The 105,700-nt window shown below is 46.7% G+C and overlaps 14 protein-coding genes and 13 non-coding genes across 33 annotated transcripts; 12 read left to right on the top strand and 15 right to left on the bottom strand.

Moving 5' to 3' along the window:
* The first annotated feature begins 4,811 nt into the window (after nt 1–4,811).
* On the top strand, nt 4,812–4,905 carry TRNAI-UAU (transfer RNA isoleucine (anticodon UAU)). Its single transcript has 2 exons — nt 4,812–4,849; nt 4,870–4,905. It is a non-coding gene; the product is annotated as a tRNA-Ile (tRNA).
* A 10,589-nt stretch (nt 4,906–15,494) lies between these two features.
* On the top strand, nt 15,495–15,567 carry TRNAF-GAA (transfer RNA phenylalanine (anticodon GAA)). Its single transcript has one exon. It is a non-coding gene; the product is annotated as a tRNA-Phe (tRNA).
* Nucleotides 15,568–18,282: 2,715 nt separating this feature from the next.
* On the top strand, nt 18,283–18,356 carry TRNAI-AAU (transfer RNA isoleucine (anticodon AAU)). Its single transcript has one exon. It is a non-coding gene; the product is annotated as a tRNA-Ile (tRNA).
* A 2,659-nt stretch (nt 18,357–21,015) lies between these two features.
* Nucleotides 21,016–21,097, bottom strand: TRNAS-CGA (transfer RNA serine (anticodon CGA)). Its single transcript has one exon. It is a non-coding gene; the product is annotated as a tRNA-Ser (tRNA).
* Nucleotides 21,098–22,628: 1,531 nt separating this feature from the next.
* On the bottom strand, nt 22,629–22,701 carry TRNAV-AAC (transfer RNA valine (anticodon AAC)). The gene has a single exon. It is a non-coding gene; the product is annotated as a tRNA-Val (tRNA).
* A 3,100-nt stretch (nt 22,702–25,801) lies between these two features.
* Nucleotides 25,802–25,875, bottom strand: TRNAT-AGU (transfer RNA threonine (anticodon AGU)). Its single transcript has one exon. It is a non-coding gene; the product is annotated as a tRNA-Thr (tRNA).
* Nucleotides 25,876–27,598: 1,723 nt separating this feature from the next.
* On the top strand, nt 27,599–27,672 carry TRNAI-AAU (transfer RNA isoleucine (anticodon AAU)). Its single transcript has one exon. It is a non-coding gene; the product is annotated as a tRNA-Ile (tRNA).
* Nucleotides 27,673–28,548: 876 nt separating this feature from the next.
* LOC125102018 (uncharacterized) lies at nt 28,549–33,491 on the top strand. Of its 7 annotated transcripts, XM_047732704.1 has the most exons (7): nt 28,549–28,998; nt 29,195–29,460; nt 29,594–29,697; nt 31,419–31,612; nt 31,753–31,907; nt 31,986–32,167; nt 32,400–33,491. In XM_047732704.1, the coding sequence occupies exons 3-7, from the start codon at nt 29,597–29,599 to the stop codon at nt 32,440–32,442; spliced, it is 675 nt and encodes a 224-aa protein (XP_047588660.1). In that variant the 5' UTR covers nt 28,549–28,998; nt 29,195–29,460; nt 29,594–29,596; the 3' UTR covers nt 32,443–33,491. The 7 variants fall into 7 exon arrangements, 5 of the variants coding, with proteins under 5 accessions (XP_047588660.1, XP_047588659.1, XP_047588658.1 ...); XM_047732703.1 differs by lacking the exon at nt 29,195–29,460 and having other exon boundaries at nt 28,549–28,768; nt 32,402–33,491; XM_047732702.1 differs by lacking the exon at nt 29,195–29,460 and having other exon boundaries at nt 32,402–33,491.
* A 4,637-nt stretch (nt 33,492–38,128) lies between these two features.
* On the bottom strand, nt 38,129–38,211 carry TRNAL-UAA (transfer RNA leucine (anticodon UAA)). Its single transcript has one exon. It is a non-coding gene; the product is annotated as a tRNA-Leu (tRNA).
* Nucleotides 38,212–42,328: 4,117 nt separating this feature from the next.
* TRNAT-AGU (transfer RNA threonine (anticodon AGU)) lies at nt 42,329–42,402 on the top strand. Its single transcript has one exon. It is a non-coding gene; the product is annotated as a tRNA-Thr (tRNA).
* Nucleotides 42,403–43,748: 1,346 nt separating this feature from the next.
* TRNAV-CAC (transfer RNA valine (anticodon CAC)) lies at nt 43,749–43,821 on the bottom strand. Its single transcript has one exon. It is a non-coding gene; the product is annotated as a tRNA-Val (tRNA).
* Nucleotides 43,822–46,218: 2,397 nt separating this feature from the next.
* LOC125102585 (proline-rich protein HaeIII subfamily 1-like) lies at nt 46,219–56,174 on the bottom strand. Its single transcript, XM_047733915.1, has 4 exons — nt 56,010–56,174; nt 53,816–54,026; nt 49,197–50,131; nt 46,219–48,652 (listed from the first exon to the last, which is right to left on the bottom strand). The coding sequence occupies exons 1-3, from the start codon at nt 56,172–56,174 to the stop codon at nt 49,551–49,553; spliced, it is 957 nt and encodes a 318-aa protein (XP_047589871.1). The 3' UTR covers nt 46,219–48,652; nt 49,197–49,550.
* TRNAM-CAU (transfer RNA methionine (anticodon CAU)) lies at nt 50,223–50,294 on the top strand. Its single transcript has one exon. It is a non-coding gene; the product is annotated as a tRNA-Met (tRNA).
* On the bottom strand, nt 52,847–52,918 carry TRNAQ-CUG (transfer RNA glutamine (anticodon CUG)). The gene has a single exon. It is a non-coding gene; the product is annotated as a tRNA-Gln (tRNA).
* Nucleotides 56,175–56,546: 372 nt separating the features above from the next.
* On the bottom strand, nt 56,547–56,618 carry TRNAQ-UUG (transfer RNA glutamine (anticodon UUG)). Its single transcript has one exon. It is a non-coding gene; the product is annotated as a tRNA-Gln (tRNA).
* Nucleotides 56,619–62,296: 5,678 nt separating this feature from the next.
* On the bottom strand, nt 62,297–62,730 carry LOC125102064 (histone H2B type 1-C/E/F/G/I). The gene has a single exon (XM_047732768.1). The coding sequence runs from the start codon at nt 62,690–62,692 to the stop codon at nt 62,312–62,314; it is 381 nt and encodes a 126-aa protein (XP_047588724.1). The 5' UTR covers nt 62,693–62,730; the 3' UTR covers nt 62,297–62,311.
* Nucleotides 62,731–62,988: 258 nt separating this feature from the next.
* On the top strand, nt 62,989–63,456 carry LOC125102051 (histone H2A type 1-H). Its single transcript, XM_047732742.1, has one exon. The coding sequence runs from the start codon at nt 63,018–63,020 to the stop codon at nt 63,402–63,404; it is 387 nt and encodes a 128-aa protein (XP_047588698.1). The 5' UTR covers nt 62,989–63,017; the 3' UTR covers nt 63,405–63,456.
* Nucleotides 63,457–64,847: 1,391 nt separating this feature from the next.
* On the bottom strand, nt 64,848–66,912 carry LOC125102038 (histone H3.1). The gene has a single exon (XM_047732726.1). It carries the CDS (start codon nt 66,882–66,884, stop codon nt 66,474–66,476), a length of 411 nt encoding a protein of 136 aa, XP_047588682.1. The 5' UTR covers nt 66,885–66,912; the 3' UTR covers nt 64,848–66,473.
* Nucleotides 66,913–68,440: 1,528 nt separating this feature from the next.
* Nucleotides 68,441–68,934, bottom strand: LOC125102046 (histone H2A type 1-B). The gene has a single exon (XM_047732736.1). The coding sequence runs from the start codon at nt 68,898–68,900 to the stop codon at nt 68,508–68,510; it is 393 nt and encodes a 130-aa protein (XP_047588692.1). The 5' UTR covers nt 68,901–68,934; the 3' UTR covers nt 68,441–68,507.
* Nucleotides 68,935–69,187: 253 nt separating this feature from the next.
* On the top strand, nt 69,188–69,621 carry LOC125102060 (histone H2B type 1-C/E/F/G/I). Its single transcript, XM_047732761.1, has one exon. The coding sequence runs from the start codon at nt 69,226–69,228 to the stop codon at nt 69,604–69,606; it is 381 nt and encodes a 126-aa protein (XP_047588717.1). The 5' UTR covers nt 69,188–69,225; the 3' UTR covers nt 69,607–69,621.
* A 4,496-nt stretch (nt 69,622–74,117) lies between these two features.
* Nucleotides 74,118–74,489, top strand: LOC125102072 (histone H4). The gene has a single exon (XM_047732777.1). It carries the CDS (start codon nt 74,123–74,125, stop codon nt 74,432–74,434), a length of 312 nt encoding a protein of 103 aa, XP_047588733.1. The 5' UTR covers nt 74,118–74,122; the 3' UTR covers nt 74,435–74,489.
* A 2,993-nt stretch (nt 74,490–77,482) lies between these two features.
* On the bottom strand, nt 77,483–77,865 carry LOC125102071 (histone H4). Its single transcript, XM_047732776.1, has one exon. The coding sequence runs from the start codon at nt 77,845–77,847 to the stop codon at nt 77,536–77,538; it is 312 nt and encodes a 103-aa protein (XP_047588732.1). The 5' UTR covers nt 77,848–77,865; the 3' UTR covers nt 77,483–77,535.
* A 9,788-nt stretch (nt 77,866–87,653) lies between these two features.
* Nucleotides 87,654–88,804, bottom strand: LOC125102045 (histone H2A type 1-B). The gene has a single exon (XM_047732735.1). The coding sequence runs from the start codon at nt 88,757–88,759 to the stop codon at nt 88,367–88,369; it is 393 nt and encodes a 130-aa protein (XP_047588691.1). The 5' UTR covers nt 88,760–88,804; the 3' UTR covers nt 87,654–88,366.
* A 206-nt stretch (nt 88,805–89,010) lies between these two features.
* LOC125102056 (histone H2B type 1-K) lies at nt 89,011–99,131 on the top strand. Its single transcript, XM_047732752.1, has 2 exons — nt 89,011–89,489; nt 98,783–99,131. The coding sequence occupies exon 1, from the start codon at nt 89,085–89,087 to the stop codon at nt 89,463–89,465; it is 381 nt and encodes a 126-aa protein (XP_047588708.1). The 5' UTR covers nt 89,011–89,084; the 3' UTR covers nt 89,466–89,489; nt 98,783–99,131.
* A 1,648-nt stretch (nt 99,132–100,779) lies between these two features.
* Nucleotides 100,780–101,224, bottom strand: LOC125102584 (histone H2B type 1-M-like; the record flags this gene model as incomplete). The annotated part of the gene is made up of 1 exon (XM_047733914.1): nt 100,780–101,224. A coding segment is annotated over one exon (432 nt), but the record flags the coding sequence as incomplete, so codon positions are not given.
* A 347-nt stretch (nt 101,225–101,571) lies between these two features.
* LOC125102076 (histone H2A type 1-B) lies at nt 101,572–102,047 on the top strand. The gene has a single exon (XM_047732793.1). It carries the CDS (start codon nt 101,596–101,598, stop codon nt 101,986–101,988), a length of 393 nt encoding a protein of 130 aa, XP_047588749.1. The 5' UTR covers nt 101,572–101,595; the 3' UTR covers nt 101,989–102,047.
* Nucleotides 102,048–102,203: 156 nt separating this feature from the next.
* Nucleotides 102,204–103,461, bottom strand: H1-5 (H1.5 linker histone, cluster member). Its single transcript, XM_047732707.1, has one exon. The coding sequence runs from the start codon at nt 103,060–103,062 to the stop codon at nt 102,382–102,384; it is 681 nt and encodes a 226-aa protein (XP_047588663.1). The 5' UTR covers nt 103,063–103,461; the 3' UTR covers nt 102,204–102,381.
* Between the last annotated feature and the right edge of the window lie 2,239 nt (nt 103,462–105,700).

The following is a 105,700-nucleotide window of genomic DNA, read 5'->3' as shown; positions in this document are numbered from 1 at the left end:
TTTGAGGACAGACACAGCACAATGCACAGGGATGCAAGCGGGGACTTTATTAAAGCGAAAGCACATTCTCAGATGTGAGCACCGGTGAGAGAGTTAACAAGAGGGTGGAATATTCGTTACTTGGGATCAGCATTTCTTGCAAGCAGGATTTGGGGGTGTTTCCTCCTCACCCGCTCAGGGGTTTCCGGTCGTGGCGCCGCCATCTTGGGCCTGTCTGGTGGGATCCGGCTTCTCGCGGGACTTCTGACCTTCCCCACAGCCGGCTGTGGCCTCCTCCTTGCTGGCCTCCGGGCATCCCCTGAGAGCCTAAACTAACTGCCTACCCAGACAGTACAGAGATAAAGCCTGCATAGAGGAGGGGGCGGTGGAGGGGGAGGGGAGGGGGCAGAGGGAGTGGGATAGCAGGCTCCCCGCTGAGCAAGAAGCCTGACCTTGGACTTGATCCCAGGACCTCAGCATCAAGACCTGAGCCAAAGGCAGGCACTTAACCGACTGAGCCACCCAGGTATCCCTTTACAAATATTTTTATTGAGGTTTTATTTCTTAGTTCACTTATTATTATTATTTTTTTTCTACCGCAGACAGGTTGACTTTAGATCTCCGTTTTCTTTTAGGTATTCGTCTTTTTCCAGTGAATTCTATGAAACTTTCACTAAGCTTGTTTTGTCGCACATTCGGTGTTTGGAAGGGCGGGAGAGACTTTGCTTGCTGCTTCTCATCTGTCAATTCTGTAATGACCTCTTTACTCACTTTCTTGTCTTTGCTCTACCATCGTCATTGTCATTCATTTCTGTCCTCTTTAAGTTAATTTTGTTTCCTCAGCCAGAGCATAAGCCTATGACCAAGCTACCACCCAAGGATTCACCTGTGTCAGGTTTGGATCCAGGAGCTGTGGACACGGAAAACAGAATGCAAGACATCCATTCTGCTGAGAGTGGCAGAAAATGGAGAGAGAGATAGAGAGAAATGATCTTAGGGTTCTTTTGGTCTTGTACATGATGCTGCTCTCTCCGCAGTGCTGGAGAGGGCCATGGACTTTCTGGGCATCTTTTTGGTCACTGGTCCATATTTCCACATTATTTTCCATTGTTCTTTGTGACCTCCCAAGGTTTGGTTTACTCTCAGAGGTTATTCATTCTGGATAATTCTTCCTCTAAGACTCTCTTAACTTAATCCTAAAGAGAGGATGGCAGAAGAGTGAGGTTTGGCAGTTCTTCCATCTTGTGGGAAGTACCCCTTATTGGTGTTGGGGGGGGATGGGCTTCCAGGCCAGAAGGTATTACGCACCCCACCCCCAGGCTGCAGCTCCCACCTCCCACTGCCAACCTACAAGTTTCCAAGTTGGAGAATACTAATGACTGTTTTCAGTTTCTGCCTAATTAACACATTCTGTGAAGTATCCGGGGGTGTGTACAGAGAAAACCTGGCCATCTGCTTCAATTCCTCAACTTTCCTTTTAGACTGGTGCTCTTAAATTATTCATTCTTTGGGTGACTTTTTTCAAATGCATGTATAACTTCAGCCTTTTCTCCACTTTGAGTACTTGAGAGGGACCCAAACAATTTTCCTTATTTTTCTTTGTTTCCTTAGATTCAAAGACAGGGAGGGCCTATGATTATTAGAATCAACTAGGAGCTTTTTAAAAATGTTGGTTTCCGGGATCCATCCCAAACCAATGAACTCGATCTCTGGGGGTCAAACTATTCATGGGTATGGTTTTAGGCAATTTTCCAGTTCCTCTGGGAAACCACTGTTCTAAAAATATGGAATAAATGGGGTTGGAGAGTTTTGTGCCCCAGAAGCACATGGCAGCCAAGCCCTGGGATGTTTAAAATGCTATTTCAGGAGCACCTACGTGGCTCAGTCATTTGACTGACTCTTGATTTTGGCTCTGGTCATGATCTCAGGGTCCTGAGATGGAGCCCGGGATCCACACTGGGATTCATGCTCAGCAGGGAGTCTCTCCCTCTTCTTCTGTCCCTCCCCCCTGCTTATGCACTCTCTCTAAAATGAATAAATAAATATGTAAATGCTATTTTAGCATGTTCATGTTATTAATATGGTCTAAAGATTTGTGGAGAGAAGATACACCCACAGGTAAATGGCATTATTCTCAGGTTATAAAAATACATCATTTTTCTCAAATCGCAAATGGAGCCCAGCCATATCAGATTCTTTCCAGAGCAGAATCATGAGAACCTTGAATCATGGAGTTTTCAGAATCATCTTTTTGAGAGAGAATTTGAGCATTCCCTGTAGTCAGTGTCTGAGATGACTTTAATAGGGCATTTCAATTGTTAGCAAATCTCCATCATCTTCCTGAAAAGTAGGTCAAAGGTCCAATGGTTTCCCTGTATTTGCAGTACTATTATGTAGGGAAGGGAAAAAAGTTTTCCTGGACCCTCTTAGGGTCCCTGGCTGAGTCTGAAAATTAAACTGACACAGTTTAACAGGAAGGAAGCATACATGTTTACTTGATAAGAGGTTTATGGGATGTGGGAGCCTTCATAAGGAAATGAAAACACAAGGAAGTGGTTAAAGCTGAGTATTTTTATGCCCAGTTGGACCAAGAGAGGACCGTTGTGGAAAACTATGATAGGCCAAAGGGTACAAGGTAAGTCTAGTAAGCTGAAAGGAATTTCTTGGAGTCCCTTTGTCTTTGGACAGAAGGGTGCCCCTTTCCTCAGGGTACCTCTCACATGACAGTTTTATGATCTGCTTCGGGGAGAGAGCCAGGAGCGGGTCAGAGTGACCTTCCTGCTTCTCACATTTTCTCAGACTCCTTCAGCTTAAAATATTTAATTTGCTAAGTTGCCATATTTTGGGGTAGTGTGTTCTGAGCCCCATCAATTATAAAAATATGTTTATTCCCAAGTTATTGCTCCCCCATTCAAAATATAATATTATAAACTATCTCACAAACTATGGTCAGTCATTCATAATTATGAATTCCATCATGGTTTCTGTCAATCAGGCAATCAAGAGGAAACAGAGAACTTTGCAATGGGGTATTTTTAGAAGGATTTCAGAAAGGGGCTATTTTAAAAAGGTGTGGGCAGGTTGGGGGGAAAGGGGGAGTAGAGGGCTATTGATATCAATTGGTTAGTATCCCAAGGGCCTGAAGGAAAGAGGAAGGAAGCCTTATTGGAACTAGAAGGAAAGATCCACTTGGATGAACTAGGCCGTGTTGACCCCCAGAAAAGAATGCAGAAAAATGAACACTCCAACTTCTGTGTCCTCTCTCATTCTGATCTCCTTCTAGTGCTCCCACCATGAAAATCCAGCTGAAGGCAGAGGGCAGGGGGCCTGTGATGTGGTCCATACAGGCCAGGCTTCCCTAGAAGAGTAGATGGAGGTCAGAGATGTTTATTCTTTTTTTAACATTATTCCAAGCATTTAGCTCTCTGCTTTTTCCTCCGTGAACACGATTTCATGCCCTAATGCCTATGTTGTGTGACAGACTTGTCTTCTCTGATGAAAGTCAGTTTAATCCCCAGTGATACTTCGAGTCATGGTAAGTTTCATCCCTTAAGAACAATAATTCCATAGATACTGGCTCCTATCCAGATCCGGACTTGGAGCACAGGCCCTGAGTGCTGTTAGAGATTTACACAACTCACTTCGAACGGTACCTGGCCTCCTTAAGCTCTGTCCAGGGGGTTAACTGCCAGGGTTCTTATTTAGACGGAATGATCTCTAGAGGTCCAGGCGCCCTGGGTCTCTCTCCAGGACTGTGTGGTGGGGATGTTGGAGGAAACACTCTGGTGCGGCGGCCATCCACCCAGGAGCTTATGGAGCTTCTCCCTGTTCGTCATGTTAGGGCGTTAATACTCGGAAAGATGCCGGTACAGCGGCGAAAGGGGCGGAAACGTCTTCCCTCCCCTGCCCCACTCTCCGTGTGTGTGGAAGGAGAGAGCTTCTCCTTCCAGGTAGGGCTGGTCTATCACTCCCAGTCCTGTTTGGTAGGCACTATGTGGTCAAAAATAGGCAGGCTATCTCTTTCCAGTTCACGGGAATTAGTCCATAAAAGCCAAAAGGCTTCGGATCTTAAGTGTGTGCGCTTTGACAGCTGCCGTGTCCCCAGGTCCGAATCAGACAACTAAGCAAGCAAACGGAGAAATGCCCAAAACTGGCCTTTCTCCCGAGAGGCCCCGGGGAGGGGGCGAGGATCAGGGGCGGGCGCGACGGCGAGACCGAGACAGGTGCAGGGGCGCGGGGGAGGGGATGTGGACACCGCCTTGGCCGAGGTGACCAGCGGCACGAACGAGGACAGGTCACGATCCGGCAGGTTGCCTGATCTGCCGGCTGCCTAATCCGGCTCTGCCTCGGATCGCGGCTTTTAGGCAGGCCCGGGAGGACATGGGCGACGGGAGGCGCAGCTGCCGGGTGCCGCCCGGGGCCGCGCGGAGCCGGGGCTGGCGGACTCGGCTCCCGGGGTCCCGGGGCCGCTGGGAGCATCCCCGAACCGACGCGCCTTGGCCACACGGCTGGCGCCTTCCACGGACGCGTTTCCCTTCTTGCGGCGAAGGCGGGGGGAGCCGGAGTCCGCGCGCGCTCTCTCCTCCGCTGTTGCTCGGGGCGCCTGAAGGACGCGTCCCGGGTCGCCCGTGGCCCAGGGGGAAGAAGCACTGCGCTCTCCCCGGACGGAGGGAGGGAGGCGTGCAGACCGCCCCGGCTCTGCTCCGCAGCCCGGCGGGCGGCAGGTGCGGGGGGCGATCCCGGGGCTCGGCGCGCTTCCGCTGCGGCGCGGGGACGGGCGCGCCCTGGCCCGAGGCTCCGTAGAGCGCGCGCCGGCGCCGCGGGGAAAGCATGCTCCAGTGGCGCAATCGGTTAGCGCGCGGTACTTATACAGCAGTATATGTGCGGGTGATGCCGAGGTTGTGAGTTCGAGCCTCACCTGGAGCATGTTTTCTTCCCTTTGCGATTTCAGATTCTTATTCTAATGCATTTTCCCCCCTCCTCTTCGAAGAAAAAGCTGAAATCTTCGAAGGAAAATTTTATTTTCCATGCTGAGACCGCGGATATTCCCACGATGAAGGAGGGCATTGGGTAGTTTTCGAACCGGAAGAAACCACAGACCAGAGGAGGCAAATGGAATTTACCCAAGGAAGTTCTCCTCCACCTGAGACGGTACAGACATTGCACACCTTCGGAGGAACCCCCTTAGCCGTTACCTGCTGCTTTCTTTAAAGGAGTCCTCAGATCTTAGGGAACTGCGCAGGGGAGCGGAAAACCCGGGTCCTGCGCTCTGCGGTGGTTTGGTCAGCTCCGGGGTCATCTCCTGGGTCAGCTCTCCGGGCCACCTCCCGGGGTCAGCTCTGGGGTCAGCGACCGGAGCTCGGGGAGGTGCGGAAGCCGCCCCCGAACCGGGAAAGAGCAACTTTGCTCGGATGCCACAGGGTGCGGTGAGGTTGCTGAATTCCACCTGTGAAATCTTACTGTGATTTGAGTCTCACCAGCCAGCCTCCAGCAGTCAAACATCGGGTAGGGTGGCTGGGTATGTATTTTCATCAGAAAATAAAACAAGTCCTGTTTGGACAACTACATTCATTCTGACGCTGGATCTGCCGTGGATGATTCAAGGTTACTCTGCTTCGATCCAGTCTCTCCTGGATTTATTCTGTCTCTGGGGGCTCTCCTATTCTGTTCCTTCAGTATGATATTCCTGACAGTTCTGTCCTCCTGATCATATACACATTCTCTGTATTACATTCATGCCCTTGATCATGACCTCTCTGTAGATACTGATGACCGGGTACCATTTCTCCCCCACCTGTCCTCCCCTTTGAACCCAGAGCCAGGCGTCCTGCAGACCAACCTGCTCTTCTGACCGAAATCCCGTAGGTCTGTCACAGCAACACGTGAGAAAACCATCAAACTTCAAGCCACTCCCTCTCCTGTGCTCTTTTTCTCCAATGTGGTCATGTAACAAACATGTAACGCCAGGTGCGTTTCAAGGCAAGGTCACTGCAGCGACTGAGAAAGAGGAAGTCTCTGGGCTTGGAAGGTAAATTCTAGTTGGGAGGAATCCACAGTGACAGCTAAAAGTAAATACACAAGTAGATGCAGTTTTATAGAGCAAACTAAAAACAGGATGGGGAAGAGGAGATCCCAAGGTATGTCTGGGTGCCGTATTAGGTGGGGCTGTTAGGAAGGCCCCCTCTCTGGCAGGTGGCATTTCAGCAGTGGCCTGGAGGGCAGGAAGAAGGTCGTGGATACACACAGTCCAAGACCTGTGGGGACAGAGGGAAGAACCATGGCAAAGGCCTCTCTGTGCGTGTGTCCCCAGAAGCACCCTCAGAGAGCAAGGAGAAAAAGACCTCATATCAGCACGTGTTTCAACAGAAGACACGATCCCATCATTTTCATAAAGCTAACACCTGATGTGACGTTATTTATGATCCCAGTTAAGGCCTGACCAAGCGGCATGTGAGGAAACAGTGTGACAGTAAACTTGTCAGAGGCACAAAGAAGTGTCCCCAGGGGTAAATGCTGCTTGCTCTGGGAGTCTCTGACCTGCAGGGACCAGGCTGTCCCTAGCTTCCATGGCTTGATGTGACAACCCTGCAGTGACTCTGATCACACCAGCTTCTGTGGAGTTGTTCAAAACAGAAAACAGCACTGCAGTTTTCTCATGTCTCCTTTTTAGTAAGTTTCACCGACTTAGTGGCTTAAAACAGCACAAAATTGTTGTCTTGGGGTTTTATAGGCCGGGGCCTAAAGTGACTTTCCCGCACTGAAATCAGGCTGCTGGCTGGGCCGTGGTCTTCTGGATGCTCTGGGTGAGAGTCCTTTCTCTCACCTGTTCCGCCTTCTAGAGCCTGCCCACATTCCCTGGCTCTTAGTCACCTTCTGCCTCCCAAGTCGGCTAGTGAAGGACTCTGGTCTTTGCTTCTGTTGTCACATTTTCTTTTCTGACTCTAACGCCTCTCTTCCATCTTTCAAAGGACCCTGTCATTATATCGGACCCCCTGCATAATGACCTCCCTATTTCCAGATCCTTACTTTTAGCTGGTCTGCAAAGTCCCTTTCGCCCTGCGAGCAGCACATTCCCGGCTTCTGGGGCTTATGCTGGGCCCATCTGTGAGGAGGCCCTACTTGGCTGGGGTCATCACAAACCCTGTATGAGATGAAGAACAGCACCCTCCCTGAGTCTCCTCCTTCACTTGTGGGATCCGTCCTTCTTGGCGCACCTGCCCTGGCCACCACTGATGTGCTTTCCATTGCTATCCTGTTGCCTTTTCTAGAATTTTGAGTAAATGGGGCCATACAGTCTGTGGCCTTCTGCGTTAGACTTTTACTTAGTATAATGCTGTGCTCATCTCTGCAAGGGATTCATTTTTGATTCCTTCTTCTCTGTGTCCCCGTGTTCACCTGTTACCGAGTTGTCCTCATTCTCTCTTACCTCCTAATGTCTATCAGCATTTCCCTGCTCATAGTCCATGTTCCCAAAGGCCTCTGTTCTTGATAAATACCCTCATTTTGCCCTGGCTCTTTTCTCTTTCTCTTTCTCTTCACTTCTCCCCCGGAGACCACGTGCCTGTATTACCCACCCCCGCCCCCATGCTCCCCTGTGAGCTTTGCCTGCTGGGCCAGGCCCCTGATGCATTAGCTCAGGCTTCTCTTTGCTTTCCTCCCTCACTTACTGGATCAGAAGCTCCTGCAGCTTGGGGGGAGGGGGGATGGGGGAGGGGGGACAAGGACTATATTTTAACTGCTTTTGTTTCTTTAGTATCCCCACTCAATTCCTGACTCTCCCTCTCAGTAAACTTTCTCTACCTGTGGTCTCAGGGAGGCCTCTGTTCCTCTGCTCCCTCTATGCCCCCCCCAAACCCCTTGAGGTGAGAGTTTCTTTTGTTTTACTGACTTAATTCATTTCTTTTAGGAAAATGAAGGTTAAACGTAGATACTGAGAAATGAATACTACTAACAAGAGAGTTGTGTTTTGTCTAGCAGTTTCTTTCACTAAAGAATGTAAAGTCAAAGGTCAAAGAAGGGATTTGCTAGTGCAGATAAAAAAAAACAGGAGGCTTGTTTGACTCCTTTCTCTACCTAGAATGCTATTCTTCAATGTACAGGACGGGATTGCTGTGCATTCCAGGAAAAAAATCTGATGGTTTCTTCCTTCTTACTTATAGATGATTTGTAGTATCAAATCTGCATTTACTTCATTGTAAAAAAGATGTATTTATATACACAATTGTCTTTTCTGCTAGTTTGCTTACTGAGGACAATTACCATGACTTTTTTAAAAAAACTTTTAATTACATAGTCCATTATGTGACATGTAGAAAATATTTAAAAATATCCATAGAGTCTCAAAATGGTGCAGTGGCATAAACTCAGAACTTTGGTGGGAGAAGAGGAAGACAGCAAAGAAAGGAGGAAAAAGTGAGGTGGTTTGGATGGGAATGAGGAGGAGGAAAAAAAAATGTGTTTCTTTTGATTGTTCCAGGTGAAAATACTGGGTATTTCAAACACTACAACTCAAGGCTTTTCTAGAGTTGACTTTTGCTTCTGCTAAATGAGGATTAATATATATGCTTGGCTGACAAGGAGAATTGGTAATGAGCTTGTTTTAGGTCCCTTGTAAAGTAACAACCCCCCACCCCTAGACCTCACTCTGCCATCAGAAAGGGCCAGATGGCCTACTTTTAAAAATTTCCTGACCCCAGGCCCCAAGATCATGACCTGAGGGAAACCAGGAGTCCAACGCTTAACCAGCTGCACCACTCAGGTGCCCTCTGTCCAGTCATTTTTTAAAAAAACTATTTATGGAGTGATACAATTTTAAATTGTTCCACAAGAAGCATTTCTTCTAATTTTGACCCTTTGGGTCTCTTTACTATTTGTTTATTTCCCCTGGCTTCCATTTCTATTTCTGGTGCAGACTGAAAAGACCTAGATCCTTAAAAACCTTTGCAAGCGGATTTACCCATTACAAATATGGCCTACTTTTGTGTCTTTGGTCACCTCCAAATTCTGTTTCATATAACAATTCTGTTAATTTTTATTTTTTGCCTAGGTAATACATTCCTGTGGTTCCAGATATCTGTAGGTATAAAGGTCCTCCCTACTCCGATTTTTAAAGAGCAAAGAAGAGACTTTTATCTGAGTCCAAGTTAGGTCAGCTGCCCCGGATTCACAATCTTCACAAAGAAGAGTTCTCTAGGGAGGGAACATCTCGTACAGGGTTATATATGTTTTTTACATTTTTAAAAAGTTACAAATCATCATGATGAACATTCCAGAAAGTTACAGACTTCATGTTGTGTTTTCAGCATGTGCAAGGCAGTATGATTTTAACAGGAACCAGGAAGGTTTAAAAATTTTTCTTATCTTTATGCTTGGAAAGCTCCTTTTTGGTTATTTTCTGTAAGGAAACAGTTGTACTAAGTGCTGGGGCAGAAATAGAGCCCATGCTCTGCAGTTTTGCTGAGTCATTCTGACCTGGGTAAATGTTAGAGGAGAGCTTCCCTGGGAGCTCAGGGGCAGGCCCCTGCCCGCCACCCCCCCTCCCCCAAAGTTGAACATTTCCTTTATTTTACCAATGTTATTAGTTTCTCAAAAAAAAAAAAATAGCATGACTTCCATTCTCTTCTTTGCCGGATACCGTTCTAGCTGAGTGTGTGGAAAGCAGCCTATCCCTTCCCACGTGGCAAAAAAGAGAAGCCTGGCCTTTGCTTCAGCTCTTGGGAGATAATCCATGTCATACCTAACAATTAGACATCTTTTTAGGGTGCATATGGCTACATGTGGTAGTCATGTCAGAAAGACCAACCCTGTGATTTAGGGTGAGGGCTCTGTTACCCTATCAGTCAGCCCGGAGAGTGAGTTCAAGCACACGGGTCATCAAGGGCTTAGGCCAATTTAATGAAGCCCCAATAAAAACTCTGGACATGGAAGTTTAGGTGAGCTTCTCAAACTGACAATACTCTGTGCCTTGTCACACATCGATGCCAGGAGGGTAACTGACCCCGAGGACAACAGGAGTGTCATTTTGGAACTCTGCCAGGGTCTGCTTTATGTGTATTTTCTTTTGGCAGATTTTAATCTGTGTCTTTTCCTTATAATAAGCTGTAACCAGTAAGTATAACAGCTTTGAGGAGTTCTGTGACACCTTCTAGCAAATTATCCAAACCAAAGGTGTTTTTGGGAAACCTCAAAACTTGCAAATAATCTCAGAAGTGAGGGAAGTCTAGGGGACTCTGCCCTCACACTTTGCTGTTTGACGGACTCAGGTGGAAGGCTAAACTCTCTTCTGATTTAACAACGCTTCTCAGGAAACTGATCGATAGTAACTCAGCAAATAAATTTAATTATTTCTAACACCTCTCTTTTTACAATATTAAAGAACAAGTCTTTGCTCATTTTCTAGGAGCCCACTGGGAAATCTCAGCTGGTTTTAGGTGCAAATGTCATAAGGATTTGATTTGAGGAGGAAAAATATCAAACTAGTAAATAGTAAATAGTAATAGCAAACTAGTAAATAGTAAAGAGCTAACTAAGTAGGATCACAAGTTACTGAGAAACAATATATAGCTGCCTATGTATCCAAGTGACAGACGACTTTCCGTTCGTGCTCCCACATGTGAAAAGTTTGGGACTCACCACTCTCATCCTCGGAACAAGAGAAAAGCTGAACACTCTGAAAATCAGTAACTCTCCTTAGCTATATCCGAATATTGAGGTCACAGGGCAGCCTGCTGACCCAGAACCTGGAGAGAGGGGCAGAGTGAATGACTCACAGAAGCAGAGACTCACAGCTGGTGAGAATCATGGACAATGTTAAGGACAGAGAAGGCAGAAACCGGCTGGAAGACAAAATATAAAACAACGATCAAGGGAAATGAATAGAAAATATTTACAAATACAGATCTCTCCTGACTTACAACGGGGTATGTCCCCATAAACCCATCATAAATTGAAAATACTACAAGTCAAAAATGCATTTAATACACTTAACCTACAGAACACAGTAGCTTGGTTTCACCCACCTTAAATGTGTTCAGGATGCTTACATGAGCCTCGAGCTGGGCAGTAATCTAACACAAAGCTTATTTTGTAATAATGTGTTAAGCATCTCACACAGTTCACTGAACACTGTACTGAAAGTGGAAACAGGATGGCTGTCTGGGGACAGAATGGTTTTTAGTGAGTGAGTAGGTGGTTGGCCCGAGTGGTCCTGTGGCTGACCGGGAGCTGCGGCTCGCTGCCCGGCGTCACCAGAGAGGACCCCACCCACATCACAGCCTGGGAGAAGATCAAAAGTCAAAGCACGATTTCTACTGAATGTGTATTGCTTTTCACCACTGTCAGTTGAACCATCGTAAGACAGGGACCGTCTGCACAGAAATCCCCCCTTACACACGGCTTCACTTTTGACAGTTTCAGTTGCTGGTGGTCCACGGAGACCTGATAATCCTCCTTCTGACACGTCATCAGAAGGTCAATAGTAGCCTCATGCTACATCTCAGTGCCTACTAGTCATTCAACTAATGCATTATGCAAATCCATCGAACTGTGCAATGCAAAGAGTAGATCCTAAGGTAAACTGGGGCTTTAGCTAGTAACAATGCATCAATCTTGGTTCATCCATCATAACGAACATATCACAAGACATTAATAATAGGGAAATCTCTGAAGTTGGGAGAAGAGGGGATATGGGAACCTAGTGCTTTCCATACAATTTTTATGTAAATTTAAAATGCTCTAAAGGATAAAGTCATTTTAAAAGGTCAACATAAGAGGTAATATGCATAGAGGAGAATGCTGCAGTGTGAGCCATGTGTAGATGTGTGCCCTGCCGGCAGCATGGAAGGCTCCTAACATACTGAGAAGACAAGGCTGTGATTTTTTAATTTTTTATTTTTCCTCCTTCTATACCTCACTGCTTAGTAGCATCTTTCTTGAGAGGCTAGAGCATGACCTTTCAAGAAAAGTGACCATGAATCAGGTCAGAGTGTTAAGTGTCAACATGAAATATTTATACTTTGCAGCATCAACCATTTTTCAAGTATTACCTAAAACTCAGCTTATGTACTTGTATGGAGCTAAATTTTATGAGTAGACTACATAGCAAAGTTTTTTTTGGAGATTTCCAGAGCTACAACACTTTTTTGAGGAATCCTGAAGGCTCCTGAAAGTCATAAAAAATGAGAAAGCAAAACATGTCTGTCCTCCCTATATGAAGAACTTTAGGAAATAGCTTGTTAACATGTAGGTAAATGTCAGGAAACATTTCTAACAAAATTGAACAAAGTAGGAGTAGAACCATGTTGAGTATTTACATACTCCTACCTTGATTTTGAAGGACCTGTACTCGCTAAATTTTATTAATAGTACTTACTAATAAAATTTTACACTTATTTCTTAGAGTTTCTTATTTTGGGGGGCCAGAAGTGAGACGATCTTGTTATAGTTATGACAGAGTGAAAATTAAAAAAAAAAAAAACACCTCATAGTCTCATAGATAATATTTTACCCAAATTTTTATCCCCTCTCCAAAACATTTTGTGAGCCCTACTGTGGGCCAAATGCTGTTTGTTAAACTAAACTGAACACAGTATATTAACCCTCAAAAGCTCCATCCCTCTTTCTTCATGACCTACTAGGTGTAAACCATCCCTGGAAACAAAGATGTGGCGTTGCTTGGCCTTTGGAATAATTTTTGAATCTGTAAATGTCAATTTGAGCAGAAAACAAACATTGACACGTAAGCATTATTGTAAGTCCTGTGTGAACAGTTTGTGTGTCTGTTGCTCTGGTTTTGAAACACGTTTGTATATAGATATAGAAGTTGGCGTAAATTTTGTTAAATAAAGCAACCGTATAATGTTAAAAAAAAAAAGAGGTAATATGATTATAAATAACCTTAGCTGTTTCAGAAGAGGAAAGACTTTGTTATCTTAGGTAAGGACATAACGAAGAGATGGTTCTAGGAGTTGAATTCTGCCATTTTTGGGGGGAAATGAACTGAATTGTCACCGTAGTGCCAAAGCACGTCATGGTGGGGGCTTTTGAAGGGGTTTAGGGGTAGACTTGGAGAGACCCATGATACCAAGTTTAAACAAAAGCCAGCAACAAAACCAAACCAAAAGAATTCTCAAACCAAGAAGTGCGATGAAATCCTTACTAAGCTACCACAGATGCCTGTCAGGAGTACCTGGATGAGGGGCTGGGCTTCCTGTAGGGTCCCACGAGGAAAGGAGCACAGCAGGCTTGGGAGGACTCTGTCTGGGCGGATGAGCTGGGTGTCCCAGGTGGTCTTTTACTTCTGCGTGACTCAGGACACCAACCTGTCAAAGACAAAAACCAGGTAAACGAGGACACTGACTTTAGTTAGGCTCTTGCGATCAGGAGAACACCCCGGATTAAGGATCAGAGTGCTCTCTGCAGGGTAGCCTGCCGTAGACTTTCACAGGGATCACGACTTCCAGATGAGATTGTTTGGAATTGTTTTGCATTGGAGAAGCTTCAGTCATATGAATTTGAAGTGTTCATTTGGGTGTCTAGCTACTCTCAAGGGGATTGTGCAGAAAAAGTTGGCACAGCAGGTCTGAGACTATTCTCCTTGGAAAGGCCTGCTGGCAAGATGGGCCCTTGACTGGCATCTGGGAGCTTACATTTTAAGAGAGTTCCCACCATTTCCCAGATGACAGGAGTGGCTCACTGCCTACACTGTTCATGCAAACCATATGGTTTGTGCTGAACACCTGCTTGCTTTCTTGGTCTGGATTTTTGATATATGCTAGGAAGCCTCCCCCAAGTATCTTGGATACCAAATCTTTAGTGAACTTCCCTGGTGGACGTTTTTCATGTGTTGTCACGATTTTGCATGGAAGGAATTAAGCCCATCCCGTGTGACTTGCACCTGGTTTCCTCCAGACTTTATTCCATGTGTCTTTTCCTTTTGCTGACTCTGCTTTGTATCCTTTGGCTATAATAAATAGTAGCTGTGAGGACAACTATATGCTGAGTCCTGTGAGTCTTTCTCGAATCATTGAACTAGGGGAAACACAGGGACAAAGAGCTCTCATCTTGGCTAATCACTCATGAGACAAAGAATAAGAACTTGGCTAGGAGTGAACGGGGAAGGATCTGTGTTTGGCCTTATCAGCAAGTTTGAGCAAATGAGGAAAGATTTGTGTTTGGCCTTGTCCATACCTAAATACTATAACGTTTTGCATTATATAGGAGGTAGGGTTTGTTGACTGCAAATATTTCATGTAATTTTTTTGATATAAGATATGCTAAATTATTATTTTTTTCAATTACCCAAATAATAGATACTCCTATGATGTAAATGTTTGAAAAAATATAAAGAAACACCAAAAATACCTTACTCTCTTCCCTGTTAATAATTAGTGTCCTTAGTCATCAAAATATACAAGTTAAATTCACAAAGAAACCCCACTACATCCTGGCCTGAAGAGCCACAATTAAAATGGTTGACAATATCAGTATTGGCTGGTCTGTGGAGTGACCAGAAGCCTCGCACATCATTGTTAAGAATGTACACTAATACATGCATTTTGGAAAACTATTTAGCAACACCTAATAAAGTTAAACATACATATATCCAGCATATGTGACCCAGCAATTTCATACACATATCTGCATATCCAGGTACCCATGTATGTATATATGTATGTATCTATTTATCTGATAGATTAGTGTTTATGTTCACCTAAAATTTGCACGAAAATGTTCCATGATTTTTGTAACCTAGAACTGGAAACCAAGCACCCGTCAGCATTAAAATGGACAAGTACATTGTGGTGTGACCAAATGGGAGTTGATGAAAAGGAAGAAACTGTTTTCACAGATAAAAACACCAATGAATCTCAAAGGCAATATTGAGTGAAAGAAGCCAGACAGAAGAATGCAGATGCAATTTGATGTAATGTATACGAAATTACAAAATAAATGACAGCACATAAAGTGAGAATTCAGACCAGTGGTTAACTCTGGGAGGACGGCAAAGAAGAGGGGTCCTGAGGGAGCCAAGGCAGTTACACAGGAATGTAAATTTGTAAAAATCATTACCTGTGTGCTTAAGATATGCGTACTTTACTGTATTAATTTATACCTTAATAGGATGAAAGGGGAAAGGAATAAAAACAACTGAAATCATAAAAAATATTTGTGGTTTGAACTAGAATTTATTCCAAATGGTGTTGTCTTGAATTCCTCCAGCAGGAAGATTTGAATCACTACATTGCAACTAATTCATATCCTTAGAAACTATATATAAAATGTTCATCATCACTGTTTTTTTGTTCTTCCTATAATACTTAGGAAACTTCCAGTATGTTTCCCCATTGCCTAATTTTTATGTTGGTACATTTATTCTTGAAATGGGCAAAATGTTACATTTGCAGAAAACAAGACAAAGACTTTGCTTTTCCTGAAGTGTTGAATCCAAAAAAGGAAATAGGCTTTTCAGAAGAGGTTATTTCAAAAGTAATTGATGAGAAACACCCTATGGGCTGGCCGAGATAGCTCAGTTGGGAGAGCGTTAGACTGAAGATCTAAAGGTCCCTGGTTCAATCCCGGGTCTCGGCAGAGGATGCTAGTCTTTTGGCAAAAGTCGTTGACTTTTTCCTTGCTGATTGGAAATGAGTAAACCGTTGACTACCCACCTATACTGTATGTCAATCACCTTCAAATAAGTTGAGTCCACAGTGCCGGTTATGTGGAAAGGAGCTACAGACATATTTACCCTCATCATAGAAAGGGCTTGTGTAAATTCTTTGGCAAAATACAATTCTCTGTCCATACACCTAATTGCTTCCAGCAATCCCTTGAGGTAAAGAAAACCTCCCCAATGCCTTTTTCAGAGCACTTGGGTGTTCTTAAATGGATCTATAAGAATCAGGGCATGGGCACTTTCAATTCTTCACTTAATTACCTCTCTTCCTGCCTTCACTTAGTGCTGGGCCTTCCAGAACCTTACATTATTGTCAGCACTTTGCATCCTGTAAAAAGTTTTGCCTATCTTACGCAGCATTTGGTTTTCAGCTGCGGGGACAGGCCTAGTGGCAGGAATGGTAGTGTAAGCATAAACTGAATTTTAAGAGTATTTACTAAGATTCCGTGTGGTGGTATTTATGCATATGCACATACTGTAAAATGTAATAGAGATTCTTAATACTATTATTTTTCCTGAGACAGTGTTGGATAAATCATAGACTCTAATCTGGAATATAACACACAGAATTTGAAATCTTCTTGCATTTATGGTCGATGTTCCTTTGTGTATTGCCAGCAATGTAGGTGGAGGTATTTAAAGGTATGCGAGAAGACGCGTGGAATATTTTGGGGAGGATATACAAGAAACCCAGCGCTCTGGTGGCCTCCGAGGAGGATTTGGGGGAAGTTGGAATCTAAGATCGGTGGAGATTCGTTCTGTACCATGGTGTAATGTTAAGGACGGATCTTTTTTTTTTTTTTTTTTTTTTTTTTTTTAATTTTTTTTTATTTTTTCAGCATAACAGTATTCATTATTTTTGCACCACACCCAGTGCTCCATGCAATCTGTGCCCTCCACAATACCCACCACCTGGTGCCCCAACCTCCCACCCCCCACCCCTTCAAAATTCCCAGATCGTTTTTCAGAGTCCATAGTCTCTCATGGTTCACCTCCCCTTCCAATTTCCCTCAACTCCCCTCTCCATCTCCCCTTGTCCTCCATGCTATTTGTTATGCTCCACAAATAAGTGAAACCATATGATAATTGACTCTCTCTGCTTGACTTATTTCACTCAGCATAATCTCTTCCAGTCCCGAAGGACGGATCTTTTAATGAGCCCTTCTATTGATCTGGAATCACTACTAATAACGGTCAAAAGCAGGCTCCGGAAAAATACAGTTCCGGGGATCTGGAGCCCTCTCAGTCTACACCGGAGGTAGCTGCAGGTGGGGGTGAGGACAACAGACCCACATCTTGGATTTTGCCAACTGGTGAGGTGCTGGTTTTTCTAGGAGAGCGAGTGCTTGGCGTGCGTAATCCTCCCGGACACCCTAGGGCGGAGTCGGAAAAGTCGGGGAGGTCTGCCACCCAGGAAACTCCGTTTGTCCAGGGGAGGAAGGAGCCAAGAGTAATCGTTTTGGGGTTGCAAGCCCCGGACCCAAGCGAGGTGCTTCACGGTGGCTTTGCCTGCGGACCCCGGGGTCCGGGACACGGTTGGGGAGGCAGTTCACCGCGGCGACAAGGAGGACGCAGCCTGCAGAGGCCACGTCGGAGAGTGTCCCTTCGTGTGGGGTCGAGGCTCGGAAGCCCTGGGCGGCGGACGAGAGCCCCGCAGACTGGAAGAATGCCAGGTGGAAGATCCGCGGGGACTCCGCGCTCGACCTTGAACTGTGGACGCTGGAGGCTCAAGCTTCTCTCCTGTGCCCGCGTCCGCTTTCAAATCAACAACGTCATTACCTGCTGATTCAGTTAGCTCCGAAAACAAGTATTCGCTGACAATTGTCTAGGGGTAGGTCAGCAAGAAAGTTGGAAAGTTACAAGTGAACTAACACTAGGGACGCCTCCCACCTGTCTCCTGGTGAGGAAGCCAGTAGGCTCGCTGGGCACTGCGGAGGCACCTCTCCAACTCCGGCCTCCGCTGCCCGGAGCGGGGGTCCCTCGGCTCGCACCCCGCAACCTCTGGGCCCTTGGGTGAGAACTTGAAAGCTCAGCGGGGCGCCGGTACCACCTCGCCCTCTGCAAACCTCCGCGGCCCCTTTCTCCCACGGCCTAACAGGACAATAAGTCACCCCGACTTAGCGTGTGACAAGCCGTCCAGCCGCGGACCGCATGGCTGATGACGTCAGTGCAGGTGTCTGCGGGTCTTCCGCTACCCTGGGGGCTCGGGATCCTTTCCTCCTCCGCTCCTTTTCGTTTCCTCGCCTTGAAACAACCTGAACTTAACGGGTCATTAAGTTACAAGTCATGAAAGACAAGCGTGCAATTTGTCATCCAATGCTACAGACGTGCTTCTCTAAAAAGGGGGGACTCCCTTCACCAACGACTGAAAATCCGGCTACAGTGCACCCTCCACAAATATAGACTCAGCCTCTGCACACAAGTTTCTCCGTGGATTTTCTTCTCCAAATCCGAAGAGCTGGAAGAATGTAGACTCCTCGGTACAGTCTGTGAATATGGTTTAATGCAGTCTGTGAATATGGTTCCCTTAGAAGGAGGGGGAACAGGAAGAGAAGAAATTCCTTTTAGTTTCAAACAAAAATGTAGAGGAACTTAACTTTTTTTTTTTAAACGAAACTTCAGCTGAGAGTGGCCGGTTAGCTCAGTTGGTTAGAGCATGGTGCTAATAACGCCAAGGTCGCGGGTTCGATCCCCGTACGGGCCAGGTTGGTTATTTTGGTCTTCTGCCTGCCTGACTCTACCCATAACCCCGAATTGCCAGGGGCCAGAGTGGAGACTTCAGACATTGTCACTCTCAACAAGACGGCTGTGTGTTTTCGTCTGGCTTTGCTTTTAATAAAAAGTAACGTACAGCTGCTAGGAAGAATTTACTGAGGAAACTCCAGGGAGCAGCGTGGGAGCCAGGCAGGTGTGTTTGGGAAAGGGGAAGCTGAGGAGTTTTCGAACTATGTGTGCTCAGTTTTTAGTGACACTCGGGAGACAGTATTAACTGGGCACGTTAAAGAAGCTTCTGGGGAGAAATGGAGTCATGCGCAGCATGGCCAGAGGCTGGGTGGGCTGGAGCAGCGAGACGCGGCCGGTGCTCCCGTCGGGTCTGTGCTTTTTCCCTCCCTTTCATCGAAACCCTCCCTCCCGGCGGCGGCGAGGACCGGGCTCCCGGTGCGACTCTGCGCGGTCGTCGGCCTTCGTGCACCTGCCGGCGAGGCTGTGCACCGGCTTTCTCAGGTTTGGCCTCCGCCCCCGACGGCTCACGCGATGACTGCAAGTCACCTGCCATGTACACGGAGGAGACAAGCTACACGTTCGGAAACGGGTCCACATATGAAGATGATCTTCTGGGTTGGTTTGAGGACTTTTCCCCCACTTGGCAGTGATTTCTCTCCAGCCTCCACGCGCAGCCACGACGCATAGGGAGGAGGCTTGTCTGTCCAGAGGCAGCCCGACAGCTGCCACCTCCCAGGTCTTCCTTACACTCTCATCTTTTACCTGCTGTTTACCTTTGCAAAATAAGGAATTCCTGTTGATTCTCTGCCCCCCCCCCCCCCCCCGCGGCCTCTGTCCCCATGAACTTGGCCGCACACGTGGGGCCTCGCAGGGAGGAGCCTCGACAGCAGCCTTCAGGTCTAAAGGGGCCAACTGAGGCAGAGTCACTCCCGCTGAACCTTCCTTGCCTCCACCTATCCCCAGGAGATGTCTGTCCCCCTTCTCTTTGCTGGTGTCACACCAGGAAGGAACTGTGCGAGAGAACTCTCGGTGAGGACTCTTTCCAATGGGGAAAAATATCAATGGAGAAGATACTGGAAGAAAAGTTATTTTTCTTTAGAGTTTCTTTGATTTTAAAACCTTCCCTCTAATGGTCTTTTCCGGCCAATCTCCTGTCTCAAGTTCAAGAAGGGATGAAAGAAGAAAATCTTAGAGGATCACTCCTTTGATGCTTGTGACTTCTCCTTCAGACTCAGCTGACAGCGGGTGTGGGAGAGCATCCCTGAAAGTGAAGGATCAGTTCCTAGAAAGCGTATTCGAAAAACTTTAAGGATCACTTCAATGTTTTTTTGTTTTGTTTTAAAGTACCTAGGAAGTGTGAAGAAAATATAAGCTCAGCCAGCCAGCCAGAAGTCGAACCTGGAACCTTCCAATCCGTAGTCAGACACATTACCCATCATGCCACTGGCCCTCACCTGTCACAGCACTTTCCATACTTGTATTTTCCGTTCCTATACACAATTCCTATCAGATGAAGAAGTGGTTGATTTTTTAATTGAGACAGCAATTAGGTACAAAATCTGTACCAATTCTGGGAAAGTGTAATTTATTTTGTGACTTGTTTGCATAATCCACGTTTACATAAAATGTTTTCATTGAAAACAGGTCAATCTTCACTCATTTTCTGCCTGTGTTCATTGGAAGCTTGTTCGGTGCTTCGTAGCTGTTTGTTTTGCTTTTGTTTTGTTGTTTTACTTGAACATATCTCCACCGACTCAGTTTCCACGTTCTTTCTTCACGCCTTGCCCAGTTTATATTCTTGCCTAGTTCTGAGCTCTCTGTTACGGCCCTCCCCCAGCCATAATATTCCCCTGCCCACAAATTGCAAAAAACACAAAATGCAATAAGGAGGCAAGAATTCGATAGAAGTATACATTTTAAGAATTGCATTTCACAAGAAACTTGGAAACCAGGAACCCACTTACTAACAAATACAAAATTGGCTTAAATTTTTCTTAGCTCTTCAAAGTTGATGAAATAGCTGAAAATGTGAAAGTGCTTATAAAAGAGAGGTTTAGTCCACTGAGGAGACGAGGTTGCATATGGGCTTGAAAAGGCAAAGTCAGAAGTCAAAATTTATCTTCTCTGTGCCTCAGTTTCCTCATTTGTAAAAAGTGCTGCAAAGAGTGGCAAATATAATGCAGTATTATCCTAAATTTTTTGTGGCTCTCACCAGCCTTTGGTATCAGTACAAACACTAAAGATTGCTGCCTGAAAATGCCTTTAAGGAAGTTGCTGGCTCTCTATAATCAGAAAGGGCACCTAATCCCCCAAATTTCAAGTCTCCTGTGTTCTCTTTGCTGCTGTGATCAGACATTTGCCACATTTAACAACTTCACCTCCACGCACTCCGTGTTTTTGAGTGCTCCAGTCTGAAGTTCGGTGTGGACAGTGGGGAGGGAGCCCGAGCTCTGTGGGTTCCCATGCGCCCAGATGCCGAAGAAGATGGTGGAACTCATAACCAGCTGGCGCCGCCCTCCTAAAGGATTTGAGTTATAAATTGGAACATCCGCTGTAGGGATTTCTCTGCAGTGCTGGGCAAGGAGCCATTTAGTTTTGAAGAAGTTTCAAGCTGTGGGCCCCACACCAAAAAGGTATACCGCTGTGAGCAGGATTTGAACCTGCGCGGGGAGACCCCATTGGATTTCGAGTCCAACGCCTTAACCACTCGGCCATCACAGCCCCTCTTCTTGGCATTTCACTCATTAGACTGAAGACAGGTATATGTCATTTACCGTGTAGTATGTTAGAAGACAGAGGATGACTGGTTCCTGAGTGTCCCCTCAAAACCTTCTCCAAGCCCAAGCTTCCGTATTTCACTTAAAGGCAATTTCAACTTTTCCAATAGTTAGGCAAAAATCTTGGTACACTGTTGACTTCAATTATTCTTTCATTCCACATAGGTGAGGGGCTTCTCTTTTCCTTTCCCTCTAAATGCATCCAGATCCGAAAAACTTCTCACCACCCAACTGCTATCACCTTGGGCCCACGACACCTGCATTTCTGACATGGAATATTGCAAAAACCCCTTAATAGGTTTCCTTTCTTCCACCCTTTCCAGCTTTACAAAAACCTCAACCAGAGAGATCTTTTTGAACACAAAACACTCTGAGCACAGCTTTGCTCAAAACGCAAAAACATCTGCTTTCATCAGAGTGAATGCCAAAGTCCCCACTTGGGCTTCGGAGTTGCCCGAGATCTCATTTCTCCCACTGCACCCCTGCTGGGCTGTTCTTGCTTTGCTATATATAGGTATGACCCAGCCTCTTACCTACTTCAGGTGCTTTCTCAAGTATCAACTTATCAGGAAACACAGCCTGAACATTATATCTAAGCTCTACACTTCCCTCGTTCCAGTGCTCCTCTCCGTTCTTTATTTTTCTGCATATCACTCATGGTCCTTTAACACACTAGGTACCTTATTTATTTTGTATGGAACCATGTGAATTATGGTTCAAGCTCAAGTATCCCTGGCTTCAGATTGCATGCTTCTTCCTTAACATCTTTTTGGGTACGTGTGTATTTTCTTCAAATTCCCAAAGCCCTGACTGTCACAATTTCCATATGTAAGGAAGAAGAATTTTTCCTCTATTTTGTCAGGTTTGTGGCAGGGGCCTATGAGTCCAACTGATAAACGACAGATTGATAGGAGAAAAAGTACAAATTTTGTTGATGTGGATATTTTTTATTTTAATTTTACATGCATGAAGTCTTCCCAGGAAAGAAGTGAGAACCCAAAGAAGCAATTAAACTTGAAAGCTTTTATACCATTTAACAATATTGTAGGGAAGTGGGTAGACAACGAAAAGGGGAGTTTGGGCTTTTAGGGGAAACATTTGTGGGACGGTAACTATAAGCAGAAACTAGCGGAAGCGGGGGTAATTTTAGTGGGATTTGTTTCTGCAGACTCATATTGGTGCTGACTTTCCATCTTTAGTGATCAGAGTAGTTCTCCTCCTCTGGTATGGGAGATGAGAGGGGAACATCTTCACAAAGGGACTTTTATGCCCTGCTTTGAGGCAGACAGGAGGAAGACAGAGAGCCCTTCCTGTTTGTTTTTTCTTAATTGCTCTCAGCTCAAAATCATCCTTATGCTAAAGTGGCATATTTTGGGGTCGCAAATATTCGCATTTGTTTTTAAGTTTGAGACTCTCAAAAGAAAATACAAGTTCATTACCTAAAAGGGAATAGGTTCAGAAGCAAAGAAATCATGTGTTTCCGCCCGGTTTCGAACCGGGGACCTTTCGCGTGTTAGGCGAATGTGATAACCACTACACTACGGAAACCCCACAGACCAGTGCTTTGGTAAAAGTAAATTTTTCTGGATGCCCCAGGTCTTTTTCCTGGAGGGATTTCCCTTTACCAAGTTAACATTATCATATACCAGTAGCAAAGTGTTTGCCAAATACATCTACTATAATGTTCAGAGAAGCCTGTTTAGAACAGCCAAAAAACTGGAAAGTACCCAGTGCCCCAGATGGTTTTCTAGAGAAAATGACACCAGATCTGAGATGTCATAGATGAAGAGTATGCTCTTCATAAGAGCATATGAAGAGTATGCTCTTCATAACCTGATGCAGAGAGGTTAGAAAGGGGATTTTGTCATTGGGAGCTGAATGGGGTTGGCATGATGTTGGTGGCAGGAGGATATCCAAGAATTTGAAGCAGAGGATGGAAATAAATGAGATTAAATGGGAATATGTGGGCCAAATCAGAGAAAATACAGGATGTGCCTTCCAAAGAGGGGAAGGTACACTTTAATCTGAATATGAGGAGAGAATTTGGAGCCTAACCATTAATTCTTGGAGTACAGATGTCATCAGTGAAGACTTCTTGAAAAAAAAAAAAATCAAAGTGTAATTTGATTTTGTAGTTTTGTAATTTTGTAACTATTGTAATTTACATAATTAAAATGCACTAATCTTAAGGACACATCTCAATGGGGAAAGAAGTCACATCAACTTATTGTTTCAATAAACTCAGCAAATGACACCCAGGATAACCATAAAGAAAATTGTAGCTACCCAAATTATACCGAAATGCTTGAAAATAAAAATCTAAAAAATCTTAAAAGCAGCTGGAGGGGAATGACCTACATTTTAGGTCAAACAAAGGTTAAATGGAATAACAAATAAATAAATCAAAGAAAGACAGAGAAAAAACCCCCCAAAAAACAAAAAACAAGTGGGACAAATGGAAAACAATTAACTTGATGATGGGCTTAAATCCAAATATAAATAATTGCATTTAATGTAATGAGATAAACACATAATTAAAAGGCAGAGAATGGCATGTTAAATAGTAAAATAAAAGAAAGAAAAACAGGAGCCAACTGTACTCTGGTTACAAGAGACACATAAGATGAATAAAGATGACAGGTTGAAAGTAGAGTGGTGAGGGAAGATATACCTTGAAAACACAAACCATTATATCAATATCGGATATATATCAATATCAGACAGAGTAGACTCCAAGGTAAAAAGTAAGATCAAAGATAAAGAGATACATCCAATAACAATAAAATGATCAATTCACCAAGAAGATTTATTCTTAAACAAAGCAAAACTGAGAAAATGAGAATAAGAAATAGAACAACCAAAACTATGATTGGTGATTTTAAGGACTCCTTTGAATAGCTGATGAGAAGCTGAAAGAAAAGGGGAAATAACTAGGATATAGAGGATTTGAACCATAGCTAGTAACTGATCAACTTGATCTAGTCAGCACTTATAAGATACTACTCCTAACTATTGTAGAATACACGTGTCAAGAATGGGTTTGAGGATCAATCTTGAAGACAGGGGGAACAAGAGGAGGCTATTATAGCTTATGGTCCCTTATGGTCCCCCAAATAGGGACCAACAGAAGGAAAAGAAGGGAAAGACATCTTACACATGTTGAAGGCAAAGTCAGCAGGACTTTGTGATGATTTGATGGTGGGAGGAATCAAGGTTAACCACAGGTTTCCAATGGGTTTAATGTCAGTTGAGTTTACGGTGCCCTGTGCCAGCAGTACCTATATGAAATCCAAATGGAGATGGAAATATGAATTTGAAGCTACGGAGAGATCTGTCTTAGATGTGGATATTTGGGGAGATCCCCTCCAGGCAGGCAGCTAAGAGGTTTAGAGTTGATAAAGAAATTCTGAGGGAGAAAAGATCAACTCCAGAAATTCTGCAATGAGTCAAGATGTGGACATCAGCACTGGAAAGCACCAAATGCTTGAGATTCTTCCAGCTGCAATCATGGTGTGGGTATAAGACTCAAGAACTTAAAACTTAACAATCTAAGAGTGCTTGACATTCCCAAGTTTGATGTGCTGTGTATGTGGAATTGTAGACATAGACTCAGCATTAAACAATCCCAACACAGAGAAGAAAGTGTGACAACAGGTGACAGGGACAGATGAATTTAGAAGATCTCAGCTGAGTCTGAAGAGTAATGATTTCTGAAAGTAGGTATCCCCAGTATGGTCATCACCACATTTGTTTCACACCTAAAATTTCCTGGTTAGGCACCGAGTGGACATACTTCCCAACCATTTCTCCTTCTCTGCCATTTCTCTTCATGGCCATGCTTTATCTTTCTTCTTTTAATGGATATTTCATTCAAGTGAATTTACCAAACTATCCAGTGTCCAACATTACCAATGAATAGCTAGACAAGAAAAAGAAAGAACCACATAGCTGACCTAAAACAGTAGCATGTCTACTTTAATAGCACAAAAGAAGAGAGCTGTCTGCCTGAGGATCCCAAGCCAGGGAACATTTAATAGGGGAGGTGGTTTGAATAAAGAATAACTTGTGTAGGAAAGAAATAGTATTTCCATGAGAGAGAACTCCCTTCAGCAAAGACACAATTGTGAATGTCCAGGATATGGTTAAAATTGTCTTCCAGAGTACCTACCTTTTATTATTTAGTACTCTTAGCCACTCAGTCTTTCCCGAGTTACATGATGTCATCCATTAGATTCAAATCCATTAGATTCAAATTTAAGGAACTTTACAAATAGGCTTCTAACATCTTTGCATTTCCAGATGCTCAGCAATCCACAAGAAAGTAATCCTTTCTTAGTAGTCAGTAATTTCTCAGTAATACAAAAAATGTCTGAAAGGGCATGTTTTTAAAGTGGTTGAGTCTCTGTCACTTGATCTCAAATGGTAGGACAAAAGAGGGAAACCTCAGCTAGGCTACTCACCTCCTGCAAATATCATGACTAGCACAAATATTCTGAGTCCTTTAATAACTCTTGGTGTATGTATTGGGAATTCTTCTCAAACCCTGAGTATTACAAGAGTCATCCTGTGTAAATTCAAGTTGGTTCCTACTCACCTACGGAAAACATAGGAGGATAAATCATAAAAACCAGGAATAAAGCAAGGAAACAGGCCCTGCTGGGATTTGAACCCAGGATCTCCTGTTTACTAGACAGGCGCTTTAACCAACTAAGCCACAGAGCCAGGTATAGTAGCCCCTTCACTTAAATCTTATTTAATATGATTTCACACACCTTAACTATAACAAAGACCAGCATGTGTCTGACCCATGGTTGTCAAAAGAATTGTGAGGATACTTTTGCACCGGTGAGGTTGTGCTCAAGGATGGTGGTACTCTTTTCTCAACTTCAGAAATGTTGACAGCCGGTGGCTCACCACTGAGTTGGTCTCTGAGAACTGTCCTCAACAGAATAGGCACCTTGCTCAAATTTACACCCACCATTGGGGATGCTTAAATCCAAGAATGGTTGATGGAAGAGTATAAAGTCCTCCCCTCCTCCTATGGACATTTCTGAAGGGCCGTTCCAGGATCAAATATCCCTGAGAGATCTGCTGGTGGCCTCTGTTAAACTACACCACGCTCATCTTCTGCCTGTTTCCAATCCCACTTCCCTTACCCTCTCCTATTTGCTGATTCTAAGAGCATTCTCAATAAAACTGCACACAACCTCCATCTCCCTGTCTGTTTCCCAGGGAACCGACCACGACCAAAGGCAAGTGACTGATGCCTACTTCGATCTCTAGAGGTCAAAGTAAGTCTGAACGTGGCCTGGACTCAGAAATCATTTACCACAGCAAGTACCCTGGTAAAATAAAAGTGATCGTAATATTAATATTCTACCCTACACACTTACAGACTTGTCGCCACAGAACAACAACAACGACAACAATATGAAGATACCTACCAGTTGGTTCAACGATGTATATAGTTAAAACATGCTCAAGGACCAGAGGAATAATTTACGGCAGTAAAAGCAAGTACCTGAAACGGGAGGTTAGAAACTAAACGAGACATGTAGCTAGTCAAAGAACACGATTCTCATTTCTAGGGAAATTTCTAGGAAATCCAGAAGACCACACAGACGTGCGCATACGTACTTACAAATGGAGCGTGAGGGCCTTTAGACTGCACGCAGACCGATGGGCTTCTGAAAATGCCAGTACCCCAGCTCAGAAGGAGTCGTGGTGGGCAGAGGAGAGGCAGACGTCGCAAGAGAGCAGGGACCAGAGGACTTGGCGGCTCCCGCGGCCCGGGTGGACGCGCACCTGGCGGCAGGTGGGTAAGGCGCGGGCGGGAGAGGGCGCCCCTCCTCGGAGCTTTCCCGCGGTGCTCCTCAGCCTCGCGACCCGGTCAGTGCCGGCGATTCTCCCCGGCCAGGTAACGGCCCTGACGCTAGACACGCCCTGCCTCCCACAGACCCCGCCCGGGTTTGCGGGGTCCTGGCTCTCTGCTCCGGGTCCCGGCGGGGTCAGAAGCTCCCGGAGACCACCGCTGCTCTGGTGCCCGCGCCGACGCCAGCCCCGCACTCGGGCGCCACCGCGCGTCCGGTGCGCCGCACTGCAGCTCCACGTCGGCGACGTTCCTGGGCGGACTCGGGGTGGGCGGCTGGTCTTGCAGGGTCCGGGGTCCCCAGGGTCCGGGCGGAGCTGACCTGCCGAGATCAGGCCCCAGGAGCGGGGAGGCACCCGGGGCCCGCTGCCGGGGGTTGGCCTGAATCTTCTCAGGTTTTCCTGGAAGAAGCATGATCCGTTGAGCCCGAATATGGGACTTTTGCCTTCCTTTCTCCCCCATCTGCCCATCCAGAGAGGAAGAACGCAGGGAATCAGAACGATTCTCTTTTCCCAAGAGGAACCTCAGGATAGGAATGTTGTTCCTGTGTCTTTTCGGAAAAGCCCCACACGTCCCGGCCGGTTAGCTCAGTTGGTTAGAGCGTGGTGCTAATAACGCCAAGGTCGCGGGTTCGATCCCCGTACGGGCCAAGTTGTAGCAGTTTTTTTGCACTATGCCGGGAGGAACGGAACGGCAGGCCTCGGGCTTTGTGGAGGAAACAATCTCTGAGCCCGTTTGCTGCGAGTCCTGGTCCCCAGACGGACAGAGTCAAGGACCAGCCTGGGTTCCTAGCAGGGCCCGCTCGGCCCCAGAGACGAGGGACAACATACAGCGCTTATCTTGCTTGCTTTTCCCGTGAAGAAATTGTTTTTGGGAGGGGGAAATTGTATTACTTGACAGTTACCTCTGAAAACCAGTTGTGGAATCACCCTTTATATCACTTCTTCTGGGGGATTCCGCATTTCCCAGTTCAGTCTAAAAGAAAAAAAAAAAGACTAAAAAACGAGAAAAAAAATCTTGCTTTAATAGTAAGAACGGCCAAGATCTTTGTTTTATACGCTCTCACACTTTATCTGAAATAAAAGGGTTAAGTAACTCGAAACACAATTTTTTTTATTTTTTGCATAAGTAATGCCTACATTGATGTGTTTCAAAAAGAAACTTTAAAAAGATAAATGGAGATGTTTCCCTTTCACCCTTATTCTTCATCAGCCCTCTTCTCACCATCCCGTCCCAGGTAAGCTCTGTCCATAATTTCCCATTTAGCCTTACTGGTTTTCCTTAGGCATGGATACATAAATATTTATATTATTTTTTCTTCCTTTTCACACAAAAGATTTACTCATTGTTTTGCACTTGCACTTTTTTCTTAGTATATCTTGAGTATTTGTGATTGCACTTTGTACCTGGTACACTGTGAAAGTTAAAGCTTATTTTCCAAAGACTTGGTCCTGCCCCTGGTGGAGCACGGATGTCGCGAACCACAGAGGCGCAGAAACCTCCATGTTCCTAGAGCGGACCGGAAATGACGCCCGCGGTGGGAAGCCGAGCGTCGGGTTGGGGACCCAAGCGGTCCCTGTGCTCGCCGGCTCTCTGCGGCTATGGGCTCCCTCGGAGTGCGAAACCGGCTCCCCGAAGCCGGAGGCGCCGCAGGACCGCCATGGGCTTTGAGGCGGCCCGAGAAGGGCCAGGCTTCGGAGCCTGCCACCTGACGAAGGCGGGACGTGGGGGGACGCGTCCAGAAACGTAGGTCTGCGACGAGAGCTGCCCCCGCGGCACTAAGGCTGGCTCAGGAGGCGCCCGGCTGCGGAGGAAGCAGTAGTCCCTTCTCCTCGGCCTTCAGGAGGGAACGGAGGGGATGACTGTGCGGAGACAGCCGTCGGCCCGGCTGCAGATGGAGCTGGCCTGGGCGCTCCCCACCAGGTGAGGTCCACCCGGAGCAGACTGGCCTTGCGGATGGCAGGACGTCCCTCTTGGTGCGTGTGGTTGGGGGGGCGGGGGGAGCACCGAGGGGCTCAGGTGCTGGCGCGGCGGGTGCTGGAGGATAACAGCAACTGCTCAGGATAGCAGCGTCTTCTGCAGAACCACCCTCTGGAAGGCAGAAGCGATGTGACTGTGTTGAGTGCACTGATGATTCTGCGCATCGTAAGTGTGAGATGTATATTGTCACAGGGCGAGCCTGTGGTCAGATGATAGCAGTCCATCGACCTCAACAGCCTGCCTCTACCCTGAAGTCATTAGAGATGAAAGTTCTTGAGCAGTGTTGATGTGCAGACAGTGCTCCTGCCAGATCCCAGAGTCCTTCTGGCCCTTCCTTCTGGGCAGGCGCTGTTCTGGGACACTGCCTTGTTCCTGATCTTAAAGGGAAAGCTCTCCTTTCTTCACCTTTGAGAATGATGTTAGCTCTGGGCTCATATTCGATCTTAAATTATGTTTAGGTACATCCTTGTGAACCTAGTTTGTCGAGAGTTTGTTTGTTTGTTTGCTTTTAACATAAAAGGTGGTTGAAACTTGTCAGATGGTTTTTCTGCATCTATTAAGATGATCATGTGATTTTTACCCTTCGTTCAGTTCATGTGGTGTATCCTACTAATCCAGTCATCTCTGAGGTGTGTTGATGATGATGAATATCCCGGCAAACCTGGCAAGACTGTGTCCCAGATCTATCAGTTACGGTGAGTCAAATTTTGTGTTCACTTAGGCTGCAGAAGCCTTTCAGTTTTTGATTTCTCAAAAAGGGAGTCTGTCCACGAATTGATACTAAATTGGTGTGTTTGTGGGAATAAGAAGGTCCTCGGCTTCCTACACCATGTCTTGCTCTAGAAATAGCACTAGTCCGTTGTTCTCAGCACCTCTTGACTGATCCACCCACTCTTGGAGTACAGCCCGAGCGCTCGTGGTGGCTGTCACACCCACTAGCACCATAGTTCCAGTGACTGCTCCCTGAGAGTGCAGAGACCATCCTGGAAGTTTAAGTAGTTCTGTGGCAAAGGAGCTCGAGCTCTTGACCATTCCAGTGTTGGAATGATTTATCGTTTTCTGAGCACTGGGGCCATCATTCTGTGATGCGTTCGTCGTTCAACAAATAGCGTGGTGATGACATGCCAGGCTGTCCTAGGCAGTGGGGAAACAGACCAAGTCCTCAGTCCATTCCTGACTCCTGTTTCTCTCCTACCACATGTCTCATCTCATCACTAAGTCCAGTGGCTCTACCTGCAAAGTAAGCCCAGTTTGAGACTTCCAATGCCCTCCTCAACCACAAACTGCTCCAAACCACCATCATCTCATATGGCCTCACTATTTCAGTAACTCCTGAGTTTCTTGCTTTACCTCAGGCCCCATAGTCTAATCATAACACAGCAACTGAGCAAATGCATAGAACTGTGAGTCCCGTCTCCTGTTCCTTTGCTCCAGTGGTTTCTCAGAATAAACACCAGATTCTTTAATGTTACCTGATGATCTTACACAATCTGGCCTCCATCTCCTTTCTGACATCTAGTGCTCTCCTCTCTCACTCCACCATGCTGGCCTTCTTGCTTAAAGTGATACATGATTGACTATGAAGTAGGGAAGTCAGTCATTGTCATACGTATCCACACAAGGTGAATAAGGTTTGGACAGTGCACTTGGGTAAGCTTCCAACCCAAGCTTGGGCCTTGAAAGAGAGATTTATACTGGCAGATGAGAAGAGGGAAGCAAGAGGACCTAGTAGATGGGATCGAGCAAAGGTAGAGGGTTGTAGCACTCTAGGGATAGCTCCATATGTTAGCCATGTTTGTTTGCAAACCAGTATTAGGCACCTGGAACAGTACAGGCACCACAGTAGGGGGTTGAGACTTACTTACTGAATGAACGAGAGATATTTGGATGGTACTTAGTGGGCAATGGGACAGAAGGTTTAGATGGTGCCCATTCAAGGAACACTTGCCTGTATAGGATTTGAGAAACAACATGGTGCATGTTTTTGGTAGAGAGGTTGAATTTTTGGAGGGAGTAGACAGAAATAAAGCTGGAAAGATAGGTCGAAGCGAGATTAAGGAAGGGCTTGGATGTCACTCAGAGGTTTACATTAGGTGTGCTCAGGGCGATGTTGGGGAGCTTCCAAGCAGGGGAAACCAGATGAAGTGACTGTCAGTCTGGAGTCTGGAATGATGGCCATAATGGCTGGAGCCCGGGAGAGACACTTTCCAGAACCTCAGGCTTAACACACCGTGGGCCTATAGTACTTGTTAAATAAGGAATTGAATTGCAGAAGGGATATTGGGGCTAGAATGGGAGATTTAAGAAAGTTTCAGGAATGAGGGATCATTAAGAATTGTCTTTGAAGGATGAGGAGGAAATTTGGAGGGTCTGGGGACACACCTCCCCACGTCTTCCCTTTCCATCAGTGCTTTAAGAGGAAGAACCTGAACAGAGGCATGATCCTCACCTGTCATGTCCTGGCCACCATGCTGGTGTGCTCTTCCCTCGTCTCCTTCCGGGTGGAAAGAGAACTGCCTGGAGAGGCCTGCATCTTCGTCAGTGTGCCCTTCAAAGACCACAGCAGTCAGATGTGCTGGGAGCCCAAATACAAGCCCAGTGAGTCCCGGGGTAAGCTGCAGCCTCGGGTACCTGCCGCCCCGGCCACTCCTTCCTGCTCCCTGGACACCTCGGCACCGGGAAAACTGGGGAGTGGACCCTTAAAAAGGACGAACTTCTCAGACTCTTTTGTCCTTCTTCCCTGATTCTAGCCTACTTCCTCCTGGGTAGAGTTTTCATGGTCAGCGCCCTTCTCCTCTCACTCTGCTTCAACTTTGTGTTGCTGACCTTCCCGCAGTTACTCCCTGAGACCCAGAAACAGTATGTTTCTTGTGCTGGTGTCTTCAATCATCACAGGCAAGGAGAGGCGGGAATGAACTCAGAAGGTCTTGGCTTTGGGTTAGGGTGGGATTTTCGCTTGATCCGCTTTTTAATCACTGTTTAGGAAAGTACAGAGGAAGAGGAAAGTCTAGGAGAAGCACATCGTCTCAAAGGAGGCAGAAGGAAAGTGAGGGGCAGTAACAAGGGCACGATTCTGGTTCATCGATCACGACCCTGCCCTGAAACTTTGGAGGACTGGCAGAGGCTAATCAGGAGACCTGCATCTCCCCTTTCTTGGGTCCACAGGTAATTTTGTGTTCCTCTCATTATTAATGCATACATGCAAATTTTGGAAGTGTCTCAGGGACCCAGTCCACCAAAAGTCACCTGTAAGTTTCCTTACTTCATGAACGTGTCCAGCTCTGTCCTGTTTCTAGTGTCTGGTCAGTGATCATTGGATTCTGATGAGGAAGGTGAGTTAACCTCCCAGGCAGTGGGTAAAGCTCATTTCTTTGATCTCCCTTTTTTTTTGTCTTAGAGTCTCAGACATGTGGAAGTTATATCCGCAGCCAATTATCTAACTTTCTCCAGTTCCTCTGTGGTTTCTGGGCATTGGTGGCCCTTACGATATTTGCCCGCAACTTCTTCCTATTGTCCAGTGACCTGTATTAGAAACTTTGTTCCTTCATGATTTCTTCCTGCAGTTCAGTTTTGCAATATAAATCCTCAAATTGGGATTGAGAAGCAATCTCTCTGCACCAACTTGAACAAGGGGTCGAATGCAGAATATGGGAAAGAATTGTTTCCCTTTTTTGACAACAGGAAACAGAAGACCACATGTAGGACTGGTTACATAATTTGGGAGGCCCGGTGCGAAATGAAGATGCGGAGTCTCTTGGTCGAAAATTCTTAGCAATTTCAAGATGCTGACAGCAGAGCTTTAAAGCAAGCGTGAGCTCCTCCGAGTGCAGGCCCCCTGTCGCTGCCCAAGTAGCATGTCCGGGAAGTGAGCTCGGACACTGTGTTATGCGATATGTGATAACAACAACGTGTGTGGGTGACCCACGCTGTAGTCTCTGGACCCATTACACTCTTTAAAATGAGAGATTGTCCTAGAATCACGAGTGTAGTTATTTTGTTAGGAGCCCTCTGTCTTCGCAGTTCCCAGTGTTTGGAAGCTGTTGGCATTTTAAAATCTCAACCTCGCCACATGGATGCCATCTCATCGGAAGACACAGAGCTGAGCCTGGAACCACGCGGAAGGCGTGAGTGTGGTGCGGCAGACTCGGCACCCTAACTGGGGATTTCTCAGGCATTCACCCCAAAGATGGTGTCACTGATTCGGGAAGGCCCTGACTTCTTCCCCTTGTTCTGTTCATTTCTCTTTCTGGAGCCTCAGGTCACAGGTCTGTTTCGGGGCAGAGGAAGGGAAGGGGTAGCATTGTGTGTGCAGGGCTAGCGGAGAGGCGGCCTTGCCTTTCGGCTACTGGATTACGCAGGTGCCTGTTCGCCGTTATCTCTGCTTCTCTGTGCTCGCTGGGGACCTGCCTCACGGGGGTGTCTCCTTGTCCTAAACAAAGCCCTTTCCCCATCTGTGAAGTTTAGGTTTTAATAAACACTCTCTTCCCTCTGGAAGTGTGACAGGTCGTTTATTCTCACGGCGTCATTTCCACAACTGTTGCTGGTGGGCACAGTGTTTGTGTTTGGGGGCGGGCCTTCCTCACTCTGGTAGCTGGTTGTCTGGTGTCACCAGAAGGGCAGCGTCTGTGGGGACCTACCTCTAGCAAACCACTGCTGTGGGAGGGGACAGAGGGGGGCCTAGAGAGCAAAGGGACACTGCCAAGCTGGAGGCAGTCTTCGGGGACATGTTGCCTTTGCACGGAGCATATCCCACACAGGTGTTTGACTGATAAAGGTGTTGATGAGATGATACAGTTTTTAGAGAAGTGAGAAATGAATTCTAGACTATTTTAAAAGCTACAGAAATTAATCAGAAGTATTTTCACTAAGGTCAGCTTATAAAGGAAAAGAATGGTTTCCTTTTAAGGGGCAAAGGACGAATATTTACTGAGTACTTACTACTTACTACTTACCAGGTGCCATGCTACACACAGTGTGTGTGTGTGTGTCCTGTGCATGTGTGTCTGTCTCTGCATGTGCATGTGTGTGTGTGTGTCTGTGCATGTACATGTCTGCGTGCGTGGGGGTGTGTGTGCATGTGTGCGTGTGTAATAAAGTTTTAAGTATTTCATCTTTTCTCTGTTTTTCTGTGTATATCTTCAGTGTAAAGAGCCAGAGGATTGAAATTTTGCCATTTGCAATGGTGTGGATGGAACTAGAGGGTGTTATACTAAGTGAAATAAGTCAGTCAGAGAAAGACAGTTATCATATAATCTCACTCATACGTGGAATTTAAGAAACATAACAGGGTCATGGAGGAAGGGAGGGGAAAATAAAATAAGATGGAATCAGGGAGATAAACCATAAGAGACTCTTAATCATAGGAAACAAACTGAGGGTTTCTGGAGGGGATGGCAGTGGGGGGATGGGGTAACTGGGTGGTGGGCATTAAGGAGGGCACGTGATGTGATTCTGTGATGAGCACTGGATATTATATGAGACTGATGAATCACTGACCTCTGCCTTGGAAACTAATTTAAAAAAATCCAAAGGATTGGTTTTTTTCACTATTTCTGCATTTACTTTTCTCCTCTTTTTAATTATACAAGTATTATAGATGGTTGTTGTCAAAACACATAAAACACATCGATTTCCTGTTGAAAACAAAAGCTACCTGTTGGTCTCTCCCTCTATCCAGAAAGTCTGGTGGGAAGGGAGAAACTTAGTTTTTTTTTCCCTTCAGTGTTGCATTCCCAATATCAAGATGCATGTTTAAAAAAAAGTTTAAGGGATAAATTGGTAGCTATTGTTAATTATATACTAGATGAAAAATTAATATCTGTAAAGGATTTTACAGGGCTTATGCACCATGGGAAGGCACCTTGGGGGCTGTCAGAGAGTTCTGCCTACCTCAAGATATAACAACAGAGGTTGGAGTTGAGTGGAAATTGCCAGTATCACTGACGATTGGAGGAATTTAATAAAATCAAGTGCCTCATACAACAGGTTCAGATCTTCCCAGTGGCAGAGATAGGTGTGGGATCATAGTTTTAGATCAGCTGGCTCTCTGGTGAGGAAAAGTAACATAAGGAAACTTCTATAGGGATGGAACCTGGACATGGGTGCCATGGTCATGACAGTCTGAACAATGTCACTTACTGACCACTGGGAGACTGCTGTATTTTCTCATTAGCAAGTGTCAATTGGGTAAAATCTTTGCCACCTGGAGTCTCACTTCAGAAAAAAATAAGCCCTCCACTTCCACTCATCCTCTCTCTCTCCTTAATCTATGAGAAAGAAAAAAGATGAAAAAATCCACCTTTGGTAGGAATGAGTCTTACCTCTCTGTGGAGATTGAATCTTTCTCAAACCAACTTATTTCTGACTGTGAAGACACAGATGAACTCCTTGGGAGAAACTCCCTTCCTTCTGCGCAGGAAGTCCAGGAAGGCCAGGAGCAAACATGAAGCTCAAGGCTCAGACTGAAATTTGAGACAGCTCATGAAAAGGACCCACTGAGCCGCCCCCAGGATCAGAGAACTTTCAAATGTGGAATCCCCGTGTTTGATCTCAAAATATAGATGCAATTTAACTATCAGGACAAATTTTATCTAATTTTTAAACTGATTTTGGAGTTTCTGTTAAGGACTGCTATAAAAGAAATGTGGGAGTTTCTTCTAAGGGCCAAGGGGACTAACCTATATGGTGGCCAAGAGACTTCTTAATTCACCAGGCACGTAACTGCTGTTCATGACATAAGGATTATTACCTCCATTTAACAAAGAAAGATATCAAGGCTCAGAGAGTCAATGGGAAAGTCAGGATTAGAACATTGGTTGTTGAGTTCCAAACTTCATAGTCTTTCAAATCATCTTGCCCCATACATTTTAGAGAGAACAGAATTTACTAGTCTGGCTTTTCAATGGGGAGAATATGGATATTCAATAATATAGTGTTGGTATGCAGAAGAATGAAACTGGACCACTTTCTAACACCATACACAGAAATAGACTCCGGGTGGATGGAAGACCTAAATGTGAAACAGGAACCCATCAAAGTCCTAGAGGAGACCACAGACAGCAACACCTTTGACCTTGGCTGTAACAACTTGCTAGACATGTCTCCAAAGGCAAGGGAAACAAAGGCAAAAATGAACTACTGGGACATCATCAAGATAAAAGGCTTCTGCACAACAAATGAAACCGTTGACAAAACTAAAAGGTAACCTATGGAATGGGAGAAGACATTTGCAAATGACATATTAGATAAAGGGCTACTATCCAAAATCTGTAAAGAACTTACCAAACCCAACATCCAAAAAACAAACTGTCCAGTTAAGAAATGGGCAGAAGACATGAACAGACATTTCTCCAAAGGAGATATCCAAGTAGCTAACAGACATGAAAAAAAAAAAAAATGCTCAGTATCAGTCCTCACCAGGGACATAAAAATCAAAACCACAATGAGATTACCACCTCACACACAGTCAGAATGGCCAAAATTAACAACTCAGGAAACAGATGTTGGCAAGGATGTGGAGAAAGGGTTACCCTTTTATGCTGTTGGTGGGAATGCAAGCTGGTGCAGCTGCTCTGGAAAACATATGGAGATTGCTCAAAAAGTTAAAAACTATCCTATCACCCAGCAATTGCACAACTAGGTAGTTATCCAAAGGATACAAAGGGGCACACGTACCCCAGTGTTTATAGTAACAATTTCCACAACAGCCAAACTATGGACAGAGCCCAGATGTCCGTTGACAGATGAATGGATAGAGAAGCTGTGGTCCATATAGGCTATGGAATACTACTCAGCCATCACAAAGAATAAAATCTTGCCATTTGCAAAATGCAACTAGAGGGTATAATGCTAAGTGAATAAGTTAGAGAAAGACAGATACCATATGATTTCACTCATATGTGGAATTTAAGAAACAAAATAGATGAACATAAGGGAAGGGAGGGAAAAATAAAATAAGAATCAAGAGTGAGGCAAACCATAAGAAATGCTGAACTCTAGGGGAAAAAAAAACAGTTGCTGGAGGGGAAGAGGGTGGGGGAATGCGGTAACTGGGTGATGGGCATTAAGGAGGACACATGATGTAACAATAATGAGCACTGGGTGTTATATACAACTGATGAATCACTGAACTCTATCTGAAACGAATACAGTATATGTTAATTAAATTGAATTTAAATGAAAAAATGTGTTGGGATCACCAGCAGTTCTCTGGAAATAAGGTGGAGTTGGGTCTGTATCTCACATATTAAAACAGGAAAATTTTGGATAAATCAAAGACCTAAATACAAAAAAGAAATCCTGTACATTCTAGAGGAAAGCACGGCATTCCTCTGTCACTCATTTTGGTCTCCTAGTGGGGGAAAGGCACATCTAAGTCAGACATTGAACCAGAATACCCCTCACTTGGGCCGCAGACCCAAATCACTGCAAAGTTCTAAGGCAAATAACAAACTGGATCATTGGGGACATACCAGAACACATTGGTTTAATTGATTCATATTTAAAGAGCCCCTATAAATCGTTAAGAGAAAGACGTAACAGCCGATAGAAAAACGAGTACACAGAAAAGGAAATGCAGGTGGCTCATGAACTTAAAAAATGCTCAACAACACTAGCCGGAGAAAGGCAAAATCAAGTCCACTGAGGGGCAATTTCAGATTTCAAAGCCCCCCTGTTCTGCTGGCGAGGGTTCTCCTCTGCTCTCTGGGGCGAGCTGGAGGGGCAGCGCCCGCAGAGCTCTGACGACCTCTGGAAACAGTAAGAATCCCGCGGCAGGTGGTTCTCGGTTCCCAGGGGCCGCAGAGAAGAGGGCTTCTTCCCTGTGGCCTCAAGGGCAAAGCCCTCAGGCTTCCACCCCCATGCAACTGCGGGGCCCGGAGTAAAATCTCATTAGAGGGACTGTGGACGTTTGAGAGTTCTCCTTAGGTTGGCAGTTCGATGGGGCCGGGGCAGAAAACAGTTAGCGCAGGTACTACCTCCTCGACCTCCTTACTAGCCTGGAGGCACAGCAGGATAACATTTTCTAAGGTGTTCGCGGGGGGACAGAAAAGCAGAGCGGGATCCGACCCCAGGCTTTGCTGGAGGTCGGCCCTTCCCCGAAAGGGCTGCAAAGACGGAAACCTGCTCTACCGGGAGTGGGGTTCGAACCCACGCGGGCACACGCCCATTGGATCTTAAGTCCAACGCCTTAACCACTCGGCCATCCCGGTGGCTGGGCTCTTGCCCTCGGCAATTACTTTTTTATTGGAACCAGTGTATCCGCGCTGCGCCTTGAAGGAAACTTATTTCTGCTTCTGGAGAATCGCACGAGGACGTTGTGATAGAGATGAAGCACGCTTTCCCCTGAGCTCCCCTCGCGAGATCACCGCCTGTGTTGTAGAGAAATTGCTGCTTTTTGTGTCTTTTGATACGAAAAGAAAAACGCGTGGGGGAGGGGCAGAGAGTGAGGAAGGTGCACCTACTCCCTCTGTCCCCTGCAGACGCGGCCCGGATTTTGCCGGAAGAGACCAGGGCTCCTGCTCTCGTACAACCCCCTGCAGACGCCCCCCAGCGCTGGAGGCTGTAGGGCTGGGCCCCAGGGGACAGAAGCTGAACACGAGCTCGCCCTGGGGAGACGTTTGGAAATCCCTGGTGGACACAGAGGCAGCTGGATTTCCCGACTTTGATTTTAATGACAAGACACTTCCGGCGACACCCAATATGTCCACAAAGGAGCACACTCAGCTCAAGGCGGGCTGCAAAGACAGTAAGACCCCCGTGCCCCCGAACTCTGATATGGGGGGACCCCAAGAATCCGAATTCCATTCAGCACTCTCAACTAACTAACGTCATCTGTCTGCTGACTACCCTCAGTCAAGGGCGCTAAAAGTGGTCCTGGGGAATTTAAGGACATGAAAGCAGCTCCCAGATGGGACATATGGGGTTGCTGAAATGATATTCTGGCGCACAGGCTGCAATATAATAAATTTATATAATAATACAGAACACCTCGTGTGTGACAGGGGCTCTCCAGTCGCTGAGGGAAGGCACCCCGCTATGAGGGGGTTATGTCAGGGGTACAAGACAAGCAGAGGGTCTGAAGATAGCTCTTTCCAGAATGTCAGTTGATGCAGAAGCCCATCCTTCATGCTGAATGTTCAGACCGACTGGGTCCCCATCCAGATCTTTCTCTTTGCCTCATAAATTCCCGGGCAAGGAATGGCCTGCGTAAGTGCTCGGTGGTCCCGCTCTCAGTTCTGTCTCTGGCCAGATCAACGTTCAACTCCTAGAAAGGAGGTGTCGCCTAAAAGAGTCCTGTACCTCCCAAGCCCTGAAGGAAACCCAGATCCCTCAGTTCTGGGGTGAGAACTGGGCTGGGGATGGGGCTGGATGTGCCTGCAGGCTTCCACACGAGACAGATCAGAGATAGACTCCATCAGGTATGGACACACACAGAGCTTTCCGAAATATCCCAGTCCTGCTGTTCTGCACAGGGGCTACACAGCAGAATCAGCGATTCAGTCTAATTCTTAGGTGTGAATGTAAAAAAATAAAGCTACTTGAAGTATATGTGGGAGAATATCATCATGTGCTGTGAGCAGAGAAGAACTTTTATTTTTTATTATTTATTTATTTGAGGAGAACCTTTAAAAACTTCAAGAGCACAAACAACAAAGAAATATGTTCTAGCATTTGCTTCCATTAAAATGAAGAATATGTAAAATAAAGGACATAATAGAAACATAAATAGATAAATGTGATCATGGGAGAGTATATTTAAATTGTCCCCACATAGGTGGGGCGAGATGGAGAGAGAGAAGATATAATAGCAAGAAGCCATGACAAGCAGTGAGATCACAAGGACACGGGCCAAGGATAGGACAAGCAATTTAGGGGAGAGAGATCTAGGAAGACTAACAAATATTGTGCAAAAATCTCCAAAATCATTTATCACCACAGAAATAATAGGTAAAAAGAGATGATACTCTACCACCATTTGGTTGGCAAGAGTAAAAAGCTGAGTAAAACCTGTTATCGTAGGACTGGGAAGGAAAGAACGCCCATAGCCTACTGGAGGGGTTTGACATTGAGGGATGTTGTCCTGGAGAACTTACACAAGCGAAAGATGTCTCCGTGAAGCACCGAGCCATTCTGCTCCTGCTTCTGGATCTTTCCCTGCCCTCCCCACCCCTCAAATCCCGCCCGTGACAGAGCACATGGAAGGACGTCAGCCACAGCACTGGGTGCAGCCTTGTGAAATTGGAGGGAACTTTGATTTTCATTATTGGGCAGTGTACATGCATGCACATTTATGCTGTGGTGATAGTTTGCAACCTCGGAGCAACACGGACAGAACTGAAAATCCTAGCACCGTTGCAGGAGAGCTCTGCATGCAGGCGATACCTCCTTCCACCTGTGAAGCACTGGCCGGGGTCGGAGCTGCCCTGCCCCAGACACAACCAGGATGGTAGACACACATCCGTGAATAACCGTTTTCCGACCCTCGCTGTCACCACAGGACCTTGGTCCATGACAGAAAGGAAAGAGAAGCGATGGGCCTGACAGGTTTTAGCTTGGTGCCTAGTGGCAGTTTTTATGCTCCGGTCCCTCCTCCTTGTGATTTAGGGCACATTGCGGGGGTGGGGGGCTCTGAACAAATGCAGAACCTTAGGTTTGGACCCATCCTAACCAGGTGTGTGGGTCAGCCACAGATGGGACACAGGGCTCCCAGGGAAAATGTTACCTGAACTTGGAAGAAAAAGTCTTCTTAATGGAGCAGCAGAGAATTCATCCACACCGTTGCCTGCACTGTCATGGAACGGACACCTCCACGCCAGCTCGTGTCACTAAAGAGATTTTTGGCCAGAGTGGTTGACGGCTGGCTCAGCCTTTCTCGCTGTTTATGGTAAAATGTGAGATGAGAGCTTTAAGCTAAGGGAAGAACAGTTAAATACCAACGAGCCCAAGCTGACAGGGCTTGAAAGAGAAAGCTGTTTCTTATTCCCCGCCGCTGCAGATGAAAATCAACACTGAAATTAAGAGATGCCTTTCAGGCAAATATTAAGTCCAGAGCCCCGCCAGCAGCCAAAGGTGTGATTGAAAAATCTTTTGTTGGCACAGCCAGGTGAGCTAAGGTGGTCTCTCAGCAGAAAAACAAACCTCTAAGGGTCTTCAGGACATGTCCTACGTGTCCCATTCACAAACCCACAAATCTGGGGGTGCGGCCTGCCAGCAGCTGTATTGGAAGCCAAGGTAGACAGGGGCTCCTGTTCCCAGGTTTGCAAACGCAGTTTTTGTTTAATACGGAGGTTGGAACACTTTTTCTTGAGGGGGCCGGATGGTAAATATTTTAGGCTTGTCTGTCGACATGACTCACATCTGCTATTGCATCAGGAAAGCAGCCACAGATAATATGAGAAAGTAAGTGTGGCTGTGTTCCCAGAAAACTTTATAAAAACAGGTGGCTGGCCAGATGTGGCCTGGGGTCATAGTCTGCCGACTCCAGGTCTAAAGGAATCCACTCCAGCAATGTTCATGACATCGTAGGGGTGTCAGGAGCACGGTGGCTGAACACCGATGGTGGGGACTCAAAGAGCCAGAGGACAGCACGAAACAAGCAAAGTTTGGGACAAAGACTCAGTAAGAGAAATGCCGTATGAACAGGATGGATGAGTGGGACGGAGCAGCCAGGAATCCAGGAGGACAATTCCCAGCCAGCACGACTGAGTCCCAGTCAAGTGGCATCCTGCGCCCACTGGTCTCTGGAACTGCTGGGGCTCGGTGTGTCCCCTGGGTTTGTTCTCTTTGCACGGGAGTGTGGATGGCGTTTAGCCTCTGCCTCCGATGCCAGTCTGTGAGGACGGGGGACTTGTACCTTCAGTCGACAGATGTTCCACTTACGAAGAATCTGGCTTGAGCTTTCCCACCCGAGGAACTTCACCTGAGCCTTCCCCTGATTTGGATGATGCCATCCTGGATTTCACAAAGGAATCCGACTGGGAGGGAGGGAGTGTATTTTCGCATGTGGGAGAGACAGCATCATCGGAGGTGAAAAGTTAGGGGGACATAGGGATCAAATCCAGGGTCTTGTTTTTCCTATCGGTCACCCACAGAGTTGGAATGGCAGGCTCCTTGATAGTCCTAAGGGACCTGACGGGTCTCAGCGTCAAGCAATTTGGGCTTCTCCGTGCAGTTTTTGTTCCACAGAGGGAGTGTTCTTCTTTGGTTCTGACTGGAGTCTAGGTTCACTTTCTTGCTAAATCCTAAAAAGAAATTGTTGAAATAAGAACACAGATTAAAGTGTGAAATTTTTTAAAACAATAAGTGAGATAGAGGGATAGACTGTGAGGCTCTGTGGCTTAGTTGGTTAAAGCGCCTGTCTAGTAAACAGGAGATCCTGGGTTCAAATCCCAGCGGGGCCTTTCCCTTTGTGGTTTTATGCAAACTTGGGGTTATAGCTTATTGAAGCCTCAGACGGCCAGTCTACCTGTCTGAGGCACTTTGTAAAGGAGCTGGAAAATTAGTCCCACAAATTAGCGAAGTCTATGCTATGAACTAGACTTGAGCTCAAGTTTCCTAATTTTAAACTTTTGTAGCTATTCTCCACGTTTCCTAAGAAACGTGCAGTCTCCCTTCACATTTTGTTTTGAATATAATTCAAAGAGAAGGCAAAAAAGAGATAAAGTGTGCATATTGTATAAATTGAGTGCTGTGATAACAATCCCTCCTTCTCCCATGATTCTGCATTCTCTAAGACGTCCTTGAATATTTTGAAAAATAGAGCAACATATTGGAATCTTGAAAGAATAAGAACGGTTAGTGCTGAAACATACGGAAAGGAAACTCATGGGAAAACAAGAAAGCTGTAACAAGAGACGGGAGGCAAGTGAGTCCTGAAGGACTCCGATGAAAAGAAAAGGCTGGAAAAAAGTCGTCAAACCCTAGAATAAAGTGTTACTGCTTTAGTGGATCTTTATCTTTTGATATTCTAGGGTGTCCCTTAAAGTGTTACCATAGTCTACAAACGCACCCCCTCACCCTCAGTGACCTGCACATTTCTTGTCAAGCAGAGGGTGGCCTTCTTCTCAGCTTCCCCCTCCTCCCTGTAAGGAACGCTGAACTTGGATGATTGTTCCTTTTGTGATCTTCTTGGAGAAGAACTTGTTACACTACTTGTGCTCCCAGTGCAAAATGAGAACGTAGGGCTTTTTGTTCATAGGTTCTGAGATTTCCAACCAGCCATCGCAGAGCATTGAATCAAGGGTCTGGCCTGGGACAAATGCCCAGGTTGGGAACCACGAAGCCAGTCGTCTCTGGGAGTGCAATATTTTTTTGCCTAAAGATTTTAAAGGACACCTGAAAGTGGAATGGAATCCCAGGCATGGTCCATGATACTGAGTACTTTCAGAGAGAGCTTGAAGAAGGTACTGACACGGGAATGTTACACTCTACAAACAAAACCTGTGAAAATAATTTTGATTGAGGATTTTTCTTTCCAACAATACATTTCTGGCTCATGTTCTTTTCTCAAATAACTCCTCCTTCCAGGTCCCAGTAAATGTCACCTGGCCTTGGCTCTAGGGCACACACCTTGTCCCTGTTCCTGGGACTCTGTAACTTGGGCTCGATTCCACACAGCGAGGCTGCGCGCTGGGGGCCATGGGTAGGTTTGACTGGGATGCTGGCTCTGGAAGAGTGAAAGGTGTCCAGGAAACGCGCGATCTAATTGTGAAAGGGAAGGAAAAGCTAACCCGTCGCGGGGCGCATGTGTTTCCGCCCGGTTTCGAACCGGGGACCTTTCGCGTGTGAGGCGAACGTGATGACCACTACACTACGGAAACCCCTCCGCGCGCCAGTGCGGCCTGGATGCGCACTCCTTCCGCAGGCACCGGCGCTAGTTCCTACAACCGCGGGGGGCTGTAACCGACTCCACCGCAGCTGCGGCAGCAAACGGGCCCCAAGGGAGCAGCGCGCCCCGGCTAGGAGCTCTCCAGCTCCCAGGTGTGTTAAGGGCTGAAGCTCTGCGCGCCTTCTGCTCAAACCTCGGCCGGCACCAGAATGCTCGCAAACACCCCGGCGCTCACCAAGCTTGCATGTGACTCCTGCATCCCTCGGAGTTCCTTCCCAGCCGCTCGCCCAGCGTAGAAATGCCGGCCGCGCTCTGCAGGGTTTGCCTTCAGACTGTGGAATGGCCTCCGCTCTCCAGTCCTCCTGGGGCCCTAGTTAAGGCCCCCTCTCTCCGCCCGGCTCCTAGGCATGGCTCTCATCTCTTCCTTGCCTAGCCGGAGATTCAAAACTGCAATTCCTTTCCCCAAATCCCACAAACAGAAACCACTTTCTTTTCTAACATAGGTATTTATTATGTTTTAATTGAGTTTTGTTTTGAAGAGCTTCTTCCGATTCACAGCAGAACGGAGCACAAAGTACAGACATTTGCTGGGAGTTCTTATCATGAAAGGCAGTTGGATTTTGTTGAATGCTTTTTCTACATCTTTTGGTCTGGTCATGTACTTTTTCTCGCTTAGCCTGTTGGTTTGATTTTCGGTGTCGAACCAGCCTTGCACACCTGGAATCAATTCCACTGGGCCATGGGATACTCTTTTTATAAGCTTCTGGATGAGATTTGCTCTTATGTTGCTGAGGATTTTTACATCTGTGTTCGTAAGAGATGATGGTCTGTAGTCATCTTTTCCTGAAATGTCTTTGTTTGATATTGGCATTAGGGTAACGCTGGCCCCATAGAGTAAGTTTTGAAGCATTCCCTCTGCTTCTGCCTTTTGAAAGAGATCCTAGAGAATTGGTATAATTTCTTCCTTAAATGTTTGGCAGAATTCACCGTGAACTTATCTGCACCTGAAATTTCTGTTTTGGAATGTTATTAATTTTTTATTCAATTATTTAAATACATATAGGCCTGTTCAGATTATTTCTTCTTGTGTGAGTTTTGGCAAATTTTGTCTTCACAATGTCAGCTGGTCCATTTCATCTAGGTTATCCATAATGTGGGCATAAAGGTTGTTCATAACAGTCATTTATTATCCTTTTAATATGCATGGGATCTGTAGTGCTGTCCCCTCTTCCAATTCTGATATCACTAATTTGTGTCCTCTCCTTTTTTTTCCCCTTAGTTAGCCTGGTGAGAGGTTGATTGATTTTACTGATCTTTTCAAAGAACCGACTTTTGGTTTCAATGATTTCCTGTTTCTAATTTCTGCTCTGATTTTTCTTTTCTTTTCTGCTTACTTTGGATATCTAGGTCTTCTTTTTCTACTTTCCTAGGATGGAAGCTTAGATTTAATTCAAAATATTTTTAAATTTCTCCTGAGAATTTTTCTTTGATCCATGTGTTACTTACAAGTGTGTTTTTTCAGTCTCCAGGCATTTGGGGATTTTCCAGCTCTCTCTCTGGTATTGATAGCTACTAGAATTCCATTGCGGTCTGAGAGCAGACATTGTATGATCTCAATTCTTTAAAGTGTGTTAAGGTGTGTCATGGCCCAGCATGTGGTCTATCTTGGTGAATGTTCCACGTGAGTTTAAGAATGTGTGTTCTGCTGTTGTTGGATAAGCTATCCCGAGATGTCGATTTTGTCAAGGGAGAATCAAACCCCTTATCATTTTATAATGCTCTTTTCTATCCCTGATAATTTTCCTTGGTCTGAAATTAATATATTTTTAATTAACATATAATTATTATTAGCCCCCAGGGGTACAGGTCAGTGAATCACCAGGTTTACACACTTCACAGCACTCACCATAGCACATACCTTCCCCAATGTCCATAACTCAACCACCCTCTCCCTACTCCCCAACCCCCCGGCCACCCTCAGTTTTGTGAGATTAAGAGTCTCTTTTTGTTTGTCTCCCTCCCAATCCCATCTTGTTTCATTTATTCTTTTCCTACCCCCCAACCCCCCACTTTGCCTCTCAACTTTCTCATATCAGGGAGATCATATGGTAGTTGTCTTTCTCCGATTGACTTATTTCGCTAAACCTAATACCCTCTAGTTCCATCCATGTCGTCATAAATGGCAAGATTTCATTTCTTTTGATGGCTGCATAGTATTCCACTGTTTATATATACCACTCTTCTTTATCCATTCATCTGTTGATGGACATCTAGGTTCTTTCCATGAAATTAATATTGTTGCTCCTGCTTTCTTTTTACTGATGTTAGCATGGTGTACCTTTCTCCATTCTTTGACCTGGAGTCTATATATGTCTTTATGTTTAAAGTGGGCTTCTTGTAGACAACATATACTTTAGTCTTGTTTCTTGATCCACTCTGACAATCTCTGTCTTTTAAGTGGTGCATTTAGACCATTGATATTTAAACTGATTTCTGGTAGAGCTGGATTAATATTTCCCATAGTTGTTACAGTTTTCTATTTGTTTGCTTTGTTTTTGGTTCCTCTTTTTGTCGTCTACTCTTTTTCTGTCTTTTGTGGCTTTAGCGGAGCATTTTACATTGTTTCACTTTCTCTGCTTTTTAGCATATCAGTTGCACTTCTTTTTTTTTTTTTTACACTTTTTTTAGTGGTGGCCCTAGAGTTCGCAATATATATTTAGAACTAACCCAAGCCCACTTTTGAATAACACTGCACCACTTTGCAGGTAGAGTGAGTACCTTATAATAGCGAAATGATTATTATTTGAGCCACCTGTTATCAGTCAGATCAATTTAGAATAAGAATTATAAAAGTTTCTATTTTACCTTCATTTATTCCTTCTCCGATGTTCTTTCTCACATAGATCCAAGTTCCTAATCTATATCATTTCTTTCTTCTAAAGAATTTCTTTTAACATATGGTGGAAGACAGGTCCACTGACAACATATTCTCTCAATATTTTGGCTGGGAAAATCTTCCTTTCTTCTTCACTTTTTAGGGATAATTTCACAGGGTGCAGAAGTCTGGATTGGTGGGTTTCTCTCTCAACACTAAACACTTCACTTCCCTTGCTTGCCTGGTTTCTGAAAAGTTTTACCTTTGATCCTCTGTAGGTAATTGTTTTCCCTCTAGCAGCTCTCAGCAATTCTTTTTTCTTTATGTTCCTTATTCTGTAGTTTGAAAATGATGCGTCTGCATGTAATTTTTTGACATTTTTCCTGGTTGGTGCTCTGTGGGCTTCCTGGGTCTGTAATTTAGTGTCTGACATTCATCTGGGAAATTTCTCAGTCATTGTTGTTTCAAATATTTTTTTCTGTTTAAATATCATTTCTGTACCATTATGCCTATGTAATGTCTTTTGTATATCACTGTTCTTGGATATTCTGTTCTCTTTTCTTTGGTCTTTCCCCTTTTGCTTCTCAGTTTCAGGCATTTCTATTGAGATGTTCTCGCGCTCAGAGGTTCTTTGCTCGGCCATGTCCGATCTGCCAATAAGCCCATCTGAGATGCTTCTCATTTCTGTAACAGTGCTTTTGACCTCCAGCATTCTTTTTGGCCCTTTTGTAGCATTTCCCTCTCTCTGCTTCTATTGCCCCCCTGTTCTTGCCTGCTGTCTACTTTATCCATGAGCACTCCTAGCATAGTTATCATAGTTGTTTTAAGCTCTGGGTCTCATAATTGCAACATCTCTGCCTTATCTGAGTATGGTCTGATGCTTACCCTGTCTCTTCAGACTGCGTTTTCACTTTCTCTGGCTCATGTTTGATTTCTATCCTGTGTGAAGGACCTCTTGATTGTCCTGTGGAACTCCCAAGGGGTCCTCAGACCCAGCCTGCCTGCATCGTTACTGGGAGGCCCAAAGTCTGCTTCTGGTGAAGGGGTCTTATAATGCGCTGTTCTCATAGGCACAGTCTAGTTACTTAGCTGGTCTTGACCATCAGCAGCCCCCACCCCCATGCCCTTCCTCCTGAAAACTTACTGAATCCAGAAATCATAAATTAAATATTTATTACTAAACAACATAGATGGGCAGAATCATAGTGCTCAGAAACCACTGAGGGTCTCATTGTAACTCATCCATTTAATTAATGCACTCCATAGTTTTGCCAAGGGTCATTAATTTGGAGGTAAGAATGGCTGAGACTCACCCAAGCAATGCACATAAAACAGAACTGGACGACTTCTTGTTTCCCATCCTGCACATCAACTGTTTAGAAGTTGTCGCTCCTGTCCTCGGAATGAGAAAAAAGCTAAACAAACTGAAAATTAACAACTTTTCTTAGCTCCGTCAAAGAACTGAGGTCAACAGGGCCAACCGCATTGGGAGGCATCCCAGCTCGCTGTCGTGGAAACCAACCCTGGAACCAGTATGAGGGAGGAACAGGTCAACCAGGAGTTGCTGGAGGCTCCCTGTGGACAAGCATGAAGTCAAAACCCGGAGGCAGCCAGTCCTACGGAAGCCCCCACACTTGTGTGACTTTTACCCTTGGGAGTCCTACCAGGTTCTCCCAGTGAAGACTGGAGAACAAAATCCCTTCCCACACTCTCCCCCCCACCCCTCCCAGGAGGGCAATAATGACCATTTAAATATAATCTCAAAGCCTTCGTTCTCCCTAACAAGGCCTGTGCGTGGGGGATACTGTCCACCAGAGCCTAACAGACCTGAGGGGTGAGTACTCCCAGCCCCTTCTGTGCCCACCCATGGGGAGAAGTGGGAGGCCTGTTGACCTCAGCTCCTTTCACCAGCACTCGTGTTTGGCTTTCAAAAAAGTGACAAGTCATGCTGAAAGACAAAAACACAAGTTTTAGAGACAGAAAACACCCGAGAATTAGATTCTTAGGGGAAATTTTTGGAGTCATCAGACCAGGAAATGATTAATGTACCAAGAGCTTTCAGGGAAGGGAACGTTTTTCTTTCCCCTCTTAGGGTCCCTGGCTGGGTGTAGAAATGAGACTCAGAGGCAGATTAATGGGAGGAAGACACACACATTTATGTAAGTTTTACAGGGTGGGGACCTTCCTGAGGAAGGCAGATTCGAAGATGGGGCTAAAGTGGAGGGCTTTTATGGTGGTTTGATGAAGGAGGCGGGAAGGCCTTGCCTGGAGGGGAGCCGGGATAAGAATGCTGGCGGCCTTCTCCTCAGAAACCATCCAAGCACCAAGAGTGGAGTCAAATATTGAAAGCATTGAGAGAAACAGCTACCAGTGTGGAATCTGTTACAATGACACTATCCTTCAAGGTGCAGGAGAAAAAGACTTTCTCAGAGGAACAAGAGTAGAAGGAGTACATTGTCATAGACAAGCCTTGAAAGATTGAATAGAAGTACCTCGCAGAGGAGGCAGATGACAAAATCCTGCAGGAACAATGGAAGAACACCGCAAAAGGAATCCAGGAAGGAGATTGTGTCCAGGTACCTGGTGGGCAGCCTCCTTGGTCTCCCGAGGCCTCCAGGTCACAAGAGAGGGGCAGGGGCCTTGTGGGCCTCAGGGAGCAGGGCTGGGTTACAAGATAAGCTGCTGAGGCTCATCCCTAGACGGCAAATGCCAGGCCCACATCTGGTGGTCCTGGGTCACCTCCGGGGCCCGGGGTGTGTGTGCAGGATCTGTGTTGCTGGGGATCCCTCTTGTGCACGCGAATCCCTCAGCTTTCTCCTGTTCCTGCACACGTTCCTCTCTTGTCCTTAGGGGACGGTGGTACCGGATTTCCTTCCAGCCCACATGGGGGAGGGGCTCCTTTCCCTCGGGTCTCTCCCAGGCACCCAGGAGGTATATGTGTTAATAAACTTGTGTTTTTCTTTTGCTGCTCTCTTGTGACCGAGTTCCCAGCCAAGGGCTTCCAAGGGTAGAGAGAAAATGATTTTCCCTCCCCTTCCTAAGTAACGGACACCCTGGGTGCCCTGGGGCTCCGTCCACACGTCCTCCGTGAAGGCGGAGAGACCCTTGCAAAGGCAGGTGCAGAAGCTGGTGACGGAGCAGAGGAAGGCTGCGCGGGGTCCGCGGGTGCCGGGTGCCGGGTGCCGGAGGGCACTGGCCGTGGGCACTGGCCATAGGCACGGCCTTGGCTCCAAGCCCAAGGCAGAGGCAGAAACCGCAGGAGCGGCGCGGTCCGCTGCCCAGACGCTTCTATCCCAGCCGCTCCGGGGGTCGGGAAGCCGGGCTTCTTCGCGCCTCCTAGCCCGCAGGGGTGCGGGGACCGGGCCCAGTGCGGCTCCCCGAGGTCCCCGCCGGCTTCCTGGAGGAGGTGGTCCTGCGGAGGCCAAGGCTGGAGAGGGAAGTGAAGGAGGTGTGAATCAAACTGGCAAGGGGCTGATCCTTCCTATGATAAATAATAAAAGTAAATCCATTCTCAACAAAGCAGAGTGGCGCAGCGGAAGCGTGCTGGGCCCATAACCCAGAGGTCGATGGATCGAAACCATCCTCTGCTAAGTGCTTTTTGATTTCCATGTGTCTGGAGGGGGAGATGGCCTCAGAAAGGAAGTGCAGGCCATTTAATAAAATCCAACACTGACATTGTATCTGATTTCTAGGAATGTGTGGTATTTTCCACCTTTCTCCCCAAATGATTGCATAGTTCCTTTTTTGCTCATTTCAAAGTGGAGGCAAATCTTATCCCTAGAAGAGAGAAAGGGAAGGTGACAAACTCCATGTTTGTTCCAACAGGTTAATCCACCTTCCAGTGAACAGACTCTACCTCGAGGCGGTATAGGACTTCCCTTGCACATTTTCTTACACTTAAAGGAAAAACATTACTTTTGTCTGAGATCATTGGTTACTGTAAAGCTATATTGCCTTTTTTTACTTGGGTGGGAGTTTTCTGTTTCTTTCACTCTTTTGTCTATTTCTATGCATGATTTTATTACATTCATTTCAAGTTGATGGTAATGGGCTGAAAATTCTTCTCTAAAGCAATATATGTACACTAACTGGGAAGATGTCTTTTATAACCTCTCCTTGTCCATATCCACAGAAACTGGATTCTTGGGAATGTTATGAGAAAAACAAGAAGTTAAATGGAAGAAAAATTGGAATACATTAAAATGAAACATTTTGTGCATCAAATTCCATGGATGAAGAAGGAATAAAAATAGTCTTTCTGAGATATTTGCAGAAGAAATTGAGAGAAAATGACTACTCAAAATACTTTTAATGAGTGCCTAGAGTGTGGGAGGAAAATAGAAACGCTTCTAAACAATGGGAATTCACAGAGCAAGATATCAAAAGCAAAAATATTGACAAAAAGGTGTATGCGATAGACCTGTCTTGTTCCCTCGAGTTTAGTGATGAAGATGTTCCTGTTTGGCAAGACCAACCATCTTCAATTTATTTTGCTTGTTTACCCCCTAAAAGCATTTTAACTAACTTCAAGTGTCCAGACATAGGAGATTGGTTGAATAAACAGCGGCATACAGACTCAAAGGAAAAGCCCCATGCAGCTACAAAAAAAGAAACAGACTGATTTCCAAGTGATATTGTTAAGTGGGGGAACCAGAGCAGATTAACATTACACTATGCTACCATTTTTTAAGAAAAAAGGGGAGTTAGGGTAACCTACACATACAGTATCATTCATAGATAACCAGTGAAGCTGGTTATTTTATGAGCTTAGCCTTTTTTTTTTTTTTTTTAAAGGAAGCTGGTTATTTTAGAGGGTTGTAATAGTTGTGGGGGGACCTGAGTATAAAGGAATATGGGAAGAACATTTCTCTGATTATACTTTTTGACAAACTTTTACCTTTTGAAAGCAGGTGAAAAATCTGCCTGAAAATTCGAAATGAGCCAGTCTGCCAGAGACAATGGAAGGGGCTCCTCTGGCCCATCACTTGATTGTTTTAACTAAGAACAGTGTCTTTAAGCAATTTTAATTCCTTGGAGTCTTTATGAATTGCCACAGTATTTTTGTGTTCTCACACATTGCTTTCCAGTGGTCTTCTAAAAGTTTTCCTCATAAATTTAAATTACTCCAAAGAATGTAACTGCTAGCATATGGTAAAATTTGGACATGAAGAAAGAGTCCTGTTAGCGATTGGATTTTGTCCATTGGAAACTTAAAGCTCTAACGATTTGATATGCATTAGCATTCTCTAAAAATATATTTGGTGAAAAAAGTAGGACAGAGAAAGGCAAATACCATATGACTTCATTTGTATGTGGAATCTAGCAGAAAAACAAACAAAAGAGCTCATACAGAGAACCAGTTGGTGGCTGTGGAGGCAGAAGATGGCAAAAGGCAAGAACCAGGGTTCAAAGGTACAAAGTTCCCATTACAAGAGAAATAAGTCTTGGGGAGGTAATGTACATCATGATGACTGTCATAAATAATACTGATTTGCATATTTGAAAGTTGATAAGGGAGGAGATCTGAAACGTTCTCATCACAAGTTAAAAAAATGTAACTATGTATGATATTTGATGTTAACTAGATTTATTGTGGTGATCATTTTACAATATATATAAATATCAAAACATTATGTTGTACACCTGAAACTAATGTTATGTATTAATTATACCTCAATTTTAAAAATATGGCATGCTTTTATTTAACAGTTGAAAAACGTTTGTGAATTCTTCTTTCTCTTTTAAAAGTATTTCTATTCTGTAACTGTCACAGAATTATGTCCCCAAATGTTGCATTTTTATGCTTAAAGGCTGTGATTAATAACCCTATCATACTAGTCTAAATCAGAAAAACATAAAAATTGAGATGATTTTTAGTTATTTCAAGTGTTTTTAATTCTATTTTAAGTGTTTTTCTTCTGGTTTGAGTTGTCTTTAATAGCATGCAATCAATAAAAAGTGATTGTATAATTTTTCATAAATATTCAGTATATGAAAAAGAAAATTGTATTGGAACTTAATAAAAGGGTTGGGATTCCCATTTAAGTCAGGGGTCTGTGGATGCCAATTGCTAGGGGCTGGAATGGAAAGGATTTGGTAAAGTTAGGGGAATGATCAGGACATAGACAAAACTCTCAGACCCAGGTCCCACCGAGATTTGAACTCGGATCGCTGGATTCAGAGTCCAGAGTGCTGACCATTACACCATGGGGCCCACCTAACACGTGTTCCCTCTGATTCGCAAATGACAGAGTTTTTCCTCCCAAGCCCCCGCCCTTGCCGGCTGAAAGGTGCTCAGAAGCACGCCGCGTTTTCCTGCTCTGGGACGGTGTGGACCGACACCTGTCGCGCACCTTCTGCACTAGAGTGTCACGCAGAGCCCCGACTCCACACGTCAGGCGTCCCCCCCGCCAGCCCCGAATTCCCTCCCTCGCGGTGTGGGAACTGGTTCTCGACGCAGAACAGGAGAGGCCGTGACGGAGACCGACCGTCCCCGAGGTGCGGGCCCCGCGACGGGTGTTTCGTCGTGTTCCGCACCTCAGGTTCACGGCCGCCCGGAGGTGGGACTATTGTCGCTCCTTTACTGGGGACACACCTGGGGCAGAGCCCTGGGGTCCTCACGCTGCTTCCTCAGACTCTGCTCCTTCCGCCAACCACCTTCCTAACTGCGGAGGTGGCGGAGCCCGCGCACCGCCTGCGGGACGGTCTCAGCAAAGCCCCCGGCGGGGGTCTGTACGCGCAAGGACTGGGGCGGGAAGAGGGTCGCGGGGGCACCTGGGGGGGGATACCCGTGTGTGGCGGGGGGCACTGGGGGTCGGGGGGAGGAGGATCCCCGCGGCCCTGGCGCACCTCGGGTCGCGGGGAGGGCCCCTCGGGAGCGCTCCCGCAGCAGCCCCGAGCCTCGCGTCCTCCGCCGGGACGGAAAACGCGCGCAGGGGAGGCCCCGAACTCATGTCAAGGCCCGGCGCCAGCTGCCGCGCGCGTCGCCCGCACTCGCCTGGGCGCCCCCCGTCAAACCCGCGCGGCCCGCGGGAATGCGCGTGTGTGTGCGGAGGGGGCACGTCTCGCAGAACGCGGGGTGTCGTCCGACCCCGGCGCCCGAGGGAGCTACCTGGGTTTCCCGCCACATCACTCGGCGTGCGAGCGAGCGAGGGCCGCGGCCACTTCCTCAGCGCGCGGGGCTGCACGTGCCCTTCCAGGAGCCTGTGGAAGCGGGACCGCGGGAGGCCTGGGGTAATGCAGTTTCCGGCCTGCGCGGGGCGGGGCTTCTGCCCCCTGGTCTCTGGGCTCCGCGGAGCCGCGCTTCGAGGGCGGCGCGCCCCCTGGCGGACGTGGAGCGTAAAGCGCACCCAAGCGAAGCGAAACGAAACAGCCTGCAACACCGCAGGCGCGGGCAGCCCACCCCCACGACGCGGACTTCCCCTGCAAACACCAGGCCTCGCCCGAGAGCCCCTTGCAGCGGGAGTTCTGCAGGATGGCAATTACGGCACAGTTGGGTCTGTTCTGGAAAGCCGGGCTGGGAATCTTCCTCAAGCTACGACAGGTGGAGGATGGTCAAGGTCGGTTGGTTGTTTGCAGAGAGGTGGTAGGAGATCCTCAGGAAGGAGGGTGACAACCCTCCACAAGTGAGTCCAAACTGTCAAAGCCTGGCAGAGATAAGGAAAAGGTCCTCACAAAGGAAATACTCTTAAACGTGCGCTGAGAAATCCGCAGATTTCTCTTTCCTTCGCAAAACTAGTCAGCAATGAATACAGTAGTTTGATCACATCTTGTAACGCCAAAGGGAAGAACAGTTCCGACGGCCTTAACCCTGTGGGGTTCCAAAGGCGGCCCCGACTTGAGCAGCGCCGCTCTCCCTTTAGTTAACAGGGTTTCCGTGCTGCTCGTTGCCTCCTCCCGTGGGCCTCCTTCCCTCCCTCAGCTGACTGGGATGGGAGCCAAGGTGGGGCACGAGTAAGAGCCGAGGAAGGGCCCAGTTCAGAAGCCAGTGTCTCCTTCCTGAGGAAGGAAATAGGGCACCTTCAGCCCCAAACCCTGCTTCCTGGGCAGCACTCAAAAATCTTCAACTTACTCACAAACGTGCAATTAGTGCTTTCCAGAAGCTGGGCCCCCGACAGGCTGGGCTCCTTACAGCCAACAGGAAATCAAAACTAGGCCCATGCAGACCTCAGGATGACTGGGCAGGAATGCAGTGAAAGGAGCCTTTCTTCCTGGAGGTGAATTTTCACCCAAAACATGCAAATTACAGTGGTACAATCCCCCCAACACTCCCCCCCCCCCCCCCCCCCGCCTTTAGCTACGAGTGGTCTCATTAAGAGAAGCCATGGTTGGGGCCTTGGACTGCTGGGTTTGGGTCAGGTCATGATCTCCCTGTCAGGGGACTGAGCCCCTGGTCTGGGCCCCCCAATCAGCAGGGAGTCTGCTTCCCCTTTGCTCTTCCACTCCACACTCTCCCCCACCCTGCCTGTCCACTCCTTCTCAAATAAATACATAAATAAAAAAATAAATAAAATTTTAAAAAATGACTTTTTAAAAAAGTCATGGTTGGTGTTAATCTCCAAGGAGACTGGTGCTCCAGTCTTGGGCCAAGCTCATTCTTAGTGTGGGCAGAGACTAGGGGTCATCAAAGGAAAAGGAGTCAGAGGAAATCTGGGAAGAAGCAGCGCAGAGCATCTGAGAACCCACCAGGGACAAGAGCTCTTCTGGATTCTGAGATGATCGAACCAGAACAGATGAAAGGCTCTGGACTCAGCACGTCTTTGGGAGCTCCTGTGTCAGCGGGGGTCTGCGGGACTGAGAGCTGAACGGGGAACAGGCCCCAGGACTGAGGCCTCTCGCTGGAGAACGCGAGGCCTTGAACATGGGGGAGGGCCTATTAAACAAGCAATTAGGACAAGTATGAAAAGGGGGGTTTTGGGGTCCTGAGGAGACACAGAGGAAGCACTTAAGCCCAGATAAAGGGAGCCAAGGATGGCCTCAGGGAGAAGGGCTGAGTTAATAATGGTCTAAATTAATAAATTAATAAAGGTCTAAGTTAATAGAACCGACCTCATAACAAGAGGCCAGAGAGGAGGGCAAAACCGCTTAGCAGATAAAAAATGAGAAGGGGAGGGGAATGGGAAAATAGAAACCAGTTCACCCTGGCGGGTGACTAGAAGCTATGGGGGCGGGGGTAGGTGCGTGGAAGAAACAGTGACAGCGAGGCTGGAGGTGTGGGCAGGTAAAGGCGGCGGTCACCGAAGGGAGCAAGCCGCCCCTCGAGAGCTGAAAGGCTTGTCCTGGGTGAGAATCCTCTACGGGGCCACCAGCGGCGGCCGCCCGCACGAGCGAGGGCACAGTCTCCCAGCGCGACCCCCCTCGAGCGCAGCGGTAGCACGAAAAGGCGAGGGCAGCTGCGGCAGGACTGGGTGGCCTGAGGGCAAGGCCGCAGGCGGCGAGTGCACCTGCTCGGCGGTGGGCTTGAACGCCATCCTCTGAGCGCCGCTCAGAGAGAGGCCAGGCCGCCGGGATTGCGTTCCCAGGCCAGGTCCCCAGCTCTTCCCAGGTTACACGTCCCAAACACTCCCCCTACTCCACCCCCCATTCACCACCCCCCCACTCCCCTCGACACCACCCCCCCGTCCCCGCACAGTTTCCAGGATTGGCGGCTGCTTCTTCCTGCGCGGCTCTCTGCCCCTGGTCTGCGGGCGCAGACTTCCGATTATATTAGTGCTCGTTCTGGCTGCTGTATTGGCTGGATTACGGGGGGTAGGGAGGGGAGGGGGGAATGTTAGTTTTAAGAGGGGAGATAGCAGGAAGAAAAATGAAAAAGAAGAAAAAAAAATGTAAAGGAAAAGCGGAGAAGGTCCCACCGAGATTTGAACTCGGATCGCTGGATTCAAAGTCCAGAGTGCTAACCATTACACCATGGGGCCGGCGGGGGCCGTTTTCTAACAGGTACCTCTTGTGATAAATATACATCACGGAAGCGCTAAACCCCAATTACTAAAATTAAGACCTACCCCCCCCTCTCTTTTTCCAATCAAACTGTACCGCCCCTTGCAGGGGTATTTTGAAAACGTGTGAGTGCTGCAGTCGTCTCCGTGGATGGGGGCACAAATGGCTTTTACAGGTCAGGACCACAGGGGCTGGAAGTCCTGAGATTCTCAGGAATCCTAGACAAAGAATTATCCCTAGGGCCGCGCAGATTTGGTAAACTGACCTTGTCTGTTTCCCCTGGTTTTCTGGGGCCTTTTCTAACAGTGACATTCCTGCTCCCACCTTTGTCCCTTTCTATCCTGAATCATCAGACACAAAACTTGTAGGGCAGTGTAGGGCCTTGTTAGGACTCTGACTTTTATTCTGAGGTGGGAGGTCCCAGTTTCTGCTTGGGTGTCCTGGGAGATCACCTTTGCAATGGTCTGCCACCACACGAGAAGTCTGACCACGGTGAGGCCACCATCCTGTTAAGAAGCCCATAACCCGAAGCTGGCTCAGCCTGGCTGTCATATGACAGAAGAGTGACTAAAGATGCCCGCAGATGATTCCAGCCCTCAGCACCTATCCCAAAAACCACCCTGGGCCAGGAAAACTCGCATCTGAGGCTCCAGACATCCCAGAGGCATCCTGATAACAGAATCCATGAATATAACAAAATGTTTGCTTTATGGCAACAAAGTTTGGGCTCGCTTACTCTGCAGTCACAGTAACCCCCCAAAAACCCCCCTCTAGAAACAGCAGTTATCCCTATCTACTCCCTCAGTGTTGCCCAAGAGGACTGTCCTCAATTTTTTTTGTCACCATAAATAATTTGTTAATGAATATCAGGGTTCATGTTTTTTTATGGGCCTGTTTAAGATCTTGTTATATACTTCCCAAAATGAGGACTGTTTACAAAATTGTTAGCCTTGGGGTCTGCAAGAGTTGGATGAAATGGAAAAGTTGAAAATATGAAGTAGATGACTAAGGATACGAAAACTCCCCCCAACAAATCCTCTAAGCACTATGTATTTTTATTCCATTAAGCAGTAAAAAGCCATCTGTTGGGACATCAGTCCCTCAGTGTCATTCCAGATGTCTTGGTGCTGGGGGTATGTATGGCTGGGAACAAGATTCTTGTTAGAATTCACCTCTTTAGGGAGAGTTTTACAAGAATGTCATTTGCTTCCCTAGATCTAGATCCTGGTGTTGGTGGGGCCATCTTCTCTTTGTGCAGAGCTTACCTGCGACTATGCAAAAACCTTCTGGGTTTTGAGGCTCAAGGCAGGCATTAAGTTGGACTCAGAGAAACAGGCAGACATCTGAAGCAAAACTTCTCACCCCATTACTCCCTTTGCTACAAGCACACGGGCCTCTCTTGCTGTTTCCAGAACATGCTAAGCAGGGAGCTGCCTGGGGTACTTCGCCCTCGTTCCTTCGACCTGGAGCAGCTTCCCCCAGATGGCGACTCTGTCAGCGCTCATTGAAGCGCTGGTGCCCCAGCGAGACCCTGTGCAAGGGTCTCCCAGTTCAAGTTGGGACTCCCAGTTCCTTACCCACTTCCTTGCTTTATTTTATACAAACTACTTCATCAAGGGGCTGATATAGTTTAGATTTTATTAATTTATTTCTGATTGTCTGGCTCCCTCCTCCCCTCGATGTGCCACAAGAACAAGAAATCTCACAGACTTTTTTTCACTGGGTCTCCTCAGTGCTAGACTAGTGTATGCTGTATAACAGATGGTCCTATTTTATGATTAGAGCCATTAATTTTCTTTATACACAGAGGTAAAGTTATGGGCCCTCCAATGATTTGCCTGACTAATAACTGGGATTTGCAATAATGTGCATATTCTGCTTCCCTTAATGCATGATGCTGAATTTCGTTCGTGTTACACATAGTCGCAAGCTCTGTGGATTATTCCGGCCTTTGTCACAGTTTCTGTCGTGCTCGCATGTTCTGAGACAGACTGAAGAGTAAGTTCGGAGAGGAAAATGGGAGGTTAAAGGAAACCAATTTAGAAAAAAAAAAAAACTTGCATGAAAGATGGTGGGGAATGTTTCTCTACTAAATGTAGAAAAAAAAAAAGAAGACCCTTTTTACTGACAATAAGCCAATAAACACATTCGAAAGGACCTCCTGGATAATAGACAATAAAGCCCCATCAAAGGATGCTAGGTGCCCCAACTGTCTTGTCTGAAAGGAAATCTTCTTCAACCTCTTTTCTAATTCTTCATGTAAAATATGAACTCAAGGCTGCCCTGTGGGGTCCTGCCATGCTGCCTGGCCAATATGGAGTTCTGGGCCAGGGCTCGAAGCTGCCACCGGGTTGTTTTCAGTTAAATAAAAACACAGGAGTATGATTTGATTTGTAAGGGGTTTCCTGAGACTTCATAGACATTGTTGCACAGATCTTGACCTATATCCACCCACAGTGTGCCATTCTGATCCCCTGGCTTATTTGATCATAAGCTACAAAAGTAACAAAGTTGCATTATGAAGTCTTCCGTTCAACCTGTAATAGACACTTGCAAGATTCCTCCACTGCTTCCAAAACAGACCGGTGATGCTTTCTGTCTCTCTTTCATGCTCATGGAGCAAAGAAATCCTACAGATGCTGTATTGATTTAGTAAATAATTTGAGAGTCTGCTTCACTTAAAAACCCAAACACTTATATTGACATCTAGAATTTGGCATATTTCAGAATCTTACTTGATAAGCTCTTCACAGTTCCTACCTAGTTGTTTTATCTTGAGGTCCTCTCATCATTTTAAGGACCACACACCTAGTACTGAATGAAGCCCCGGGTATAAAATTCTGTTGGACTCTTTGGTCGGCCCCTTGGGCTGCTCCCTTCTGCCTACCCTTGCAGACTCTAATCCCGCCAACTATTACGAACTCCTGGAATGTGACACCCACTTTCTTACTTCACCTGCCTAGAACAGTTTTGTATTACCCCCCCACCCCCCATACACACTGGTAATATTATCTCTCCTGTGCTCCTGAGGCTTTCCACACACATCTTTACTGAAGTATTTATTTATTAATATTATTTTCTCAATATTTGAGCAGGGGGATTTATTTATTTATTTTATTTATTTATTTGTTTATCTGTTATTCATTCATTTATTGGCAATGCATACGTGATTTAAGAGCATAAAAGGGTTACAGTTGAAAAGATCCTCCCTTCATCCATGGCAGCTTAACCTAGAAACCCTCTAGAGATATTTTGCAAGCATATAAACATACATGCAGAAAATTCTACTGCATACTATCCTGTATTTTTTGTACTTGCCAATAGATCTTGGAAATCATCTCATATCGATACCCAGAGAAGGCTGATAATACACGGTGGTCGCAAATATGGCTTCAGAAGAGATTTTTTTTAAAAATTATGTTTTTACTATTTATTAGCTGTGCAACCTCAGGGAATTTACTCAACCTCTCTGAATCCCCATTTTATAATCTATAAAACAGGCAAGTAGTAATTTAACTCATCAGGTTGTTATAAAGATTCGGTAATTGGATGTATGTAAGGAAACTTTTAGGACATTATTTGGTAAGCAATAAACACCAGCTACTGTTCTTATAAAGAACATTCTCAATTGTTCTTACCATCAGACAGAATAATGTCCTGTAATTCATTCCTTCGTTTTTGATCACTCAGATTGCTCCTTGTCATCTATTCTACTAACTGGGCTGTTGCAAAAGCCTGTAATATGCCATTTTGTACATTTTCAAGAATGGTGCCACCCCAGAGGTGGTGTTTCTGGTTGTAAAAATATATGCATTTTTTTAAAAAAGAGAGGGTCTTTAATTATTATTATTTTTAAAGATTTATTTATTTATTTATTTGAGAGAAAGAGAGACAGAGTGAGAGAGCATGAGAGGGGAGGTCAGAGGGAGAAGCAGACTCCCCATGGAGCTGGAAGCCTAATGTGGGACTCGATCCCAGGACTTGATCCCAGGACTTGATCATGACCTGAGCTGAAGGCAGTCACTTAACCAACTGAGCCACCCAGGTGCCCAAAAATATATGCATTGTTTTGGGAGATATTGCCAAATTTTCCTCCATGAAAGTTTTACCTATTTTCAGGAACACCAGTGGTGACTGAGAAATAAGGTTCAAGAATTTCCATCCCTAACCCAACATACAATGAGCGGCCTGTAACGAATAGTAAATGCTAAATAAAATGTTAGTTAATTGGATGAAAGAATGGTTTAGGAGGTACAGTTGGATTTGGGGGAGTAGCAAGAAAAGCATTTTAAAATCCACTGCAGCATTCATTTGCTGGTGAAGTCACTGAAGATTATTGGAAGGCAAAGTAGAGACAGTTAACTTTAATTGATCACTTTGAGTTGGTCTACTATTACAGAGATTTATTTTAAAATCTGGGAAGAGTAATAAATATTACTGCCGTTTTGTCAATACCTTGATGCAATAGGGTGGCAGAGGATTGTATATAGAATTTGGGGCAGAGTATAACGAGTTTACTGCTTTCCTGAAGCAAAATGCTTTCCTATTGTAATAATGTGTCTTCACTTTAATAATTTAATGTGCTTCTAATACATATGAAAAGATACAAGGGCAGAAAACAAATGAACACCGAGGGACTAAAAGTTGCAAGCTCCCTTTACATTTATCCAAGTAATCTCCAACTTATTCCCATTTTAGAGGAAAGATACAGCAATCCATGCCTTATGTAATGTGCTGCAAGACACAAGAGCCTAGAAGTGGCCCTGGTGGCCCTAAGAACCTAGTTGGGCTCTGGGAACAGAGTTAAGGCCCGATAGACTTGAATCAGTTAATTGCTGTGTAAGAATGACTCGTAAGAGCCAATACCTGTTCTGGGGTTTCATTCGCGCTCTCCAGCCTCCCAGAGGTGGGGATTACGATCTAAAACGGGCAGTAGATCCTACTACAAGCACGGACTCAAAGTTTGGAAGCCTAAATTCCATTCACCATTTTTTTTGCTGTGTGACCTCAGGTAAATTACTTCTGTTTTGCCTAATTTGAGAGTCAGAGATGACTGTGCCATAGCAAGCGGAGGCCTATACGCACTAACTTCTTTTTCTTCCCTCAAATATTCATATCGGAGTCCACAGGACACTCCTTCCCCTGCAAGGGCACCGCAAAGTCCGCCTCGCCTTCCCCCAAGACGGCCTCAGCGACCCACGAGAAGCTCCGGACACGTACCTCCCTCCACCTTTGCTTGCAAGGAGGAAGGGAGCAGAATCCAGCGGTGAAGCTTTCCGGCCTGCGCTGCTCTAGTTTTCAATTTGGTCTGAAGAGTTCAAAACGCCTTTCCTCTTGAGTGCACCGGTGTTTGACTTTTTTTTAGTGCTCCCGTCTATACCCTCAACATCAGGTCTAGCTGTGGCAAAGTAGGAGGAGCTGTGACTGGATCTGGTTGATGGCAAGCGCCACCATAACGCGGTGCACAACATGCACGGACTGCCAAGCCCGTCATCTGGCTTCACTTACAGGAGATCCGCGGGGTGCTCAAGGTGCTCCTGGAGAAAATGATCCAGGATCCAGTCACCAAAACTTTTCAATAGGCAAAGCGCAACAGCTCTTTCTTGGCAAAAGTTAAGTGGCTCTGAAAAGAGCCTTTGGGGTTGGATGACTGGACGCTTACTTGCCAAGTTTACTTAGAGCTGGTGTACTTGGTGACGGCCTTGGTGCCCTCGGACACGGCGTGCTTGGCCAGCTCCCCGGGCAGCAGCAGGCGCACGGCCGTCTGGATCTCCCTGGACGTGATGGTCGAGCGCTTGTTGTAGTGCGCCAGGCGGGACGCCTCGCCCGCGATGCGCTCGAAGATGTCGTTGACGAACGAGTTCATGATGCCCATGGCCTTGGACGAGATGCCCGTGTCGGGGTGCACCTGCTTCAGCACCTTGTACACGTACACCGAGTAGCTCTCCTTGCGGCTGCGTTTGCGCTTCTTGCCGTCCTTCTTCTGCGCCTTGGTCACCGCCTTCTTGGAGCCCTTCTTCGGGGCCGGCGCCGACTTGGCGGGCTCGGGCATGCTGGAGACACTCCGACCGCGCTCAGGAGGAAAGAGAAAGTAACGCAGCGGGCAAAGCGCCACTTACCCGTCTTATATAGAAGCCCTTATGCAAATACGGTGTGAGCTACACTCCTGTGTCTGATTGGTGACTATCCCCCGATTTCGGGCATTAGTGCTGCCCAATCAGAACGCACGGATCCCAGGGTCGCATTTCCATTGGTTGAGATGAAAGTGCCTCCTTAAGGAACGCCAAACCTTGTTTTTCGCGCCCTAGAACGGTTATAAAAGCTACTGTCCTTGCCCCTCCCTTGCTGCATTTGTTAGTGGCGCATTGAGCCTCGGGATGTCTGGACGCGGGAAGCAGGGCGGCAAGGCGCGCGCCAAGGCCAAGACGCGCTCGTCGCGGGCGGGCCTGCAGTTCCCGGTGGGCCGCGTGCACCGCCTGCTGCGCAAGGGCAACTACTCGGAGCGGGTCGGGGCCGGCGCGCCGGTGTACCTGGCGGCGGTGCTCGAGTACCTGACGGCCGAGATCCTGGAGCTGGCGGGCAACGCGGCGCGCGACAACAAGAAGACGCGCATCATCCCGCGCCACCTGCAGCTGGCCATCCGCAACGACGAGGAGCTCAACAAGCTGCTGGGCCGCGTCACCATCGCGCAGGGCGGCGTGCTGCCCAACATCCAGGCCGTGCTGCTGCCCAAGAAGACCGAGAGCCACCACAAGGCCAAGTGAGGAGGAAGGTTAAAAACAACGAAAGAACAAAAGGCTCTTTTCAGAGCCACTTCTCTAATCCTAAAAAGGTGACACTTTTTTTCGCTATGTGTCCCAAATCAGCCTTAACGGTGGAATAATTTTCCAGTTAGGCTTTAGTCCTAGCTAATCCTCAACCCTTCTCCACACTCAATTGGTATTTATGGTGGCCATGTGCAGGCAAACTTACCACAATGGTATATTGATTACTGTGTTTCGAGGCTACTTGGAAACAGCCAGATTAAAGACACAAGACCTTCCTGTTTCCCTGGAAAGTAGGGATTAAACGTATATGAAAAATGCTCTCCTGATACTAAGGTAAAGAGGCAGGCAGTCTTGTTAGTGGACATAAATGAACTCAAGGCTAGGGAGTGGTAGAAACAAACATTGTTAACATTTTTTACTAAATCTACTGCAGCTCAAATTCTGCTCCTATTTCCTCACTAAATCATGCTCCCAAACGTCGGTTTTCTATATTCTATCAAGTCCTCACACATTTCTCTAAAAAATATAAAAACTGCTTCTGCGGTTATTTCTTTGGCATAGGAAGTTTAAGTGGGCCTCCGCTTGTAATCAAACGTGCTTTTCCTCCTGTTCAATCTGTCCCATGTCAATTTATTTCTTTAGCCAGGTAGGGTGGAAGGGTACGGGATTGGGGAGGGGGGAGGTTTAAGAAGAAAAAATTATTTTCCATCCCTACAGTATTTAGGATACATTGCCAATGCCAACAAGTTGACATTGACATTTGTGAGCTTGACTATTATTTTAAAGTCATTTATATTGAATATACAAGAACAATAAATTGACTTTTGATGATTACCTAAGTCTGTAGCTGGATATTCTTTCGGGGTGGCTTATGGGTGACAAATTTTACTATCAAGTCAAAGCAGCTTTGGGGGGGATGCGGGAATGGTTTCCCTAAATGGTATACAGAAACCCATTGGGGTTATCAGCAGGAAGGTAGTAAATCTTGTATCTTAAAAAAATTGCCTTTAGGGAATAATTTTTTTAAATGATGCTTACTGAAAGTATTCAAATACGATGTGTAGTATTCTGATTATCCATATTTTCTACCTGACAGCATATAGATTACCACACTGCCAAATGAGATCTTGAATACGGCAGTATCAAGCTTGGTGGTAACAAGGACAACACTGAATACTATCAACTTGATTCCAAATTTTGATGATGGAGAACCACAGTTTGAAAAAAAAAAAAAAAAATAGGAACACTTCAGAAAAGCCAAATGCTGTTTTGAGAAGAGTGAGGTAAAATATCCTGGTATTTTGTTCATGTTTCTATATGGGCAAAGCTAGATCCTTTTATTCTAGGCCTCAGAAAGGATTGGAATATTTACTCCACTTACTAGTTTTGCCATCTGAGGAAATGGAGGCACAAAGACTTTCTTCTGTTTCCTTCTTTATTGAATCTTAATGTACTTACACTTTCTTTAAATTTTTATTTCATGATCAAGTACAATGCATTAAGGACACACCAATAAACCATGGCCTGTCCAAAAGAAATGCAGTCTAATGGGAAGAATCAGGCAAAAGCAAATAATGAAAATACAATGTAGCAAGAGACATAAGCATAGGGTATTAGGAGCGCAAAGAGGAGTAAGATCTGTGTGAAGGAACATCTGACCTAACGGTTAAAGGAAATTGGGAATTAGAGGAAAGTTGGGAATCACAGCAGAGAATGAGCAAGACTCCTGGCTTGTGAAATGTTCAGGCAAATGACACGAAGTTTGATACTGGCAGTAGAGTGGAGATTGCAAGAGAAGGATGGAACCGGAGGGGATCTGCAGGCCACTCCCTTGGTTTAAAATACTATTTATAGACTAATGACTCCCAAATCTTTATGTCCATCCCAGACTGTATCTCCTGAGCTCAGATGTGCATATTCATTCTTGTAGATCTCCAGGGAACCCTAAATGCATCTCGGACTGATCACCACTATCACTACTCCAGTGAGATATCTTAGTAGATGCTCCCACCATCTACATGGTAGCAGAGCCCAAATGATCTGGTGTCACTAAATATTTGTTTGTGTGTCATTCCTACAGAAAAACTAAAGTCCTGGCATATGGTTACGAGAGAACCTTGAAAGCCCAGAAAGAGCTTAGGTGGAAAGCCACGAGATGATCAGTTTTGCACAAGGAGTGTTTTGAGAAGCATGGAGTATCCATGTCCACAGAAGTAAAAATGTCCATGGAACTAGAACCACGTGTTGCTCCTGAATAAATCTTCACTTAATCAAAACCGAAAGACTAATTTGGAAAATTATACTGACTGCATATCTCAAGGAGAGGGGGCTCTACCCAGCAGCAAGAGTATTGTTCAGTGGGGACAGGGACTTCGCAATGTGTGGGCCCTTCTTAATAGCGGCTTCCCAGCCCATATGAAAGGAAGGCACTGTTTGCACTCAAGAACATCAATCTGGTTAGAAATTGGGCCTTAGATTGGATCACCATGGCATTGAGGAAAGGAGTTGCAAGGGAGGGCACTTGCTTTCCTCCAAATTCCCTAGATTACAGACAGTATATACTTTTTCTTGGAAGGTATTAGGACATTTCTATTTGATAAAATCATGGCATCATTCTAAATTCCAGCTGTGGACATCCCAGGTTCTACTCACCATAAAGTCACTTACAGGAAGGCAGATAGCCTGATTGTGGTCGATGGTTTTAACAATTAGCTGTGACCCTACTATGCAATTGTAAAGTACCATGTAATTTAGAAATTTCTTTCCATCCGTTTCACAAAGTGGAGGATACATCTTGGAGGTAGTCTCACTGTATGCTAAGTCTAAGTTCTTTACTGTTCTGAGATGGTCGCCAGACAAGAACAGGTAAAGCTAAGTAAAATACAACCCGGGCCGCCTATCAAGACAAAGGAGGAAAACGCACCTATAAGGTATCTTGTACATACTTAGAAACCACAACTGTGAAATGCCCGGAAATGGGGCACACCCGTGCAGGGAAACAGGCCTTTTCAGCACATGTGGTGGCTCTGAAAAGAGCCTTTGGGAAGGAGTGGGAGACCGTGTGGCTCAGGCCCTCTCGCCGCGGATGCGGCGCGCCAACTGGATGTCCTTGGGCATGATGGTGACGCGCTTGGCGTGGATGGCGCAGAGGTTGGTGTCCTCGAAGAGCCCCACCAGGTAGGCCTCGCACGCCTCCTGCAGCGCCATGACGGCCGAGCTCTGGAAGCGCAGGTCGGTCTTGAAGTCCTGCGCGATCTCGCGCACCAGCCGCTGGAACGGCAGCTTGCGGATCAGCAGCTCGGTGGACTTCTGGTAGCGCCGGATCTCGCGCAGGGCCACCGTGCCGGGCCGGTAGCGGTGCGGCTTCTTCACGCCGCCCGTGGCCGGCGCGCTCTTGCGGGCCGCCTTGGTGGCCAGCTGCTTGCGCGGGGCCTTGCCGCCGGTCGACTTGCGCGCCGTCTGCTTCGTGCGAGCCATGACTCCAACCCTCAGTTGCAGTGAAAGGCGCGAGCTGGTCAGAGTATTTATAGTGAGAGCCAGAAGCTGATTGGGCAGAAGGGACTACACAACCGGGAACCGGATTGGTTAAGGGCTCGAGCTTTTACTTGTGCCCCAAATGCCCTGATGTGACTTGCCCATGACCTCAATATGTATGTATGTTTTCTGTCCGCTTTCTACCGGCGATTTCCAGTATAAATAAACACCAGCTACGTAAGAAATAGCAATTTTTCTAGGATTCACATCAGAACAAAGTAACACAATGAAAAATTATTTTAAATAGTATTTTCTTAACCCAATATATCCAAAATATTCATTTTGAATGTGGCCAGCAACTGTTAGGTATTTTACCTTCCTTTTTTTTTTTGTACGACCCCGCAGAGTACAATATATTCCATAGATCCGCACCCCTTAAGTCAGACTAGCCACGTGCCCAGTGACTGCCAGCCACGATTGGCTAGTGGTTACCACACAGGACAGCTCAACTCTATACCCTCTCCTCTCGATTTCTTATTCTTTGAATATTTAATTTTTAAAAAAGTTTTCTGCTAGAAAAAAATCAAATTGGCATGTGAGCAATCCAAGGCAAGTAACCTCACAGAAAAACATCCTTACATAAATTTTTCAGTTGCAGATATCAGGCAGTCCCACTGCAGCATGCATGCTTTATTTTTCTGCTATCCTGGAAATTCAAAATTATAACAGAAACCGACTGTCTTGTTCTATTACTTTGGGGGTGGAGGGGTTGGCTCTGACATGGGCATAAAGCATTGTGTGTCTGCAATTTACCATGACTCATAATCCCTTTGTCTTAATCTAATTCCCCACCACCAGTAAGCTACGCAGGGATAAACTAAACCACCCTTTGCATCTACATCCAGCACTTCTCATTAGCAACCGGCAAAACCATAGGATAGGCTCCTTGCAAGGCATCATGCATCTTGAGGACCCCTGAGCTAGAAGTCACCAAGGCCAGCAATTATAGACTCTAATTCTATTCGAGCATCAAGACCTTTAAGCCACAATAAAAAGACTAAGACAAACACATTTTAAGAAGAGGAATGATCATCAGTAAAATTAGCTACCTGTTGACTTTTTTAATGGAAAACAGGCCGCATTAGGTCTGTCAGAATTCTAAAGGCTTTACAAATAGCTTTGGCTCCATATGGAGGTTTGGGTTGATCCGTGTATCTTCAGAATGTCTTTAATTGCCAAGAGCCAGGACAAGGTTTTAAAACTGCTACCCCAAAGAAATACATCACCAGAATTTATCCCTTTAAGAGGCTTATAATATGGGAGGTTAGGAACACCTGTTTCTCATGAGTTAAGGACGCAATGCATAGTCTGTATTCCAAATGCTGGTGAGCCCAAACAAGCCTTCAGAATGTTCCATACACTGAGATGGGATGAAGGCATAGAATTTCAAGAATTTCAGGCTTTACAAAAGCGAACTTTAAATTTCCCTCTAACTGCTAAGTTGTTTTTAAAAATGCAAAGGATGAAGGTTTTTCAAAGTGCTCAGTTCTTCAGAGTCGTAGGTGGCTCTTAAAAGAGCCTTTGGTTAGACTGGGAAGAGCTGGGGTGGCAGGATGAACCACGATTCTACTTGCCCTTGGCCTTGTGGTGGCTCTCGGTCTTCTTGGGCAGCAGCACGGCCTGGATGTTGGGCAGCACGCCGCCCTGCGCGATGGTGACGCGGCCCAGCAGCTTGTTGAGCTCCTCGTCGTTGCGGATGGCCAGCTGCAGGTGGCGCGGGATGATGCGCGTCTTCTTGTTGTCGCGCGCCGCGTTGCCCGCCAGCTCCAGGATCTCGGCCGTCAGGTACTCGAGCACCGCCGCCAGGTACACCGGCGCGCCGGCCCCGACCCGCTCCGAGTAGTTGCCCTTGCGCAGCAGGCGGTGCACGCGGCCCACCGGGAACTGCAGGCCCGCCCGCGACGAGCGCGTCTTGGCCTTGGCGCGCGCCTTGCCGCCCTGCTTCCCGCGTCCAGACATCCCGAGGCTCAATGCGCCACTAACAAATGCAGCAAGGGAGGGGCAAGGACAGTAGCTTTTATAACCGTTCTAGGGCGCGAAAAACAAGGTTTGGCGTTCCTTAAGGAGGCACTTTCATCTCAACCAATGGAAATGCGACCCTGGGATCCGTGCGTTCTGATTGGGCAGCACTAATGCCCGAAATCGGGGGATAGTCACCAATCAGACACAGGAGTGTAGCTCACACCGTATTTGCATAAGGGCTTCTATATAAGACGGGTAAGTGGCGCTTTGCCCGCTGCGTTACTTTCTCTTTCCTCCTGAGCGCGGTCGGAGTGTCTCCAGCATGCCCGAGCCCGCCAAGTCGGCGCCGGCCCCGAAGAAGGGCTCCAAGAAGGCGGTGACCAAGGCGCAGAAGAAGGACGGCAAGAAGCGCAAACGCAGCCGCAAGGAGAGCTACTCGGTGTACGTGTACAAGGTGCTGAAGCAGGTGCACCCCGACACGGGCATCTCGTCCAAGGCCATGGGCATCATGAACTCGTTCGTCAACGACATCTTCGAGCGCATCGCGGGCGAGGCGTCCCGCCTGGCGCACTACAACAAGCGCTCGACCATCACGTCCAGGGAGATCCAGACGGCCGTGCGCCTGCTGCTGCCCGGGGAGCTGGCCAAGCACGCCGTGTCCGAGGGCACCAAGGCCGTCACCAAGTACACCAGCTCTAAGTAAACTTGGCAAGTAAGCGTCCAGTCATCCAACCCCAAAGGCTCTTTTCAGAGCCATCCACACTTTCTAAGAAAGAGCTTGTTCGCTGATTAGCTTGGATTATAAGTAAAGAGTGAACATTAACTTTTTAAACATAAGTAGCATGACGTTGGCCTGTAGAATTCTAGCTGACTTTGGGATTTGCCCAGTGCATTTTAGCGTGTAGTTTCCAGTTGTTTATTAGTGTTACATTTTGCCTAGTAAGTCACCAATGCAAAGAACACCTGGTATCTTTGTGATGCAAAACTATTTGGAAGTCCAGTGGAGAAACCCTAATAGTCCCCAGCTCCTTCCGCTGATCTCTGTAGGCCTGTTTCATTGCCTCCAGGTGTAAAGCATTAGGCAGGCTCCTGGATGGTCGATGAGACTGTAGACTTACTCAGCTGGTTTATCTAGTTCTTGCTCCCCAGGCTGAAAGAGGCCCATGTTCTGTTTAATACTTTCTCACCTACTTAACTCAGGCTGGTTACCCCGGGACGAATCCACGCTTGGCCCACCGTCTTCTATTAACATTATAAGCATTGTTAAAGGCCTATTAGCAGTGTAACCATTTTGGTTCGAAAGTTCTTTCTCATGGAGCTGAGTGAAGAGCCAGAAACGTTTCTTTTCCACCTCTTCAATTCTCTAAAATAATATTCCCAGGAACACAGCCTGTCTTTTCATTTCTGTCGGCAGGAAGTCCAGTGCCCTTGTTAAAGGGACGCCTGGTCTGGGGGCTGTGCTGGGACTAGTGGCTGCTGTAAGTCCAGGAAGACCTGTTAGTGTCTTTGCTCAAGAGTAAGGACTCACGGAGTGGATTGCAAGAAAACACGTGTGGCCAGTTTGCCTCTTAAAGCTAACTTGGAGATTTGCTTCCTTGATGCACCCACCATTCTTCGCTCTTGCCTATAACGCTCTTGCACACTGGTCTCATAGGTGCTAAGAAATGTACCTGCAGTGGGGAAGTCCCAGCATCTTCAAAAGAAACAGTTAAGAAAATACAAACTCTAAAAAGAAGCTTGGAGGGAAGCAAAATGGAGGCTGCTGAATGGGGCAGATCCTGTGGTGGGGAGGGGAAGGTGCTCTAGGACTTGGAAATCCTCTCACAGGACTGGAGGCTGGAATGGAGGGAAAGGAATGTGGAACGATAAGTAGAAGGTGGGGCAAAGAACTTCCCATACTGAGGAGCTTTGTACACCTTGAAAATAAATACAAAGTTTATCTACTAGGGGAAGGCAGACTCTGCCGCATTTTAAAATCTTGTAAAATATATGATTAGAACCATTATTCTGGGGACCCAGTTGAGAATGGATGGAAAGGTGGGTGAGATCCACGTCAAAAGGTTGGAAATACCAGCCAGAGGTGAGGGTCGGAATGAGGAGAAGGGGAAGAAAGTGGGATAAAGGGGAAGAGGCAGCAGAAAGGTTAGGCCTTGCCGCGGAATGACTTACAGGGGCAGGTGAAGGAGGGGAGCCCGGAATGTCTGGCTTTCAGCTTGTGCGACATCAGCACTCAAGAAAGGGGCTTCAGAAAGTGGGCTTGGGAGGAAAGGAGACTTGCCATGTTCATTCCAACTCACTGCCTCAAAGCACCCAGGCATATATGGAATATCTAAAGCTTAAAAGAGTTTGAGAAAACTGCAGAAGCGGGAAGGTCACTCGGACCTCCCCACCCATCCCACCCCTCCCCTGAAAGCAGGAGATAAAAGTCCTCTGGGACAGGCACCCGCCCTGTACCCTAAGGAGAGGAGGACTTCTTATCACCAGAGGGAATTTAGGGCTGAAAGGCCACAAGTAAAAACCTTATTTCTTCAATTGGCTACCCCAAGCCCAAACCTCTTTGTCTTGTCAATTCTTCACAAACTTATCTTGTCTAAAAATATGAAATCTCCCTGACTAGTTGCTTTGGGACTTCCTTCTCCATGACTGACATGTAACATGTAAAAATTTAATAGAACATGTATGCCTTTTTCCTCTGTTAACCTGTCTTAGGTCAGTTTAATTCTTGGGCAGAGATCCAAAGAGGACAGAGAATTTTTCTTTCCCTACACTTCATTCAACAAATACTCATTGCCCCTCTACTGTGAGCCGGGCACAGCTTTAACCTAGCAATACGACAGTGAAGGGGTTCAGAACGAGTCTTCCCCAAACGCCACTGACACGTGGACTGTTTAGAACTAAAGTCAGCTGAGAACATCACAGGTCAAGAGAAACTTTTGCCCTCCCCCTGACGGCCTGGAAGAATTTAGGTAAGGGGTTGATAACAGAGACAGGTATTAACAGATACAGCTTTTTAACGTGAAAGGCTCAGCTTGTCGAGACAGATATGTGATTACTAAACTCTACTCTTATCTTGCTTTGAATTATCCTCCTCCCCTCTGTAGCTCCAGGCCCCTCTCCCATTCCTTAGCTGGGGATGGCATATCAGCCTTAAGTGCCTGACTGCCTTTAAGTCTTATTTTTTACAGGGCTTCTGTACTTAGGAAATTAAATGTTTTTCTCCTGTTAGTCTGGTTTTGTTTTGTTTGTTAACGATTTTATTTATTTATTTGACAAAGAAAGAGAGCGCAAGTAGGTGGAACCACAGGCAGAAGGAGAGAAGCAGGCTCTCGCTAAACAGGGAGCCCAACATGGGGCTTGATCCCAGGACCCTGAGATCATGACCTGAGCCAAAGGCAGATGCTTAACAACTGAGCTACCCAGGTGCCCCCCATTAATCTGTTTTGTGTCATTTTAATTAGCTCGGCCAAAGAACCTAGAAGGAAATAAGGGAAAATTTTCCAGCTCTTACAATATACAAGGATGAAGAACCCATTCTTTTAAAGGTGTCCCAGTTAATCAGTGTGATGCAATGATGACAAAAATTCCAAAAGGGTTAATTTTTCCTTTAAACCTGAAACAAGTTACAATATTTTGAAGAGGAGTAGAATATATTATCTCAAAATATGCCTCTTTGGTATTATATGGTAAATTTATATGCACAACACTTAACTGCTGGCAGAGGTGAATGTGGTGAGAATTGTGGAAATTGTACTAACACTAATATAATACCACAAAAATCTATACTGTCTCAGACAAAGCATTTCAATTCTAGGTTATCCTCAGGAAATAAGTTATGTACAGATCTCCTTTAAAATAGAAAGCATATTATGTTAAGTGCTAGAGATTTTGCTTAAAATGTATCATAGAAAATGCTTATGATGGAATATCATACAGACATAATCACTTTTCACTTTCCCTAGTGTAAAATTTCCAAGATTGAACTGAAAGTAGATTTCCTTTGGCAAAGGACATTGCTTAAACTATAGTTCTATAGTTTTGTATGGAATAGAATTTTTAGGAATAGTTCTGTCAGGGAGCAGGAATAACCTGTCCTTTTGGAGATCCTTCCAGCCGGCTAAGAATCAAATAGACATGAGCCAGATGCACAGGAGAAAATAAAATGTAACAGTATACTACAGGGATCTATACAGACATGAAATTTCAAAGACAGTCAAGCAAAATGAAGTATATATGTCTTTCTGAGCTAAGGAGAAGGGGCCAGGGGCCCCTTCCAGGGAAGGAATGTAATTCACAGAAGAGCAAATGCCTGATAAAGAAAATGTCTGCTGGGCCACTTGGAAACAAGGGACATAAAGGGCTTTGATCCAACAGGCCTTGCTGGTCCCCATCGTCTATACCTAGCTCACAGTATAATACAGTTCTCTTTGTGGTAAATTTCTTTCTGGAGCAGGTCCTCTATCTAATTTCCTTTTACGCAGTTGTGGCGGCGGTAAAAAGCTTTTACAAAATATGCTGGATTTTAATAACCTTCACGTCAAAGTGACTCATTTTAGGTTAACCTGCCCTTGACCCCTACATTTCCTAGTGTTGAAAGTGGTACATCAGTCAGTAGGGAAAATAATTATTTTATACATGTGACTTATTAAGGAATTACTAGGGAATTGGCTCAAGTGTACTATAGAGAATGTTTAAGAAGGAATAACAAGTAGATATTAAAAACATTTTTTTTTTTTTTGTCTTTAGAGAAGGGAAAGTGATTAAAATGTAATCCGTGTGAAGAAGTTCCAAAACGCCATACATGGAACTATGTGAATTTTCTCTGGGGGGGGGGGGGGGGATGTGCACTTCCCTATTTCACCAAAATTCCAAACTGGGCAGCAGTACTGTGTTCTCTGTGTGGGGGGATAAAATATTGCTATTTTATTACTTGCCCTTTTCTGCATTTCTCACAACATTCACGCTTGGGTTCCCATCGAAAAGCAATTTTTTTAAGTTTCCAAACAGAGTAACAAAATAATTACCGGGTATAAACAAGACACAGTACAAGGAAACCTACGACTTTTTTTTTTGTTTTTTTTTTTTGGTCTTGTCACACTTCTCTCCCCCCGTGGGGTGGCACTTCTTGGCTGTGTGAGGTTCTCAGTTCGGTCCGCTGGCAGCGGAATAAAAGCCTGCAGCGCGGGCGACGTGACAAAACGCTGTGCAGTCGTCTTCCAGCCATGTCTGGTCGCGGCAAGGGCGGGAAGGGCCTGGGCAAGGGGGGCGCCAAGCGCCACCGCAAAGTGCTGCGCGACAACATCCAGGGCATCACCAAGCCCGCCATCCGGCGGCTGGCCCGGCGCGGCGGCGTCAAGCGCATCTCCGGCCTCATCTACGAGGAGACCCGCGGGGTGCTCAAGGTGTTCCTGGAGAACGTGATCCGCGACGCCGTCACCTACACGGAGCACGCCAAGCGCAAGACGGTCACGGCCATGGACGTGGTCTACGCGCTCAAGCGCCAGGGCCGCACCCTCTATGGCTTCGGGGGCTGAGCCTCTGCCCTCCGGTTTGGTTTCTGTGAAAATCCTAAAGGCCCTTTTCAGGGCCCCCACTTCTTTCATCTCAGGAGCCGTGACGCTGCTTTATCTTTAATAGTGTCGGATTAGGGCCATGAAAGTACATCCATTCCCGTTTTCGTAGAAGCTTCCCCGGTTTCCCCGTGTGCAACTAGAGAACGCATGAGCCCTTTCGTTTTTCACGTTCTCCCGCAGGTTTTTGGAGAGTTGCATTAAGTTGCTGTTGACACTTTAGCACTTGGCAGGTACATTTATTTTTTTTTTTTCTTAAAATTTTTTTTTTTATTTCTTAAAAAATACAAGCAAGGATTGTGGGAGAGGAAGAAGCAGGCTCCCCGCTGAGGAGGGAGCCAGATGCGGGGCTCTGATGCGGGGCTCTGATCAGGCCCTGATCGCAGGACCCTGGCATCACCACCTGGGCCGATGGCAGGCGCTTAACCCATTGAGTCACCCAAGTGCCCCGGACATGTACACTTTAAAGTGGAATTTTAATGCCGTAATGGGAACGTTGACATGACAGTTGGAAGGAAACGGGTTTAGGACTTGAGCAGGAGCAGAACGGCTTTCTCAGTATGACGGAGTGCAGGTTTGGGGTTTGCAAGGAGCAAGAACCACAGGTGCCTCAGCACTGAATTCCAGAGAAGGTGCATCTCCGTGTACAGGAGGCCGTGCAATGTGATCACGTTTAGTGATCTGCATTCTGGTGCCACGTGTCCTCTGCTCAAGAAACAAATGAGCGTTAAGTAGACTTAATTGGAGAGCAACAGTTGGGACAGTTGGTGAGACCAAGCATGTGACCAGCCTTGGCTCCAGTGCTGGGGTCTGCTGGGAGTGGAGACCCAAGCTCCTAGAGGACGGACAGGTCAGTACACCACAGACCAGGTGGTGAGGGTGGGATGCAGTTAAAAGGCGTTCCAGCTAAATGATAAGGGAAACAACAGAAATGTTGCCATGAAAATAGGCAGCCCTAGTCCAGGAGAGATCTTTAGTACAGAGTCGAAAAGGAATCAAACACAGGATTAGGCCATAAATCTAGAATCTAGGATTCTCCTAGAGGAAGTCTTAAGAAGTAGAGAAAGAAACCCAGAGTCGAAAGGGAAGACTTGGGTGTTGGTAGGAAGCTTGGCTAATGCACACACACAGATGAAAGTAGTAATTGCCCAAATGTATAGAAAAACAGTAAGCGAAGATGAGATGTATACATTTTAAAGCTGAAGTTAAAACCATCAACATCTGGTCTCACCAAGATTTAACCCTTGTTAAGGTCAAATGTTAAATGTGCATCCAGCCCATCTACTGGCTCAGGAATGTTTCCTCAAGGACCCTAGAGGCATTTCTGAAATACAGTGCTGTTTTAATCATGGTGATCTCCCATATTCCTGGGAAGACTTGGGCCGAACTTCAGCTAAGGTATGGCTCCAAATTGTAACACTACTCTGTTTCAGATGGTTTGTGTCCATTTAGCTATCCAACAGAGTGAGATTTCTTTTTGTCTCTGCTATTCCCAAAGCAGATTGCCTGTGATAGTCATTCTGGTTTAACGCTTACTCAATAATAAAACTTCTGGTTCTACTACCTTTGTGCAGCGGTTTTCTAGGCTGGGAGATTTTGTTTTTAATTATATTTCCCAACAGCTTCTGAGGGTCAATTATGTATTTATGGCTTTCCATTAATTTTTTCTTCTTTTTTAAAAAAATTATTTAACAGAGAGAGAGAGAGAGAGAGAGAGAGCGCACAAGCAGGGGGAGTGGAACACAGAGGGAGAAGTGGGCTCTTGGCAGAGCAGGGATCCCAATTGTGGGGCTCTGATCCCAGGACCTGGGATCATGACCTGATCTGAAGGCAGATGCTTAACCGACGGAGCCACCCAGTTACACTGCTTTCCATTGATTTCTTGCATAATTTTGATAGTAGTCTCTTGGTTATTAACCCCCCCAAAAAACATTCCCTACATATTCCATATATTATTTAAATATGTCTATAGCTAATATTCTAGTACTTGTCTTTAGATGTCTGACTAATGTTCATAACCTGATTTAATGAAACTTAACACTTCTTGATAATACTTTTCCTAAATGCAGGCCCTACATTTTGTATAATGAAACCTTTTAGGTATCACTTATATCTAAACTCCTCTGTAGTTTCCCAAGTGGCCACTGGGCCCCCACACATAGTTTCTCATTTCATGAGAAGAGACATAGTTTCTATTTGTGATTAATCATATACAATTGTGAAAAGTTTTCTTATATATCATGCAGTAGGGAAAAAAAGAGCAAATCAAAGATAAACTATACATCTTTGCTAACCAGATAAAAATATAAATGTTAGTTTTACTTTTAAAATTGGATAGAACATACTTACATTTGCTTAATGTTACATTAACTGTAACTGAGTGTTTATTGGCAATCACAAATAACACATTCGTCATTCGTCCATCGTAAATACTGAAGGAGTGCTATTATGATCATTGTCCTTAAAGACGAAAACACCTTCATTAAGTTCTCTACTTTTTGTGGTAAGTGATGGAGGCCAGCAATAGGCCACTAATTGTCCCTCCAGGCTAATAGTTTACTCCTGAGTTGCCAAGCCGGGTCCCATTTAGAAGCGGAGATCAATTATAGTCAAACTTAGAAATTGCCTTTTAGAATTTTCCAAGTGACGGAACATTTGCCGAGTTTTGGTCTGGACATTTTTCCAGCTCTTCTAAAACTCTCCACTAGGATATTTCTGGCAAGGATATTACTGGGGGTAGAAGGGTTTTCCTTTGTGTCCATAAAACAGCAAACTCTTCTGAAAGAAGCTGTGCCCAACACAACACGCCCCCAAACCTCTCACAGGACCAACATTTTCGAGCAAGTTCTGCTGTAACTTGTGACACCAAACCAAACTGGGGCAAGGTTCCTGACTATAAAGTTGATTGGCAGGACTAGAAACCAGGCCGGGGATATGACCCGCAGTGCAACACGGCCGCGCAGACCAGTGAGCTCCACTAGTCAGAGTTTCAGCTCCTCTCGTGAAAGGGTGGGAAGCCCTAAAAAGGGCCTTTTATTTTTTTGGAGGGGAGAATAGCGGGAGGCTCAGCCCCCGAAGCCGTAGAGGGTGCGGCCCTGGCGCTTGAGCGCGTAGACCACGTCCATGGCCGTGACCGTCTTGCGCTTGGCGTGCTCCGTGTAGGTGACGGCGTCGCGGATCACGTTCTCCAGGAACACCTTGAGCACCCCGCGGGTCTCCTCGTAGATGAGGCCGGAGATGCGCTTGACGCCGCCGCGCCGGGCCAGCCGCCGGATGGCGGGCTTGGTGATGCCCTGGATGTTGTCGCGCAGCACTTTGCGGTGGCGCTTGGCGCCCCCCTTGCCCAGGCCCTTCCCGCCCTTGCCGCGACCAGACATGCCGACTTAGGCGGTCTGTGTGAGCTCAACACGGCGATAGCCCTTTTTTGTCCGTCAGCGCTAATTATAAGCAGAAGTCGGACCTCGTTGAAGACTGACACCGCGGGCGGGCCCCGAGGCCCCGCCCCCACCCCGGCTCCCCGGCTCCTCCCACCTCTGGGCCGAGCTCCGAGGACTGTGTGCTGGAGGGAGCAAGGTCGCGTGGAAGGTCTGGCTTCTTCTGAGCCGGTTCGTACTGGTGTCTGCAGGAATTTCCCCCATGAGAACGTTACTAGGGGCTTCTAGTTTACAACAAAGTACTGTCCTCTCTCATTCAGAAGGGGAATGATTGTTCGCTTGGAAGGGAACCCTAAGATGTCACCCCAAAACAGGAGTGTTGGAGTTCAGGACATACTGTCTCAAAATAGGTCTCTTTGGTATGGAGGGTAGCAGAAGACGCCCCCCGCCCCAACCAAATGCGCCTCTTTGGCATAAGGACTATATGCGAGCAGATGATTTTTAAGAAACACCGACACGGGAGAATCTCTAAAATCTTCCTAACGGGACATTTTAACATTTATGAAATTCTCAACCTCTAAGTGTCTCCCTCTCTGCACCAGGAAGAGAAGGATGACTAAATCACCAGACATTCCTGTCCTTGGGAAAGCCCCAGCTTAATTCGGCATCACAACCTTGTTTCCCATCCTTTTCCCGCCAACCCCAGACTGGCTCCCTGGGCACTCCCTTCCCACACCAACATCTGTTAGCGGAAGGTGGTGTCTCCAGGGGTGGCTGGGGCCTCTTCGGGTTCCACTCAGTTCTTCACAGCATCTCCCATGTACACATGAGGTGTCCATGTCATTAAACTGCTCTTTGTTTTCCTCCTTAATCTTTTATTATAAGGGGAGGTTCATAGCACCTAGAAGGGTAGAGGGGAAATTATTTTTCCTCCCCTACACTGTTCTGTTTACTACATCAAAATTTTAAATTGTAGTTGTCTTACAGGTCATAATTTGGCACTGTGGGTTCCATTATTTCTTTTCAAAAGTTTCTGATCTAGTATCCTTTTATGTGTGTGTGTACGTTTAGAATCACTGTAGCAGTTTTGAAAAATAAATCTCTTTGAGCTTCTGATCATGATTGCATTAACTATAAATTAATTAGAATACAATGAATGCCCTACAAAAATCAAGTACTTAAATTCAGAAACTGTGCTTCTAGTTGCTTTTAAGCCTTTTAATTTTTAATGACTAAACATTCTATTTTTTGATTTTTTTAAATTTTGGTTTTCATAAGGTATTTCATATGGAATTAATTTTTGCATACATTGAATTTTATTTTTAAAAGAAAACAAATACAGACTCATACTCCAAAATTCTTGAAACTAACATAATTTCGTAAACTCCTGTAACTAATGTCACCCATTATTCAATTGTTTTAGAAAGTGCTTAAGAGCTGAAACTCGAGTTAGAAAAATTGGATTTTAAGTTGCATCTCTTCTACCAATTGGCTTTTGGGCACTTGCTTATGTCTTCTAAACCTTTGCTCATCAAGAGTGGGAATAACATAATAACAATACTTAACTCATAAAGCTATTTTAAGAGCTAATGCAGGGGCACCTGGGTGGCTCAGTCTGTTAAGCGTCTGACTCATGATTTCAGCTCAGGTCATCTCGAGGTAGTGAGTTCAATACCTACATCATACTCCATGCTGAACTGGAGCCTGTTTGGGATTCTCTGTCTCACTCTACCTCTTCCCCATGCATGTCTCTTTCAAAAAATAAATAATGGAGATACTTTATATAATATACTGAGTCTACAGAGCACATACCTCCTATCTGTGATTGCTGTGGTTACTTACGCTGTCTGTCTTGGTGTGTGACTGCAATTCAGATTTAACTGTAGGACATACAAAGATTTCAAGAGACTGTGAAAATAAATTTATTCCAACAGACTAGGAATGCCATAGAAGCTGATTTTCATTAAGACATCCATGAGTAATAAGTGAACGTTGGCTGCTGTGTACAGGGGTGGAGAGGAACAGAAGACCCTCTCCGGCTAATGACTTGGTGATGAGAAGGGGATGATGAAGGGAGCGAAAGGGACAGCGTCATGACTGATTGGGTCCCCATAGACTTCAGGTCCAAGAATACCCGTGAGGCCGGCCAAGCAGGGGCGATACTGATCCTACCCCTGCGGGCTCTGATCCTACTGTATGGCTCTTTGCCTGTCCATCTCCGATCCGTCCCTGACATATTCCCGCCACCCCCCAACAGGTAACTCCAAACTGCCATCAGGAACAGGGGCGATGACTGATCTGTGGCTACTTCCTGCTGGGGAGGGGTGCCTATGGGTTCAGAGGTCTGTCCTGAGACCCCTACAGTAGGCAGGGTCGCCATCTGTGGCTGCCTAGACAGGAGAAGAAACAAGTTGGACAAGGGCATTTAGAATACAAGGTCAGAAGGGAAGCAGGAGGAAGACGACTAATTCTGGGGCCATTAATGGCCATAGTCAGTGTCTCTGCTGGACCCAAAGGGAGGTCCACCAGAAGGAGGGGTCCTCTATTTGGGCCACCAGGCTACCTGACGAATCTGAACGAGGCACCCCCTGACCTGTGTTGTTAATATAAAAGCGGCTTCCTGGAGGAGGCTGTAGGTGTCCCCTGCATGGGAGCATGGGAGGACAGGAGGTCCCGAGGTCCAGGGCCCCGGGGATTCTGGAGGGCCATACCCTCCAAATAGAGGGAGTCCTCAGGTCTCTATATCCAAGGCTTGGACTGGTTTCCAACTTGCGGCATGTGGCCGGCCCCAGGGGCGTGGGGCCCTAGCGGAGCTAGGTAGGCGAGGGAGCAGCGCCCTGTCCACTGCGCGGGTAAGAACGCGCGTGCCCTTCTCCCGCAGTAGAAGAACAGACCGTCTTCTGCACGGAGGCTTAGGTGGAACCCGTACTTAAAGAGAAGCTTCGGTGGGGAGGTAGAGGCTGCGCCTGACAACTTCCTCCATATCAGGGAAGCATCGAAACGGAGCCGCTCGCCCACCGTGACGGCAAGTGAGCTGGAAGGATAGATTTTCAGGAAGAATTCTTGGGACGAGAGGAGCAAACCTCTGGCCAACCCTAGTGTAGAGGAATTGCAGGACACCGGGGACCACCCTGCTGAGCAGGAGTTGTTAGCGGGGGTCCAAAAAGATGTCTTTTCCTTTAGGGGATCCTGGGCCCGGAGAAAGAGGTGAGGCTGATCAGGGTCTTTGTAGGCGCTGAGCGAGTTGAAAAGGGAGCTATTCCAAGGCTCCTCTGCGGCGCTTGAAGGGACCTGGAAGGTGAAGTTGCACTGGGACGTGGAAAGGTTTCCTACAAAAATCCCCGAGTTTGGAGTGTAGGTGTTTTCCCAGCAAATAGGGAATGTTGTTGAGGTACTGATCCGGAGCCGAGCCAGCCAGGCAAGGTCTGGGGTGTTGTCGGACCAGGGGACACTGGCTACTTTGGTTTCCATGTCCTTCTTCCAAGCTTTAACAAATAGTTGCTCTATATTTTGATTGGGGAATGAATTAATATAGGAGACAAAAGGAGTGACAGAGTAATTAGCCCGCAGCCAGACCTCGATAGGGGCGGGCACAGCGGTCCCTACTGAGTCTTTCCCACATACCCAACAATCAGTCAAATTGAAGGGAGTGGCACTGGGTTGAACCCATCCTTGGGTCCCTGCAGATGAGTGGCAATGTAGAAGTTTGGGAACAGAAAGAAGGAGAAAGAGAACAAATGCATTCAACGGCATCTTTGATCAGGGGTTGAAGTACTTAGCTTGGTGTCGTTGGCTTTTCTGTTTTTTAAAGATGCGTTTGAGCCCTTCCTTGCTTGCAGTGGTATCTTGGTTTCCTGTTGTCTTCTTCCGCTGGAAACCAGGGCTTGACTCTAGAATAGTGGATCTAGGCCTTGACCTTGGGTACCTTGATAGCCGCTGGGGAGGCTAAGATGACTGTGTGTGCGCCCTTTTAGACAGGCTCTAGAGACAAAGATAAAGAGAAAAGATCTTTAACAAGCACCTGGTCCCTGGGATGATCGGGGAAGGTTGGTTGTCTTGGAACTGAGGGTTAGGAACCACCCAAGGAGCTCATGGAGACCTTACCAGAGGGATGACATGATTTGCCGAGTCAAAGACTCCCTTGTCCACCAGCCGGTCATTTACACAGACGGGCCTCCCATACAAGACCTGGAAGGGGCTCAAGCCCGTTTCCACGGGGGCGTTTCTAATCCGGAGTAAGGCAATGAGGAGTACAGACCAGGGGAGTCCCAGCCGAGGGATGGTTTCACTTACTAGTGCCTTTACCCCCACTGAGGCCTTCTGGTTCTGCAGAAGCGTGGGAAGGTTATCTACCCAAACCCAGAGGCTTTGGGACCCTTGTGCCTCAGGCATACCTGTGAAATCCATTCGCTAATTGCCAGCCTTCCCTAGGCCAGCTCCCCACTCACTGTCTGCCTCTGGGGATTTGGGGATGAGAGTACAGGTTATTTCTGTGGCAGACTTCACAAGTCTTTAAAAGGTACTTAAAGGTTTTGTCCAGGTTTTTTCCTGTAGAAAGCATGTGGGTCATCTGCAAGGTTTTATCCTGTCCCAGATGGAGGGTTTGATGTAGGCTTTTCCCAACCTTCCTTTGGTTCGCTGCCCAGGGCTGAAGCCTATGATCTTACCCTGAGTCGGCCTGGAGGCTGAGGCTGTTGCCTCCTTCTGATGCCCATTGTTTTTTCTCTGTGCAGGAGCAAGTTTTCCCCTGGGTTTGCAGCCAGCCAGACTAGGGAGGCAACCACAGGGGCAGCCGAAGACTTGATGGCAGATTTCGCTGCATCCGCCAGGCTGTTCCCTTCCAGCACTTCACCTGTTCCTCTCTGGTGTCACTTGCTGCCACCTCTCGGGGGTGGGGTATGGCCTGTAGGGGCAGGTGATTTCTGGGTGATATTTAGTGGGGGAACCTGAGGCAGTTAGACACTGTCTCTCCTTCCACCTTGTGCCACGGGCATGCAAAGGCAGGAAGGCGTGTTTGGAGTCAGTATAGACATTGCCACTTTTGTTTCTACTGAGTTCCATCGCCCGCCTGAGTGAGGGCTGTGGATGGAGCGGGGGCTCGATCCAGACAGCACAGGATCGCTTTTTCTCATTTCGGGTGACGTGGTAAAGTGATCACAGCACACCCAACCATTCGGGTGCCTTGCTCAGCAAATGGGCTTCCTTTAGTGAATAGGGTCCCCTCCGAATTCTCTGTTGGGGTCCCTTTTAGGTTCTCACAACAGCATAGGTTTGAGCTATGATGTGTTGACGGCTGTGCACTGGCTCTGTACCCTCTTCTGGAAGGAAGGGGTCGGGGTTTAAAGTGGAGCGAGTTTTTACTTGCACGACTGGACCTTCCAGCAAGAGAGTTGGGTGCGGCAGAAGGCGGCTGTCCGTGAGCCCGTGGTCACTATCCGTGGAGAGGAGACCTTGACGGTTATGGGGGAGGGGTGTGTGCAGTAAGATCCCTCCCAGAGTTAATTCGTAGCTTCAGGGATTAAAGGTGCTGAGGCAGGCATGGCCCTAAAGGACGCTGGCAGCCCACAGGCTACCAGGTCAAGGTCTTTTCTTAAAGATCCCACTGGATATGGAGTGGGCTCCCGGGCCTGGGTTAGAATACCCAAAATCACTCCCTTCTTCTCTGTCACATCTAAGTTGTAAGACCTCCCTGCAGGGAGGCTTAAAGCTGGGGCACTGAGCTTTTTACTTTTTTTTAAAGATTTTATTTATTTATTTGACAGAGATGGGGAGAACACAAGTAGGGGGAGCGACAGGCAGAGGGAGAAGCCGGCCCCTTGCTGAGCGGGGAGCCCAGTGTGGGGCTCGATCCCTGGAATTGACCTGAGCCAAAGGCAGATGCTTAACAGACTGAGCCACCCAGGCGTCCTTTGATGAGGTCTTTAAAAGCCCTGAGTCTGGGTTCAGTATTAATGAGCAGGTTTCCAGCACGTCCTGTCCTTTGATCAGCTGACAAAGAGGACACACGATTTCCCATACCCCAGTGTCCATAAGCAACGTACACAGCGAAGCCCGAAAAATCTCTCAACCGGTTAAGGGTTTTGAGGAGATGGTATGAGGCAATGGGCTGTATCCTATCTTCCTCTGAAAGAACCAGACCCAGATATTGGACACATGTCTCACATAATCGAGCCTTAGGCTGGCAGACCTTCTATTCCCCCCATACTCTGAAAAATGTAGAAGCTTTTGGGTGCCAGTTTGTATACTCGGCTCAGAGGGGGCTTATAGCAGGAGACGGTCCACACACTGTAGGAGGACCCAGTCCTCAGCTGGAAATTCTGCATGATTTCAGGACAGGGCCTGTCCAAATAAGTGGGGACTATCTCAGAACCCTCGAGGTAGAACTGTCCGTGTGAACGGGGCGGTCAGATTCGTGGGCTCCTCGACTGCAAACAGAAACAGAATCTGGAGGTGTGGCTTGCGAAAGAAGGCCTCTTGTAAGCCTAGGACTGTAAAGGAGCTTGTGTGTCAGGGGGGATCGGAGGCAGCAGTGTGCAAGGGTTGGGGACGACGGGATGACTTGGGACCACAGCCTCATTAATAATTCAAGATCTTGTACCAATCTCCACTCCGTTAGGTTTTTGTATCCCCAAAACTGGGGTGTTTCATGGGCTGTTGCATTCTTTTAAGACACCCCACCCCCACTTCTTTAGATTATTTATGGCTTTTTTTAGGCCCTTCTTTGCTTCTGGTTTTAGAGGGTATTTGTTCCGACAGGGGCAAGTTGTGGGATCTTTAAAGTGTTTGTGAATGGGCACTGCAGGTAAGGCCCAACCCACTGCTGAGTTGCCCAGACCTGGGGATTAGTATGAGCCTCTAACAAGGGGAGGTGACTGCCCGTCTGTCCAGGGGCCATCAACATGAGTGTTCCCAGATTGGCCCATAATATCTCTACCTAAGGGAGGTGTGGGGCTCTCAGGCATTAACAAGGATTGAGAGAAAATTAGATCACCCCAGACGCATCCCAGGGGGAGAGAAAAAAAAACTGGTTCTGGGCTGTCTAGCAATGCCCTGACCAGCGGCGTGGAGGCTGGGCAGTGGGCACCGGGGTGGGGAGGAGAACAGGGAAGGTGGAAGGAAACGGACTGGCTTTCCCTGTCTCGTGAGTTACCCGTAGCTCTGGGTTCCCAACGGCAAGCTGCCCCAGGGAAGGCCCCGTGAAGAGCTCCGCGACCCTGTTGTGGGTGCTAAGCCCTCGAAGATGGAGGTCCTCGAGGGCATTCAGATTTCCAGGGTCCTCCACAAACAGGACAGGGCTTGGGGGCTTTCATTTTGCTGTCCCCTTTGAAGGCATTCCGGCTGCCAGTGCTCTGGGCGGCCACAGACGAGGCATCTAGTACTAGAGCCTTGGGGTGGGGGTGGGGGCTGATGGGTAACGGCCTCTAAGGCCACAAGTAGACCCTAGAAATTCCTTCTCAGCCTCTTCTCTTGTTCCTCACTCTCCTCTTGGTCCCAGTTGTAAAAGACCCAGTTAGCAGCTCCGAAGAGCTCTTCTAGGGCCCCCTCAGGGCCGGCGGTCAACTTTTGCAGGTTTTCCCAAATATCTGGGGCTGACCGGATCACAGTTTTGTCTTGGGCCCTATCTTGGCCTCGGGAGAATCAGGAGAGACAGCTGTACGTTTCATGAGAGCCTCCCTCCTCTCTAGGAGGCTGTCGTGTTTTCCTCCGGAGCCTGGGTCAGGATACGTAGCCTGGCGAGATTCAAGACTTGAAACTTTTTAATCCCTCCAGGACGTAGGCCTGGAAGTGACCGAGGTACCAGTTTCTGAGGGGATCGTTAGGTTCCCAGTTGGGATCTTGGGCCCCAGTTGAGAACTGGAAGTCCCCCATGGGCCCAGCGGTGCTCGGGAATTACTCAGCTGTTCGTCCCCATTCTCTCCACGGTGCCCAGGACTCCGCATTTGTCCGCCTCAGAGAGGGATTGATTTAACAGGAGCATTTCCTCCTTCCCGGTTAATTCAATCACAAGTAAGATTTTGGTAACTTTCTGTATAGGTATATGGATTTTTGGAAAGCTCCCCAAGGTCCCCTTCCTCTCTGGTCTTGCAGTGACAAAGACACCTGTACCCCAGCCATAGCGGCAGCTGCCCTTGGTCTTCCTCTGGGTTCTGTATATTGTTGCAAGACATAGAGCCCCGAGCGCAGCAGGGGGTCCGGGACAGCCGAACAGGAAAGGGACGGAGACCCAGGAGAAGATGGGGCTGGGGCTGGAAATCCTCTGTGGACACCATTTGCCTGTCTGCCTTTGGCGTGGGTGTGGGGTCCCTGTGTTCCTCACCACTCCCTCCCCTCCTGCTCCCTAACCCCCTAACCACAACCCCCCACCCGCCCCCCCCCCATGTCCAGCCCTGAGAGAGAGCAGGCAGGAGGCTGGCACAGGCCCTTATTTTCCCTTAAGGCCCAGAAACCCTGCACATTGGGTACTTCTCCCCGTTTCCCTCACGTTTGCAAAACCAGTCCCGTCGCAACAGGGTCTTATAACTGACGTGTCCCTCAGGCTGCCGTGTCTCCTCCTCCAGTCTGTGTTGTGGCCATGCCGTGGAACCAAAGAAAAGAATTTGCCTTTTCTTCTTTCAAACCGTTCCAGTTACTCAGGAAGCGCCCCCGAGGAGCACTGGCTCCTGTCAGGGGACTGCGATCCCCATCCACGGGAAGTGGGCAACGGCTCCCCTAACCTCATTCCTCATAGTTGACCAGGAGGCCTTCATCCTGACCCAGTGTCCTGGGTGTCTTTGCGACTGCGAGCCAGGACTGCTGTCCCTTCTGCGAGGTGCTAGTCAGTCACTCTAACCTGGCTTGCTCCTACCTCCAGGGAGCCACCCCGCTTGTCCTGACTTTTACTGTCTCTGCATTTCCCAGCCAGGGCATGGGCCGTGACCCAGTAAGGCCCCTTTAGTGGCGGATGGATGTGCCAGACTGTTCCGGGCCCAGTGGACGTCGGCGTGATGGGCAGAATAAAATCGCTCTGTTTGACAGACCTGTTGTAAGAGGCTTACAAAGGCCAATTTCTGGAGGCACAGGATGGGCCACAGGGACAGGGGACACAGCCGAGGTAGAAGTCCGTTCCCTTGTCCTTCTCGACACTACCTACACACGTGTGTTCTAGCCGGACGGGGGTCCATCCTAGGACGGTCACAGCTGAGCAGAGGGGCGGGCACCTCGCCAAGTGGAACCAAATGGCACAGGTGGGTCCCGGAGGCTGTCCCTCACCCCGTCAGGCAAGCCCGATCCACAAGGTGTGGGGTATAGTGACCGTCACACAAAAACGACAAACCTGCTCTGTGGCTGGAGGGTCACAGGTAGAACACTGCAGGCAGAACCCCAGAAAGGGGTTTAAGATGAGGGGAGCTGAGGGGCTATTCCTAACAAGTTCTGGGCCAGATCCCAGAGGACGCCACGTGCCTAAGTGCTCTGTCCACTTGACCCGGCAACGGGTGAAGGAGCAGGACCGAGGCCAGGAGGGCGGAGGCAGAGGCTGTTTCTCCCCGCAGCAGGTGACTGCGACTGCGGGTGCGATCCCTTGGGGGCCGCTGGCAAGGGGATGTCTGGGGGGACCCTCCCAGGGCTTTTGCATTCCTTCCCTTAGAGGAGGGATCGTGGGAACCTATCACCTGAGACCTGAGGGCTGCAGCCGTGCCATTCACTCTGAGATGATGAGGCCCATCTTGTTGACTGTAACAGAGATACTAGCTGTCCACTACTCACGGTCAGATGCCTCGATGACGACCAGAGATCCTTGAGTCCCCAAGAAAATGTTTCAGGATTATTTCTTATCGCAGCTTTCTGGTGCCCACGGTCATCGGTCCTGCCGCTCGGAGGAATAAAGAGGGAGACCAGACACAGAGTGAGGGGCAGCAGACAAAGCGTTAAGAGGAGAGAATCAGCTCTTCACAGGGAGAGGGGGATCCAAGAATGTCCCCTTTCCACCCCCAGCAACGAGATTTTCTTTTACGCAGTTTTAGCCGGGGTTGTTCAGAATTTCTTCAGGTCTTTGTCTGATTGGCCAGGGGCAAACTTCCAGCAAGACTATGCTCCCCAGCCCAGCCCCCTTGGGTTGTTTTTCCTCTGGTATTCCGGGCCCAGCCCCCTGGGGTTTTTTGGACCATGGTATCCCAGGGAGGCCAAGCAGATAGGGATCTTACCCTGTGTGTGGCCTCAGGTCCTACTAGATCCCTGACTGTCCCTGCCATAACAGGACAAGTTTGTGCTCCAGATGGACATTTGATCCTGCAGAGGAATCAGGATACCCCAGTTTTGCTCACATGGGTTCATTAGAGCAAGGTTGTCTCTTGGGCCAAATGACAGATTTATAAATACCTTAGACAAGCTTTTCTTTGCTTTACAGGATTTGTTAGTATTTAATACTTTGCTATGCCAACAATGTGACTTAAAGGCACAGCTCTTTTTGTTGATTAAGAGAGTGGCTCTGAAAAGAGCCTTTTGGTTTGGACAGGAGATTTGAGCTGCACACTCGGCCAGTCTTCTACTTGCCCTTGGCCTTGTGGTGGCTCTCGGTCTTCTTGGGCAGCAGCACGGCCTGGATGTTGGGCAGCACGCCGCCCTGCGCGATGGTGACGCGGCCCAGCAGCTTGTTGAGCTCCTCGTCGTTGCGGATGGCCAGCTGCAGGTGGCGCGGGATGATGCGCGTCTTCTTGTTGTCGCGCGCCGCGTTGCCCGCCAGCTCCAGGATCTCGGCCGTCAGGTACTCGAGCACGGCCGCCAGGTACACCGGCGCGCCGGCCCCGACCCGCTCCGAGTAGTTGCCCTTGCGGAGCAGGCGGTGCACGCGGCCCACCGGGAACTGCAGGCCCGCCCGCGACGAGCGCGTCTTGGCCTTGGCGCGCGCCTTGCCGCCCTGCTTCCCGCGTCCGGACATAATGAGGATAAAAAGCACAAACCTGAGCAGGGTCAGAGTTGAATCAGCCGGAGCTACCCTACTTATAGTCTCTATTGGGCACAAAAATAAAGCTGTGCCATTGGCTGAAATTACAGTTTCACTTAAACCAATGGAATCCTTGTTTTCAAATACACTTCTTTTGATTGAACAAAATCAATTCGTGACGTTTGCCGAATTCGCCAATTAGATACAGGATTTGACTCACTGCCTCCTTTGTTTAAGAAGCCGTGGATAAAGAGGACACGCACCCCGTCATACTCGTTCTTCCTGTTATTTTCTGGTCCTTGAACAGTTACTTTCGGCCATGCCCGAGCCCGCCAAGTCGGCGCCGGCCCCGAAGAAGGGCTCCAAGAAGGCGGTGACCAAGGCGCAGAAGAAGGACGGCAAGAAGCGCAAACGCAGCCGCAAGGAGAGCTACTCGGTGTACGTGTACAAGGTGCTGAAGCAGGTGCACCCCGACACGGGCATCTCGTCCAAGGCCATGGGCATCATGAACTCGTTCGTCAACGACATCTTCGAGCGCATCGCGGGCGAGGCGTCCCGCCTGGCGCACTACAACAAGCGCTCGACCATCACGTCCAGGGAGATCCAGACGGCCGTGCGCCTGCTGCTGCCCGGGGAGCTGGCCAAGCACGCCGTGTCCGAGGGCACCAAGGCCGTCACCAAGTACACCAGCGCCAAGTGAGCCCGCCGGCTGCAAGAGCAATCGGTAAGGCTCGGCACACCCCCCAAAGGCTCTTTTCAGAGCCGCTCAGTGTTCTAAAGGGACCTGGCACTCATTCATCCTGGGTTGTTTATTTGCTGCAAAGCAACTGTCTGAATTCCATGTTTTCACCTCTTGATAAATTAGTAGGATGTATGGGAAACTGAAGTAGAACTGGAGACCTATTTAAATGGATTTCGATCAGGAAGGATACGGTCATTATCAGACAATTCGGGTAAAATAAAATATTCTTGGTCTCCAAAGCAACACCTGGTCACCTTTGAAAATCTCCACCTGGCAAAAGGTTTTATTAGTAAGGCCTCGAGCACTCTGTCCTTAATTCTCAGGTGTACCTTGCTGAGGGAGCAACGGGCACTCGCTAAAAGACGCACATATTGTTTTTATTCACTTATGTTATTTTGGGGGTGCTGCTGGCTCTGCTCCCTGGAGCGTGTATTTGACACACACTGAGAAAGGCAACAGTGTGTGTTGCAAGCAAGATCCCTATTGAGCAATCCCACGGCTCCCTGGTGTGAGAGCCAATGCAGACCCCGCGCGGGCAGTTTGAAGTCGCCCCCTCCCCCCGCACCCAGCCCCCGAGACTGCCCGTCTGTCCTGACCGAGTCCTTGCACGCAGCCCGGCTACTCTACCTCGTTTCTCTGAGTGAAATTCCTCTCCTGGGAAGGACTGGGCTCCGATTCCTACCCTCCGGGTCAGAATCCACTCCGTATCTTCGTTCTGTGTCACTTGCATTCCATGTGGCTGTTGGAAGAGGTTTAAAAAGAAACCTAGAAGGGCCGCGGAAGCCCTGTGCCTTTGTCCCCGATTCCGGAGGTCAAAATCCCTCCCTCCAGTGTAAGCCCTGGGGAATGGCACTTTTAAAGATACTTTGGTCTTTGCTAGGAATGGGGGGTGGGGGGTGGCAACACTTCTACACTGAATTGTATTTGCTGAAGTTTTTTGATAATATCCTTTATACAATAACGGAGCCCAGGTGTTAGCAGGAGACTATTCCGATCGCTTAGAACAGGAGACACAGGAGAATGGAGCAGTTCTATTCTTAATAGCAAAATAGAAGCAACCGCATATTCACCGCCAAAAGAATCAACAAATTTAGTGAGATACAGTCACCCAATAGGAGTCCATATAGTGAGGGCAGGAAATGAGTAAATACACAGTAATACTTGGTTGAATTTCAGAAACCCAAATCTCAGAAGGTTCATATATGATACCACTTTAAAAAGCTCAAAAATAAATTATTATTTAAGCATATAGAGAAGCATATGCAAGTGTATGATTCAAAAATCTTTTTAAGAGCTTCATGAATGAGTTTTTAAAATCAGGAAGTGAACATGGCAGCGACAGTCACAGCAAGAGGATGTAGACAAGAACAGAGGTAAACACAAATTGTGGCCAACTTTCTAGATTTAGTGCTAGACGTGCCATCGTGAGTGTTTGGTATAATTTGTTTTATAGGTAAGATGTATGTTACATATGTTCTCTTTACGTGTTGAGTGCGGTACTGAAAACTATCCTAGGCAAAGTATCCTTGCATAAAAACAAGTCCCAAGCATCATCTGCTTTGTCATAAAGGAAATTCTATAAAGGAGAATTCCAAACCTTATGGTGTTTCTGCAGATAGAATCTCTTTTAGAGAATGGGAGAAAAGGAAGGCTGACAGGTCATTAAAAAGGCCCATGAATTTAGGAAATTCAAGATTTGGGTTACAATTAACCCAGTTCCTCCAGCTCTTGTAAACTTTGTCTACTCAGGTTTTCAAAATCTTTGTGGCAACTTTCTGACCGGACTGTGCATAAGGAGGTATACGTGTGCGTGTGTGTATTTCGTATGTGTTTCGTGTATTCATGTAAGTGTATGTGCGTATATCCCTCCCTCAATTCTGTTAGAAAAGAAATTACACTTTTTAAATTAATGTATCTTCTCTCCTTCCATCATCTCATCAAGGTAGTTGATGATGGTAAATTCACAATATATTGGGTACTTTTAATCACTACTTTTCAGAGCATAGAAGCCTTTGATCCTGTCCATTAATCCATTAGTGGACATTACAGATACACATACAGGTACAGATAGAGGTATAGGTATAGACAGGTGTGCTTTGAATGACTTGCAGTTGTCAGCGGGAATGATATCTAGAAGACTATGGGGAGGGGGAGGCTGAACCCTGCAGAATGGACAGGAGGAAGCAGAGGGAATTTGTGGCCCTTCTGTGAGGTTCACATAGCAGGTCCATTACAGTCCAGTATTTAGAAACCTAAATTCCCTAAAAGGAGAGAAAAATAAAAAAAAGAACTCAAAGCTAGATTGTATGGGTTATTTCTGCCTTGGTGATCCAGGCATCTAACCCTCTGTTGTTCAAGGTATCTCGATTAATTTGTGTCATTGCTGATACGTCTTGGGAAATGGACTTGAGCTCAGCCGGACCTGGATGTCACTTTACTACTTTATACTGGAACAGCTGCTGGCTTTGATAATTCACATGATTTGCCCCTGATAATATTCTTTGTCATTTTTTTCCCCTAAAGAACAATTCTTAGAACACAAAAGAACAGACGGAACATTAAAATAGATGCGAGAGTCCTATCCTAAAGGAGAGATTTTTTTTTGCCCCAAGTTATGTGACCTAAAACTCGCCTTTGTCCAGCTTAGAGAAATTCATGTTTTCTTCATTGAAAACTCCCTTCCACAGAGGCTGGACAAAATGTACTGACAAAGCTTAACTCTTCTTCCTTTCTAGATTCTGTGCAGTTTGTCATCCTTTAGTTAGGACATTGTATCGGGCACATTAAGTTCATTTGACCACAACTTGCTTTATTACATTTAGGTTCCTAGATGTGGGAGACGCCTGCATCTCGTTATCCATAACTGTCCAAACAATCTCAAATGTGTATTTTTAATTCAGATGACTAGTTTATCCATTTTCTGATACCTTTCAACTTTTATTTCAGAGGCTTGCCTTTTCTGGCATTGTCACCAAATCAGCCTCTTGGGAGGTTTTAAGAGTAAAGCAGATGTGTGGTATTAAAAAACAAAACCAATTCACAAAACACACAAGGACATTTTTATCCAGACTTGAATGAGGATAAAAAGTTTCTTTCAACTCCTACAGAGTTGAACACACTTGTAAGTATTGCTGGGGTCAGTGAGACTAGAAGGACAAAGACCCTGCCCCCTGTAGGTGCACTAGAGTTCCCACTGATAGAAGGAAGAATAAAATCAGTCCCTCAGCCAAAGGTCTGCATTTACATAAAAAATAAGCAAGTCTTTTTGATGGAGAAATTATGAAAAGCTATAAGAGAATACTAGAATCTCATGGATGTTAATTTGGGGAAAACAGCAGGCACAGGGCCTACTGCCACTGGTGAGAGTGGCAGAGGGGTTTGTGACTGTGTTTCTGGACATTGCTGTGATGTCTGTGCTTGTGCAGCTAAATAGGTTATATTCCTGGGGTTCATTTATGAAAAGCAGTGGTTCCCATAGCTGTCATCCCCAAGGCTCCCCTCTTATACCTAATATTTTTAACGGCCCCTTCCCTAGGCTGACGTTAAATTCTTTGGTAAGAATACCTAAATGCATGCATAATTTCCCAAAATCATGAACACCATAAGCGTTACATAAAAACAAAATAAGAGACAGTTGTTTTAACAATAAAGGAGATACTTTCAACATACATATGTGTGGGCCCCAAACCAAAAAACATAAATTAGAAGCTGGGTATTTGTACTTGTGTTAGTGAGAAATAAAACCAACAGGATGGATGTGCATATAGGTGTGAAAAGATTTCTTATAAGGAACTGGTTCATGCGATTATGAAGGCCGACAAGGCTCAAGATATGCAGGCTGAGTCGGCGCACTGGGGACGCAGGGGAGCCAAGGGCAAAGTTCCAGTCCCGAGGCCACCAGCAGCTTTGAGACCCAGGCAGGGTCCATGTCTCAGTCTGAGTCCAAAGGCAGGAAAAAGCCAGTCTCCCAGTTCCAAAGCAGCCAGACACCAGGAATTCTTACTCAGGGGAAGGACAGCCTTTGCATTCCATTCCTGATTTCAACTGATTGAACGAGGCCCACCCACATTAGGGAGAATAATCTGCTTTACAAATCAAGCCTAACAATTTACATGTTTTACTCTCATCCGAAAATCCCCCTCACAGAAACACCCACAATGATGTTTGACCAAATATCTGGGTAACACACAGCCCAGTCAAGTTGGCACACACACAGAACCAGGCATCACAGAACCTGTGGGTAGAATCATCCTGAAGGAAACAAGGACCTTGTAGATCAACACAGATGATCAAATACCAAGGGACTCACTCTCAGTGATGTGACTTTTTTTTTTGAAAATAGTAATTCTTGGGGGACATGTGAAAAGGACAAAATACAACTTAATTTATAAAATGATGCATTCTTGGAAATTTCAGTGTCTATTGAACTACACACATGCACACGTGCAAAGATCTCATGCTTCTTTGTGAAAGGAGTCAGGTCCTAGGATTGATTAACAGGTTTTTCACCTTCAATTTGCTATGGGATGGTTGGAAGTCATGCATAACACGACTCAGTTCTTCAGGGGACATCTAACATCCCTGGTCTTTTTCCGAACTGTCAGTGGTGCACCTTCCCCCAAGCCCTGGGACAGCCTAAGAACAGTCTGCCTGGTTTCTAGAATGCTCCCTAAGGGCCACTATTGTTCTGTGAGGAGACAGACACTGGTTACTTTCATTGCAGAAGCTACAGAATAGGAACGTCGACAGTGGGAGCCACCGTAAGACTTCCAGGAATGCCGGAATGTCCCCAGATATAGTCTGCAATGCTGAAATGCCCATTTTGAGGCATCAACCCTGGGTAAGCCAACTGGTCCCTGTGTCTCGTGGAGCAGTCCCATTTCCTTGTCTGCCCAGCAGCTAATCTGGGGACATGTGAACAAGCAGCAGACCTTAATGCGGAGACGAGGCAGATAGCTTTGAAAGCCAAAGTGTCTCTCACAGCAGTCCTCTCCAGTGGCGACTCTCTGACCAGCTCCGTCTGGGTACACAAGTCCACTGGCTTTGACCTTGGGCAGCAGCCATGAGATTTACGTTCAGCTTGAGCCCAGTGGTCAGCAAAGCACAGCAGGACACTGAAATACAAGCGGTGGGTCCGCTTCTGTGGGATCCACCATGACCTTAACGTATGGGAACTCAACTGTCCTCCAAATATGACACAGAGGCCTGGCAATCCCAAAGGAGTGAACTCCCCGCAGCCACCTCCTGGGGAGACCTTTGGGACAGTGAGCTCATCTCACTCGCCTCCCACCTCCCTCCCCTGGTCTCCAGCCCCACCTGACACAGGGACTGGTCCCCTCTCCCTAAAATCAGTCAGCGATGTTGCATAACTCCCCTTTCTGGAACTTCAGCAGTTCGAGAGGAGAGCACATGCTCTGGGAAAGAAAGGCCACTGCACCTGCTTGTCCTGGGACAAGCTATCCCCAAACCTTGGTTTTCAATTGCTGTTTTCCTGTCCTTTTTTCCTGAGATGCAGTACCAGCCTAGAAGGAAAAAATGAAAATAAATGTGTCTTTGGGGGGCAGGGTGTGAAGATGGAAGAAGGAGGTCAGCTATCATTGAGTGTGTCCTTGGGGAAAGAGGCCGTGCAAAGAAAACATGGTCATTGTCCTAAAGGACATATATCCTAACACAGGACCACTGAAGGAGCTTTATACACGATCTGTCTGATTCATGCATCATGATCTCGTGTGCCATATTCTTTCTTCTTTTTAACATTTTATGTATTTATTTAATTGACAGAGAGAGAGACAGAGCACAAGCGGGCAGAGGGAGAGGGAGAAGCAGGCTCCCCACTGAGCAGGGAGTGGGATGTGGGGCTCCATCCCAGGACCCTGAGATCATGACCTGAGCCGAAGGCAGAGGGTTCACCGACTGAGCCCCCAGGCGCCCCCTAGTGTGCTGTGTCCTAAGGGAGATGGAACAGAATGGGCAAATTCTTCTAACTAGGCACCAGCATTCAGGGCTCAAGCAACACCACCTCTCTAGTTTCTAATTCCTCAATTGTAAGTAAGAGCAGGGTTTAGTAAGATGATCTTTAAGTTTCCTTCCAGCGTTTAGGATTTTGTCTGTGATTTGTTTCTCTGCTGTAAGAGGTCTCTCTGTGCTGTGGCTTAACTTTCTTGGTCTACCAAACACATTTCCACAAACTTCTCTCTGAACTCTCACTGTTGCTAGGAGGATTACTGCTAAATCCAAAAGCCGAGGAAATTTTTCCTACCCTGCACAGTGTATTTTGTATAAAGGCATTCAAAAGAGAAGAAAGTAAAGTTTAAAGCCTTTGAAACTGATAGAAAGTCAAAACAGTAACAGATTTACGGAAAATCTGTGAAACTTTCCAAAGCTTTTTTAAAAAATTATTTGAAAAACTAGAGTAAACTTCTCGCAAAGGGAATACATAACACTCAAATCACGTGAGTGGCTGCCATGACTATAAAGAACGTAAATCAAAAGGCAAAGAGACACCAGTTATAAAGGTCAAAATCTGGAATGCTCGAAACACCAGATGCTGGCGAGGGCGTGGAACAAAATGAGCCGTGGCTCCCTGCTGGTGGGGATGCAGACTGGAAACGTGCCTTCCACCTTCAAAGGAGTTTGGCCAATTCTTAGAAAACTACACCTGCTCTTCCCACACAATCCTGCAAGCATGTTCTCTGGTATTTACCCAAAGGAGTTGAGAATTTATGCACACACAAAATTTGCACTCGGATATCCTTCAGTGGGTGAATGGAGAAATCGATGGAGAAATAAACTGTGGTCCATCCAGACAATGGAATTCTATTCAGTGCTAAGAAGAAATGAGCTCTCAAGCCATGAAAAGACATGGAGAAAACTTAAATGCGTATGACTAAGTGCCAGAAGCCAATCTGAAGAGGCTACGTGATGTGTGATTCAGCTATGGGGGGAGGGGCCTGTTTCTCCCTCTCCCTCCGCCCCTCCCCCTTTTGTGCTCTCTCAAATTAATAAAATTCTAAAAAGAAAATAATTTTAATGTATTGTTATAACAAAACGTAGAGACAAAATAATTCCCGGAGGATTTCCTCAGATGCTTAGAATGAAAAAGAATGAAGAAAAATAATCCACTGATAAATGAAGGCTTTTGGGGGGGTGTATGTTTTATTTAAAAAATAAATAAGACTTTTTATATCATAGCGGCTTTACTTGTGAAAATAATGCAGAATATAAAAATGAGAATATAGGTATGGACTATTCATGCAAATATTAAGGTGTTGCATAAAAATGTTGAGTAATGATAACTTTCTAAAGTCCCTGCACTTATCTAAGAAAAAGACAACTATGAATTACACCCCAATTAATATTGGAAATATGTACATGGGATGTGAATATGGAGTTACACCTAAAATAGGTTAGAACTGAAACAGTCTAGCAGTTTTTGCTGGTTGGTCCCTTTGAAAGTGATTTGAGAATACAGAACTATATAAAATTCTTCCACTCAAACCTGAGGGGTAATGTTTTATAAATGTAACACCGGATTTTTAAAAAAGAATTCTTGATATTTGGTTGCACTGTAGCTTTATCTTAATTTACTTCCCCCTCCCCCAATATTTTAAATTCATATCTTGAAAATGAACTAACAGAACATTAAGGCATGCTGTAAGTATCAGTGTATTTGTATTAGGCCAAATACAGTGATTTACATTTATTTCCAAGTCACTGAAACTTGACACTGCTTGCAATTTAAATAAACTATATCATAAAATGAGTGTGTGTATAGTATGTGTATATAATATGTATCTTATATATACATATAAAATGTGTTATTTATACACAGTTGCAGTAAAATATATTCTATTTTAATATTCCCAATACTTTTACTCCTGGGGGATGTCAAAAATTCAATGGCATTGGCTCTCCAGTTTCTGGTTATTTCATGATCCTGGTTATAGACCAGCCCTGAGATGGAGAGTATGGATAGATCCTAAGCCTTTGAGGTTTCAGCTATATATTGTATGTGTCCAAATACACTATATGCATACATTAATACATACATACCTTAAAATAATTATATACATAATACATTTTATATATTTTTATTTATATTGTATTTAATAGAACTAATGGAATAATCAGAAACTGGACAGTCCATATGACCTTCTGTTTTTTGGTACCTCTTAGAGTAAGAGTGTTAGAAAAATTAAAATTCCATATTCTTTTCAAATAAGTGGTATACAGATGATCATGACTGGGAGAACCATTGGGAACCATACATGCCAACAGTATCCTTAACTCTATTCTGTGGCCTATATATAATTCTTCCAAAAGCTCAAAGTGGAATGTAAAAATTATTAAGGTATTATATATCTGGATATATATATGTGGATAAGAGTCCATTGTGTGCTTTCTAAATTTTTTAATTGTACTGTTTTTAAAGACATGTTATTTAGGGGTGCCTGGGTGCCTGGGTGGCTCAGTGGGTTAAGGCCTCTGCCTTCTGCTCAGGTCATGATCCCAGGGTCCTGGGACCAAGCCCCCGCATCGGGCTCTCTGCTCAGCGGGGAGCCTGTTCCCCACCAACCCTGCCTGCCTCTCTGCCTACTTGTGATTTCTGTCTGTCAAATAGATAAAGATTAAAAAAAAAGAAGAAGACGTTATTTAGATTGGACAAATCTGGTATATTAACATTAAGAAGCTAGTGTCTTTTGTTGGCAGAGAAGAATGATGTTATTAGCTTCAGGCAGAAAAGTGAGTTAGATTAAAAACAAAACAAAACAACAAAACTCTGGGTCCAGATTAAGGACTTTCAGGGGGAAAGGATGCCCTTAGCCTTTGGAAACACCACCTCCTGTTAAGTTGTCTCGAGGTTCCCTGAGTCAGGCAGGTGCACAGTGCTCTGAGAACTCCCTCCCAGAAACCCTAGTTGGAGGTTGTGGTCTCTATTCAAGAACCAAAAGTCGTCGAAGAGGAGTTGATTACAAGTTTTGAATTAATGGGTCCAAGACATCATACTGACTGAAAGTAAGGACGATCTCAGATGTCTGGACTCACAGTAACAGTAAAATAAAAGGGGGGGGGGTGTGCACCAGAAAGCATGAAAGAAAGCATGTTTAAGTAGTGCTAATGCAAGAATTAAAATGAAACAAACATTTAGCTGTCACTTGGAATGGATTCAGCATGTAAACTGGCAGAATTCATGATGCTAATCAATTGGAACCAATCCTGGGATGGGCTGAATCAGACCTCTAACGCCGTGTGTCTCATGACTCCTCTCTCTCCAGGTCTTGCACCTGTCTTTCTGAGGTCAGCATCCCATCCAAAGCAAGCGTCCGTCCTGGTTCGCTGGGAGTTCTGTGTGTACACAGGAAAGACCCACCTCCAGCAGCGTTATAGATCAAGCCTCAAAGAGCTTCCTGAGAAACTCACTGGTGCTCTCTGGTTCACTGAAACTTCATTTCAGGAGAGTAAATTTCATTTTAATGACAGTCACCACTGGGAACACAAAGTGATTCGTAAGGAATTCTCAAATGATCCTGTGTATCAGCTTCTGCCAAAGGCATCCCCAGCCATACCCACAACACTGTGGTTACTAAGTAAATAAATAAATGTTTGCTTTCTTTTTGTCCAAAAGTTACTAATTCTCAAAATACGATCTGGGGACCCAAGCCTCTTTCTGAGACCCTTTTGGTGGGATTGTGAAACTAACTGTATTTGTGTGATAATCCTGAAACTTAATTTTTGCACTGCTTTTCACTTGACAGTTATATAGCAATTGATTGAAAGCAGAAACAAATACTGTGCAAGAATCCAGCTGTCTTCTATTAAACCCGATTTTTTAAAAAGATTTTTATTTATTTATTTGACAGACAGAGATCATTAGCAGGCAGAGAGGCAGGCAGAGAGAGAGGGGGAAGCAGGCTCCCCGATGAGCAGAGAGCCTGATGCGGGGCTCGATCCCAAGACCCTGGGATCATGACCTGAGCCGAAGGCAGAGGCTTTAACCCATTGAGCAACCCAGCCGCCCCTCTATTAAACCAGATATTAAAGATACTTACGAAAGTAAAACCATGCTACTTCCTTCCCTAAATTTTTTTGATTTTGAAAAATATAGCTATTTTCTTTTTTTTTTTTTTAAGGATTTATTTGACACATCACAAGTAGGCAGAGAGGCAGGCAGAGAGAGCAGAGGCTCGAGCGGGGCTCGATCCCAGGACCCTGGGATCATGACCTGAGCCCAAGGCAGAGGTTTTAACCCACTGAGCTACCCAGGAGCCCCAGTTTTTTCGTAATACATATATTGACAAAAAATTGGACTTGACCATATGAAAATCACGGTGAACAGAAATGCCACATGGGGACGTGAAAGGGTGAGTGATGAACATGAAACAGGATCGATTTCCATCTTTGTGGAACTTCACAAAGTGAAGAGAGCAGAGGATCTTGGTTTACCCGGGACACGTGCACAAGAAGTAACAGTAGGAAAATTCAACCGGAGATGTAGAGCCTGAGTTAGCAGTCCTGATCCATAACTGGTGGAAATAGAGGATTAATTTAAGTTCTCATTTTCCTCTTTCTCCATTTTTACCCCAACACCATGACATTGTTTTGTGCAAATGTAGTCCTAGAGTGAGGGAGCAACTAGTTACATACCTTCCATGGATGTTAAGGAGTAACTGAAAGGAAACGTGACTTGGGAAGATTCCTTTAAATCGATTTATGTGACTCACGGAGCATTCTACTGGGAAGGAGGATGGTGACTGAAAAATGGTGGAAAGACCTAAAGGGGGATAAATAGGAGCCCTGCCAATAAGATTTTCAATGCAAGTTGAGAGATATTTTTCTTTTTCACCTTAATTTTCAGTTTTCTCACTGATTAACTCAATGGGTGGTTCTTAAAGTTAGAATTTGGATGGTAAATGAAATATGCACAATAAAACAATTTTTAAAAGTATTTTGAGACAGAACACAAGCAGGGGGGGAGGGACAGATGGAGAGGAGTGTTTTGCAGATCTGACCACAGGACCCTGGGATCATGACCTGAGCCAAAGGCAGACACTTAACCAACTGAGGCACCCAGGCGTCCCTGCACGATAAATTTCTTTTGGAGTGCTTGATGTTTGTAGTATTAAAAAAAGAAAAGGAAAGGAAAAAAGACCTTACTGAAAACACACAAGACCATAAAGTTCCTTTCACAAATAAAGGGTGTACAAAAGCCTTCAGACGAAAATTTGCTTTTGCCTCTCGGTCAGAATTTAAAAAAAAAAAAAAAAATGCCTTTGCAGCTGGCAGGCTCACTTGGCGCTGGTGTACTTGGTGACGGCCTTGGTGCCCTCGGACACGGCGTGCTTGGCCAGCTCCCCGGGCAGCAGCAGGCGCACGGCCGTCTGGATCTCCCTGGACGTGATGGTCGAGCGCTTGTTGTAGTGCGCCAGGCGGGACGCCTCGCCCGCGATGCGCTCGAAGATGTCGTTGACGAACGAGTTCATGATGCCCATGGCCTTGGACGAGATGCCCGTGTCGGGGTGCACCTGCTTCAGCACCTTGTACACGTACACCGAGTAGCTCTCCTTGCGGCTGCGTTTGCGCTTCTGGCCGTCCTTCTTCTGCGCCTTGGTCACCGCCTTCTTGGAGCCCTTCTTCGGGGCCGGCGCCGACTTGGTGGGCTCGGGTACCGCCAGAAACAACTGTTGAAGGCTTGAAAATAACGCAGTGAGTGTGAGGCTCTAAGTGTCCTCCTTACTCACAGCTTCTTAGACCTGACCGGCTTTGGCAGAGTGGACAGTAACTAACACCCCTCTACCCCCTCCCCAACATCAAAAGCCCAAAGACTAAAGAAAAAACAGGTTCTACCCGTCCTTTTTACTCAGCTCCTTACGCGGAGGTGATGAAACAAAACCAAAGATTTGTAGTAAATACTGGGTGGCAGCCTGTAGCTATCCAATCAAAGTAAGAGTCTTTGGAAACCAGGACTCCATTGGTTTAAATTTAACTGTAATTTTATCCAATGGCACAGCTTTATTTTGGCGCCCAGTGAGGACTATAAGAGAAGAAGCTTTCTCCTACTCAGCCTAGTCATTGGCAATTTCCTGAAATCATGTCTGGACGCGGGAAGCAGGGCGGCAAGGCGCGCGCCAAGGCCAAGACGCGCTCGTCGCGGGCGGGCCTGCAGTTCCCGGTGGGCCGCGTGCACCGCCTGCTGCGCAAGGGCAACTACTCGGAGCGGGTCGGGGCCGGCGCGCCGGTGTACCTGGCGGCGGTGCTCGAGTACCTGACGGCCGAGATCCTGGAGCTGGCGGGCAACGCGGCGCGCGACAACAAGAAGACGCGCATCATCCCGCGCCACCTGCAGCTGGCCATCCGCAACGACGAGGAGCTCAACAAGCTGCTGGGCCGCGTCACCATCGCGCAGGGCGGCGTGCTGCCCAACATCCAGGCCGTGCTGCTGCCCAAGAAGACCGAGAGCCACCACAAGGCCAAGGGCAAGTAGAAGACTGGCCGAGTGTGCAGCTCAAATCTCCTGTCCAAACCAAAAGGCTCTTTTCAGAGCCACTCACTATTTCTGTAGAAGAGTTGTTGCCGCAGTTTAAAAAATTTTGTCACCCACGTAAGAACTTGATTCTGTTGCACATCCCCGATTCTGTTGCTAAGTACTTGCAAATATATGCAAACCGGGACCAGTGAGCCAATGGGAATTGTAGCGGACTTTTTCAAATAGCTGTCTAGTTAGTTCTCCTTACAGGTCCCAGGGACTTGGTATGTATGGCACTTTGAGATTGCCTTTGAACAACCACGACTGCGTACAGCTGTTTTCAGATAAATTTGGGTGGCTCTGAAAAGAGCCTTTGGGGTTTCGTTGCCTTTTTTTTTTAAGGCCAACTTCCTACTTCTTTTTCGGGGCCGCTTTCTTCGCCTTGGCAGCCTTAGGCTTCGCTGCCTTGGGCTTAGCGGCTTTGGGTTTGGCTGCTTTCGGCTTCACCGCCTTGGGTTTAGCGGGGCTCTTGGCCGCTTTCTTGGGCTTTGCAGCCGCCTTGGCTTTCTTGGGGCTCTTGGCCACCTTCTTGACACCAGCGGCTGCAGGCTTCTTGGCTTTCTTGGGCGTCTTCTTCACGGCCTTCTTCGCCCCCGCAGCCTTCTTGGGCTTCTTAGGGGTACTCCCGGCCGCCTTCTTCGGCTTGGCCGCGCCCGCCTTCTTGGCCTTAGGCTTGGCCTCGCCGGAGGCCGCCTTCTTGTTGAGCTTGAAGGAGCCCGAGGCGCCGGTGCCCTTGGTTTGCACCAAGGTGCCCTTGCTCACCAGGCTCTTGAGGCCCAGCTTGATGCGGCTGTTGTTCTTCTCCACGTCGTAGCCGGCGGCCGCCAGTGCCTTCTTGAGCGCCGCCAGGGAGAGACCGTTGCGCTCCTTGGACGCGGCGACGGCCTTGGTGATGAGCTCGGACACCGGGGGGCCGGACGCCTTGCGCTTCGCAGCGCCACCGCCCGCCGCCTTCTTGGTGGCCTTCTTTTTGGCAGGCGACTTCTCCACCGGCGCCGGGGCCGCCGTCTCAGCGGGAGCGGTTTCCGACATGGCCGGGAGCAGAAACTGCTACGAAGAGAGAGACTGAAAATCCAAGGCGCAAGTCTGGCGATGCTGCGTGACTCCGGCCAGGGGCTTATATAAGCCGGGGCTGCTCTGTGATTGGTGGAGCGTCCAATCCACTGCCCTCAGGCAGCCGCCCTTCGCGGTTGGACTCCCAAAGTGTGTTTGTTCGCCCCCCAAATCTGATTAAATGCTGAAAATAATCATACAGAATCGGAGGCTTTGAAGCTCTCATGGAAGACAGCAGTCTCCACGTTCACACACGGGTTTGTGTTTTCATGAATCGTGTGCAACAGAGGAAAGCTATTCTTTAAAACTCTTTTCGGCTCGTCCCAGGAATCCCCTGGCTTTAGGGCATCGTGCTAGTTCTCTGGAAGTTGCAATGACTTTCCGTTAAACATCAGTAGGACGTCTTTAAAAATGCTTTGTCCCTAGCTTCTGCTTTGGACTTTTGCAAGAGGAAAGACACAGTTCCCTGGGTTTGGGCATAAACATTGTTTCGAACTGTAGCAAGTAGCATAAAGGCAGGGGGAGGTAGACTGCCTACAGCCCCAAATTAACCACATTGATCTTACTTGGAAAACCAGTTCTGTCTCCTAGGAGTCTGCACGTGTGAATGTCTTCAGAGAGTGTCTTTTGCAGTTTGGGAAAGTTCAGTAGCCAGAATGACGCCTGCTTTGCAGCTGAAGCGGGAGGAATAGCTCTGGCTTGAGGATCCAAAGATCTGGATTCAAATTCAAACTTGAATTTGATCTGTTTTTGACTGAGATGCTTTCTCCTTTAGTAACAGGCAAATCCATTATACTAAATGGGAAAGCTGCTTTCACAGATAATGTGTTCTAGGAACAACCCAGACCTGCTGGAAGTACTCCAGGGTTTCCAGCAGTCCTCGAACACACGGGCTGTTTCCATGACATGGGACTCTGCCGGGTTTCCGAGGTGCTCTTCCCCACTCCACAATTCAAACTTCTTATCTCCACCAACATATGAAAAAGTGCACTGTCAGAAACACCCTCTTCTGTAACGTGGGCATTACTGTGTGTTTGCCAGGAGAGACCTGTACTTCAGAGATACGGATGGCTACAGACTCCTGAGGAAAGCAGTTTAGGGACGGAGGGACTGCAAGTCAGAGAGGGTCCAAAGAATTCAGAAATACATTAACATCGAAGAGAACTGACGCGATGACCATGAGGTTGGAACAGAGGGTGGTTAAGCTTGCTATTTCTTTGTGGGGAGGGTGGAGTGGGGAACGGATGGGATTTTGTGACGTGGCCTGGATTCTGATGTGGCCTGGATGATAAGTAAGGTCTAATGATTCAAGTGCGTACTGCAGTCAACACTCACTGTGTCCTTCCCAGTGAAGACCAGCAGGGAAGTTTAAAGTCGCGAGCATAAGTCGCGAGCATATTTCTCTCCAAGGAGCTCCTGGAGTTGCAAGTGTAGCCAACTATGGCCATATCTGGACAGTGTCCTGTTCTGTGTAGCTCTCAAGCTAAGAGTGGTTTTTATATTTTATTAATTGTGTTAGGAAAAAGAAAGAGAGACCATATTTGGCCGGCAAAGCCCCAAATATTTGCTATTTGGCCATTTTGCTGTTTTGGACTCCTCCATATATGCAGTTTGGCATATTGCTACAAGCCTGCGTCTTTCAGAACAACGCAAATCGAGAACTAACAAAAGACCTTAACAAGGAAAATGTTTTAATCAACAACTTCCCACTATTTCAACCACAAAACTTTTAGAAGATTTGGGTGGAAGGGGCCCCTCCACCACATGATTAATGGGCAGGAGAGAGGTATAATAAGGGCTAACCTTCTTTGAGCATTCACTAAGTGCCAGGAACTAATCAAAGAATGCTCTACGGTTTTGTTTCATTTGCCTCGGTTTACAGCTACACAGGCTGGGAGCCAGAGGAAGGATGAACAGTAACCCGGCAAACGGTTATATGGCTAGTAATTGGCAGCTCTGAGGTTTGAACCTAGATCACCTGGCCTTGGCTCCATTATGATGGGAAAATCCTGCAAGGGGTGGGAGAAAACAATCTGAAGCTCCTAAGAGGCAGAGTCAGGTAGTCCCTCCAACCAAGAGCCACTAAAGGATCTCTAAACTAATCTGTAGGAAGAGGTTCTGGCCCCTTGGGTGTTTGCCCTCAATCCCTGGGCTTTCCAAAAAGCTTTAGGAGCCAGTAGATGGGATAAGAACCTTTCTGAAAGGACAAATTTGAAAATAGGGGAAAGAATATAAGACCCAGATGGTAGAAAGCTCCAGAGAAAAATGGCTAACTCCTGGAGTTAGGATTTGAAATCAAAAGAAGCAAAATGAGGGGCGCCTGGGTGGCTCAGTGGGTTAAAGCCTCTGCCTTTGGCTCAGGTCATGATCCCAGGGTCCTGGGATCGAGCCCCGCATCGGGCTCTCTGTTCCGTGGAGAGCCTGCTTCCTCCTCTCTCTCTCTCCTGCCTCTCTGCCTACTTGTGATCTCTGTCTTCAAATAAATAAATAAAATGTTTAAAAAAAAAAGCAAAATGAGTCAATAATGTTCACATGTGAAAAGCATGAGATGTCAAAATCTTAAAATAATTGGAGAAAAGTAATACATACTGCCAGGTTCTGTTAGGAAACCCAGAAT

Source organism: Lutra lutra, chromosome 6 (assembly GCF_902655055.1).
Source record: "Lutra lutra chromosome 6, mLutLut1.2, whole genome shotgun sequence".
Taxonomy (NCBI): Eukaryota; Metazoa; Chordata; class Mammalia; order Carnivora; family Mustelidae; genus Lutra; species Lutra lutra.
This window is presented reverse-complemented; position numbering and strand designations above follow the sequence as displayed.

What these genes read in the sequence shown, in the direction of transcription:
- LOC125102018 (XM_047732703.1), top strand. Translation starts at nt 29,597, where the DNA reads ATGTGGTGTATCCTACTAATCCAGTCATCTCTGAGGTGTGTTGATGAT. An exon ending in CAAGCCCAGTGAGTCCCGGG is followed by an intron (nt 31,613 to 31,752) that starts GTAAGCTGCAGC and finishes CCCTGATTCTAG; the next exon opens with CCTACTTCCTCCTGGGTAGA. An exon ending in ATCATCACAGGCAAGGAGAG is followed by an intron (nt 31,908 to 31,985) that starts GCGGGAATGAAC and finishes ATCACTGTTTAG; the next exon opens with GAAAGTACAGAGGAAGAGGA.
- LOC125102585 (XM_047733915.1), bottom strand. Translation starts at nt 56,174, where the DNA reads ATGGCGTTCAAGCCCACCGCCGAGCAGGTGCACTCGCCGCCTGCGGCC. An exon ending in CGTGCGGGCGGCCGCCGCTG is followed by an intron (nt 54,027 to 56,009) that starts GTGGCCCCGTAG and finishes CACGTCCGCCAG; the next exon opens with GGGGCGCGCCGCCCTCGAAG. An exon ending in TGATGTGGCGGGAAACCCAG is followed by an intron (nt 50,132 to 53,815) that starts GTAGCTCCCTCG and finishes TTCCCTCTCCAG; the next exon opens with CCTTGGCCTCCGCAGGACCA.
- LOC125102064 (XM_047732768.1), bottom strand. Translation starts at nt 62,692, where the DNA reads ATGCCCGAGCCCGCCAAGTCGGCGCCGGCCCCGAAGAAGGGCTCCAAG.
- LOC125102051 (XM_047732742.1), top strand. Translation starts at nt 63,018, where the DNA reads ATGTCTGGACGCGGGAAGCAGGGCGGCAAGGCGCGCGCCAAGGCCAAG.
- LOC125102038 (XM_047732726.1), bottom strand. Translation starts at nt 66,884, where the DNA reads ATGGCTCGCACGAAGCAGACGGCGCGCAAGTCGACCGGCGGCAAGGCC.
- LOC125102046 (XM_047732736.1), bottom strand. Translation starts at nt 68,900, where the DNA reads ATGTCTGGACGCGGGAAGCAGGGCGGCAAGGCGCGCGCCAAGGCCAAG.
- LOC125102060 (XM_047732761.1), top strand. Translation starts at nt 69,226, where the DNA reads ATGCCCGAGCCCGCCAAGTCGGCGCCGGCCCCGAAGAAGGGCTCCAAG.
- LOC125102072 (XM_047732777.1), top strand. Translation starts at nt 74,123, where the DNA reads ATGTCTGGTCGCGGCAAGGGCGGGAAGGGCCTGGGCAAGGGGGGCGCC.
- LOC125102071 (XM_047732776.1), bottom strand. Translation starts at nt 77,847, where the DNA reads ATGTCTGGTCGCGGCAAGGGCGGGAAGGGCCTGGGCAAGGGGGGCGCC.
- LOC125102045 (XM_047732735.1), bottom strand. Translation starts at nt 88,759, where the DNA reads ATGTCCGGACGCGGGAAGCAGGGCGGCAAGGCGCGCGCCAAGGCCAAG.
- LOC125102056 (XM_047732752.1), top strand. Translation starts at nt 89,085, where the DNA reads ATGCCCGAGCCCGCCAAGTCGGCGCCGGCCCCGAAGAAGGGCTCCAAG.
- LOC125102076 (XM_047732793.1), top strand. Translation starts at nt 101,596, where the DNA reads ATGTCTGGACGCGGGAAGCAGGGCGGCAAGGCGCGCGCCAAGGCCAAG.
- H1-5 (XM_047732707.1), bottom strand. Translation starts at nt 103,062, where the DNA reads ATGTCGGAAACCGCTCCCGCTGAGACGGCGGCCCCGGCGCCGGTGGAG.